The 144,179-nt window shown below is 40.2% G+C and overlaps 2 protein-coding genes and 1 long non-coding RNA gene across 8 annotated transcripts; 1 reads left to right on the forward strand and 2 right to left on the reverse strand.

Annotated features, from left to right (window-relative positions):
- Positions 1-4,089: 4,089 nt before the first annotated feature.
- On the reverse strand, positions 4,090-9,299 carry LOC113982058. The gene is made up of 3 exons (XR_003538639.2): positions 9,210-9,299; positions 8,035-8,168; positions 4,090-6,101 (listed from the first exon to the last, which is right to left on the reverse strand). It is a non-coding gene; the product is annotated as an uncharacterized LOC113982058 (long non-coding RNA).
- On the forward strand, positions 8,410-82,593 carry PDE8B (phosphodiesterase 8B). Of its 6 annotated transcripts, none has more exons than XM_027709918.2 (22): positions 8,410-8,738; positions 40,680-40,739; positions 45,440-45,630; positions 46,904-46,963; positions 48,892-48,949; positions 53,241-53,329; positions 56,831-56,909; positions 57,395-57,535; positions 58,824-58,912; positions 59,327-59,387; positions 65,536-65,587; positions 68,494-68,571; positions 69,459-69,538; positions 70,763-70,927; positions 71,721-71,766; positions 72,185-72,320; positions 73,499-73,697; positions 74,614-74,831; positions 75,767-75,902; positions 78,118-78,285; positions 79,872-80,001; positions 80,537-82,593. In XM_027709918.2, the coding sequence occupies exons 1-22, from the start codon at positions 8,427-8,429 to the stop codon at positions 80,650-80,652; spliced, it is 2,664 nt and encodes an 887-aa protein (XP_027565719.1). In that variant the 5' UTR covers positions 8,410-8,426; the 3' UTR covers positions 80,653-82,593. The 6 variants fall into 6 exon arrangements, with proteins under 6 accessions (XP_027565719.1, XP_027565720.1, XP_027565721.1 ...); XM_027709919.2 differs by having other exon boundaries at positions 69,462-69,538; XM_027709920.2 differs by having other exon boundaries at positions 40,683-40,739.
- On the reverse strand, positions 78,175-109,959 carry WDR41 (WD repeat domain 41). Its single transcript, XM_027709923.2, has 13 exons — positions 109,866-109,959; positions 106,022-106,137; positions 102,176-102,224; positions 100,273-100,404; positions 99,959-100,021; positions 99,360-99,471; positions 97,915-97,977; positions 95,809-95,919; positions 94,356-94,540; positions 91,426-91,547; positions 90,424-90,512; positions 86,798-86,931; positions 78,175-85,002 (listed from the first exon to the last, which is right to left on the reverse strand). The coding sequence occupies exons 1-13, from the start codon at positions 109,914-109,916 to the stop codon at positions 84,850-84,852; spliced, it is 1,380 nt and encodes a 459-aa protein (XP_027565724.1). The 5' UTR covers positions 109,917-109,959; the 3' UTR covers positions 78,175-84,849.
- Between the last annotated feature and the right edge of the window lie 34,220 nt (positions 109,960-144,179).

Genomic DNA, 144,179 nt, shown 5'->3' on the forward strand with positions numbered 1-144,179 from the left:
GCCTATAGATAAGAGGATTGATGAAGGGTCCTGGAGTCTTTTACTCATGCTAGCAGTCCCATCAAAGTCAAATGCTATCAGCACTCTCTGAAGTCTGCTGGAAAAACTTTGAACTGAGACCCCTTACTCTGAAGTGCGACCATTCCATTCTATCCCCTTGTTTTTGCAGGTCAGGCTCAAGAAGTAGGACTCAGAGTGATTCAACAATTTCATGCTTTTTTGTTGTTGTTGTTTTTGGTCAGAAAGTCTATGGAGATGTGGCGTATGGGATCAAATCAGCCCTTCATTTCCTCTGAAAGTTTTTGAGACAGCACTAAGGGTTGGACTCGATGATCTCGGAGGTCTTTTCCAACCCAATCGATTCTATGATTCTAAGCAGTGGAAAAGCTTGGCAGTACAATGTGTGTCCAAGAATCAGGCACTGAAATGCAGCTATAAAGCCCACAGCTTTGTCAATTTTATCTTTTATATAAAATGGCAGTGAATTGTTCAGGAATGAAAATCTATTACTATTGCTACTATTATTTATTAACGTTATTATTATTATTACTATTATTGAATGATACTTCCTCTCTGAAAAATTATTGTTTCTTAGCCAGTGCCACAAGCAATACTTTTTTGAGTACATATCACATGACAAATCTCTGTCAGGCAGTGTCTTGTTCATCCAGCTGTGCTCTACCAGAGACTGTTGTTAGGTATGTATTTGCCTCAGCCTCTAACATCACTTGTCAATGATTTTTTTTTTCTGTTTGTCCTCATGATGACCTGAAAACCTGAAGAGAGATTAGATCCAAGCTAGCATATAAGGACTAGATTAAAAAAATTAATGAATGAGAAATGCAGGGAAAGGACTGTGAGGAAACTACAAAAATTCTACCTTGCTATATCCAAAATGTAGTGCTGTGGGCACTGTTGAGCCCCTGTGTCCAGATGAGCACCCTGCCCTGATTGTGATGCTGTTTTTGGGTAAGATCCTTCTTCTTTCTCCTGGGTCTCTGTTGCAAAGACAGCATGGCTGCACAGCATGGCAGAAGTAATTAATAGTACCTAATTTGTCCACCTGGGGAAAGCAGGGTCCCAGAGCAGACTGTGATGCTTGCTTCTCTGACAATCATTTGAAATTACTGGGCAAAGCTGATTCTGAGATTTCCAGCTGGCTGGTTGACACCTGGTGCTTGTACAGGGGTGCTGAAGAAGAAAAGTTATACCTCCCCTGAGACCATATCAGGGCTGCAGTCTCATGTATCCAAGAACATGGGTGTGTGCAGCTGAGGCTGTAGCAAACCTCTCATCCTTGCAGGACCAGGACCTTTGAGAGAGGGCCAAGGACATGAGCTCCCTGACAATAGCTCTTGCAGAGGTACAGCCACAGAAGGGGGGGGTGTTCTGACCTGCTTTTGAGGACATTTCCATATATGCATTGTCTAGGGTTTCTGGGGAGCTCAAGGATTGTATTTGCTGACTGTGTGTCTTTTCCCCTAGAAGTAGGGCAGCTCTTCACAGTCCCTAGCCTCAATCTGACATAACTTGCTAACCCACACTGGTTCTGCTTCTCCTCTCTAGAACTAATTTTCTGTACAGGTTCAGTGTGTTGAGTTTATTCTGTGTTGTGGTCAGGGGGGGATTTTTTGTGGTTTTGGCTAGACAGTTGTTGTGACTTGACCACTACTTATCCCACAGCTCCTAGTCATCTTTAATGTTGCTTTGCTTTTGTGACATTCACGTGCTCTCCACTGCCTTATGTGCAAGCCTTTGACTTTTTCTGAGTAGGGATTGCTTTTTGTGGTGTTATCTGAATATCCTGTGGAGTTCCCTCATTGAGGCCTTGCATACCACTACAGAGCATTGACAATATTAATGAACTCAGCAGAAATAGCAATACTGCAAAAGGGAAAACAGCCATTAGCTGTTTTTAAGACATGAGGAAAGAGTACCGAAGTGAGAGCATCAGGACAAGTGCAAAGATGTCATTCCCAAGATGATGTTTTCCACCTACATGGTACTTGCTGTAAAATACAATATCTCAGATGAAAATAAGCTGCTTGAAGTATGTTTTTTATGTCCCACCTCTGGCAGTTGAGATTTGCTCCAGATCATGGTCATGCTGCTCTCTCTCAACTCCAGGCAGTTTGTCTCCCCTCTCCTCGACCAAGGGGCTGGATTTTACAGGAGGATCCTGCAAAGCACTAGCAACGGGCTATCAGCTCCGCTATCTCCCAAAGGCTGTGTAACTCTTAGCATACAGAACCATGCCAGGCTCAGAGCACTTTGTTCGCCGGACTTTCCCGAGAGCTTTCCCCCATTACTAAATGTTCCCGATCAGGACAAACAATGATATGTACAGGGCGAAGGGATGCGCCGGGTGGTCAGGATAACTCGGGAAAGCCGTTTGGCTCTCCTTCCCCACTGGAGCCTCGGTGGCGAAACTCATCTTCCTGGAGCGCTTCCAGCAAAGCAGGGCCGGGCGGGCGCAGGAGCTCCGGAAGGCGGGTCAGCCCCGGGGAAGGCGGTGGCAGCGACGCCCGCCCCTCTCACCTGGGCAAGCCGGCACGGAGCGCCGGCTCTGCTCCCTTCCGCTCCTTGGAGGATGAACGGGCCGGGGAGGAAGGTAAGGGGAAGCCAGGTGGGTCAGGGGGTGGAGGGGCTATCCCCGGGGCTGACCCCTGCTCCGGGGCGCCCGAAGCCGGGGCACAGTGGCGTCGGGTGCTGACACGCTGCGGGCGGCGCGGCGGGATCAGAAGGGATGTGTCTTATGGCCAGTGCCGCCGCGGCGTCTGCCTGGCCCGGCTCAGCGCGGCTCGGCTCGGCAGGAGCTGTGCTCAACAGTGGCCGAAGCCCCAGAGCCTAAGGGTCATCCTTCCCGTTGGTGCGGTGACCACTCGAGAGGGATTTGCTGTGTAGATATTTCAAATATTCCCGGAGTAGAATCATCAAGGGAGCAGAGTTGTGTCGTTAAAGTAATAAAGAGTGAAGAGTAAGGAAACGACCACTGAAGTGCTGCTATGGGGACTGTTCAGTGCTGGCAGGAGAGCTGCAGTTGCTTTTCTTAACTTTGAGCACTGTGAAGTACTTGATTCCATCCAAACCAAAGGGTTTGCTGGAGAGCAGCAGCCTCAGACTTTTAAATGTAATCACTATTGTCCTAGAAAATTTGCTTGTAACTAGAAGTATCTGACCACTGTACTGCAAAAAGTTAAGCTCCTCCAGGGTAATAATGCTAATACCAGTTGCTACTGCTGGTGGCTGAAGACTGTTGTTGCTATGTATTTCTATATGTTACTCTTCTTCTTCAAAGCAGTGTAGTAAAGGTATACTGTGTCTCTCAATATAACATTGATACTAAGAACAATACCAGCTTGGCCCATTCTAAAGAAAATGACTGCAGGTGTCCATCCCCAGGAGGGAATCTTCATCCCTGGGGCAGCTCATCACTTGTCAGCAGTGAGGAGCAAAAGCCCAGGACTGCATCTTCCCCTATCCTTAGAGAGGGAGAAACAGCTGTCGACAGAGGAGAGCAGGAACCAATGCTCTTCCTTGCTCACACACAAAGGGGTGGAGAAGGTAGCGAGTGAAGGAAGGCCTCCTGCCTCTCTGTGCACTCTCAGCACAGTCTGTGCCTCACAACATTTTCAGTGGCAAGGGCTGCTCATGGAAAGGGAACCAGACTGAGTTCCCTCTTCAACTTTGCTCCCTTGAAACAAGCTTCTCCATGAGTCAATTTCCCCACTTGCAAAATAATGTAAAGGATTTTATAAACTTCTGGGGAAAACTGAGATAACTGGCATTGTCCAAAACAGTCATAATCTGAGTGTTAAAGGAAGGCCAAAGGCAAGTCCTATAGTGAGTTTAGCAATCAATCCCAGCAAACTCATTCTGACTGAACAATTCCTACCTGATGGTATCTTATTGTAGGATGTTGCTAATAGGAAACTTATTTGTAGCACTCACAGACACAGTGTAACAAACCCATGGTAAATTAATACAGTTTTGCTGCAACAAGTGATTTTTCAAAGTTATGAAATGAAAGTTTGGGGCAGGAACTAAAAAAATAGGATGGTTTTGGTTGAGCTGGAGAAAGGTCGTTGCTTTCAGTGATGTTGCTCTTTATTTCATTGTTTAGAGAGTCATTGGATTTGTGAACTGAAAAACACATTTTGCTCTTTCTCAGGCAAAAGAAATAACCTTCACCATCTGTATTTAATATCTTTTTGTTTTGCAAGTGCTATCATTTATTGTATTTTTGATGAGTAAAAGCATGAGATTAACATTGTATAATATAAATTATCAAATACTGTAAAGGTGGGGATTTTTTAACAAAACAGAGGTATGTAGAGAAGAATTCTATTCTAGCTGTCGTGGCTATTATTTTTCTCATATCTAGTTTAACTTAAAACACAGCATGTAGTCTGGATAATTTACTTTGCTCTAATCTGGGTATGCAGCATGTTAGTTTTTACTGTAGTTTAGAAATTTTTTGGACCAATACGAAAGGACTGAGCCTCCTAACTGTTGAGCTTCCTAAGAGCCTAGTGATTTTTATTTTTTTTTCTTTTGGTACAGGCTTATTTATACATTCTTAAACTGGTTTTACAGTAAATGAACCATGAATAGAGGTAACTGTCGCCTATAGCTGGTTGTCAAGTACCAGATTTTCATGTCTCTGTAAAATGCAACCTCTGAAGTAGTATATTCTTACTGCAATGAACTGGGATTTAGAGATGTTACTTCCAATAATGCCAACATAAACTTAGCAATCTATTCGTAGCATAAAGACTTAATATTGAGGTCAGAGAGAAACCTATGCCTGGCTTTGGAAGGGATATAAAGTTTGGAGGAGCATATATTCCTCGTTTTGGAGGGATTTGCAGGTGTAAACACCATAGAGAATGTATACCCACTGTTTTCTGCTAGAAAAAAACATACAAGATGCTTCAGGTTTCCACTGCCACATTCCACAATCAGTCATATGCTTAAATTCATCATGCTGAAATTAGTCATGTGTAAGAAATTGGTTTCCTGTGAGCATAAAATTTGTTAGGATTTATAAAATTGCAGTTAAAGCCAGTGAACACTCTTTAGTAGTGGAAAAACTGATACATGTGAATATTTTCCAGTGTCTGGATGTACTGACTTCATTCTAGGGCCATACTAAATATGCATTTCTGAGGGCACTACATCAACTGTTCCTTGTGTAAGTCATTGGTTGAATTAGCACGTGCTGCTTACAGTAAAGCCTTCTGCTTTAGTGGACATCTGTCAAAGCATCCTGCAGCAAGATGACTGCAGGAGCATGACTTGAGTGTGCTACGAGAGGTGGTGCAAGTGTGCATGCATGTGTTTTAAATATTTCCTCTTTCTCCTTGTTCAGTAAATTCATGGTTGTCTTCTCACAGGCAAGATGCAGGAAGAGTACTAATGTTAGGAAAAATAATCTTTAACCTTCCATTTCTTCAGTTCCTACTTCAGCAAGAGACAGTCATCCTTCTCCTCTGCACCCACTCACTCAGTTCCACTTCTGTTTCTGCTCACACTAGTCGTCACTTGTTTGTTCTGTCTCTCTAAGCTCCTTCTTAGCCCCCTGTTTCTGAGGAGAGACTGGGAGAGTTGGGATTGCTCAGCCTGGAGAAGACTCAGAGCATATCTCATCCATGTTTAACTGAAGGAAAGGTGCAAAGAGGACAGAGCCAGGCTTTTTTTCAGTGGTGCCGAGTGAGAGGTCCAGAGGCAATGGACATGGAACAATTTGGAACATGGGAGGTTTTCTCTGAACATCATCAGGGAACTGTGAAGGTGACTGAGCATTGGAATAGTTAGTCCAGAGGGGTGGTCTTCATCCTTGGAGATATTAAAAAAAACATCCAGATATGCCCATCCTGAGCAAAACAATTGAGGTGGCCCTTCTTGTGCAGTGAGAGTTGGGCTGGATAACCCTTCCAAACTCAGCCATCCTGTGATTCTGATGTCAGGCAAAGCATTGTTACTCTACCCACTCTTCTGTTGCTTTTCAGCAGTCCGCACAGTTCCCCATCCTGCAGCCTTCTCAAGCGCTCTGGCACTTTGCACAGGCAAGCTCATCTTCTTTAGTGATGCCCATTACCCTAAAACAAACAGTACAGGGAGAGCTACTTGAGGACTGCATTTAGCAAAGCTTCTCCAGAGTTGTGACTTCTTATTCCTACAACTTATTTTTTGACATCAACTCAAATGTTATACCTAAGCAAGGGAAATGCATGTGAGAATGGGCAGATACCTGCAATGCTGTCTGAAATCAATTGCAAAGTTGTCACAGAATTCAGTAGGAACAGGGCAGAAACTGGAATACTGGGATGTTAAGGAAACCTGGGTATGGAGTGACTGATGAAATATCTGATAACTGATATCAGTTCAGAAAAATGGACTGTGAATAGCCAGCAACACAGTTTAGGGTGTGACAACATTTTCACCAAGCTCTGTCTGCAAAGTCAAAATATGATTTATGTTCACATCCTTTACTAAAATTCTAAATGCTGTTGATTCCTGGGGTGGTTAAATTCCCATGAGCAAAGTCTCAAACTATATAGTCAACAATTCTTAGATATCTTTTGGGGAACATTGTTTACACTAGCGTATGGGGTTTGAGTGGCATTCCCGAGCTCCTATTCTAGTGCAAATCTCAGATGTAGTCTTCAGCAGGTAACTCAAATCCCCTACTTTAATTTCCCAACCAACAGTAGAAAAGAAGAGAGACTTGAAAATATTGCAAGGAATACACACAAGTGTATTTGTTATTAAGTGAGCTTTTAGGACACATTCATCTCCAACTAGGTGCATTATGCTCTGAGAGACTGTGAGGTCTCATCCAGAACTGCAGACTGAGCAGCAAGAAAGGCTGCATGGTTGGGTGATGAAGCACAGTCTGCTTCAGTCTGCTTACACTGAGCCTGCCTTCAAAGTGGTCCTCAAAGACAGCCACCAGCAGAGCAGTGTGGCAGCAGGCAAACATGCAAACACGTGCAGGATGTGAGCCACAACTTGATTTGTGAACATTGACAACTAGCAGGGAAAATAATTACCTAGAGAAATTTGATTACCAGGGCAACAGGGGCTCTCTGTGGTAACTGGAAAAGGTAAAATACTATGTCAAACAGGTTGGTGATCTCAGTCTAGTTTCTTAATGGCTGAGTGCCAGTCTATATTTCCATAATTGCAATGACCCATGAACTAGATCAGCAGAGACAGAGTCTAAATGCTTAAAGTCTCTCTAAACTGAGGCATTTTAGCTGTGAAGCTTCTGAATAAACTCATATCTAATCCATGAAAGCACTTCAGGAGCATTAGGAGCACAAATAACATGTTCAAACCACTTTGTCATTCAACATTACAAACCTTGCACCAACCATGCTTCACATTTCTAGTATTTTTACATCACTCATTAAAAACGAGGTGGAGAAACAGCAATTACACATCAGCTAACACTCCAAGAGGAAGAAAAGGTGTATACACAAGTGTTCATTGGTAACTGAGTGTCAGATAAAATACTTTCTTAGGCAGGCAGCGTACTGCTTGGATGACATTACCAATTCCTGAAGGATTTATTATGTGCCATTGAAAACAGAGAGATTTAAACTAAAATCTTGCAAGGACTTAAAACCCACATGTTTAGTTTTACACCTCCTACATAGTTTCACTGAGGTCAATGAAACTATTCACTGTGGAAAGCTAAGAAGGTGCGTAAATCTCTGCAGCATTAAATATTTTGCTTGATTATCTCCCCAGGGACTGAAAACAGGGATTGGCAGCTATCAGACATCTAGGGTAAAATGGCAACTTGTGTCACTGAATATTGGCTTAATTGAAAAACAGCATTAAGAGTTGTAGAACAATTGTGGCCTTTTTTCCTAACTTGCAGTGAGTGCTATGTGGCTCCAAACTGCTCCCTGCAGTACCCCCAACCAACTGACATTTGCTCACCCATGACTAAGGCACATTTTGACTGTCAAAATAAGTTTAGAGAGAGAGAGAGAGAGAGAGAGAGAGAAATGTCGTACTTACGCAAGGCTTGAAAGTAGACTCTCTGCCCGGGTCGCGAGAAGGCTGCATCGCCGATGGCGATGCTTCTCCTCCTCCCCCTCCTCTTCCCCCCTGACTGGGTGCAGACTCGGTGGCCGCAGGCGCTTCGTAAGACGCTGCCGGGGAGGGGAAGGGGCTTAGCGGGTCTGGGATCCCCGGAGGCGGCGCGGAGAGCCGGGCGGGGGTGCCGGGGAGGCGCCCGAGGGGCGGGAGCGGCCGGGGCAGCGCTGGCGGGGGGAGGCGCCGGTGCCGCCGGCGCGGGGTGCGCGGCGCAGGGGCGGCGGCCCCGCAGCCCGGGCGGGCGGGCGGCAGGTGCGAGTGGAGCGGAGCGGGCCGGCGGTGCAGCGGGGCGGGGTGGGTGGGGAAGGGAAGGGATGGGCTGCGCCCCTAGCATCCACGTCTCGCATAGCGGTGTGATTTACTGCCGGGACTCGGAGGAGTCCAACTCCCCCCACCAGACCACCACCATCTCGCAGGGCACCGCCACCCTGCACGGCCTCTTCGTCAAGACAGACGCAGCCGACTCCATTCCCTCCGTCCTCGCTTACCAGAGCCGGCAGCCGCCGCCCTCCGCCGCTCCTCGCCGCAAGGAGCGCAGGGAGTCCGGAGGCGCCTCCGCCCGGTCCAGGACGCCCCACTGCTGCAGCGTCGAGGCGGAGACCCAGACCAGCAGCTCCAGCGTCAAGGTAAGTGGTGGCCGCTCCGGAGGGGTCTCCAGCGGGGCCGCTGTGGGTCCCCGCCGGCCGCGGCAGAGGGAGGGCAGTGCGCGGAGCCGGCGCCTCCTCCGCTGGAGGATGCTCGGCGGGCGGGATGCAGCTGCCGGGAGCGGTGCCCTGGTGCCCACTGACTCACCGCAGCTGCGGCGGCCGGGCCGGGCCGGGCTGGCACTGCTGCGGGGGGGCCGCCACTCCTGGAGCTCGCCCGGGGGGGAGCAGCGGCCGCCGGGCCCCTCGGGCTCCCTCCGCCTCTCTCTGCCCCGCTGATCCTCGCCTTGGAGAGGCTCCGGGGCGCCCTTTGCTGGGATCAGTCCTGGACACCCCGCGAGCAGGGAAAGGGTTCGTTTCGAGCTCTGTGACTGACAGCAGAGAGTAGGCGCCTCTGGGAGAGGCAGAATAAAATCTCCCCCCGTGTAATTCTCAACTGCAACAAACCCGTACCTGCTGTTAGGTTTACTTCATCCCTTTTCCTGCCCCCGTGTCTGGTTCGAATGAACTGTTGCGGCGAGGTGTGGATGTTCGTCTGAGAACAGAATCACTGTGATGCGCACACGTATGCAAGTGCACCTTGCTGGCGTAGGGCTGTGGGGATGCTCCCGGAAGGGCGGCAGGGTCTGTGTCTGTAGGGTATCTGGAAGGCTTGGGTCTCCCTCTCAGTACCTAAGGCAGGTACTGCTGCGACCTGCTTGTCAACGTCTTCATTTAAGTTTAGCACTTTAAAAGAGATGATTGTGCTGGATTTTCTTTTTCTTTTCCCTTTTTTTTTTTTTTCACGATCAGAGTAGGTTTTTCATTAACTTCTCTGAAAGCTTTCTAGAAATTAAGTTTTGCTTTGTTGCCCTCTTCCAAAGCTTATTATTAAAAAAAAATGGTGTCATGATCCTACCTGCACCTAGGATTTCTTTTCTGTTATAAAGCAGGATACCATGTCACAAAGTAATTCCATGGGCTTAAACATATTGAAATATTTTGTTAAGAGATAATGAAGAAATTAAAAAGTTTTATTTCTTTATAATTTAAAAAATCCAGAAATCATCTTTAGGAAAACATAAGTAAGATAAGTCAAAGAAAAAAACCCCACCGAACACCCCCACAATCCACTGTCAGTTTGTTTATTCAAGTGCTGAGAAACTTGCAGAATTGTCTGCGGTCAAATTGACCATTTCACTCATTTAGAAGAACCTGGACAAAGTTCAAGAACAACTGGAATAAAACAATTGTGTTTCTTGGATTCAAGGATTTTGTTGTTTGGGGTTTTTTTTTACATTTCAAAGTGGAATATTTAACACAAAATAAAATTTCTTTTTTTAATGTGGAGGAGAACAAAATAGAAATACTTTCACAATTAAATTGAGAATTGAAAAAAAATGTTAAAGTGGTAATTCAGTTCTTAATAATTATTTATGATTTGCTGTTACATCATGTGCTCTTATAAACAAATATATTTGTCAACTTTCTGGTTATTAAAACTGAAAATATTTCAGATGTTTTTGAACTTTGTCATTGGCACTGTAATCTTATTGATTCAACAAGGCCAAGTACTGTCTGGGTCTTGCCCTTGGGTCACAACAACTCCAGGCAGCACTACAGGCTGGGGCAGAGTGTCTGGAAAGCTGCCAAGAGAAGAAGGACTGGGGGTGGGGAGAAGGGGGTTGTGTGAGAGTGCTGGTCAACAGCATGAGCCAGCAGTGTGTCCAGGTGTCCAAGAAGGCCAATGGCATCCTGGCCTGTGTTGGCAATAGCGTGGCGAGCGAGTTCAGGGGAGGAATCATCCTTCTGTACTTGGCACTGGTGAGGATGTACCTCAAATCAGGGGCCAGTTCAGGGCCCCTCACTACAGGAAAGATATTGAGGTGCTGGAGCAAGTCTAGAGAAGGGCAACAGGGCTGTTCAAGAGTCTGAAGCATAAATCATATGAGGAATAGCTGAGGAAGCTGGGGGTGTTTCTCCTGGAGAAAGGATGCCCAGGGGAGACATTATTGCTCTCTACAACTACCTGAAAGGAGGATGTAGCCAGGTGGAGGTCAGCCTTTTCAGGTGACAGGATGAGAGGAAATGGCCTCAAGTTGCACTAGGTGTGGTTCAGGTTGAACATCAGTAAGAATTTCTTCATGGAAAGTGTTGTGAAGCATTGGAATGGGCTACCAAGGGAGGTAGTGGAGTCACTATCCCAGGAAGTGTTCAAGAAACGATTGGCTGTGGCACTTAGTGCCACAGTCTAGTTGACAAGGGGGATTGGTCAAAAGTTGGACCCAATGATTTTGGACATCTTTTCCAGCCTAAGTGATTCTGTGATTCTGTAATTTTTTTCTATAGTTTCAGTTATTTTTACTAATTATGGGTTTGTTAGGTTTTCTGGTTTTTGGTGTTTTTTTAAAGTTATTGACAAACTGTTTCAATTATATAGTAGAAGTATTCTCATTCTTATAAAAATTAAGATATGTAAAATTTTTTATACAATTTTTAAAATTGAATTAGAGACTCCATTCTTACTGCCAATCTTGGCACAGTTTCGTACAGGTTGTCTGACTAAAGCAAGGTTGGACTATTATAGAACTATCATAAAGGCAAAATCATATATGATACCTGATGGGCTATAAGTGGAAAAGTGTGGAAATATGTTTCTCTAGTAGTATATGATAACAATATTTATTTCCATAGAAGTTCAAAATGAAAATATTTATTTTGGTACAGAAGGAGTATCTAGCAATATTACATGGTTTTAACTGCTGTATTGCTTAGTTGCATGTATCAGCCATATTTGATATTCCATACCATGTGGTGTCATGCTCAGTAGGTAAAGTGGGGGGAAGAAAGAGGAAGAGAAGGATGTTTGAAGTGATGGCATTTGTTTTCCCAAATCACCGTTAGATGTGATGAGGTCCTTCTCTCCTGGAGATGGCTGTATACCTGCCTGCCCATGGGAAGTAGTGAATTAGTTCCCTGTTTTGCTTTGCTCACATATATATCTTTTTCTCTGCCTATTAAAGTGTCTGTATCTCAAGTCACGAGTTATTTCACTTTTACTCTTCAGATTCTCTCCCCATCCCGCTGGTGGTAGAGTGAATGATAGCTGCCCGAGGCTCAGTTGCCATCTGGGGTTAAACCACCACAAAATCTCATCTAACTCTGTTCAGGGGACGAAACAATGGTCAAATGGCTGTGAGCACTATTATGTATTAATACAATTTTCCAGTTGTGTAACTGTTTAACCCACTTAAACCATGCTGCTTGGTGTTTTGTGTTGTAAACTGATCTTTAATTTTTTACACAATCAAGTATTGCATTTGACCCTGTCTTTATACAATGTTTTAAAACTAATCCACACCATAATATGAAACAGGCATTAAAATAAATCAACCTGTAATGATTTCAACACTATTCAATTTAAATAAAATACCAAAAAGGACTGAAAACCAAAACCAAACCAAACAAAACAAAAAAAAAAAAAAAAAAAAAAAAAGAAAGAAAAGACAAAGCCAAAAAAACCCCCAAACACACAATGATCCCACATCAGTTAGAATATATTACTTATCTAAACCTTACTTTTAAAATCTATCTGATCTGTATTCATTTGAGGTGAGATAGTGTTACAAAGGCAAGAGTATTTTTTTGTTTTCTTTTCTTCTCCTTTCCTTAATGACAAGTTCTGAACTTTCAGAGCCATGAGATGTGTTGGTCCCATCCTGCTCACAGTGATTATGAGTAACCATTCAGCAGTTCTGGTATATGTGTGAGTTTCTTTGTGGATTGAAAGCTTGGTAACTAATATCTAAAGCTTGCTGACAAAGATCTCAAGTGGACTTGTTAAGTATTAGAAGATGCACCTGCACCCTGATTTGGAGAAGGACCCACGGTTTCTGGTGCCGAGCCATACACTGTGTTACTAAGGTACTTGGTCAGAAGCACTCAATTAAAAAACAGACATTCCTTGCCCCTGTTCCTTCCTTAATAAAACTAAACAGTATCAAAACAAAGAGTATTAATGTCTCAAACCTTACCTCAGCTTTATATAAAGATACAAGGCATTTAGCTTACATCACTGAAGCATAGCTTTGAACATGGAAAGATGCTAACTGTATAAAGGCTGATTGACCCATTGCTCAACTATTGCTGGTTCTGAAGTGCAACAGAACCAGCAAGGTTTAGCAAGGAGTAAATAGTTTCTTGGACACTTCCTTGGAGATTTAAAAAGGTAAAAAAAGTTTACCTTATCTTTGTTTACAAGTACATCTTTTAATTATGGCCAAATCTTAAGCAGAAGTGTGTGAATAGATTCTCCTTTCTTGAACATCTTGAGGCTTTGGCATTAGCCAAACTTTAAAAACTACAACAACAGACAAGTTTCAAAGCTCTTGTTGCTAACATGTAAGCTAGATGGAAAAAAACCCAAAACCATCTGCAGTCTTCTATTGATTACTTTATTGTATTTTTCGTCTTGAAATTACAAGAACAGCAGGTGTAATGGTTTGGGTTTTCTTATGCTGTGTTCTTTGTGGAAGAGAAAGGTCTGTTTATGAACCTCCCTTGATCAGTCACAATAGGAGCAGGTTTTGACAGTTTTCAGGCTTTTTATAGCAAAATGTTTATTATAAGCAAAGCTCAGAAATAAGAAAAAATACATGGGACATTATCTCTTACCAGCATTGGTCTGTGTTAAGTTCCAAGGTGGAAGTGTTGGAGTGGGTATATCCTTCTCAAAATGTCAAGAACCTATCTTTTACAATTTTTTTTCCTATATCTGGGGGAATATGTAAAAGAATGCAGCTGCCAAATACAAACTGGAGAGCATTGAGAAATCCAGGTACTGAGAAAGTCGCATCAGGTCCATGGGTACCAGAGAAATGCAGTCATAAGCATTGCCTTGATTTTGAGTACAGATCTTCCCTTTAAAGCAGGATCATGTGTAAGAAAAATCACTGTATTTCCTGTTCTGTTTGAAGTATACTCTTGTTTAATTGTCTGCTAGTAAGTTCTGTAGCATGTAAAACACACCAGAGAAGACATTTCTTGAACATAGTTCAAGCAGAAAAGATTGTGGAGGCCAAAAAGTATTGAAATATGTTATGATGCAGAGCCTTGTTAATTCAGGCTAGATGTTCTATAAGAGGTGCTGACCTGAATAACTCTTACCATAAAGGATATTGCTAGTATAGAAGTGGCTCTTCTATGACTAAGCCCAGACATCTTAAATGAATACACTAAAAGGACTTTCGTAAAGATTTACTGTTCTTTATCTGACCTTTTCATTCCTCCTTCGAATGATTCAGGTAAACTTCAGCAAACCCTGTAGTTATGCTTTTAAGCAATGCTATACAGAAGAAGAGTTACAGAACAGATAATACCATTTCTTCAGAAAATATTAAAGCACTTGGCAAAAAGAAGCTTGGTGGATTAAAATGTGACTGCACATTGAGTCACACAGCGTTCTGGACTTCCAAAACTGTTCTTGATGATATGCATTTATATCATTAAATATAAAATGCGCACACACACGTATAGGAAAAGTGTTGGAAGCTTGTAAGAGAGCCATGAGCCCCAACCATTTCATCACTGGAAGTCAGCAGAGTCCCACGGACCCTCTAAGTTCTCCGGTAAAAAGTTATTTTGGAACATCTGCTTTCAGTGCCCAAAATACCAAGCAGTTTTGAGCAAACTGACCATTATTAGCATGTGTTTTCCAGTTTTTACTGTTTGCTATGGGCAAAATGAGACTGAGGTTTTCAAAACCTTCTGCTTGATGTGAATCTTTTTACAGTTTCTAACACTCCATGATTGTGCTGGATGCAGACGAAAGGGATTTAAAATAAAACTGACCACACAGCTGAAAGATATAATGCAAGCTGAGGATTTGTGCCAGATATCTTGGGGAAATAGTGCGTGCTGTTATCATGCAGGAGATAGGTTTGAATTCCTGCAGCTGAGAATGTTTAATAATCACTAGGGTGTGATACAAAAAGTGGGCACATAGTTTTCCATTTTTGTCCTTCAGGTGAGGAATAATCTAGTTTTCTATCATATTTTAAGTAGTGGTTTAGACAACAGAGTATTTAAGCAGGTTGAAGTAAATGTGTATACATGATCTGCAGGTAGACTAAGAGAGGTAAGACTACCAAACACCTCTTGGAGACATTTCCTTCCAGCTGATTTGAGTGTCCCTTCTGTGCCTTGGACATCTATCACAATGAGATGATGAGCTAGACCTTTTTGCTGTAATGAGCATGTAAACACCTGATTCTCAAAAATGTTTCCTGTTCCTGATGGGGATCCTTCAACTTCTCTGGGGGATTGTTATTTTAGACAGGTTTCTGTACTTCCATGGATTCCTAGATCAGATAGTGGTATCGGGCTGGATCATAGGCAACATAGGCACTCCTGAAGTAAGGAGTAATGCAAGTCCATATTTTCAAAAATTTGGCAATGCTCTGTGAAGTAGTTCTTAATTTGCTGCCAGATCTCAGTGTACTTTACTATCTATGTAGATTATCCGCTGCCTGTATTTCCTCTCTGCATGTTTGTCACTCCTCTTATGTTTTTGGAAGATTCAACTCTATCTCAACTCTAACTCAACTCTGTCTACAGGGTTTTTCGGTGTAGCCCAAAGCGTATGTAAAATTTGTAGAATTATCTTTAGTGTACACGTAATTTTCTGAAATTGCCTTTAGCAAAGACTGTATGTAGCTTTGTGTCTCCTAGAAAAAAACATGTGAAGTGTTTTATGGTGTAGCAGAGTTTAACTGTCTTTAGTGAGTCTTGCCATGGTAACCAAAGCCAGGATTATGGCTTCAGAAAATCAACAATCACATTTACTGATGTAAAGATAAAAGTACATAACATTGTGAAAGGCAACCTGTGTGTTTGAAGTGGTTGAGGGCATGAGCTTATAGTAACAACTGCCACCTGATGATCCCTTGTGTAGTACTGTCTCCTCTGGCACAGATCAGTAGGGGTATTTCTAGCCCACTAAGTCACCAGTCTGGCAGGGCAGCAACACAACACCTGACTTTTCTCTTGCTTTTCTGAGGGCATCTTCCTTGGAGCGATCTCACAGACCGTAAAGCACAATGAGCTAATTGTACAGGAGCTTCCACAACTCACCCAGAACACTGATGCCTTTGGATTGTGAAGCTTGAGTCATCTTTCCATCTGTGTGAGGAAGAAGTGCTGTCCAAAGATACATTATTAATTCTGAGTAAGGTGCCATGCTGTACAGCTTTTTGGAGACAGTGTCTAGTGCAGGTAACTTTCTTCACTTGCGAGGTCCATTTGCTTGTAAACTTTATTTTTCCCGTTCAGGTCAGCCATTTATGTCAACCACAACCTCAGCCTTCAGCATCCAATTATTTATAAATTACTTTCTCACCCATGTTGTCAGCTATAAAAGGACAAAATGCATTAGAGACATGCTGTTCCTTTGGGTTACCTCTGACTCTGTGAATAGAGAGGTACTCTGGAGAATAGTCAAAAAAAATCCCTGCATATCTCTATGCACTGATTGGGCTTTCCAGTGCCAAATATTTCATATCTTGAGTATAGAATGGGTAGAGCGTAGATTTATGCTGAGAAACCCCTCAGCTAAATGGTGCTACTTTAGAATCACTCTCTATATTAAATTCCTAATAATGTGAGTTACTCACTTGGAAAATGCAGAACTAATTTTGATGTAGATTTGGGATTCATTGACCTCTTGCCCTGGATTCATACTGCATCTGAAGAGGCAGTTTGCTCTCTAACAGAATGGGAAAACTGGACCAACACTGGTTGGTTTCATAGCATGGAAGAGTGGAGCAGGAATTGCAAAAATCTGGGCCACCTGGACTCCAGCACACAGAATTCACAGAGAATGCAGTCAAGTGTAAGCATGAGTATAGATGTTATAAAACTGTTTAAATAAGAATTCCCAAGAAACAACACTTAGCTGAGTAACTCTACATTAGTAGGGTCAGCAATGTCCACTGCTGAAATGGGCGGAATGGAGTATTGAAGCAATGTAGCTGTTAGAAATCAAGGTATTCAACATCTATTTGTAGGTCTAGGACAAACTGCTCACAGCCGGTTTGCATATAGAGCTGTAACCTGTTAGATTTAATTACTATTTATTAGTTTATATTTGGAGGGGTGAGTTCTGATTTCTATCTCGTTATATACATGTTTTAATCAAGTAGTGATATACTTACCTGGGGCATACCTTTCAGTGCTGTTAAAAAATCAGTTTAGTTGAGTGTGGAATTGGGCATGAGGTCTCTGTTGTTAGCTTTGGAGCTGCTTCCAGCAGTCAGTTTTCCCTTTGCTCTTAGGTCAGCCATTTTGCCACAGGGCCATTGAAAGTGGTTTTCCTCTTCCCCTGTCACAGATTTGGAAGGCTGTCTGAGACCACTGTGAACTTGAATGTTGTTAATGGCCATTGTTCTCCCGCAGTTTTGTTTAATAATCATTGTGTCCATTTTGAAATGTGATTTATCAAGCCATTGTGCTAGACAGAAAGCCAAGAAATCTCTTTTAGAAAAGGAGAGGTAAAATTAGACTTTAACTTTTTGTGTGTGTTGTTTTCCAAAGTTAGTCAAATTTCTTTTGAGATCCCAGGGTAGGTGGTAATGTAATGGCTAGGGTTTTTTCTGGAGATGAGACACTCAAGTGCAAGTTTCTGTTTTGAAAGAGTCTAAAGAGATTCTCCCATGAGAGTACCCTGCTTCCTGGACTGTTGGCTATTGTGGGTTTCTCTTCCTCTTGCCTCTGAGATGGCTTCCCTGAAATCCATGCATTCCAAAGAATCCTGCCTGATGAATTGCTACTTCCTCCTTGTTGCAAAGACAGATGTTTCTTAAACAACTGTTTAATTATATTGTGAAATAATACAAGGTTTCAGGAAAATGTGGTTATATTCCATTTCAGAATAAAACCATTCCCATGTATTAAATGGTTAGGGCTGTGTTAGTGTTCCACGCAGCGTGATGACTCATGGAAGTGGAGTAGCTGCCATGTTGAGTACCTTGCTGTGGCCTTGTTTCAGCCTGCTTCATTTTGCCTCAGATTGCAAAGTGAGGGAGGCCAGGATAGCAAGACATCTCAAAGTTTAGAACTCTTACATTCTCGTGGACATGTTGTGGTGGGCTGCAGCTGCTGGACAGCGCTCCATCCCCATGGAGCTCTGGATGGCAGCTTCAGTGCACTGGTGGAGACCTGGGATATCTTTTGCTACCTTTTTTCTAGAGTTTTGTGCAGACATGAAAAGGTCAGCTGGAGTACTATAACAGTGTGGTGGATGGTTAGAGAAGACATAGATGAAGTGAAGATCTGAGATGAGCTAAGCAATGAGACATCATTGTTCAAGCAGGAAAAAAAATGATCAATTTAGCGTAAGCTGGAGTGGTTGTGGAAGGGGCATCTGTTGTGGGCTGGAGGAGGCCAGGACAGAGAGTTGTGCCAAAGGGAGTGGGGATGAAGGGGCCTGTGGGTAGAGAGGTATCTTAGAGGGAAAAAAAAGATCTGTTTTGGTGGCACAGGATGCCTTTGACACTTGTAAGTCTTGAGGATATGTAATGTTGAATCTAGTGATTTCTGTCCAGATCTTATAATAGCTGCACAACAAAAATGTATCTTACCGCTCAGTGCTAAGCATCAGATTGACTGATGCAACAGGAAATGCCTAGATGGTGTTCTGTGTACAAAGCTGTAGTAGTGTATCCACTGCTGCCTAAAGTCATTTAATAGTCTGTGATTGTCTGGGTTTTATAAACGATCCCATCACAACGGCAGAGGACTCCGTCTAAGTCTTGCAATTAAACATTTGAAAGCAAGAGAGAAGTAGCTAGTATTTCTCTAGACAAATTGAAGACTCCTAACCAACTGCCAGTTCAGGCTCTATATTCTCTAAGGGGAAAAAGTCTCTTACCTTCATATGTTTTTTGTTCCTTGTCAGAAGTACTACTCCAGACAAACTGTGCTGGTTTGTTGTAATATCCTGATAGTTGCAAGAAGAATGTTGGTAGCTAAATCAATGCTTTTACTATAAGACAGGAAAAAGAGCTTGCTGGGAGGATCTTGTTGCACTAAAGAGAGTTTTCACAAAAGAGGGGGAAAAGGTACTCCCCCGAAAACCAAAATAACAACAACAAAACAGTACCAAAACAAAACACCAAGCAGAACATAAGAATGAAAATTGTTCTAATATGGAGATACTTCTGGTATAACTGGTTCTGATATTCTGGGAACTTCTGTGATAACTTTGTGTAATGACAGGATGCACTCCTGCTTTGCAACCACAATTAGAATATTGCCAGCAGAGGATTCACTGGGTGTATTACCTCTGTGGGTCTGGTGCATAGGAATGAATTTAATCTTAGTGGTAGTTTTTTCTTTGAAAAATGATTTTGGATAAATAACCACTTTATTTGGTGCAACAGTTTCTTTGATATATTCTGGCATTTTTCTTATTTCAGTGTGACAGCTTTTACTCCTCTGGTCCTTCAGGTGGGCTTGGATTGAGCAACACAACTTAGGGGTTTTTTCACACTTAGTGGCTTATAAAAAGATATTTATAGATACTATTTAAGACACACTCAAGAAAAAAGAAGTCTTAAAAATAATATATTTAAAATTCTATCATTTTAAGTTAGATTCTGTGCATCACGGTGTTAGAGATATCAGACTTCTTTCAGGTTTGTGAAAGTGAAATATCATAAAATTATCAATAGCAGAAGAACTAGTGGTACTGATCAGGCCTTCTCAACCAGAAAGGGTGTCTGTTTGCAGATACGCATTAACTAGAACAGCCGATGCACTTACAGACCTCTTTTGGCTCTTTAGCATTTTAGTGGCGTAGGGACTATCCATACAGTTCAAAGAGTGTAGTAATGAACTGTGTTCAAAGAAGGGAATCTTTTTCATGGGTTCCACCAGATTTATACAAGAGGCTATTTGTAGATAAGAATTTTTTTGCCCCCTTAGAGCTATGAGACATCTGTGGCCTTGCCTTAGATTTTAAAAATCTGTCTTGCTGAAAGTAACTCCATTAGTCCATCCTTTCATGTTTGCTTTATTGTTATATTTGTTTGGTTGCAAATATCTGCAAATCTGCAGACAGCTTAAAACTGAAAAATGTTCTGTATTTCTGTAGCTCACATGTAAAATCTTATCAGCGAACACTGTTTTCCTGCATGGTTGATGTAGATGGCTGCCTGTCAAAGGATGACCCTTAATCACCACGCTCACGGCTTATTCTCTGATGTCAATACATAACGCAGTTCACCTATCCACATGTATGTTTACAAATTGCTGTATGATACATGTATGTTTTTTGTTCTGTAGCCTGTTAAATGGCAAATGAGTAAAGAATGTCTTCTTTGTTTTATTTGGGAACACGTCATATAGCTGCACAGGATCCACTGGAACAAAATGAAAGAAAATGGAGACAGCTTACTCACAGTTGCAAGGCGTTTTTGTTTGAGTTGCTAATATTTTTGGGGACCCCTGGTGGTCTAGTGGTTAGGATGCAGCACTCTCACCGCCGCGGCCCGGGGTTCGATTCCCGGTCAAGGGAAAATCCCCTGGGCAGATGGAGCTCATCAGCCCTGTGAGACCATCCATCTAAGAAATTTTCTCATCCATCTAAGAGAAGGTCACTCTAAACAAACCTATGTCCTGAGGACCTCGCTGCCACTGTCCAAGCTCGCTCGGCCCTGGCAGATGAACCTCAGGATTAAAGGGTGGGCTCAGTTCAGCGCACACTGTGTCTCACCTAAAAAATCCACTGCGCAGGCTGGAAGGGTAAAGACCTTTCCCAAATCTTCGTTCGCGAAGACTGGCCATACATACATACATAATATTGTAAAATGGATACTAGATGTATATGATCATTTGAGTTTAGTCTGGAGAGCTACTCCAACAAGATACTGTCATCAGGCAGATTTAGGAATATCTGACTGGGAAAGAGCAGCAATAAACTTTTGTGCACTTCAGAAATTTTTAGGAGAGAGATCAGGTTAACTCTCATTTTCTGCACTTTGTAAGAACATTTAACAGAGCTAGCTTTCTAACCAAACAGAACTAACAGAACATGAAGAAAATGAATGTGATTATTTTTATTATATTTATCAATTAGTACTCTAGAATTTTTGTATATCATTGAAGGAAGAGGAACATTTTATTTCAAAATTTAACAAAAGAGCTTAAAATAAGAACAGTAAAAACCTGGTATCATTTTGCACTTCCAGCTGCAGTACAGAAATGTGAAATTTATACATGTAGTCCAGTGGTCCCAGTTCAGAAGTCACCATGTCATTTGTTAGGATGCAATCTAGAAAGACTACACTGACATCAGAGAGATGAAGATCTGACCTTTTTCAGATAGGCAATGGGCAAATTAATTTTTTTTTTATATTTCCCCACATTTTATTTTTAATTCAATAAAAATAAATGATTGGGCCCTGATAACCCCTCTGGTTAAGGGTTAATATATATATAATATATATAATGCCAGAACAGCTGGCATTATATCACCCACACAGCCCTTAGTTATTTTAGCTGTAGTTGGGCTGGGCAATGGTGCTTCTTTGAATGGTTTGTTCCTAACCCTCCCTGACAGGTGTTCAGCATTTCTTGATGTGTGAAGGAGGTGGTAGCAGAGCATAGGTGCATCATGCGAGATTTGCATCACTTGGAGATGCCAGCAGTGTTCTTGCCACCACTCCCTTTGGTTGATCTGCCACCCTCTCTCTTACAGGGTTTTTAATTTTTTGCCTGTTCTTGCAGCATGGGATTACTAAGGAAGTGATCACAGAGGAAGAAGATAGTCTGCCTTCTTTGAACAATGGGAGATCCTTTTATATGTTTGTGCACATACTTGCTGTGTGCTTATCTGCAGGTTGGGTGAGCCATCTGCTGGCGCCTCTCCTCTAATTTTGTTTGGTTTTATTCCCCTCCCGATCCTCCCGCACCCACCTACCCATTTGACCAGTTGTAGAGGGGTTGCCATTACTGAGAATGGGATCAAAGCAGGATACATTTAAATATGCGGACAGTTCATATCCTGTGTCTACCAGCTGCCTTCAGTCATTCTTTCTCCCTCTGAAGGAGAGGTGTTCTCTGTCTATTCTAAGTATTATCTAAACTGATTAGTATCTGACAATGTAGGTATATCTTCTTTTCTGCTACCAGCATGCATGCTTTGAACAGGAAAGAATCATGACACAAATGTGTGATACAGAGCAGTACCTTCATGCTGCCCGTCACAGGATTAAGCATAAAACAGGGAAGAGCCTTCTGTGCCTCTTCTCTAACCTCCTTCCAAACTTTTGCTGCTTGTCTGCTCAAAAAGTCTTGGCAACTGACTTGTATGCCAACAGGAAGTTAGTGAGAATTGGATTTCCTGTTTGTTTGAAAATTTCAATTCAACAAGTGAAATATTTCAAGGACAAAATTCTGGGAAAATGTTTCAAGTAAATCAGAACTTACTATAGTCAGGCTGAGACTGTTTATATTTTGATAAAAATCTTCACCTGATTTACTACTTCTTCTAAAAGCTTTATTTTTGATAGATTAGCATTTTCTGGTTGCTGGGAGGATCCAGCTGAAAATTTCTCGCTGTCTGGCATTGCTAACTTCACTTGATGCTGCAATGCAGAGGTCCAAAGACACGTTACCATAGAGATACCCACAGTAGTTTTAAACCAACTTTAGGTTACTAAAGTTTGAGTGCTAATGATTACTGCAACATCAGCTGTAGAACACACACTGTGAGGCTGGGTATACACTTCATCATCTGACTGCACTGACTACACCTAACTGGAACCCAGTGATGTTCCCTTTGGAGGCTGGAAGAGCAGGGCTGAGATCTTACAGCTCTTGCTGAGACACTGCCAGTGTTGTACTAAGAGACCTGACCAGGTGCATTAGCACCAGAGTTGTGCCACTATTATAAGGGAGAAGTAAGTGGCCTTGAACAACTGGGTCAGCTCTACAAAGGCCCAGTGGCTCCCAAGATGGGATTGCAGTGCTTGCTGCTGCTCTTCCTCCTTGCTTAGTAACTGACGTGTTGGGTTTTTTTTACTTTTTTCAATCATGTTGCATCTTGGGCAGACATTGCACTGTTAGATCGATATTCAGGATGAAAAATAAAATGAGTGATTATTTACTCTCCTCACCATTAGCCATAACATCATCTGTGTTGTTACAGGTCTGGTTTCACTGTGTGTGTTTAATGCTTGCAGATGTGTTCAGTGAGCACATGCAGAAATGAAAATCTATTCCCTTTTGAAGGAAAAGGTGAAGTGGAACACTAAGATGAAGAGTTTAGCAATCAATCTTTAAATAAATATGGTTTCTGATTTGGTATGCTTCTGACCCCAAATCAGTGAAAAGAAGCTAAGCAAGGTGGGTGAGTAGGTTGTTACTGGTTCTGTTGTCGTTATGTTTCTTTTCATAGAGTACCTAGTCATATGAGGCAGCACACGAATGAAATGCTTACCTGATATTACTGTCAGCAACAGAAAGGTAAAGTGAATGACAACTGGTCGTGTGTGTTCTGCTGTACATATAAATTCATGAAGACTTCTGTACTGCTTCGTGCTGTATACATTTCAGCGATAAGTAATAATCTCAGGCAGAAATGTCTGCAGTCTACCTGTCAAGAGCAACATAGACAATCATTAAACCAAGAAATCTTAAATAAGATAGGCACTCTTGCAGCTGTTTCATTTTCTCAGAATTGGTATTTACAGTAGAGCTCACTTATAAATCCTTTCCAAGTACAGTGTATTTATTCTATTTGTACAGTCACAGCATCTGCACTAGGTTCCAGGGAAAATAAAATGATTTGTGGTGGATACCAGTGAAATTACTGTGTTCATAGTATAATCTTTGTTACTTTGAACCTGTGTAAAATTTCACTGCAATTTTTAGCAAGTGTCTTATGCAACAAAGAAAACTCAAAGTAATTGGGCTGCATTAGAAAGGGAGGAATAGCTTTTATTTGCTGTGAACATAAGTAAGGTTTCCTCACTTTCTTAATGTGATAGCATGATCGATAACTACTAACCCATTAGGTTTTATTACATGTAGAAACAGGGTAAACCTTTTTTATGATCTGATATACGAAAAGCTTGAGATTTTGGTGTCTCAAGTTCTGAGATGACCCAACGCCTCTAATGATGTGGCTTTTGCCCCCCTGAGATAAGTGACTGCAGAGAGATTTTCTGCTTTGTGATAAGGGTTCCTGCAGCACCACAGAGGTTGTCTCAGTGTTGCCGAGTGGGAGAAAATTCCAAGCTGATGCTTCCTTAACTGAAAGGATGGTTCCCAACCCATAGATGAAGATGCCGTTCCATAGAAAAATGGAAACTGTTCCTAAATTTGCTTTTAGTTTTCCTTTGGAGACTTCCAAATATATATTTCTTAGCTTACTCATGGCGTTTTGAGGCAATCATAGTTTAAATGTGATAAAAGTGACTGAATAAAGTAAAAATATCTCTGCATGCATCATGATTGAAATTAAAATACCAGATTAGGGAATTACTTTTTTTAATTTTTATTTTTAATGTCAAAGGATGTTTGTTGAGGCAGTTTTAGTGAAGTGAAATATAAAAAGAAGACCATTAACACAAATGTATTTCATTGGAACTTTTACAGAAAAAACTGTGTCTGCAAATCACCTCTCTGCTGGAAGCTGCAAGAGGAATTTAAACGTAAAAAACTTCTAAAACATGAAATATTAAGCATAACCTAGCACTTAGGCTTTTATGGGGAAAATGGTACTTTTTCAGCGTTTCATATGTATTCAGTACACATTTTTTAAAAAATTGATACTGAAATGGGTCAACAGTGCATGCTTCTGTAAACTCCCCGTACTTTTCATCACTAGCAAAATAACTTCTCACCTTCTATCTTATCTTACTGTTAACTTTCGGGGGGGCTCCTTTCCTGAGGTCTCTTTAAAATCAAATTATCTGAATATGGATCTGGGAAGCAGCAGTCTCAGTTTCTGTAGGGAAAAAAACAAACTACTAGACAAGATGCACGTAAGTGGTGTGTCATGGCCACTTGACTTTTAGAGTACACAAGGCAAATTGCCATTTCAGAACAGATCTCTCTGCACGGTAAGTCCATCAAGCTGACTGTAAAATTGCCTTGAAGTCTATCAGAGCTGTTGTCTCTGACCTACTGCAGATTCACACCTACTGCAGTGGTGTGTCAGGGCCACTTGTCTTTTAGAATACACAAGTCAAATTCCCACTTCAGAACAGATCTGTCTGCGAGGTAAGTCCACCACGCTGACTGCAAAATTGCCTTCCAGACTATCAAGGCTGTTGTCTCAGACCTACTGTAGATTCAGGGATATGTTGATTCACACTAACTTTGAAAATATGACTTTATCTACCTTGAGGACTTAAAAATGGCTTTGCTTTATTTTTAATAAAAGTTTTCTGAGTAATCTGTACCTGCTATATGGCAGTTTCTGTGAAAAACATAATGACTGCAAATTGCAGAATGTGTCAGACTGTGCCGTGCTTCACAGCTATATATAAAAAAAGGAGCTAGTGTTCCATGGAGCACATAGCATGACTTCAGAGCGACTCTGAAAAAGATAAGTAAAAGAGGGATTTTTAGGGGATTAAAAACTAAGAAAGTTACTTCTGTATGTTTTGGAAATCTCAAGGTCTGCAGTGGGGAATGGATGCTGGAGGTGTCACACTTGCTTATTCTAGTGTGATACATATTGTCCTGTGTTGATCATTTTCAGAGTCATGATGTTGGCTTGGTGGCTTGGTCTGACCCAGCGCAGCTGTTGTTGCGTGTTTGCAATCCTGGCCTTCATTGAAGCCTGACTTAGCAAAATATTTAAGCACGCGAGTAGAACCATCCAGCTTGACTGGAAAAACCAGAACAACAGTTTGACTTTACATTTCCACAGGGTCATTGCACCCAGAAGTCTGAAACAGCCTTAGGGTGGTCATAACCTGTGTCTGGCAGCTAAATATAGAGCAATTGGTAAGCTCCATGTCACTACAAAGGTCTAAAAAGGAAAAGTATTATTTTCACATATGCAGTAGAAGAGCTGCATATGTGAAAATTCATTGTTTTAGTAATATGCAGATCTGAAGACTTGAGGTCTAAATTCTGTAAGGAGGAATAGTATTTTTTATATTTGCAGTACCTTAATGGAAATAATCAGGGGTGCTCTTATGTTACTCAGTGTGAGAATCCAGAAATCTATGTTGTCACTTCATTACAGGGTTTCTGCAGGTGGGACCAGTGAGCTAGTCAGTGTTTTATGTGTGCCCAAAAATGAACTTTTTATGGTCATCAACTGTAACAATTACAGACATTTAGTACGGATGAGGAGGCCTCCCAGCCCAATGTCTCTTACTTACTTTCAGTAAAGCATTTTAACTTTAACAGTAACTTGCTATGTGAAGTAAAATAAAATTTCTGGACTCTTGGATCAGAAAGCTGGCCCCTGCAACTGTAGGAAGCCACCTTCTGTATCTCCTTTGGTTTCATCAAAACTTTGAAAAAGTTTATTTCAAGTCTTCTCTGAGTTTACTGGTGGGAGTCCTAAGCTGCCATTTCTACTTTCCCTGTTATATTCAGCTAAGAAGCTTCTAACAGATAGCAACATACATAAGTAATAGTGGGCTCTCTGTGTTGTTTGAATTTCAGCTCATTTCTAAGACTGGTGCAGTCAAGGTTCTCTGCTACCCTACCTACCTCGCAGTTGCTTTTTTTTCCTGCTGTTTTTTTAATAGCTTTGCATTCCAACAAATCCCCTTCATCAGTCTAGAACAGGAGAGGTTTATTAAGTTTTCTTTCTCTAGAAAATATCTTTTTTATTATTTTATATGTTTTATATATTTTATATGGTTTTATATTTTTATATGTTTTTATGTATTTTTATGTGTTTTTTATCCATGCTTATATTAGGGTGGCCCCATACATTTTGTAAAATGGTATTGATTTTCATTGTCTGTTCAATATAACTCAATGTCTTTGTTCTTCCATACAACTCTGTCACAGACTTTCAGCATGAGTGGCCTGAGTGCCCAGATCACTTTCCCTGTTCTCTTGGCAGCTCATTTCCCCCAGTTTATGCCAATCAAATATTCCTTAACTTTGAAAACTGAATGCAACTCAGCAAGAAACTCAAAGAAGTTATTGTTTCCTGTCCTGTGATACGCACTTGTGAATAAGTACAATATTAACAGGAAATAAGTCGTATTTCCCTGCAGAGTGCATCCAAAGTTGTAAAATAAAGATATATATGAGAGAGAGATATAACAGAAAACTTCAGGAATATGTTTTTGTGTTGTAATCTCATGGACTGTAGTGTAAGAGTGTAAATAACATGCATAAGCAGTTATTCATTAGAGTTGTACATGATATGGAGTGTAACCCACTAAAATGAAGAGATCATGCCTTATAAAATCTCTGTTGGTGAAAATGTTTGTCTCTGAATTGAAACTAAAATATTTTATGGCTTTCAGAGATAGTATTTCTAAATAAAGTTGTTCGGAAAGTGTCAGGCTTTTGATTGTGCATGTGATCTCTTGGAGAGGAGATTAATACTTTTCTATGGTTCATGATATGTATATAGTTCCTGTTGCTTAATAAGGGTTTAATTCTGTGAAATGCTGAGCATTTGGGCCATGCTGCCTTTAACTGTACAAGAAGCCCTTTTTGTCTCCAGCAATATTGCTCATAAAATAAAATTAAACAATCGCTGAACTGAATTCAGCTTCTGCAATATCAGGCACATTGAAAATAGGCAACTCTAACTATTCTTTAAGGAGAGAAAGTTTGGCAGTTAACACTGCACTCAACCAGAACTTCTACTTTCAGGTGTGTATGTTCATACTGTGCATATGCAGAAGCTGTAGGAGAAGATTAGTTGCAAGATTTTTGTGAGAGGATTGTGCTTCACTATCTGTGGAGAATATAACAGTGCCATTTTTTTATCTTCTCAGTAATGTGTTGGTAGTAAGTTGCATAATTACATCCTAATGATGGTGGACTAAAATGACCATATTGTGTTCAAATAGATGTCAGTCCATAAAGACTGGAGTACCATTAAGAGCACTCTGTAGAACATTGACATGACTCTTATAATGCTGGATCTGAAATGTGGCACTTAACTTAGTGGTGCTTCTCCTTGTTAAGACTGGAACAAAATGTCCAAAAGAAGTTTTTTTTCAGAAAGCTTTTAATTTCACACACACGCACTGTGTAAATAGTGATGAGTAATACCAAAATCATTATTGCTTATTGCATAAGTAATAAATTGCTCTAGCGCAGCAGAACAGAGGAAGGACTATGCTAGGCCTTCTTTCTATGCTTTTGCAGAGCTTAATGAGATTGCAACTGTATGCAAAAGTTAAACACTAAAATTAGATGCTGATCCTACAAGCATTTACATGACTAGAGTAATGGGAGTGAAATTATCATGACTGCATTCAAGTTTGTAAGACTTAGTAATTAATTTTCCAGATTTATCAGGCCATTTCTTACTTCTGCAAGGTATGAATTCTTCAGGTACATCTATCACCAGCTACTCTGTTCCTCTGGATCAGAGCTCCCTCTTCCTCTGACCTGTACCTACCTACCTTGTATAAATACTGCTTCTACTTTTCCTCAGTCTTCATCCATATTTGGGTAGGGCTTATAGAATTAATCAGCCTGTGTGCCCTATTATGTGACATATTATAAAAGTGATAGGTGATCTCTGTCTCTGAGGATTATAAACTAAAATAGGTGAGACAAGCTTCATAAACAATTTAGTCTTTAATGGCAAAATAGAGATGGTGAAAAATGCTGGGTTTGGGTAACATCTGTGTGGCTTAGTTAGATGACTCACCAGTGGGCAAGACACTGTGCGCATCCCAGAAGGTGATATCTGGATATCAGTCTTGGAATATTTGAGGCATGATTGCTGCCGTCTGCAGTGGCTTTGTCAAAACTAAAATAGAAACTTAAACTGAATTACATGTGATCGTGAATTATTCAGTCATCATGGGAACCTTGGAGCTGTTTATTTTGATGAGAATTTGGCTCTGATTTTCATTGTCTGCACAATTTTTAGTGTGAGATATGGCAGAGACTTTCATGTTGATAATTTGTAGTTGTGCAATAACAGACATGGAGATGGTAGGGTCTGCTCTTGAAATAATTCTATTTGTGGATTTCTAATTAAAAAAGCGACAGCAAACTAATTAATTTTGACATATATTTAAATGCTATTTTTGGATTTCAGAGTCAATGTTACATGGTAATGGGAAAAGTGCCCATATGTACCTGTTATCCTAAAAACTTGGGAAGATTTAATTTTTGTTTTATTGCTATTTGTACTGTGTATTTGCAATTTGGAGTTGTTGGGGTTTGTATTTTTGTTTTTGTTTGTTTGTTTTGATAGAGTTTCTAGGTATAATTCTAAGACATATCTTGCAGATGCTACCATTTTAATTAAAAGGCCAAACTAGTTGTTTTCAGCTGGCTGTCTCCAGACTCGAACAAACAGGACAGAAGTGCTGTAAAACAAACACTGTCTGACTGTGAAGGAGCAAGGAAGAAGCACCATTATGTCTTCAAAGGACATATTCCTGTTCTTTAGATACAATACCCTTTTCTTTACTGGAGCTTATTTTGGTATTTTTGTGAAATGTAGATCAAAGTTCAATGCTGAGTTTTTTTCTAAGTGAAACACAATTCAGAAGACTTCAATAAATGACGCACTCTCATCAGAACATGTTTGTTCTGGTTTTTGTTGGGTTTTTTTTCCCTTTGTTCCAGCAAGAGGAATGTAGTGTTTTATAGAGGTTTTAGGCCAAGATAGTATGTAGATGCATTGCTGTAGCTGGCAAAAAATAATAGGAGCAGACCTCTTTGAACCAGGAAAAAAATTCTTCCAGCTATGTCTACCCAAGAGAAGAAATAAGAGGAGGTGATACTAAGCCAAAGCTCTGATGGTGATGTCTATCATGCATCTCTGAAGAAGCGGCCTGCTACCCACTCCAGCCTTAGGCTGATATTGATAGCTAGTAGTATCTACAGTGAATCGTGTTGGAGAAATGGTAGATTAAAAATGCAGCACATACCTTGGGTCAAAAAGTTTTTTTTTTTTCCTTTTAACCCTTGGAGTAGGGTCCATAATGCCTATGCGTGCACTTGCACATCAGTATTTCAGGTGCTGCGTCTGACTCTTCTCAGGCTATTGAGGGGCATAGTCTTAGTGATTTTATTCACTTTCAGTAAAATTCTGTATAGTTTATGTTAAACAATGGAAGCCAAGACAACAATATTTATGTCCTTCAATAAGAAAATAGATAGATTATTCACTACTGTAACAGTAGCATTAAATTATTTGAGAGCATGCTATTTCTTGTCTGTCATGGCTTAGGAATGGCATCCTTCAATTTAGTAATCCTGCTAAAGCCATACTGCTGTTTCCCCTCCTCCCCCTCCAGCTGGAGGCACAAAAAGAAAAGATGGTGGGTTGAGATAAGAACAGTTTACTGGAAACAGCGATGGGATAAGAAAACAAACAGTAACAGTAACAATAATAATAGCAGAAGGTATAAGAGAAAGAAACAATGGAAAACCCCTGACAATAAACAGTGCTGGACCACTCCATCCACCAAGTTTTCTTGCCTGGAAGGAACCCCTTCTCCTAGGAATAGAGAGAGTCCCTTCCCCCTCCTGCCCCCAGCAATGATGTGAGGTGGTATAGAATAACTACAGGGTCTTGGCCATGCCCCCTCCCAGCTACTCCAAAAGATTAATCCTGTCATGTCTGAAACCAGGACATTGTCAACATCTATCTGAATTAAAATATTTTTCAACAAGGAGCAACAAAAGCCAGCAATACATTGATGAAGAGAAAGGAGACAGATTGTCCTTTCCTAGTAGAAGTAGACTTGCGGAAAACTCCTGAATATTCACATAGTAAAATACTTAACTTCTTCCTTTGCTAATTTTCAAGAAGAGTTTCAAATGTGATAACTGTCTTCCAGCAAGCTCTTGCTGACATCACAGAACCCTGGAGGTATGCCTCCCACAACCCAGCACAGAAGTAGAACTTGGGATTTGTTTTTTGGCAAAGTCAAGGGAACCGAACAGTCTCTAGGGCAAATGCTGATCTCAGAGACCCTCAGGTGTATGCAGACAACTGCCAGATGCTTTTTCTTAGTCAGTGTTTGGAAGACAAAGTTAATTTTAATTTTGAAGTAATTGTTTGATTGCAGACTAACTCTATGCTTTCTAAGTTATGAGTATTTACCTAGACCAAGAGGTGGTGGAAGAAGATCGTGTTTATTTCACTAGTATCTTGCTGCAGATTTATGCTCTAGCTGTTTCCATTCATGTATCTATTATCATATTATCTGAAATTTCTAGTATTGAAACTCACTTCAGTTTTTTTTTATCAATTTTAATAGCCATGCACAAGAACTGATCTATTGTATTGAACCATAGGTCTGTCTGCCTGTTATCTTGTCTCGAGTAAGCACAAGGAGCCTTACACAACAGGTAGAGAAGAGCGTAGATGGAGAGGGATTGTTCCCTGGGCCTCTTTTAACCTATAACTGAGGGGCTTGTGAATTGAAGTTATGTTCCTACTGATGTGTTCTGCAGCAACACAGGGGCCTACACTTGATAAATTTTGTTCAACTGCTGTTTTACCAACACCCCCTCCAGTGGCCTGCTTTAAGGGAAACATCATATTTCTTGTATTGTGGATACTACTGATGAGTCATTCTTTGTTTTGCCCTACACTGTTCATGATTTCATAGATGCCTATTCCATTCCTTAGATAGCTCTCTTCTGGCAGAAGCAGCCTAGTCTTTTTAGTCATCAAAAAATGCCTTGGAATACCATGATTATTCTTGTTGCTTTCTCTTTAATTTTTCTAGTTTTGGTTAATTTATCTCAAGGAAAACAAAAGATTATGTACAGCATTGAAAGCATGGGTTCACCATAAATTTACATGGTAGCATAAGGTTGTTTTGTTTGGATCTTTGTTCCTGTCCTCACAGTAGTTACTTTTTGGCTAGTTCAACATACAAAGATGAAAATAGGAACAATTTTTAAATCTTTCTGTATCTATAGTCTTGAATTTTGCTCTCTCGTAAACACCAGTGCATGTATTTCTGAAACAGTTCAGGCTTAGTTGCTGTGTTTTTTGCTAGGGTTGGTGTACAGAGATTTGATTGGATCCCCCCATAAAGATTTGATTGGATTCCCCACTAATGTGTGTGACTCATGCTCCTTCAAATTTGAGAATGGACAGTAATTATAAACAGATTTACAGAAAGAGATCTCACCATGCCAAGACCCACAAGTCTTGGGCAGATTCTGTTTACTTTGATAGATATTTGGAAAAGTTTGTTTTCCCCTTGCATCTTCACACTGCAAGGACATTAACATAACTTACTGCCATGCATATTTAGTGACGTGAAATGTGTGTGCTGACAAAATAAACACACTTTCAGAGAAAATTCTGTTGACAAAGTCAGTATTCAAAATAAACTTGATGTCATTGGTGACTGCATTCTGTAGTTGGTTTTCTTTCCACAAATCTAAGAACATTGTAGTCTGGGAGTTAAACCATTTGTCCAGTAAACAGATTTTAATTCCTTTCTTGTCCATACAGGCTGCGGTGTAATTGCCTGCACAGCAGCCATGCTGAAAAGGGATCTTTGACCTGTGATAGCATTGTGATAGCACCACTTGGAGGGACTAGATGACCTTCAGGGGTCCCTTTAAGCCAAAAGTTTTGTGATTCATTGCTGTTCCACTGAGCATCTCAAGCCATTAATCAGGCTCTTCTTTTTCAGGTTCTGAATATCTGGGAGAAGGGGAGGCCATTTCCTACTGCTGTAGATTTTGAAACACTGTACATGGTCAGTGGAGAAAAGTATAATCTTAATTTACATGCCCTGCTGTTTTGTGAACAGGAAAGCATAACCTGAGATGAGCTATAAGCATCAAGCTTAGGTGGCGTAAGAAACAGTATCACTGTGCTTACCCTGTTTTTGCATTTTTCAGTTTACATCTGCTTTTGGCCACTTCTGAAGATCGGATATTGGGCCAAGATTTGTTTGTCTGACCAATTTTTGATTGTTCCTCACAGTGTTTCTAAAAAGAACATGGGAATTTGTTTAGAAATCTCCCCAGAGATTTGCAGTGTTTTATTAAGGAACATCCTAATCAAATATGTTCAACCAACTGTGTCTTGGACACCAATTCTATTTTCTGCTGACATCAAGAATCAGAATTTTTGAATGGTCTTAGTAGCACCTAGGTGCAGATCATGACCATTGAATCCATACGAGAAAAATCTGCATGGTGAGAAACTGTGTGTACAATCCTGCAGGATTGCTTCGATATTCTGTTGAAAGCCTTAATCAGCAAATTATGGAACTAAAATACGTCTGGACTACCCTCTATGGATTAAGGAGTTTTGAGCTTTTTGTGCCATTGACAGGTCCATAAGTAGCTGCTGCTGTGAGCAGAATTGAGGGCTGCCCCACAATAGTAGTTTGTTTGTCAAATGTAGCTCCATAATGGCTGAACTAGTGTCTTTTCCACTTGATTGTTCTATTGTCCTATTATGACAATGCATTCGCAAGGCAGCCACTAGTGAAGTATGAACAGAATGCAAAAAGTCCTAAAATAATATTAAATAATATTCTTTCTTAGGTTATCCTTTGATATCAGGCACATTATATTAGAGCTCATAGGATTATTTTACAAGTGTCAACTTGCTTGTTCAAGCAGTCATCTAAAATCTCTAGCAACCTGACAGAGGTACAGTTTTCTTTCTCAGTTTTTGTTGTCCTTAGGATGATCCATTGATTGTGACTTGTTTGTGCTAGCTGCCCTTTGTTCCCTTTTCTCTTCCCCATGTCTTTCAGAGGTTTGTCTGCATCCCACTGGTTCACTTTTCTTTCCTTACCAATGATTTTAAATTGAAATAGGAAGTTTATACTATCACTACTGCCTGTAATTGCTTGATGAATGAATTATATTGCACAGGGGGAAAAGGAGTGAGATACAGAAAAGAAACAGATCTCTGGTTTTGAATGCTTACTTTCCTAATTTCTTATTTGAAACATAATTCAAGAAACAGTATTGAGAGGAGTGAAAATGAAGGAAGAAAGATAGAAATCTTGACATCTGTTCCTGAAGCTGATTCTGATCAGACAGATCTTTTCAGCTTTACCCAGAAGCAGTTGTAGGAGCTGACTCTGAGAACCAAACATAAAAACATTCAATATGTTATCAACTTTGTAATTCACAGAAATTCAGCTTCAGGCATTTGATCCTTACTTTGATGTTTTTATGAGTACTTCTGCTTATCTCCAGAACTGCTGCCAATCTCAGCTCTACTAAGCTAGGAAATCTTGGCACGTGGCTCACGCTGAAGAATACGTGGAGTTCACAGCCAGAGACATCTCTATGGCAGGTCCCCTGAAGTTAGGTTGATATTCTCAGAGCATAAGGGAAATGCAGAGATGACAGTGGGCAGGTGCATCTGGTGTATGATAGCCTATGGTTAGCCATGCTTGGTTTCCAATGCTTCTCTCCCAGATGAGTGCTCTCCCACCAGGTAAAGACAAGATTAGTGGGAAAGAGGGAGTTGGGAAAGAAAGTTAGGCTTCTTTTCAGACACAAGTCACTGCAAAAAAGGTGTTCAAGGGTCATGATTGAGAGTATGCAACAGGAGCCTGATTTCCTCACCCAGAGGTGAAAATGGTCACGAAAGGGAAGGCTCTACTTTCCCTTGACTTTGTTCCTCTCCCTGGTAAATTTTCAATTCTCTTGTGTGCAGTGACATAGCTTTAACTGGAGGCATCGGGGTGGCCTCATCCCAATTCTGCTTGCTTTTGAGAAGCAGAAGGACCAGACACAGATTTGTGAACTCTACCCTTGAGCTACATGCACTTACAAAGCACAATAGAGCCTGCCAAACCTAGATGTCTTTGTGGATTTGGGGTCCAGTTTTTTGCCTGTGTATGTAGTGTTTTCATGCTGCATGCCTCAATGTGTGTCGTCACATATGTCATGAACAGACTACTTCTTCAAAATGCATATGCATTTTTTTTAGCCAGTTCCTATGTATCTGATGGGTCAGGCTTCTGTTACAGATGCTTGCAGAGATTGCAGTGGCTGTGTCAACAATGATGAAACCTTATTTCTTCTAAACAGTATGTGTGTTTGATCATTATTTTCAGAAATAAAATAACATGACTTTGCATTAACCTCAGAGTTGAGCTATTCAACTATGTAATGCTCCTCTGGACTCCTTGGAAAGGTAGCAGCTGGCTGGCATGAGGGGAGGAGCTTGTGGAGTAGAGTGAGTAGGCAGTCCTCTAGTGGGAGCCAAGAAAATGAAGGGCATGAGCAGCTGGGGAAGCAGATGCAAAAGTTAACTGGAAACCACAGCAAGGGGAATTTAACAGGAAAAAAAAGAAAAAAAAGGACCAACAGATTCTGACAACAGAGGTGGCAGAGAGCAGTGGTTCCCGAAAGAGAGTAGCTGTACTGGTGGATGGAGAGGACAAACAGAGGCAGCAGGTCAAATGAATGAGGCAGGGAAAGATGGTGTCTGAAAAAGCCACAGAGGTCAAGCCAGAAGGCATCTAGTTCAGAACCAGCTCACCAGGAGTATGACTGTGTAGTGATTCGTCCTACAGAACCAGCTCACCAGCAGTATGAGTGTGTAGTGATTCGTCCTACTTAGTCTTTGACAGCTTATCATTTAGTGACTTTTTGACTCAGAGGTGGAAAGAACTTTGTAAATCTGTCCACAAATTGCTGAACAGGTCAAGTGATATTCTTTGTAACAATTGAAGCTGGAAAAGAAACACGAGGAGACTCCAAACAGAGAAAGAGTTGCCAAGTGTTAAACTACACAAAAATGCCAGTGGAGTTGAAAGGACCAGAAGTGATAAAAAAAGTAAAAGGTGATAAAGACTGGGATATAGTTCTGCTAAAGAAGGCAAGACAAAGAAAAGGAGTGTAACTCTGCTAACAGTGGAAGAGAAGCTGGGCACCCTGGTCAGGTGTGCTGTAGCAAGCAGAGGAGCAGGACACCAGCTCCAGGCCAGGGGTGTTAGAAAATAGCTCTGTGTCCTGTGTCTCATAAGGGAATTCAAGCTGGCTAAGGCCTGTGTTGAGGTCATACATGGTTGTAATTCTTTTCAGGACTGTAGTTTGGCCAGGGGAAAAAAAAACAAACAAACAAAAAAAACCCAACAAAATAACAACAACAACAAAACCAAGTGATTTGAGATTGGAAATAGTGGTATAATCAAAAGTGGAAATGGTAAGAGCCAAAGGACAGGCTGAGTTGTCAGCTCTCACCAGAGGTGTGGATGGGGGAAAGCAAGCTGGAGAGAAGTGCAAATGAGCCCTAGCAAATATGGGGAGATGTAACCAGAGGAAAGCTGGGTCAAAAAGAGAGTCCTGTTACCCATGTACTAAACCAAAGGGACAGAGATCTGAAAACACACTACAAAGGTGAAGGAAGGGATGCACCAGTGTGAGAGTAACTAAAGAGAAAAAAGATACAGAGGGTAGAGGGAAGGAGCCTTCAGGGCAAAAGGGTGTCCAAAGGGACCTTGGCATCTGTGTGATGCTTCTCAACTGGCACATCCATCCTTTTCAGGAGGCTGAACTCACAACACCTTTGTATAGTGGGTTGACCTGGCCAGATACCAAGTACACACTAAAGCCATGGGATGCATGAAGGAAGCGGTGACACTGTGGGAGGCCCAAGATGGAGCAGGGTCCTACCAGGGACCTGCAACCTGTGGAGAGGGAAGCCCACACTGAAGCAGGTTTTTCCCGAGAAGGACTTGTGTCCCCTGTGGGGACTCACGTTGGTACAGCTCACTCATGAAGGACTGCACCCCATGGAGGAGTGACCCACAGGACAGCAGTTTGGGAAGAACTGCTGCCTGAGGGATGGACTCACACTGGAGAGGTCCATCAAGGATTGTCTCCCATGGGAGGGACCCCACAGGAGCAGGGGAAGGACTCCTCTCCCTGAGCAGCGGCAGAAACAACAACTGACCTCAACCCCCATTCTCCTGCACTGCTGGGAGGAAGGAGGGAGAACATGGAAGGAAAGAGAGGGAAGAGGAAGGTGTTTTTAAGACTGTTTTATTTCTCACTCTTTGGCTCTTATCCTGTTAGTAATAAATTTAAGTACTATCCCCACTTTGAGTCTGTTTTGCCTGTGAAGGTAATCAGCAAGTGACCTCTCCCAGCTGTTATCTCAACTCATGAATCCTTAGCTGTTTTTTGTTCTCTCTCCTCTGTCCAGTTGCAGAGGGAGAGTGAGAGAACGGCTTTAGTGTGTACTTGGTATCTGGCCAGGGTCAACCCACTACACCTTGCTTCACTGCTTGTTTGGCTGCAGCTGCAGTTGTTGCTTTGGAGCAGCACAGAATTATGCAAGAAGATTTTTCTGTAGTAATTAGTCAACACTAATTACAGTGGTGTGTTGGTAATTATTGATGATTCATAAACTGCAGGGGCTGTAAGTCTGCAGGCATAAGGGGGTAAAGATTTTTGTACTGATAATTTAGAAAGGTGGAAATTTAATGAAGCAGTAACTCCATTTTGCTTAATGTCACTGCTATGATAGTAAGGTAATTGATGATCACTGATTTACAAAAAAGCATAATAGTTAAGAAAGTGCCATTGATTTTGTCTAATTATTTGATTAATAACTTATTCCTGTGGAGATTGGTTAGGATGTTATAATGATATTGAAAATAATATTAGGCAGTTTAAAATGTTAAACCGAAATTTTTTTCACTTTTTTAAGCTTTTAGTGTTTCCAGGTGGTTACTTTATTTTTTATTTCTTTGCTTCCAACACTGTGTCTGTTCCTCTGCTCACTGAAATTGGGGATTTTCTCACTGATCTCTTTGGAATCAGGCTTATCTCTCCGTGTTTTACCAGAAAAGTCTGTTATGAGCTACTACACCAATTGATTTAGACTGCAGATCTATTAACAGTCCTTCCTAGCAGTCAGTCACATAATGAGAGCTTCATTTAAATTGGAAATCATCAGCAATGTGATATTCACTTATGTGAGAAAATGAACAGCAGTCATGGTATCACTGCTATGCCATGTCCACATGGTCACATTCTTCTGGAAGTTCAGAAGATGTGGAATTTGTTCCTTTAGGCCCATGAGAGATTCATAGGACATTTGTGAAGGCCAGACACATGTCATTATTCTTGTTGCCTCCCATAGCTGAGTTTTGAAAAAGTGAGTCAGGCACTTATACCCACAGTAATTTGGGCATATAAATCCAAGGGTCTGATTAGGCTTGTAAAACAAGACTCAGGAAGGAGTATTTCAGATGTACTTTTTGCTATATTTGACAAGAAGGTTTATTTATCCTTCCCATACTCAAGTTCATTACCAGTCTTAATTTGACAGTTCCATCTGTTTCTGTGCATTGTATAAGTAATGAAGTTAGTCATTTTGGGGACTTAAAGGCTATACATGGCAATCTTTCATATATAACAGCACCTATTTTGCATCCCTCTGTGATTCTGACACTATCAGTTCTGCACAGAGCAGGACAGGGACAAGTTCACCTACATCAGAAGGCTCAGATTTCTCAATTTTCATCATGCTTTCCTGCTGTTAGCAAAGGCAGGAACACCCTGAAACTGAAAGGAAGGGAGGAAGAGAGAGAAAGACCCTGATTTTTATGTTCTTTTTTTCTAGTGTTTTCTATTCCTGAGGCTGACACAGAAGCAGCAGGGAGAAAAACTCTGAGTCAGAGTCTGAGTGAGTGGATTATTTTGTTGTTGTTGTTTTACAATAAACAGGATAAGAAAAGTGGCTAATCTATAAAGTAACCTCTGTAAAGGATTTGATAGACTTGCCTGCATTGATCTATGTCTTGGAGACAGTTATTCCATTTTTGGCAATACAGAGTGACTAAAACTGGATGTCCTCTGAAGTGGTAGGAAGTGGAAGGCATTCATTTACAATGTGAGTTCCCTAGCGTATTTCCCTAGCATTAATAAATGGATAATAAAATAAATATCTGTGTCCTAGCATACACGAATATATCTGCGTTCTTCTTTTGTTGAAAAATCCCAGGTTCTTGATCCACACATTCTGAGACAGTTTGAGCTGTGCACTGTCAAAAAAGAAGCTTTTACTCTGATGCTGACCCAGATCTGTTGTGTAGTCTTACAGATTTTCTAAACATTTTTTTTTAATAAAAGTAAATCAAGATAAAAAAATGTATTCAAGAGTTTCCTAGATAGTACCAGTGAAGTGTGAATGTGCTGTTTTTCTTTTTTGGCTGAAGGGGAAGAGAAGGTGGGAGCTTTCAGAGAACTGTTTCTCTAATCTTACTCTCAAGTCATGGTTTATGATAGGTGCTTTCATTTCTGTTGAGACACGCTTACAGGCACTAAGCTACATTCTGCTACAGCAGGAGCTCAAGTGGGAAGTGAAGCTTTTCTGTGAGAAAGGGAGAGGTTAACTACATTTATATTGGAGGCAGTTTTTGCTTTGGAGAACAGTGGCAGGCTTTGTAGTTTAATCTTTTGGAGTACTGCCCATTACCACCTTCTGACGTATGTTGTTGGGCTGAGAAGAATCGATGTGCGGTGGTGCATGAAAGCCCAACGTGCCAGTCGTAGCTATACATCATACCACTGTCTCACATGCAGGCAAGGCTGTTAATACTTAACACAGTATTGTACTGTCGGAAGGAAAATGTTGAATACTGGTACCTTCAATAATTTTGAATATTGTTACATATTCCTTTGAAAAATGCATTTTAAAGGATTAAGTGTTGCCTGTGTAAAAGGCTCAAACTTATCGAGCATCACAGAGCAAAATGCCACAGAAATAATGCTCCAGGATTCCTATGTGTCAGGGAATGGCCCTGGGACTCTGTCTACAATTAGGATTTTGGTCAAATTATATGTCTTGGGGGGTGATTGCTTTAATTTGCTTACCCCAGGTACCTGGGGTAACTGGTAACTAGGAAAGCAAAAGAATCTGCCCTTTTGGAGGTTGGTAACTTGCAACTAGTTCTCCATATGCATGAGGGAAACAACATTTTAAGGGTTCAAAGACTCAAAAGTATGTGCATCTGTGGGAAGACATATGTATTGTTCTGTTGCTTAACAACCTTTTGTAACTAATGGATTGAAGTGAAACAAATCAGTGGTGTACAGGAGAAGTGTATTGAAATGTATCAAGACGCAAAAAGTATTAAGGTAGTCCAACTCCTAGGAAATATAACAAACAAAGCAGCCACCACCTACATCTACTGGCTTTCTTGCAGTAGGTTTAAATTATGATGTGCTTTCATGTCTTCTGAAAATGTCATGGCTCACATGGTAGTGATGTTTTTACCTGAAAACTGAAGTTGTTCTGGGAAACAGCTTTAAATCTGCAACTCAAACAAGCTCCCTTGTCTGAAAAGTCACTTCTTTCCTGATCAAACTCATTAAAACACTATTATTTAGTGTATGTCACAAGACCTTTAATACAAGTTCTGTATTACATTCAAATGAATAGGGCAATTTTTGGCCAGAAATAAATGGCTTTCTGTAGTCTTAAGCAACATACAAGTCCTTCTATGTAACTAAAGTACTCTTTTGGGGAGAGAGGTAAAAGGAAGTGGTGTTTCTTGATTCCTTGTTTAAAACCCTACAATTTTTAAATTGCAGGCAAATAAAGCAAAAATAGGAATTTAGTGAATATGATCATGTAAGATACACTTCAAAGCAGCCAAATTAAGGCTGTTAGTCATATGCCAGCCTGCCTTTGAGCCTCTTTCGTGGTTCTGTTTTATCTTTCCTTCTTGCATGTAAAATGCTGTCTTATTAAGACCTGAACTGAAAAAAAATATCTGTATTGCTCTTCTTTAGCAGGCTTCAACTACAGAAATACAAGTTGGGCCCATGAGACTGACACAATACCCAATTCAGGTAAGATGCTCCTTCAGGTTCTTGATACAGCCAATTCAGTGTTAATAGTTAATAGTTATAGTTAAGTATCTTATTTTCATTTCACTTGTACAAGGATTGTGAGATGGGTAATAGGTGTTTTGCTGTATCTGATTGCTTGAGAAGAGATTTACAAGTAAATTAAGTTGGTAAACAATATGCTTAGATTTCCATTAATGTCCCATCATACCCATATGTCCTGTCAGTAGGAGTATGTGTGTATGTGCATTAACAAGGGAAAGAGCTTCCTCTGTGCATATTAAAAGCTATTCAGTTCTGATATACCAAAGCGGAGAGCTTCATGGAGTTTAAGTACACATCCAGGTTTTCTGGGGTTTGCACAACAGGACAGAGAACTGTAACAGGGCAAAGAACTGTGGTTCTACAGATCACCAATCCAAGAAATCATATGACCTCCAACAAAACAGGTTGAACTTCAGCTTAAGGAGCAACAGCTGTCACCTATAACTGCTTCTTTTTCTGCAGGTTTTATTCCTGTGACAGTAAACAAATGCCAAGTGTTATTTTTTTTTAGCTTATAGCAGGTGTTGGAACTCTCAGATTATAGGAAATTAAATAGTTTTAAGCTTTAACATTGTTCTAGTGATACGTAATTCATTTGAATTAACTTTGGAGTCACTTAATTCTATAAAATATGGAGACATTTAGTCACCATCACTTTTTCTGTGAAAAATTTATGTGTGGAAAAAATGCTATTGTTGGGGAAACTAAATTGTATATATGCATCATAGAGCTTTACATTTTTATGACTCTATTAAGCATCTTAATTATGACTTGATCCAATGAAATATTTGTTGATATTGTAACGAGATTGTGGAACAGCGGCTTCAGCAATAGAACAGCCTTTGGTTTTGCAAGGAATTTCAACATAGAAATGTAGAACTCTTCACAGAATAATATTCTTTAAACCATGATCATCTTGAGAAAGATGCTAAAGCAGTCCTTTAGCAACTACAAATACTCTCAGTCCTTATGTCATGTATTGTATTGTAGAAATTGGATTTGCCAAAGTATCATCATTTCAGTGTTAGCCGTTACAAGTGAAAATTTTTCATATAAGAGGCAAAAGTGGTATTTTTTTGTTTTTAAATCTGACATTCTCCTTGCTATCTTGCCAGATGGGGATGGTTTTTTTGTCCCTGCATAACAGAAGTGAGAATCGGTGTAAAAATCCATGTTAAGTAAAGCAGAAACCATTCTTTAAGTAAAATCATTAACTGAAGAATTTTCCACAAAGACGTTCCCATACGCTAACTTATTATGGTAAAGGTAAAACACTTCACATAAAGCCACCTTCTTTGTTTGTGGAACACACCATATTGCCTCAGATAATTTGGCAAGTGTTACACACATCCATACATTTAAAAAATGTGTGCTAATCTTTTATTCCATCGTAACAATGCAATTACATGTTTCTCTGTGCAGTGCAAACAGCTACAGAATATCACATTTTAAATGTCTGTTTGTGGGTGATTAATAATGCTTACAATTGTCTGAGAAGCAAGTTCAGTTTGTTAAAACAATTGCCACTGGGACTTTTCTACTTTTCTTAGCAAAGTTCATTTTATTCTGGTGTGTGTTTTATGCTATTATGGGACACCTGTGCCAACCTTGAAATGGCACACATTTTTTGTCTGAGAGGTGACCTTACTTGTGACCTTATGGCTGTGACCTGCCATAAACCTTTTAATAGATTCATCACTGGACTTTATGACTCTATATGTTGGAGAAAAAATCTGCTTTGGTTTATACTGGATCATGACCCAGGTGCTTCTGGCCTTAAGAGACGAGGGGGAGAGTCTAAAGTAAATGAACAAGCCCTAGCCATCCTAACATGCCACATATAGCTTGCACATCTGCCCCAATTTTGTACCAAGGCTTGCAATTAAGAATGGTTGGATTCTGAGACCTTAGAAATGACCATGATAAAAGTACATGTAAATGTGCCCTCTCCAGAGGACAGAGGAGGTAGGTGGTTTTTATAAACTTTTAGTGCACATTAAAAAGGTGGTGTATCTTGTTGCAGAAGTGTTTTTTAGAGCTGATAAACGTTTGGGTGTGCACCTATTCAAATGCTTCATTTTCTCACCTTTTAGGAATTCATTTGCCATAATCTCTTTCACAGCATTGACATCAAACTCCATTTCTGGTCTGATGATTTTGAAATTTGATGAGCTGCAAATGAACCATGTCGACGCACAGCATTTTGTTGTTTCCCCATGCCAATTTTTGGACTAAAATTTTTGTAACTTAATTCAGGGATACTATGTCTTTTCCACCTTAAAAGTCTCTTGCTGGGATATGATGACGTGAAAATAATTAAATAACTTCTTAAGTTGCTGTAATTTTCTGTTTTCTTTGAGTATCCTGCATGTCCTAAGCTGGTGTCCCTTATTTTACTTCAAGCTCTTTAGAGAAAATTTCTGTCCATTTTCTATATTTGTACAATAAACTGGAAGCAAGATGTACAATAGTTGTGTGAAGCAAGTACTTAGAAAGAGAGTAAAAAGTACATCACCAAAATTATAAAGGTCTCCATAGAGAAAGTTCATGGTGCTCCTAAACCAGGGCAGCACTGATTTTTACAGCAACACTGGCAAATTATGCAGCGAAAGATAACTACCTGCATTTTTTTTTGCCAAGGGACACAGATCAAATTCAAGCATTTCCTTGATCATGTTGTTTATATGAATTGTTATACTTTTATCTTGACTTTGAGAAAGTATCTTACACTATACTTCTAGTTAGGTTATGTTTTGTTGATTAATAGTAAGCTTCATACAAATGCTAATGAGAAAGCATAGTAGTAAAACTTTAAAACAACGTTTAACGTTAATATTCTCGGAAGGATTTGCACGCTAATAATTAGCTACCAGTGAGAGATTGGGTGGTTTAATTAAGCAGTATTATTTTACAGCTGGTAAATTATTGTATTTTGCAGTCCTTTCTTTCCAAACTGGGAGTGCTGAGAGAAGGAAGATACAAAAAATATGCACACCCCTATGCCAAATTTTCCTGAACCATATTGTTTCAAACAAAGGAACAAAATAAAACTAATGGCAGCTGGAACCAAACAGAAGATTCTATCTGAGTAGGCACTTCACCCAAGAATGGGCAGACAAAGTCTGCAGCTTGACCACATCGCTGCTTTCCATCACTTTGATGGCTGGAAAAAAAATCAGGCATTAGGTAGAATGGCAGCACTTACCTTGGATGTTGTGTGTCAGTAAACCAAATCTAGTTAATATTAGTTGCAATCAAAACTGTTTCTAATAAATTGAAATTTCCTAATTTGTTTCTTAATAATTATGGAAATTCTGAGCACATAATTTTCTTCCACTGTTTAATGAAATCTTGACTGGTGGTTCTGTCACAGTAACACTGATTGATTTTTTAATTGTTTAGAATTCAACAATCCAGACAGCTCAGGATAAGAGGAAAGATATGCTCACCTTTTCTAACTTCTAGACTGATGGTGTTGAAATTCATGGGCTGACACCACAGCTGCACAAAGCAGCACAGATGAAAGGTTACTGACTTCTCTTGTGGGCATTTGGAGCAAAATTTTGCAAATTTTTCACAGACAGGTTGTTTCATTGAAGTCAGGTATGACTTTTATTTGTGAAATGAACAGGATTTTGCTTTATAAGTGATTACTCTCTAGCTGCTGCCTTTCAGTGCAATTTAAATAGCTGTGGATAAACTTTTGACTTTGTGAGCCCTTCTTTTTCACAGTATATTTGCACTAAATTAACCCTTTTCTTCATCTGACACACAGAGCAGCATGGTTAGTTACCTGTCGCTATGGTAAATATATGCAAATTGTAATGAGGAATGTCTACATGACTTGTGTTCCTTGCTGAATAAATTGTACTCTGATAATGTATGTATTATAGAAGTGGATATTCTCTCCTAAAAACATTTTCTCTCACATGAGAAGCACAGAAATACAGCCGTTTTCAGTCTCTATTCTGCGTGTCAGTTAGCAAACAGGCTTCCTACAGCATCTCCTTGCTTTTCAGAATGGCATCTCAGTACACATCCTATCCAATTTTGCGTGAGCAGTTCCTTACGTGTTCAGCTGAAATTGTTGAAACTACCTCATATATTCAGGGACAATTTGGGACAATTTATTGAGTACAAAATTGTGATGTTTGATTTTCCCACACACACACCTAATCCTATCCAAACCTGCTCTTTTCAGTATTGAAATAATATTGGTTATGAATAAAACTGTGCTATGTTAATTGTTTGTCCCTATTCAGGGAAAAGTGATGATTAGTTGCATTTCAGACAGTTCCTTACAATCAAAAGTGTGCATAGCTTGGATGGCCTGATGGGAGTGGCAATGATGTTTGAACACTCTGGGTGGTTACTGAACGAATTGGAACAGGAGGTAGGAAAGAATCATCATCTAGCAAGCTAGTTTTGTCCTGAAAACCAGACCTACTCAATTAACTATTGATTATCTATTGATGACCTCTCTATCCATTAAGAAAGCTGTACTACTGCATCAACTGCTTTACAAGCTGTGCTTCAACCTTCCCACTTTCAAAGCAGACTCAATCTTTCGTAGAGCAGAAGTGTTTGTTAAGATTTGCACCATGCAGAGGACTACTTCGTGTGTTTAATGTGGTGCTGCTGTTTTGCATCCTTTGCAGGTTTTGCTCATCTTTGCGAAAGAAGACAACCAAAGCAATGGTTTCTGGTGGGCTTGTGACAGAGCTGGATACAGGTGCAATATTGCCTGGACTCCAGAGTCAGCACTTGAATGTTTTCTTGATAAGCACCAGGAAATAATTGTTATAGATCACAGGAACTCCAGATATTTTGATGCAGAAGATATCTGCAGGTAACTTAAATGGCCTTATGCTTCTCTTGAGCTTCAGAATATATTATACAAAACAAAACCTCTGAATTTTAAAACAAAAATAGTGAAAAAGAAACAAAAATGAACACCCAAAATTACAAGAAAATGGAAGTTGGGGAACTGAGACTAGGAGGTTTGCATAAATCTGTAAGAGAATAACAATATGACAACTACACTTTTGGCAAAGATGAATTGCAGAATTGTCTCTAGGTCATGGGCTTCTATCAGAGCATAAGCCAGAGCTGTTGTGAAATTATTCCCTTCTGTGTCTGTTTTTTTCCTGGCTTACTGCTACAGCAAAGTCTGAAGCTGCAGACTTCAAAGGAGCATGTTTGCCCACTAGGTCAGGTACTGCCAGTTCTCTGTAGAACTTCACATCACTCCTCTGGTCCACATGATTCTATCTAAGCAGCATTTGTGCACTTGCAAGTGCTTAATATTGGGATGCTTTGCTAAAGTACACTGTTTCAGCTGAAGAATACATTTTGCACCATACTGTACTTCCAGTCTACCATGACCTGAAATTTGCCATGTTTATGACAAGGGGCATTTTAATGCTCAAATACTCGTGCTGATGTAAGTTTTTCTGAAAGACCAACAAACAAAAATAAAGATCATTTATTCAGGACAGTGTGATATGAGTGAAAAACTTACTTTTCACCTGTAAAAAGTGAATGGGGTGTTCTGGTAATTGGTTGTAATTTTTTTTTTCAGTTTCCCGATACTATGCAAGGTGCTAAATTTTGTTTATTCAGCAATTAATAAATGATAGTCTGTCATAATTTGCTATACCCACTTTTCTTACTTGCATACCTCAAAAGCACTTCTCACCCTCTAAAGAAAATTTTAGAATGTCTAGAAGGACAGTGGTAAATATGAGAAGTGGTAGAGATTCTTGTTTAAATTAGCTAGCGGGTATTGAAACGTGCTGGATTTCTCAACTCACGCATTCAGGGCAGTCTGCCTCAAATAAGTTGAGTACACAGGGCAAACAAAGAGTGGGTTTGAAAAGCTGTTGTTTGTGCTATGTATTTTTGGAGCTCTTGCCTTCCACGCTGCATAGAGCAAAAGGAATCTAGCAGCAAAATGAAAATGGTTTGTCTAAGTGGGGATAGGTAGGTTTGGCAGTGCAATATCCTGTTTTCTAGCCTCAATGGTGTCTTTCAGTCATGGTTTCATTTATATTTTCCGTGAAGATACTCAGAGTAACATTGAGAAAGCACTGAGTGTAGCTGAGAAATTTTTGTTTCCTCAGGTCTATTCGTGCTGTAGAACCATCAGAGCATACTGTAATACTTGCTGTGGTTCCACGCATGTAAGTATTACTGATTTGTGAGAGATTTTTATTTTACTTTATAAGAATATTATGCATAATAGTTATCTAATAACAGAAAGCATCTTACTAACAAGTTTAACAGAGTAAGTTTAATAATTTTCACCTGAAATGGGCTAGTGATGTTTATGTTTTATTTGAGTGTTTGATAACTTTCCTTTCATGCACACTAGTATTATCCCTATCAGGTTCAGAATGGTTTGTATACTAAGAAAATTAGAAAGATATATGTTAGTTTCTAAAAGAAAAAAAAATCCAAACCAAAACCAGAAAGCTGTATATTACTTTCTAAAGGAAATAACTGGTCAATTAACACACTGTGTTTTTTAGGGAACGAGGTAATGGAGCAAAATTCAATCCTGTTTATGCTATAATTACCAGAATGTTATCCTGAAATCCTTATTCAGTAATTCATACTCCACATGTTCAGGGAGAGTTCTTACTGACTTAAATACATCTTCATCAAATACCTTCAGACACCCTGATTAAAACTCTACACCCTACTGAATCCATTGTCATTTTAATAATTTCCTAGATCAGTTAAAATATTAGGAAATAAAGTGACAAGAGAACTATTCCTGTCAAGATTCAAAAATAGACTAAATTTGCTGCTGAGCAAGATTTTACAACTTGTTTCACCTTTTTCTTAATAACTTTTTTTGAGATTATTTCTAAGAGGATATCACAGGATGTCTTTTATTCTCTTTCTTTTTGTAATCCCCTGACTGTGAAGAGACACAGGACTTCTGTAGAGGATCTGTCTGGTTTGCTGTAGGAATAACTATCAGGTTGTAGTAATAGCTGCAGATACCTATAAAAGAAGACTGTAGCATCAACTTCTGTAATAGTATGATTTTATGTATGTATTTTATGCAAAAGTGTTCTCACTGAGTTAGTTATGTTTAGATAACTTGTCAAATTTATACCATCTAATTCTTTAATGCTGTGTGACCATACAATATACCAGTCGTTTTTAATGTCTGTACTGATGATCTGGATGAGGGGATTGAATGCACCCTCAGTCATTCTGCAGATGACACAGAATTGAGTGGAAGTGTTGATCTGCTGGAGAGTAGGAAGGCTCTGCAGAGGGATCTGGGCAGGCTGGATTGATGGACTGAGGCCAATGGTATGAGGTTCAACAAGGCCAAGTGCTGGGTCCTGCCCTTGGGTCACAACAACCCCAGGCAGCACCACAGGCAGGGGGAGGAGTGGCTGGAAAGTGTACCAGCAGAAAAGGACACCCCCATGGGTGCTGGTTAAACAGCAGCTGAACATGAGCCAGCAGTGCCCAGGTGGCCAAGAAGGCCAATGGTATCCTGGCCTGGATCAGAAATAGCACGGCCAGCAGGACCAGGGAATGGTCCTCCCCTGCGCTTGGCACTGGTGAGGCCACAGCTCAAATCCTGTGTCCGGTTCTGAGCCCCTCAATTCAAGAAGGACATTGAGGTGCTGGAGTGAGTCCAGAGAAGAGCAGAGCTGGGGAAGGGGCTGGAGCATATGAGGAGTGGCTGAAGGAGCTGGGGGTGTTTAATCTGGAGAGAAGGAGGCTCGGAGGGGGGACCTTATAGCTCCCTACAGCCACCTGAAAGGAGGTTGTAGCGGGGTGAGGCTCAGTCTTTTCTCTCAAGTAGTAAGGGATCTGACAAGAGGAAATAGCCTCAAGTTGTGCCAAGGGAGGTTTAGATCGGATATTATGAAAAATTTCTTCACTGAAAGGATTGCAAAGCATTGGACCAGGCTGCCCAGGAATCACCAGCCCTGGACATACCTAGAGGACGTGTAGACGTGGTACTTGGGACATGGTTTAGTGGTGGACTTGACAGTGCAGGGTTAAAGATTGGACTCGATGATCTTAACAGTCTTTTCCAACCTGAATGATTCTATGATTCTGTGATTTTGTTTCGCAGATCTGCTGACCAAGAAGAGACCTCTGTTCTTCCCCTTCTTGATGCAGGCTTTGATAGGGTAAGTATAATTTGCCCATGTAATATAGAAACCATATAGTAACTTCATAAATTACAGACACTTCTACTTCCTCAAACTGAAAACTATACATCCTCTTCTGTCAAAAATTTATTGATAAGAAACCCGTGACAGTTGATTTGGTATTCTTTTCTTTTCAACAATGTATTCCAGAAGCATGTGAAATAAGAGACTCTGTGATTTAGCTAATCCTTTCAGAATAGCAAGAGTACTGAAATTAATTTCTTGTGGTCTGACTGGGCGGTGAGTGGGTTTTGTTTATGACTGCATTGAAAAACAATGATGGGAGACTGATGAACATGTGCTGCATATTGCAGCATGCTGACTAGTCACCCCAACATCTCTGCATGTCTCAGACTGCTGGGATTCCTCTTCCAATGGGACTACAAACCTGGTCCAACTCCTGATGTGAAGAAGAATTTATTTTTTTTCCCATGAGGTCTGTTGTCCTGGTTTGCACCAGTTCTTCTCAGGACAGAGTTAGAAGCTCTCCTGTACAGGTAGCAGAAATAAAGATAACTGTTCATACTGTTTCTCAAAACATCTTTGTAGGAGAGAGCAGAAAGCAGGAGTTCTCAGCTCTGAATATCTAGGTTTCTTACCCTCTTCTAATCTTTGTGTGAATGGCTTTGGATGGGCATGAATGTTATGTTGCTATATTATAAATCAGCGGTATTATTTAAGTTCATAAGGAGTTATGTACTTAGGCAACAGAAGCACATCAGTGGACACTGTAATTAGAGAGATTTAACTATATGTCCTAAATATACATATAGTTAGGACAATGAATTGTAGTAAGGAATATCAGAGAAGGAGTGGAATTAACTCAGGTAGAATCTCATGCTCAGATGCTCAGATGTCCAGTATCTGAGCTAACTCACATTCAGCTCAAGTTTGTTTACATAGCAGAACATGCACCAGAATTACCATTTTCAGATCATCTCAAAATAAAAAGAGGTACTAGGTCTTGCCTCTCCTGCCAGGGTGTTGTGGGGGCAAATGATTTGAAGGCCAAAGCCCTTCTAAAGCACATAGACACTCTGAAAATTGGAAAAGCTGAATCTAAGAGAAAGGTCAGCTCAAGAATGCCAGTACTTTCTTAGTGATCTCTCTCTCTCTCTCAAAAAAAAAAAAAAAAAAAAAAAGCTTTAATAGTTTTCAAAGAAAACTTTATTACTTCTTAGTTCTAGTGTTTCGTTTTAAAATTATGCAGGAAAATGTTTCATGAGCTAGATTATAACTGTAGGTGTAGTACTGAGTAAAACCAGAGGAGACACTCTGCAGCATCGAGACACATTCCAGTGGCACACTGTCTGCCTAGGAAAATAAAATCTTTTTGCACCTGACAGCTGCTCTAGTCATTCCCTCTTGCTGTCCCAAATTTATCAGAGAGCTTGTGCAATATAATAATTTCCTATTGGAATTATTTTCAAGACTTTAAAACACATCTGATGTCAAACATTCTATTTTTGCAGTGGTATAGACATAGGAACTATTTGTGCTTGGATAGATAGGGATCAGTAAGGACTAAATCCATTAACACATGAAACTGCCCCACACAAAGATTTAAAAATACCCTTCTTCAAGAGAGACGGTATTTGTAGGGAATCTCTTCCTCTGGAGCAAAAATGAAATTTATTTTTGGAAAATCATACCTGTTTAAATAATAATTTTTTCTGTTTTTTCTTCCTCCTTCTCAAGAAGGTCTATTTTATTGCACCTTCTGATTTTCCCCCTATATCATTAACCGCTTTTGTGTTTGTGTGTTAATGCTGTTGTTAGTCCAGTATATTAATTATGTTGATTTTTTTTTCCTCTCAGCCTCATAAATCTAATAGTGGTGGCCTACTTAGGATGGACTAATTTGAATAAGTGATTTAGCTTCCTGACTGATTTTTACCTATGATTTAAATCAGCAAAAATTATTGAATTACAGTCTTGTCTTGTATTTTGAACTTTTTTTCCTAAACAAATGTTGATTCTCATTGACCAGATACTATTAAAACTCTCTGGATTGGAATAAAAGAAGTTTTTAATGTTAAACCTAGTACCAATTGCTAAGCAGGAAGAATAATGCACTCCTACTAGCTAATGATTCTAGTGGCTTGTGTGAAGTTCTGTATAGAGCAACAATGGAATCCAATTATAATGAAGTAAAAAATAATTTAAGGGTATATGTTAGTTAAATGAAAATATACTGTATAAATATGAAACTTTTTAAAAAGAAACTGTTGTTGTCTGCCTCTAATATTTGAGAGTTAATAGATCTTCCTTTTCTTGTGTCACATTAGGGGCAGAGATTAAAAAAAGGAAATGTTTCCTGCTATTTTCAGGTCCCAATTGATTTCTTTGCTTTGAGTCAGCCACTGAATGAATGGCATCAGCACTGTAAACTTAAATAAACTGATTCTGTACATCTGCAGAAGACTATACAACACCTAAGAGCAGGTTTAGCACTTCAGTAAGCTTCAGTTCTTGGTTCTTAGCCAAAGATTTGTGCCAAGAGTTTTGTCAGTAAACAGCAGTGGTTTAATTTTGTCAGTAAACTGCACTGCTTTAAAAAGCTGTTTATAAAGAGACTTACTATATTCTAGTAAGTCTAGTTCATAAAATAAGATTGCCATCAATGATAAATTTTATATTATTGATAGATTTGTTCTTATATTGTTTTAAATTTAGCACAAAATTGAATATTTAAAAGAGCACCCTAAAACTGAAAATCTAAATCTACAGTGCTATAGAAGAGAAGTTTGTTTGCAGACAGTTTGTTATGCAAAAACACAATGCTATTTGCACCTTTGCTTCTACCAACTTGATACTGTGTGTTTTGTTTTCCCTTAGTGTGTGAAGTGAGAGTTACAGAAATACTTTAAGATCTTTGCATTAAGGAGTGAAACAGACCCATGCTGACAATTGATTTTAATTTTATTTTTTTTACTTTTTGCTTGAAACTTGGAATTAAGCCATTGGTCCCCACAGGTTTTATACAGGAGAGAAGCACAGATTTCCTAAAAGCTATTTTTTGTTCCTTGGAGGTTTGCATGCTACCTCTTGACTCTGCATGCAGCTGTGCTGTGAGAACTAGTGACAACACAGGGTATTTCATGTGGTAACTAAAGTCAGTGCATGTGATCATCAATAAACTTTATTTGAAGTCAAAGAATCCACTTCTTTTGTAGCAATGTAAAATTTCTGATTTCAGCAGGATCAAGCACAAGACCTTTTAGATTACCACCTGTGCCTGACAAAGAGAGGACAAGATCTCACCTGTCTGGAGTAAAAGTTTGTTCACTGTTGTTAGCATACTTTTCTGCACTTCTGAATTCACATTGACAGCTCAGTGAGATTACTTGTGAATCAAAGTCACTTCTGAGCTTTAGCTACAAATTTGCTTGGAAAAAAATGCCAAATAAATTTTTTTCTCTCTATTTTTTAGCATGAATGTTTTATGTCTCTAAGGTTTTCCATTCTGAATTAGGGATAGATGTTCCAAATGAAACATCAAGGCAATACTGTTTTTGTGTAAGACTGTTTTGGGGTTTTTTTTTAGATTTTCTGTTTCTAACTGGGTTGCTAGAACCAAATGGAAAAATCCACAGTTGAGGTTTTAGCGTATTTTTATACTTGTTTTGTACTTAGATAGCCATGTTGTCTTAAAAACTAGGAACTCATTCCTGAGAAACAGATGATTATTCAACACAAAAGGTACAACAAAGGCTTATTTCTACAGAATCACAAGATGGTTGAGGTTGGAAGGGTCCTTGGGGGGTCATCAACCCAATCTCCCTACTGAAGTAGAGACACCTGAGGTAGGTTGCCCAGGACCATGCCACACAGCTTTTGAAGATCTTCAAATCTCCCTGGGCAACCTATGCCAGTGCTTGGTCACCCTCACAGTAAAAAAAAAGTGTTGCCTGATATTCAGAGGTAATCTCCTGTGCTTCTGTTTGTGCCTGTTGCCTCTGGTCCTGTCACTGGGCACCACTGGAAAGAGGCTGGCTCTGTCCTCTTACAATCAATCTTCAGATATTTATGTACCTTGATGAGTTCCCCACCTCAGCCTTCTGTTCTCCAGGCTGAACAGTCCCATCCAGACTGAACAGTCCCAGCTCTCTCAGCCTTTCCCCACGGAAGAGGTGCTTAATCACCCTTGCGGCCCTTTGCTGGCCTCATGCCAGCTCTCCTTATAAGGTCAGAGTTTTAAATGCAGGAACAGAAATAACAGTTTAAAACCATTCCGATCTATTTCATGCACTCTTGATTTGTTTTCCAGCAATTCATGGAGAACAGCAGTGTAACTGCTTGTTACAATGAACTGGTTCAAATAGAACATGGGGAAGTGCGATCTCAGTTCAAATTACGGTATGTAGAAGCGTAAGAAACTGTAAACATCAACCTTTTGGTCTAAGTAATTGTATCAGGTTGCTTCTTGCTTCTTCCCAGCTATGCATATGTGTGTTTTGCATGGGCATGTTAACTAATATACTTTTGTATTTTCTCCTTCTGTTATTTTGTAAAGGACAAACTTAAGTGTCTTAGTAATTGGTACCCTGAGAAAGCTTGGTCAGAAAACTGTGAATTTACATGATGGTAGAACTTCACAAAGTCATTCTTGATCTTGTGTGTCTAAGATTTTATATTTAATAGATTGAGCTGAATGCAGTCTTGATTATTTTCTTGCTTGGGCAAGACTTGGTGGGTCAGGAGCACAGTTTTTTATCATAATGAGAAAATAAATTACTTTCATTCTCTTATCACTTTTTCCTAAATGTGATTAATTTTATGTTTAATATAGTTGCTTATGCATGCATGTAGATACTTTTGCAATGCAAGTACATGAAAGAAAAAGCCCTAGAAGTTGAGTGTAATGCAGAGGAGGGGTCATTCTCTGTGTCTTAAATTCCAGTAACAGAAAATACTACCATTTTTCCACAGGTTTCAGTGACTTTGTTTAAGAAATAGATTTTTGAAGATTTTCTTTGCAAACTGATCCCTAAATGACTTCATATTTTCAAGTGATTGTGTGTTCGTGCATGCAGAATGCGATTATAATAAAATTTCCAGGGAAAAAATCTAATTTGGGCTTACACAATTTTAATAGTTGTTTTCTAAAACTCAGCAGGAGAATAAAGCAGCTATGATATTTTAGAAGTTAAATTTTAGCAGTTAATTATTAGTTGTGGTGGTCCTGACTTGGTTCATTGTTAGTTGCAAATGCAAGATTAAATAAGCATCTTCTGAATGAAGTCAGCATAGATCAGAAACATCAATTTTATATGGAAAGATTAAGCTGTCATTTAAACACACAATGCTTGTACTTCATATTTTATTTCAAGAACAAGATCCAAATACATTTTGTACATCTCTACATGAGTAGTATCAAATATGAATGCAAATAATTAGAACTTCAAGCCAGGGAGCATGATTCATATTGGCTACCATATTTTTCAGTAAGTTCATTTACAGCCGTTAAAATTCATTAAAATTGGAAGGAAACAATGTCAGTCCCCGATGGCATTTCATCTACTGACAGTTCTTTCATCCATATTGTTTATGGAAACAGCAGCAATTCTGCTTGATCTCGCTCTTTTGTATGGAGTTACATAAACTGTGAGCCTACTTCATTTTAATTTATGTAAATAATATTATATAAAATTCATCCTGTGTTATCATGTCTTTTGTATATTGATAATAAACATTATATATATTTTTGTGGATTTATATGTATCCACATCACCTCTGAACACGACTCTTTTGGGAACCTTTGGCAGCACTGTAAAATACTATGGAAAGAAAAGGTGGTATCTTTGGGTTTGCTACTGCCACTACCAGATGCAGTCCCAGAATAATTAAGGAAAAAGTTTAACAGATGTAGGCCCAATATAGCTAAGCAGCTAAACCTTGTCATCTAACAAGCACAAGTAATACTTACAAGCAACTTTTGTACTAAAATCAGGGGGTATAAGGTAGCCTTTTAAAAGGTAAACTTTCTGAAAAGCTGTATTTGTAACCTGGAAAAGCTGATGTCTCATCCCTACCTCTGCCTTATTTGGCAGGTGCCATTAAAAACTAAACAGAGCTGGTATTTGGAAATGCTATTTAGTTACAATTTTTTTTCACTCGTGGTTTAATTAAGTGGGTAAAAAAGTGTTGTACTGTATGTCTGTCTCACTTGTTGCTGGTCTGTAGGTCTTCTCTACAGCTTTGTAACAGTGAAAGGGAAGAGAATGCAGAAAGTTAGTCAATGGAATTAAACCCGGGATATTTCAAGTGTTCAGACACAAGAGAAACATGGTGAAAGAGTAGAACCAGCCCAAGAAAATAGATACGGTCATGTCAGTAGTCAGAAATGTCTTTCCTTTCGTAGCAGGGACTCTGCTTCTCCGCATTGTTGCTTCTGGTTTGAAAATTGGTTGGACATCTGTGTGTCAATCAAAGAGGATATGGGCTTGTAATTTTGTTGGCTTGATTGCCAGATCAAATGAAAATACTAAGGCTTGAATAGTGAAAACATACCTGTATGTTTTCATACAGAAAGTTTACATTTGTAATGACATTTGTTTGCAGCTGTCACTGGGATAAATCTGTCACTGAGATAAATCAGTTACTTCACACAGCACAAAATCACACTTGGGAACCAGCTCGGATTGCTGGAAAATCACTTGTAAAAGCTCCTTTTATTATATGAATTGAAATACTTCTGTCATCTTCTGGATATCACTTTTTGTCTAGAAATCTTCATCAATGCAGCTACATGGCAGTGTTTCTGTGTATATCTCTTCATGCATCCTATTTGGGTTAGAGTTAATTCCATGATAAGCAGAAGTAGAAACGTCCTGTATTTCTTAGTTCTCTAGTCATTGGTACTAACTCAAACTCTACTATGCAGTCTTGGAGCAAGATGTTTCTTTTCAGTAATAACTGTATACAAGAATGTTCATGCACTTTTGCTCCCTGCATTGAGAGGCATATAAAAGGTAATTAGTTTGTCTTTAGTCCAAATCAAAGATGAAATACTGACATCTATCAAAGCAAGTATGCCAGGTTGTTTCTTTTAGTATGCACTTTCCCTGCCCATGGCAGCGGGGTTGGAGAGAGATCTTTTTTCAGGTCCCTTTCAACCCAAACCATCCTGTGATTCTATAAGATATACTTTTTTTCCTTAGCATTAGGAGCCTATATTAATGTTAAGGCCATTTGTGTAAATCATAATTTAAGCAACTTAAATTTTGTAGCAAGAAGATAAGGCTTTTGTTTTCATGCATTAGTTCAAGGATAGCCCTGAAAAAAATTGGGTAATAAAGATAATTTTGGCCCTTAAAAATCAGGATGTATGGAAATCAAGTCATTGCATTATTATTTGGGAGCAGGAAAATTGACATTTTTTGGACTAGAACTTTGAGATGGCTTAGATTGTTTCTTTTAACTATGTTGTATTACAGCTTCTTTGACAGTGCCAATCCATTTGCTTATTGAAAACTTTGTATATATCTGCTATGATGATTTTTGTGTTCCCAATCTTTAATGATCACAAAACTTTCTGATGTAACAGTAGCATGTTAGTTTTACTGCTAATTGTTAGTTCCTGCTGTTCAAAGCATGTATGTAGATAAAAATATACTATTAAGATGCTGCAGTGCCTATAAGCACTTTTACAATGTGATCTGCAGTAAAAGCATGTTAACAAGGCTGTCTGAGGCTGGATGTTCTGAAAAAAGTCATACTGAAGATAGTGACACGGTTTAGTCAAAACAACTGGAACTTTGTGATTCGTCTACCGATAAGTACAATTTCATAATGTATTTATAGTGAACAAAATGTTCTAACAATAAAACTAATGTGCTAATCCTTTGCTAATTTCAGAGCTTGTAATGCAGTGTTTACAGCATTAGACCATTGTCAGGAAGCTGTAGAAATAACCAGTGAAGATCATGTCATTCAGGTAGGGAAGGAAACTTTAACTATTTTATAGAATTGGAAAAGAAGAACCCCAAAGAGATCTTTGCACAGTAGTTCCTGTTCTATTTCAGTATTTTAGTTTTGTTGCCTGTTAGAAAACCTTGTGGAATTAAGTGCCTAATTTTTGGATGATGCACACTGACGCCTGCTGAATAAGACTTTTCCTTCAGCAACCGTTATTTAGATTATAATTTTCAGTAAAGTAATGTTGTCTGTGGTAAAACCTGTATTATTCTCTTTCTGTGCCTTCTGATAGGAGGTTACATATCGCTTGCTGTGTTCAGCTTCTTACTTGAATAAAATGTTTCACCATCACATAGTATTTTTATATGAGAAACACCTAATTGTAGGGATGTGTGGTTGTGGTTTTAGCCATATAACTTGTCACACTTCGATAGTTAAATGTGAGTAATTATCCTTTAAGTACATTTCTTTAGATACTGACAAAAGGTACTTTTGTCTTGGCAGTATGTTAACCCAGCCTTTGAACAGATGATGGGATACTGCAAGGGAGAGCTTATTGGCAAGGAACTTACTGAATTACCTAAAAGCGATAAAAACTGTGCAGATCTTTTAGACAACATAAACACATTCATTAAAAAAGGAAAGGTAAGCAAATAAAACAATCTCATTGCTATAGATTCTGCTTTATTTTTTATTTATATATTCTGCATTATTTTTCATCATTCTGGGTTTAAGAACACAAGGTGTGTTCATGAGTGTACATATAAGACCACAATTCTGCTCCTTAGATGTCTAAGGACCACAACAGCCCATGTCACAGACAAGTGACTACAGATTTCATTAGCTTTGCTTTTAGGATCTGACTGAACTTCTTCTGATCTGTTGGCTTAAGATCAGTATTAGGATGTTTTCTCTGTTTCTATTTTGCTTATAGCCCATGGAGTTTTTGTTAGTTGGAATGTAACAGTCCCTCAGTCAGTCTCTCAGGTGGCTGAATCATCCAACCAAAGGTTTAACTGCTCTGTCAAACTGCAGAGCCTTCACTGACTGCATACTTGAAGCACCAAAAAGTATTGGCACTCAGTGGGGTTTGTTTTTCTAACTACAGTTAGAATTCTATCTGCAGAGCCCTGTGAACTCCTGCTGTTGTGGTGATGGGCCTGGCAATACGTTCCCCTAATCCGAGCAACAGTCTCTTATCCCATCTCCCACAGATTGCAGAAGTACCTTTCCCTGTTTCACATTCTGCTTCAAGAACTTTGGGGAGTTCTTGAACCTTTGAATCACTTCCAGCAATGATCTGGAGTCACTGTCTGGAGTTGTCTGCAGTTGACCTGCAGGCCACTCCTGCTGCGCTCCTCCTCATTTATATGGGCTGCCCAGCAGCTCGCACTGCCTACTCAGAGGTATCTTCCACCCATTTTCCAATTTAATCCTACTCTGCTGCCATGTAGTTCTCTCCTTAAAAATATTTCTTCTTTGAGGTTAGTTGAAGGGCATCTTTAGGTCAAGGATTTTTGAAATTTAGCATACATATTGCTTGGCAACCGACAACTTCAAAGCTGAATGGTGCTCAGTACAGTTTGTTTCTGCTGGTCCCAAGGGAGGTACCTTCTGGATGTGTTGCAACCACTGTTGCTTATGGTGGTACCTAGCAAGAATGTTTGTAACCCCTCTAAGTAGATGATTCCTGAAGTTCTTTGTAAAAGTTGCATGCACGCTTGTAAGAGAAACATAGTTACCCTGTCCGTATGTTAGCAAATGACTGTTAAAGGTGCTATTCTCTAGTAATAAATTTTATACTATTTTAGAAAAGACAACCATGAAATAAAATGTAACAATTTACTATGTAAGGATTATGCAATAATAAATGAAGATTTGACTGCAAGCTATATATTCTTAGATGCTGTCTCTGTTGTGTGTTTTTCCTTAGGAATGGCAAGGAGTTTACCACGCAAGAAGAAAATCAGGAGACAGTATCCAGCAGCATGTGAAGATAACACCTGTGATAGGACAAGGAGGGTAACTAACTTGTCCAGAACATATCTGCTTTCTGGTTTTTAGGGCCTTCTTTCTGCTTTCTCAATCTGTAAGTTTGGCATGAATCTCCATGTATTTAGCAGCTGGGCAATCCCCTTGTTTGTGTGTGTGCTTGCACATGCTCCCACCTTTGCAGTGCAGAATCGGCACATTGCCAAATTCGGCTCCCAGATGTGCAGGAGAATTCCTGAAGGAGCAAAAGGATCAGGTGTCCTGGGACAAAAACATCACTGTAATGCTGAAGAAGTGCTGGTCACCCAGTCATCTCGCTGGTGTTGGGTTTGGTATCTGGTTTCCTGAGGGCATGGAGATCTCTGCTATAGAAAATAGCAGTGTATCGCTTCACTTCTCTCTTTACCATTTGATATGGTAACAAGTGATTATTTCTGTTGCTAGGAAAATAAGACACTTTGTGTCCCTCAAAAGGCTGCATTGTACCAACGAAAACAACAAACAGGTATTGTATTTCTTTCATGTGATAATTTTCATAGCTTTTAGTAAAATAATATATTTTGGCTTATCAATTTTTGCAAGCAGATGTAATCTATATTTACAATGAGATTCTCATTGATTGTTGGAGCAAGCAAGAAAACTTCAGCATTTGCATGGGCTATTCTCATTCTGTAGGACTGTTGAGTAGAGGAAGAAAGGCTTTAATTTTCTGGAGCATGAATGTGACAGTTGAGTCCATGATACTGTGGAGCAACACAGACCATAGTTCAAAGGGAGTTCAGGGCCTTCTTTCTAGACCTGCTCTTGACAGTCTATCTGGTGTATTTATGCCTAATAATGACCTATGCTCAGCAGTCATAAGGCTTGCAAATGTGTGGTTCTTAAATAAAGTGTAGCCTTCGTGCAGCACCTGAGACTTCACACACTCATTAGAACAAGTGTTCTGGAGGGGTGTCACTCAAGCCATAACCCAAGTAAACCAGCAGCAGCAACTGACCCAGGTCTCTGCAATACAGGCACACATCCACACCAGCTGGTCCTGCCACAAGCTGGTCGTATGGGGAGCTGTTTGCTGTAATCTGCTCCTGCTGTCCACCCGCTGACAGTGTCTGAGGCAAATGATCATATCACATGCTTTGCCCCAAAAATACTCTAGTACATGCCCTGTAAAGAAGTCTGAAATTCTGTGAGCAAAGAGTGAAATCTGTCTTTAGCTTGTGGTCTGTAAGGGTGAAATAGGAAGTGTCTGGCAACATTTTAGACCAAGGATGTGCTTGAGAAACATGATATGTTTCCATATTGTTTCTGGAAGGGGTTATGTAGCTCATTTAGACTTTTATGTGCTTTTACACCTCATATAGGTAAAGACACTTATGCAGACAAAGTATTTAGAAAGTCACAAGTATGTCTAGTTGTCCCTTCTTTAGAAGAACAATACTGAATATTAACACATTATTGGAATACCGCTACTACTGGAAGAATTTCATAGGTGGTAGTCTGTAAAATTTGCCCACTGAAACTATCCTCCTTGCATAAGTCTTGTGGAGGCAGGTAGTCAAGGAAGAAAACTGCATAACTTTTGGAAGAACTTTGAAGGTTTATCACTGAAAAGTAAGACTCATAATACTGTAAACTGACCTCATCTTTGAATTAACCATGGGTTTTAGTATTAGCAGCAAAGTATTTACAGTCACAGTATTTTTTAAAATCTCAGGCTAGAGTGCCACTGAGTTTTGTAACAGAAGCAGTGATAAAGTTATGTATTCTAATGTATTCTCTTTAATTCATTGTTTAAAGCTTTTCATTGTTTTTTCATTTATAGCTGCTTTGATTTGAAAGTGAGATACAATCTGATCTTTTTTTCTTTAAAAAAAACATAGCTGAAAGACTGGTACAGAGAAGTGTAGATATGATACTGTACTCTTTTTGCAAGATAATGAGTACAACACAATTACAAATTTGCAGCCTTCTGTAAAAAACAGCAGTAGGAATATAGAAAAAATCCTTTTCTGGTTTTCTTTGCCCAGTTCATTGGAATATAGAAAAAAGTCCTTTTCTGGTTTTCTTTGCCCAGTTCATTGGAATATAGAAAAAAGTCCTTTTCTGGTTTTCTTTGCCCAGTTTATTGGACTGCCTAAGCCAGTAAGAATCACAGACTAATTTATCTTGAAAGGGACCTTAAAGATCACCTAGTTCCAAGCCTCCTGCCACAGGGGACACCTTCCACGAGACCAAGTTGGTCAAAGCCCCATCCAACCTGACCTTGAACACTTCCTGGGATGGGGCATTTACAACTTCCCTGGGCAACCTGTGCCAGTGCCTCACCACTCTGACAGTAAAAAAATTCTTCCTGATACCTAATCTAAACCTGCCATCTTTCTGTTTGAAGCTGTCCCTCCTTGTCCTATCACTAGACACCCTTGAAAAGCCCCTCTCCAGTTCTCTTGCAGGCCCCTTTAGGTACTGAAAGGTGCTGCAAGGTCTCCCCGAAGCCGCTTCTTCTCCAGGCTGAACAACCCCAGCTCTCTCATTTTTTCCACATGGGAGAGGTGCTGCAGCCCTCTGGTCATCTCTGTGCCCTCCTCTGGCCCTCCTCCAACAGGTTCATGTCTTTCTTATGCTGGGGCCCATCCAGCGTGTCAACCACCCCACAAAGCTTGGTGTCATCAGCCAGCTTGCTGATGATGCACCTGATCCTACTGTCCATGTCCCTGACAAAGATGTTAAATAATACTGGTCCTAATACAGACCCCTGAGGGGCACCACTCCTCACTCCTCTCCACATGGACACTGAGCCATTGACCACAACTCTTTCATTGGGACCATTCAGTCAATTCCTTATCCACTGAGTGGTCCACCTGTCAAATCCAGGTCTCTCCGTTTTAGAGTCAAGGATGTGCAAGGAAGTATCAAATGCTTTGCATAAGCCCAGTTAGATGACATCCCCTCATCCACCAATGCCGTAACCCTATTGTAGGAAGCCACCAATTCTGTCAGGCATGATTTGCCCTTAATGAAGCTGTGCTGGCTGTCACCATCACCTCCTTATTTCCATATGCCTTAGCATAGTTTCCAGGAAAATCCGCTCCATGACTTACAGGGCACAGAGGTGAGACTGATTGGCCTGTAGTTCCCCAGGTCTTCTTCTTTTTTTTTTGTTATTAAGAAATAAGGGTTTAAGTTTCCCCCTTTCCAGTCACTAGGAACTTCACTGGGCTGCCATGACTTCTCAAATACAATGGATAGTGACTTAGCCACTTCTTCCACCAACTCCCTCAGGACCCATGGATGCCCATAAGGTCCTGTGCACTTGTGCACCTTCAGGTTCCTTAAATGTTCTCAAACCTGTTCTCCTACAGTGGGTAGTTTTTCATTCTCCCAGTCCCTGCCTCTACCTCCTGCGACTCGGGCAGTGTGGCTGGAGCACTTGACAGTGAAGACCAAAGCAAAAATATCATCGAGTACCTCAGCTTCTCCACGTCCTGGGTAACCAGGTATCCTGTTCCCTTCCAAAAAGGGCCCACATTTTCCCTAGTCTTTCTTCTATTCACCAACGTACCTATAAGAGCTTTTCTTGTTGCTCTTGACATCCCTGGCCAGATTTAATTCTATCAGGGTTTCAGCTTTCCTAACCTGATCCCTGGCTGCTCAGACACTCTCTCTGAATTCTTCCCAGGCTACCTGTCCTTGCTTCCACCTTCAGTAGGCTTCCTTCTTGTCTTTGAGTTTATCGTGAGTATTTTGTTCATCCATATAGGCCTCTTGGCATTTCTACCTGACTTTTCTTTGTTGGGATGCATCACTCTTGAGCTTGGAAGAGATGATCTCTGAATATTAACCAGCTTTCTTGGGCCCCTCTTCCTTCCATGGCTTTATCCCATGGAACTCTTCCAAGCACATCCCTGAAGAGGCCAAAGTCTGCTGTCCCAAAGTCCAGGGCAGTGAGCTTGCTGTGTGCCCTCCTCACTGTCCTGAGGATCTTGAACTTCTCCATTTCATGGTTGCTGACACCCAGGCTGTCCTTGAACTTCCCCTGTCCTATCAGCCCCTCCTTGTCAATGAGAACAAGGGAACTTATGAAACAAATTTTATCTGACAACTTGTGTCCAAGGCGACATTTATATTCTCTGTACTGCTGGCACTGATGGAAAGCACCACCCTTTATGTCTTTTTAGTATTCATTCATAAGCAGTTACTGGTGAATTGAGCACAAATTTGATAGTCTAGGGAGCTTTACACATTTGGTAATCCCAGGGAATATGGCCTTCGAAAGGTTCTCCACAGATATAGAGGTCTGCCACAAAGGCTGAAGACCACAGCCTAACAGAAAGCATGGTGTATGAAAATGTAAGGTCCCTTGGGGAAAAAACAAGGTGCATCCAACACAGCTATGTAATTATTCTGTTTCACTTCTGTGGTTGAAATACCTCCTGCCTGTAGGAGATACTGGACACTGCAGTATTCCTAAAATCCATGCCTGAATACTTGCAGCAGTTGAACATTTCTTTACCCTAAAAAAATTAGGTTCTTTTTCAAGCCACAGATAAATCTTTATGGCAGGATAAAAGGAAATCAAACAAGCTATTTATTTAGTTACAGAGCAGTAAAAACTGTCATGATTCAAATTTTGATGCAAATGCATTGACATAATTTTAAATGGCTGGATTTCAGCATTCAGACAATGTATGTTGACTTCGAAACATCCTTACACATTATGCATTGTTTCACCTTAAACAAAAGTAGGTATTTGCCATTACCAACAGCTTCTGTAAGGGATATCATAGTATTATTAGAGATCACTGTGCAGAAACCTTCATGTATTTCTGTGCCAGATTTATAACATACAAAAATTTAGCATGCTAGATTTATGCATGGAAAAATTTATGTAAGAGAGTATTAAGCATTCTTACAGTGAAGATTTATGAATAAGGATTGACTTTCATGTGACTATTTCCATGTGCTGAAGCCTAGGTAATTATTAATGCTGCTGTTGTCAATTTGAGACCTGGCAGGATTGAGTCCAGTGTTTGCACATTCATAAATTTAAAACAAAGGTGTTGTTTCTCCTCTTAAGAACATATTGACCCAAGATTAACTGTGTGACTACCTTCATAACTTACCTTACACGAATCTTTCAGGACATGCCTGCAGAAGGGGAGGAGAAGTATTCAGAACATAAAAGTGGGATTATTTTTTTAGTAGAGCACTTGGAGGACTGTGCCAATGTTTCTGCCAGCTGTGCAGTAGACAGAGATATATATCCATTGGCTCTGAGAGAAGCTCCAGGTTGGGACCAGAATGAGCAGTTCAGATGCATTGTGTCACTGCACCAGATCTGATGAGATTCCTTAATCTTACTCTGTATGGACAAGATCATTTCTCTTTGAGTTTCTGCCAGGTTACAAGAGAAGTGTTTAAAATTTATTTTTGGAGGAAGAGTCACTTCTTATGTTCCCTTGAACAAAATTTATATGGAACATGAGCACAGGATTTCCTTCTCTTTTTTTTTTTTTTTTTTTCTTCATTACAGAAAACCATATCTGAATTTTATGGGTTTTTTCCTTTCCATTTTCTTCTCTTTCCCTTTCACCCTCTTTACCTGCTCCCCCCCACTGCAAAGAGGAAAAAAAGATAAGAGTGTCTGCAAGAATGACAGAAAAGAGATTGTGTATCAGAGTATGTGTATACAGAGAGTATGTGTATCTTCTCTAGTGACTGAAGTAAAAAAAGTAATGCATTATTTTTAGTCCTTCTCAGTGTCTCTGTTAGCTCTAATGAAATATATAATGTGCTAATTTTAGAAGGAAGACTTGAGGAACTGACATTTTTGTTCAGGTTTCCTATTAACAGCAAAATACTTTCTTGTAACCATGTAACAAAGGAAAGGGTGAAGTGATTAGCAGGTATTAAATTGCCATTAATTGGAGACTGCTTTTTTTTCTGAGCGGAATGGAAAAGCAGAGGAATATTAATCTGTGTTATTGTAGTCCAAGCAATATGTGTAAATTTTAAGATGATGGAAATATCCTATGTAAATTCTAAGAAAGCTTGGAATACCTGTTGTTGGAGCTACCGAAGTTCTCTCAGAAGCACAAATAATTAAAATTTTTCATGAGAATGATTAAAAATTACTTGGAAATAAAGTTCCGATGAATGACACCTACCTCTACCTCTCATTTGCCAGAGAGTTGTTTTTATAACTGAGTTTTCTGAAGTCAAGTTTATTAGTGACCTATGAAAGGATACATGCAAAATTAGCTTAGATAGTGCTAAGAAAATGTTTTTTTTTTAAAGTGCAAAAATTAATATTTTGGAATTTTTTTTTTGTTTTTTGCATTTCATTTTTTCAGGTTCATATGCAATTTGCACTTAAAACAATACCTAAAAAGAATATCCGTTCTCTTGCAAACACAGGCATTTAACAGGAACTTAGTATATAAAAGCACTATTGTATCTGCAATTATCTGCATGACATATCTGTTTCCTTTCATATTATTTCTCTACATCTAACTGCACCTAAAGAAGAGTCTTTGCCATACACCTTCTTTTTAAAAACAACTGAATGGAAAATTCTGGATATGAACAGTGTTGAATGTAGCCTGTTTATTTTTGTATTCTTCTGCCTTACATACATATTTTACTCCAATCTTCAGGTCTACAAGAGTCACCATGAAGAGAAGTACACAGGAGACAATTCTCAGTCAGGTTAGAATACTTTTACCTCTATATGCTGCTGTGCTGGAGGTCATGGCAGGGTTCTTTCCCTCTGTCCAGTCAGTAGTCAGAGCTGATGGTCAGTGAGGGATGCCAGCTGCCACTGATGTTGCACCATGAATTGCATTTATAATCCATAATCAATAACCAGTAATAATATAATAAACAATAATTCAGTCTCCTGTGCAGAGCTCTTGCTGTGCATTTGAAGTTAGGATGCACTGCTCTTCATTGTATTAAAACACTGTGTCTGATCCTGAGGCTGGTGTACCTTGGCACCCCTTTGTGTTTGAAATGTGGAATGTGCTGATTTGTGCCAGCACACCTGCCCTAGTGTTTCCAAGTTTAGGACCTGTCAGCAGGCCACTGGTTTGGCCCCAGCACAGCACTAAGACAGTTGTCTGAGGTGTCCAGGCCTGAGCTAGTCAGTTTGTCAGTGGTGAATTGTTGCAGGATGTCTGCAAAACCCTTGCCCTGTGTCTCAGGTGGGTTTACTTACTTGCGGACAGCACATTCCAGCTCTCATGGACTTCTGCAGACAGCTTTTGACTAAAAGTGTGGAGCATAAGGGGATAGATAATCCCTTCTTCCAGTGCTGTGTAGTATTTGGAATAACACTTTTGCCTGAAGGAGGAGGCACCAAAGGCCAATTTTAAGCTTGTGACTCTAGTAATCTCAGCCAGACGCAGCACTGATGTCTTACTATGAGTGAACAGGTTCTCATGCACTATTACCTTCTGGCACTTGAGGCTGTTCCTGCTTTGAAAGATGGACAACATTGCTGTGCAATGTCAGGCAGCTTCTGATTTTCACATGGGAAGAGGATGACTGTTTAACAATGACTGTTTAACATCTCCTGCTTTTTCAAGTAGCCCGGGATGCATACAAACAACAGAGAACTCTGTGATGCCAAACAGCAGTGAGCAGGGGAAAGAAGAGACAATATATAATTGGCTGCTCTCATTCCCATTGCTGCCATTAGAACTGATCCACAGTATGTTAAACTGCTTACTCCCATGTCCCTGTAATAAAAGCAGATTTTCTTCTCACTGTTTCTTTCCTGCAAACAAGAAGGTGAGAAGCCTATGAATTAAGCCAAAGGACAAGTGCTACTAGTTAAAACATTTTTACTAGCTTACTAATATTTTAGGTTTGCTCGTTTTTGTGACAGATTTACACAAGACTTGGAAGCCCCATCCCATTGTCATCCCCATGTTGATGACTAAGGTGCAGTGAACGCAGACAGACTTAGAGCATGTGATGTAGGTTATCCTTCCCTGAGGTCCATGGCTGTGCTCCAAGAATAAATTTCCAGAACTTATCCATGGGCATATACCAGTATGTGATGAGCATAGAAAAGTAATCCATGATATTGTGCTGTTTGTGATGGTGTGATTTGTACCAAATCTGGATGATGAGATATTCTGCTCACTAGGTGAAGAAAAATTTTTTATTTAGGCATTGAAATATTTACAGATGAAATTGTAGAATGGCAGAGAGTAGCTTTTAGGTGCCTGTCACTCTTGGGGTGGCACTAGCAAAATTTCTGACTTGCTAGTTGGCATTTAACACAAGGAGAGTTGTCAACTATAGCCACTCACAGCTATGTTTATGTGTAATCCTTGCTCCCACTCTAGTGCCTTATGATAAACTAATCCAAATGTTAATGCAGGAATGGGGTTTCTAAGAGGAGTACTATAAAATAAATAAATAAAATTATTTAACATGCATTAGTTATGCCCTGCTCTTAGATGTCAACAGAGGAAAATGCTTTCAGTTTCTCCAGTTTGGACTACAGCAAAATAAGAAGACCTAAGCTATCTTATAAATCTGTAGTAGAAAAAGAGAATTAAGACAGAAACTGTATTTCAGTAATTTTTAAGATGGACAGACTTTTAATTCTGGAGAATCATATATTGACATTTTATTTTACTAAAGACAGGCTGCCTACATCCTGTCTTGTGACATGGTCTTTATGTTAAGAATATCAATGTCATGATATTTCTGATTCTTCAGATGGTTTTATCTGCTTTTAAAAGCTTACTAGGGTCTCTGATCCTTGAGTGGCATTTCAGACACTCTTGCAAAGAGGTGAATAGATGCATGGTTGTTTTTCAACAGCAGGGAGAACTGAAGATTGTAATGTTTTGGAGGAAAATTAAATTTTACCACATCTTTTTTTTTTTTTTTTTTTTTGAGGCTCTTTCCTGGTATTTCATCCAGCTTTTGAATTTGCCTGGATGTGATAATTTCTCTTGCTTTAGCAAACATTAGTTTCAAGAATAACAGCTTTTTGCATGGTTCATTTTCACAGCAACCAAACTGCTTGTTTATAATCATTCTCAGCATGCTAGATTTTTCTTTAACACAGTGTACAAAAAATTACTGCAAATAAAAGCAAAAGCTGTCTGAGTCTGAATTATGCTTGGGCTCGAACAGTGTAGACTGAGATGGGACTTTCCTCACTTGGCTAAAGTTTTAGGCTGTTAAACTCAGTCTTGTTCAGTGGCTGATGGGAAGCAAAAGGGCCTTGCAGGAGGGGTTCAACGCACCTGCATGAGACATCTCTCCTGAAGCAGGTTCTCTGATAACCACCTTAGACATCAACAGCCTGCAAGACTGCTGCTTTTAGGAAGCTAAACTTAGGTGAAGCAAGTCTCCCGTTCCATAAGGCATCTTGACTTCCTTGTGAAACACCTTTCCAGGTGACTTCGGACATGTTGCTTTAAATTGATAGACACTGAGTTCCTTGTTCTGATGTGCAGAGATTACAGTATTTCCCACGCTTATGTCGTATTGTTAAGATCATGTAATTAAATTTTCATAACTTTAAATGGAAGAAGCTTTGTAGATGTTTTACTTGATGCATTTTTAAAGCTTTTGTTTTGTATTTACAGAATCCAATTCCTACAAATGCAAGAACAGAAGGAAAGACTCGGTTGATGTTAAGTCAATAACATCTCAAAGTAGTGATGGTAAGAAAGTAAACTGTCAAGAATTATTATATATTGATATATAATATTATAAATATATATATATTTACAAATAAAGAAAGAACAGACTTGGCCTAGGCAATAAAACTGCAGATGAACCAGATTCATAGCTGATTAAAGAGAAATTACTCCATCTTTTTATAACTGCTGCAAAATTTCTTTCTTCTAATTTACAAAACAGTGCCCCAGCCACGAGTACCAGCATCGCTATATGATGCATGGCAGAATGCCTTCATAGAGAGGAGTGGCTGTGCCAAGGGATAGGAGAAGCCTTCTAAAAGTGTGTGATGAAGCGTTAGTGCCACCTCCCTCAGAAAGCTTCAGCTTGTGCTCCTGAACCAGTATTTTTGTTTTATTAGTGTTGAACATGAAGGGATTTATTGCTGCTGGTTACTTGAGAGCAGTACTTCTACTCCTGATCCCATTTGTGACTGGTTGCTGGGGCTGGGACGGTGGTGGCAGAGATTTTCTGCCTCTCTATGTAATGAGGGAAGGACAGCTTATGGGAAGCAAGAATGGGTTTCATGAGACCAGTTGTATCACCAAGATGAGGGACTTACACACACACTCACAGGAGGAGCCATGTCTGACAGAGACTCACTGCAAAGAGCAACTGGCAGGTACTGGGCATGAAGCATAATAGGTACAGCTTCATTCTGAAGTGAAGGACGCATGGAAAATCTGATAGTAAAAGTAAGGGGTGCTGCCAAGAAGGTCAACAACAGAGCAAGAAATGAAACAGTAAAGTAAGAACCTGCAGGAGGAAATACAGAAGTGGAACATGAGGCTGGATTATGTTGTGCTGTTCCCCAGCCTTCTGCTCTTTAAATGCTGTCATCTGATTTATAGTCTGTGGCTCTCTTGAACAGCAGCTCCAAGTTTACAGACCCGACGGTACTCTTCGATGGCAAGGATTCACTCAATGACCATAGAAGCTCCTATCACAAAGGTGAGTCCTGAGCACTGACTTTTCCACAATCTCAAGAGTCTAGAGTTGCTCTCATAGGGAAGTATGTAGTTGGTGAACAGACAACCAGAGGTTTCCTGCACTTTGTATTTAACAGTATAATATAAATAACTTTTTTTTATCCATACTACTTTCTACATCTCATCATTGCATTCCAAATCCTAGTCATAAAGAAAGAATATGAAAAAGGGGGAAAGTGTGCCCTTGTTGGATGCACTGCTGCTAGCAGGAAGGGGACACTGTTCTGTTGGGCTGTGTATGTGTAGGAGGATGTGCTTCCAGTCTCACCTTTGCTCTTACTATTGATATTCATAAGATAGCACGTAGAGGAGGGAGCACCTGCACCATGTTCTGTCTCCCCCACTTTCCTGCAGTCTTTTGTTCACTGTGTTACACAAAACTCTGTTGCAAACCAGCTGCATAGTCACTTGTAACACACACCAGGTATCTCCCACCCTCATTTTTAATTCTCTCCCCATTTGCTCTTGCTCTCATCAAGCACTTACTTCCCAGTACTACTGTGACTGTAAGAACTTTTCCTTATCCTCAGTCATATCTGCAGGGAGGCCTGTAGTGCCCTTGCAACAGCCCCTGATTGCTGGAGAAGACAGCACTGGGGCTTTCTTCCGCTCAGCCCTGGCAGAGCCAGGAGCAGCCTTTGCTGCTGCTGTCATTGCTGCATTCCCAGACTGTGGCTGAGGCACAAGGTGGGGGTTCAAACAGCCATCCTCTTCTTCTACAGGCAAGCTCTTTCTGCTCTCTGCCCTTTATTTTTCATGCAGAAAACTAAGGCTTTACATCCTATGTCAGGATATCTGAGTCACATCCAGGAATTTACTTGTTTGTTTGGGTTTTCCTCTAGGGATTGAATGATTGCTTCAGAGAAGAACTGGATACGCTGAAGGACTGGGACATTGCTAGTTTTTGGTCCACCCACTTGCAACTATTTCAGATATTTCACACCCTTCTGCTTTCACTTCCCAGGAGTCTGACAGTTAAAAATAGTAGATGGATACCAGGAAATCTGAGCACAAATTTACATTTTCAGAGTTGTACTTCAAGGGTTGGGAGAATTTGCACTCCATTTGCTAAATGAGAATTAGCATAATCAAATCAAGAATAAAGACTTAATAATAAGAATAAAGAATAAGAAAAGAAAAAAGTGCCATTCACTTTTCTTTGCCTGCCTCCTTAATCTGCTTTCAGGTTATTAACATAATTAATGCTGCCCAGGAAAACAGCCCCATCACAGTAGCAGAGGCCTTGGACAGAGTTCTGGAAATCCTGCGGACAACAGAGCTTTACTCCCCTCAGCTAGGTACCAAAGATGAAGATCCTCACACAAGTGATCTTGTTGGAGGTCTGATGACTGTGAGTAAAATTAGTAAAGATGAAGTTACTACTGTAAGTGTCCTATACCACCCTTCAGTGCTCTGCTGTGCTAAAATTTCCCAAGCAATGGGAAGGGGATTCATCACCATTTCACTTTAGGATTTCGACCTCTTTATCAGCAGTAGGCACTAAGATGTAGTAAGATATGGCCACAACTCAGTCCATTGGGTGCATTCATCCTATATTTAAGTGAACAGGGTTGCCACTAGAAACTGTATCATCCAGTCTGATTTGTCTCAGGAGATACTGAAGGAGATACCTTTTAGAAACTCTAGAAGCTTAGATGGGATTAGAGGGATTGCTCTACAGCTGGTCCAGTGTAGGAGTGAGGTTGCTTTAGACAGGTTCTCACTTTGGTCCTGTAACAGCAGCAAGAGACAGACTGTCTATATTTCATCAAGGATTTACTCATTTTTTTAATGTACACTAAGCTAATTCCTGCCAAAATAATATAAAGAAAATGAAAAATAAGTTATAGTGGCTAATTTGAATGATGAAATCCTGCAGGTGCCAAAGAAAGGGTCAAAGAGGGCAATATACTATATAGTTAATAACATCCTTTCTGGAGATCTCATACCAGTCTTCTCGGGATCCTTTCATGTCTGTTTTGAAAAATCTTAAAACAAGGATGGTGCTTATAATGCTACAGTAAGAGCAGTGGTTTTAGTACCCAGGAATAGTAGCTAAAGAGAAAATGCATGTAGTGTTTTTGCAACTAGTGATGCATGGTCACTCTGCCTAAAACTTATGATAAACTTGGTTTTTTTTCCAGGATGGCTTGAGAAGACTGTCAGGAAATGAGTATGTGTTTTCTAAGAGTAAGCCACCGTTTTAAACTTCCTTTGCATGTGTGACTTCCTTTGTCAACGCTGCTGACATACAGCTTCAGGCTTATTTGCAGTGGCATATATGCCTTTGGAAATGGTTGGCTAAATGACTGCAGAACAAGTGCTAGATTGCCTCCATTTTGGAGTTGAAGCAGGTTCAAATAATTAAAATAAGGCATTTTGAGATGTTAGCAAAAAAATTGTCAAAGAAATGTTCACTGATCTTTTTGGTTAATGTTCAAACGTAATAAACTGTTTATATTATAGGCATTTACAGACTTTTTCATGTAAGGAAAAGGTTGTTTTTCTTGAAAAAGAGTTGTTTTCTAAATGGAATTCTGCAGGGGGTTGCAGTAGTGTAGGGGGAATAATCCAGAAATGTGTTGATTCCCAAATTCCATTTCAACAGATGTGAACCTGAGCCACAGTCACCTTCCAGTGCCAAACACCATCAATGATGTTCCACCCTGTATTGCACAGCTCCTAGATAATGAGGAAACCTGGGACTTCAATATTTTTGAGTTGGAGGCTGTTACAAATAAAAGGTACTGGACTCCTTGCCCTAGGTGCCCAGAGAAAGGCTGTTGATGAGCTGTAGCAGAAAGCGCTTTGCTCTGGAAAAACTGAAGCAAGACATAGTAAATCTGTGACAGCTGTTTTGCTTGACTTACGTCCACTCTATCCAGGTGACACTGTTTGGCACAGTCTGATGTTGCTACATGCTAGATTTCCTGCAGACGCCTCTTTTTCCTGCTCATGTAAAAATGGTCATGCTGGAAAAAGCAAACCTCTTCCCTCCCTCACCTAAATCATTCTATGATTTGGGAAGGTCTGAGGCAACTGTGGCTTTTGATTATAGGGATAAAAAAATGGAATGGAGGACAAAACAGTGATACGATCAAGAGACATCAGTAGTTTTGAGGTCATGCAGACTGCAAAAATAATCATGTCACCCACAGAGAAAAGTGGTTTTCATTCCAAGACACAAAGAATCAGAGACTATCCAGTCTTCTGTACTCTCTTTGCAGAAAATGGCCATTTTAGGAATGTGCCTGGGTTTAATCTGCAGATGCTGGGTTTTGATTATGCCTTTCTCAGCTCAGAGGCTCTGCAGATCATCTTGTATGAGTGAGAAATATGACTGATGGACTCTCACAGGAAATGCAGTGTAAATGATAACCCAGAGTGGATCTGGATTTAAGAACCAAAAAGATGAGAGGTTTTATATTTACTGTTTCACACATGCACTGCCCATCATTGCACACACACACACATATACACACACAGCAGTTTACATTTAATATTTGACCTTTTTTTGTCTTATGGCTTCTTAGTCTTTGGGATGTCTCCATGTCGTGTTCAAAGACTGCTTTTCCTCCTCAGGAAAAAAATAAATGTATTTTTTTTTGATTGACAGATACAAAAAACCACAAAAGACTTGGGCTTTTAAGATGTTTTTTCTGAAGCCACAGGAATTGTTCAAACTCTAATGGAACTGCACCATTTCCACAAAACATATTAAAATAATGTCTAAAAGGATGGTAGATACAATAATTTGTAACCTTGGCCAGGCTTTTGAGAGGCTATAGATGTGCAATTTAAAAATGTTTAACATTCCCCACCCTTTTTAAGGTCTTGTTGTTTTCTTCATCAAATATACTGCTTTTAGAACAACACAAGTTCCTATTTTACAACAGTGCTTTCTTCTTCTATTGTTTTTCAGGCCGTTAGTGTATTTGGGCTTAAAAGTTTTTGCCCGGTTTGGGGTCTCTGAGTTTTTAAACTGCTCAGAAGTAACACTGCGGGCATGGCTGCAGGTCATTGAAGCCAACTACCATTCCTCCAACTCCTACCACAACTCCACACACGCAGCAGATGTCCTGCATGCTACCGCCTTCTTCCTTGGCAAGGAGAGAGTTAAGGTAGAACCCTCACCTAGGAGTCCTCTGGGCTAGGGTTTCAGTGTGTTTACCATTTTATGTGTGTCATCCAAAAGTCACATGTTTAAATAATTGTCCTGGCTTCATAAACTCTCTCTGCCCTTGAAGTCTTCCTGTGAAGCCAGCAAGCCCATACAGTTTCTCTGAAGTCTGTTTATACAAATTAATTTTTTTAAGCAGTAATAATGGGGGTGGGGAGGGAACCTGGCTTTTTTCTCTGTCTTGGTTAGTAACAGCTCTTAATAAAGTTTTGCAAAAGCTTTGGAGAGGGAAGTGTGAGCTATTCTCCCTGGTACCCAATGATAGGATGAGTGGGAATGGTTCAAAGCTGTGCCAGGGGAGGTTCAGATTGGACATTAGTAAGCATTTCTTTACTGAGTGGTCACAGGCTTCATAGAAAGGTGGTTGATGCCCTGATCCTGTTAGTGTTTAAGGGCATTTGGGCAACAACATGCTTTAACTTTTGGTCAGCCCCAAAGCGGTCAGGCAGTTGGGCTAATGATCGTTGTAGGTCACTTCCAACTGAAACAGTCTGTCCCACTGTATTCTAAGATAAAAGGTGTGTAGAGGCAGAGACAGTACAGATGCATTCAGGCAAGCACACACGGATGCGTGTGATAGATCTAGATGATCTATCCATTAGAGAATTTTATGCCAAGATATTGCTTAGGTGACAGCATAGTAAAAAGCTTCTTTAAAGAAAAGAGTATATGGGTAGGGGTGGGAGTGAGAGTTTTGTAGTAGTTAATCTGTGGGCACACTGAGTGGAAAATGATTGCAAGGAGGTAGGATCCTTACACTGAAGCTTATGTTTGCATAATCAAGGGTACCTAGAAATGATCAGAAAATATTTACCGTAATTTTTGTGCCACATCATAATTTTTCTCTCTTCCTGTAGGGAAGTCTGGACCATTTAGATGAGGTAGCTGCATTAATAGCTGCCACCATTCATGATGTAGACCACCCTGGACGGACCAACTCTTTCCTGTGCAATGCAGGCAGTGAATTAGCTGTCCTTTACAATGATACAGCTGTATTAGAGAGTCATCACACAGCACTGGCGTTTCAGCTTACAACTAAAGACAGCAAATGCAACATTTTCAAGAATATTGATAGGTGTGTCTTCTGGCGAAGAGGAGTGCCCGTGTGTGGATTGCTTGTTTGGCAGTTTTAGTTTGGGGCAGATTGAGAGCCTACATTCTAAACAAGAATATACAGTTTAAATACAGATATTAATATTTAACCTCTTCCAGAATCCCATGCAGACATGATTTTTAAAAAAAGCTTTCATTTCCCCCTTCACCGCCCCTTCCAATTTGTAATTTTTGGAATCTTATAGAGATGTTCAATAATCTTTTATGGATTACATTAACATGGTCCAGTTGACAACCTCAAGACTGCATTTTGGCCCACGGCCTTTTGGTTGCAGAAGCCTAGACATTACTTTTCTGTGGTATATTTTTCCACCCCAGCAGCTAGATGCTGCATGCTGTTTCTGCACAAGGTCCTATGCTTCCAAGCACTACTGCATTCACATGGGGCAGAACGGGTAGTGGCAGACCGACACGAAGTTCTGGGAGATCGGGAGGCTCCCTGTGGCATGTTGTAGCCTGGGAATTCCACTGCGTGAGCCTAGCTTTTGCAAGGGAAACAGAGGGAAACAGATCTGAAAGGGAAAAAGCCTGACCCCAAACAGCACTGTTTTTGAAAAACCTGAGCTTTGAGTTCCAAGCTAGCATGCAGTCACGTGGATGTGTTGGTGCCATTCTTGGACAACTTGTCTTAGTGTTACAGCATTATGAAACTGAGTTGTAAATTTTTACTAACCTCAGGGGATTGATTTTCATCAGGCAAAAATAACAGAGCTAGAGGAACCCAGAGAGGAACGATCTAGTCCATTCCTCCATCCCTAGACTGTTCCTGTCTCTGAAGGTGCCAGCTCACATGGTGAGCCCTTGAGCAGCATTTTGCAGCACTGCCTAGGCAGGTATGAGGAAAGGACAGAGCTCTGTCTGGCAGGCTTGTGAGCAGGAACTCTTTTTCTTTCCTAGAAATCGCTATCGGACATTGCGCCAGGCCATTATCGATATGGTTTTGGCAACAGAGATGACGAAGCACTTTGAGCATGTGAACAAATTTGTGAACAGTATCAACAAGCCTATGGCACCTGAGGAGACCAGCCCACACGTAAGTGCTTGGGGGACTTTACACCGTCAGGCATTTCAGTTAGGTTCTTCCAAGACAACTTAAAGTATCATTTTCATTCACCTTGATTAATTTGCATTGTGGTAATGCCCAAAATGACAAAACTGGATTTGTGACCTCACACATCAAAGTTTGAAAAAATACTTTCATTTTCTTGTTTTCTATGTCTGGCTCTGTCCTTAGCTCATTTAAACACTTCATTTATCTTCACTTTGTCTTCAAAGCCATCTTGTATTCAGAAAATGTGCAGATGGGTGTTGTTTTACATGGAAAATTCTGTGCATGAAGCCAGGTTGGCACTTGTGCCTATGGTCCTGTCTCCAAACAGTGGGATTTGCCTGAGCCTAGGGATGTAACTGAGGAACTTACCTTGATAGTTTTGGGTCTGTGTAATCTAGAGCCTTCAAGGCCTGAGGAATACCTTCCTGAGACCTCTCCACTCCTGACTGTACCAAGAGATGGCCAGGCCTTTATTCCTATCAGTTACACACCCTAATGCTCCAGCCAGGGTATGTTTCATAAGCTGCCTCTGAGTTTCCCATGCCCCTCTTACCTTCTTTTGTTGCCTTTCAAGGCTGAGCATTCAGGGCCTGACAGGGTTCTCCAGAGCAGTGTTACCTGAGGAAAGACTACCTTAGCCCACCTTAGTGAAAATAGTGCTTTGTTGGAAATACTGAAAAAAAAATCAGATAAAATTGAAAGTCAACAATACTAAAAATAAATAGAAATCGCTTCTGGTAGTTATCTGTAACTGGACTTTTTGCACTGTAGGATGTCAAGGGTACAGAAATCAGTCAGGACTGGTAGGGTTTATGACTTTAGAGACAGCATTATGTCAGTTGAACTGAACTACTTCTAGGAACTGCTGAGCTCCACTCTCCCAACAGTTTGAGCTGGAAATCACAAATGATGCTGAACTTACCTCACAATAAAACTGCAGCACAGAACCATTGTACCACAGACTGGTTGTTTTCCCCCAGTATTAAGTTGTTCTTTACTGTTAACAGTGGCTCTTTCTATTTTTGTCTTGAACGGCAGTTAAGGTGGAGGGTTAATTTGGCAGGTCTTTGCTGGGCTATCCATGCTGAAAAAGAATTAACTGCTAAACATAAAGTTAGAAGATTAGTGCCTGAACTGGCAAAAGTCACTGCAAAATATCTCTCCATAAACCACAGCGACATTAATTTAGTTGCTGTGGTAGAAAGTACTTATGTTCAGTTTTTGACTCAGGAGTTGAATTTAGCAGTGAAGGGAGAACATAATCACACAAATATTTTGAGAACAGTGTTAGTGCCATGATAAGCTGAGGTGTAGGCTTTTTATTACTCCACAAGGAGCATAACATACCTGTGCCCTTCTAAACTATTCAAGACTCAGAATATGATGCCACAGTGGACTTGTAACAACTACCTTGTCACCTCCACATGCTCTCCACAGCAGTCAGTAAGCAGTTTGATATTTTACTGTCTACCAAGTAGAGACTTTCTGCAGTCAGTCTCCTGCCCCTGTGTTTTCTTACTGTTAATCTCGTAGATTACCTAAAACTGCACCCTTGCTCATAACTAAAACCAGAGATGATTCCAAGCTGAGGGTTCAAAGTCTGGCATAAAGAAGGCAGTTTTATGTGTAAATGTTCTGGAACTGAATGTCAGAGCTCCGCTTTTCTGCATATAAAAGTAATGTCAGTTGTGCAAGTCAGTTCAGCTCCCTGTGCCTGCCTCAGTTTTCTCATTTAGGAATGAAAATCTAACTCCAGAAACTGCCCTAAGTGAAGCAGTCCCCTAAAATCATCACCCTCAAATTTAAACACTCAGCACTGAGGATCATTTATGAGCTAGCAGTTGGTGGATGCATCTGCTATCATGGTCCTCTTCCAAGAGGACAAGTCTGGGATGCAGAGAAAGTGACCTCCTACCTGATAAAGAGCCTATAGCTCTTTATTTTACAAACTTAGCTATTAATTCTCAGAATCTTCACAACTGTAATATGTACGGGGGTTACAATTAGTTACTTAGCAAGGCTGTAGTTCTCAGACATCACTTTCTTCTCCAAATTCCTGGTGCTCTGCATGACATTAGAAGGCGGCAGACTGGGTGCCTGCTTACTGCCCCAAGTGCAGTAGAGCTGATAACGACACCCTCACTCCTGCCAGCAGGGGATGTGACCCCTGGTCACTGTAATCATCTCTGCTTTACAGAGCGAAGGCAGCGACACTGAATGTACAGCCAATATAAAGAATTTTCCAGACAACCAGACACTGATCAAGCGCATGATGATTAAATGTGCAGATGTAGCAAATCCATGTCGCCCTCTAGAGCTATGTATTGAATGGGCAGGGAGGATTTCAGAGGAGTATTTCGCACAGGTACGTATACTTTTATGATTTGACCATTATATTATGTAAGAAAATGCACATCAGCTGCTGGTCTGCTGTTCCACACAGGGTCTGCTTGGTGTGACCAGAGTCCAGACGTGGTTTTTTTCATTCCCAGCCAGAACTGGCCCATCAGTTTCATGCAGAAGAATTCACGCCAGGCAGTTAGCTAGTTTGCTCACCATGAAGCTCATTGTACAGAATGGTGAAAAGCAAGTTTTACATTTTCAACTTTCTTCATCTGGCCAAAACAAAATTATTTGATTAGTCTTAGTCAATTTAATTGGCTGAAATTCAAGACCGTCACCATTCTAGTTTCTAGTCCCAATGAAGAAGCATGAAGATGCATGTCTGATGCAGCCCTCAGCTGAACCACTGGGATGGCCCTTTCTCTTCTAAGGTAGGACCCAAACTATTGTCAGTGTAGGCAGATGAGTAGTAGAGGCACATGGCCAATGTAAATACTTATGGCATGGGATCTCTCCAGACAGAACTGAAAGCTCAAGTTCACTTCTTCACATTCATTTTTTTCTGACAGAAATGTACCAGCTTCCTGAAAGTGAAATACTCTTTTAGTTCTTTATTTGAACAACTGATAAAAATCTTAGCTTTTTTTTGCCACTAGTGGTACAGAAATCAGCAGCTATGAGTGGAAAGACAGAAAAGTGGGCATGCCTACCATCCAAATTCAGATCATACATTTGATAGTTATTACTAAAAGAAAATTGTAGCAAGTACTTAGGGCATGTCTGAATTTCATTTTAATCACAGTGAATAAATTCTGTTATGTCCTAAGTAAGATCAAGGATCACTTAGGCTGCATCTCCCTAGCAGTCAAGGTGTCATAAGCTAGCTTTAAATTGCCCAGCTTAGGCAATGTGAGGTGCCTACATGCAGCAATGTGAGGTGCTCAGAACTGTTCTGCTGTTCATTCACCTCATCTGCTAATTTTGAAGACTGCTCTGCTGCTAATTCCAGCATAGGTGCTGCCCATACAGCTTAAAATGGGACTTCTTTTTGGTTTGTAATTTAGTTGTAAGAAACAGCTGAGGTGATTTGATCCTCCACCATACTAAGTGCAACAAAACCAGCCCTGTTTCAGTTGCAGACACAGAGTTAAAGGGCATACCTTTACTTCCATTCATCTTATAACTTGATACCAGCAGAGAAAGTAGCCTCGGCAACAGCCTCTTCTTACTTAAAAGACAAATGGTTTGAAACAGCCAGTAGAGATGTGGAAAAATGGAGAGACCAGTCCTCTGCTAAAGGACTCCGCAACCCCATTTTCCATTTTTTAGCTGGTGTACCCTAATCACCTGATTAGATCATTCTGTCTTGCTGGAGCTAAGTGCAATCACAGAACTACAAAAATAAGAGTACTTGTGAAAGGGAAGGGATGTTGATTTCAGTCCCTGTTCCAGATGAAATAACACACATGAAACTGAGGCAGTTCAGCTCAGGGGTTCTAAGGTTTGTGTCAAATCTCCTACTGCAATTCATCTAATCCCCTGAGCTTTGCTACTCCAGCATGGAAGTCAGCAAAGCTTTAGTGGCTAACTGGAGTTTTGTCTTCTTAGACTGATGAAGAGAAGAGACAGGGTCTGCCTGTTGTAATGCCAGTATTTGACAGAAACACCTGCAGCATCCCCAAGTCTCAGATTTCCTTCATTGATTATTTTATAACAGATATGTTTGATGCATGGGATGGTAAGTACTTCTGCTTACTTCTTCTTCCTTGCTCTGAAGCAGATATTCCTACAGACTAAAATGACTCATCTCAAACTGGCCTTGAGTCCACTTTTTTGAGGGTCGGTACCTGTACATAAGCAGTACAGCACAGGATATTGTGCAGTGATACTGCTGAAGCCTGTTTCACTGCACAAAACACACGCTTTATGAAGTTGAGCACTTACCAGGCAATCTGTGTAGAGGAAGAGTAATGGCTTAAAAATAAGCTTTTTCTCATCTACTTTTTTTTCCTTTAGCAATGTATTTCTTCTGAGCAGCAGAAACTAAGACCAGTGTGGTTGCGTGTTAGCATAATTTAATAAAGTCATCCTGCATTAAGAAGGGGATTTACTTGAAAGAGAAACACACTAAAAAAATCTTTCCCCTTTTAGCTCCTTCAGTTTAAGGAGCTGAAGGAACAAAAGAAGTAGGAGAATGCCAATTTCAGACGACGTTGGGCTGTTCTTCTGCCCATTCTGTATACATAGTACAACTGTTTCTCCTGTTCTTTCAGCATTTGCACATCTCCCTGTTTTGATGCAACACTTGGCTAATAACTATAAACACTGGAAAACACTGGATGATTTAAAGTGCAAGAGTCTGAGGCTTCCATCAGAAAACAACAACTGACACAAAATCAAAAAAAAGACCTCTTGCTCTACCAGTTTCACTGTGAATCACTTACGGACTCTTGGCTACAAAGGGGATGATATTACCTTTCCAGTGGATTAAGACTACGTAACAAGAAGGAAATATTTCACGCATAATTTTTAAGCTTCTCTGAATTCTACAGAAAAATGTTTTTCAATGAGGCTATATAATCCACAGATGACTAAGTGCTCTTTGGAAATAATATTTTGTGGCAGCAAATGTACTTCTGAAACTAATTTCTAATACTGAACATGCACTTGTTGAATCTTGGAGTTGATACAACTGTATTCACTAACACTTCACACAACTGTTTCTCAGACAGAGGGGCAATGTAGTCACCAGGAGAGTGAGAATAGCCTGACAAATAAGCATAAAAATTTCCCACTTATCTCATATAAATTTGTTCCAATTCTGTCAATGTTCTTCAGCTCTCTGAACCATACTTCTAAAAAGAATATGCACAGTAGAACAATAAAACCTCAATAAACTGGATATAGTAAAAAACCCAAAGCTGGCACCTTTTAAATCAACCTTCTTATTATTATAGAGATTCTCTCTCAGAGCACCACCTGTTCTTTCTTTTCCATATAAAATCTTGGTAGGAGTCAACGTCCCCTAAAACTGATCATATAATGAAGGAAAATAAGCATGTTCTGTATAGCTGGTGCCATCCCCATGGTTCTCTGCCATCTTACAGACATTATCATGCAAGATTTCATCACATTTTACATGAAAACTATTGTGGCACTTGATCACCATCCTTTTTTTATAAAGTGGAGTTTGTATGCATGGTCATCACTTTTATTAAACTGATCTGAATTTTATGATATGTTCAATATTGTGCTACTTACTTCTAGGATGAACCTGTTGCTTTTTAAAAAAATTTCCAGGTTATAATTTATAACAGCATTACAATTTTTACTGCTTTATCCTCCTAATAAAATGATGTTTTGTTTTGTGATGTAAAAAGTACTTCAAAATATGTAAATAAGTTAGAAATCAAGCATAGTTTTTCATTAGTTTTAAGATATTAAATTTATGCTAAGGCTTTCAAAGCACAAATGCATATTTTTGTACATCTCATTTTAATCACAGGCAGAACATGAGTTCAAATTTTAGATTATTCTCGGATTATTCAGTTAATAAATACGAGCAGAACTGCTGATTTTTAACACTGTGCACTCCAGGCTTCAGGCAAGACTGTCAAAGCTGTGGCTGCAGTTGAAGAAGCAGTCCACTCCCCCTATGCTGTATTAAGAATCAAACTGGATAAAGAAAAAAAAAAAGGCAAACAGCATTGAGACTGCTGTGGTAACATAGTGACAATGCTGTTTACTGCAGGTAGCTTACATAATGTGCCAACCTTTTTTGTATGTTTTGTACCAAGTTCTGAAACAAAAGGAAACATTCATAAAATGTACGTGCAGAGAAATGTATATAAGCTATATTTTTGTTAGAATTGTAACAGATCCTTACTTTTGTCATAGCTAAGGCAGGTTGCTGTGTATTAAAATGTTGCGTTGTGTATACTCGAAGAACTGTGTTTCTGGTGAAGCGTGTTTCTTCATTCTTTCCTATTATCTATGGCAACATTCTTCAATGGATTTTTATTCAGATTAGTTGAACGTCTGTTTTCTAATACTGTAAACTGTTTGCTTTTTCCATTTCTTTATTTAGAACTAGTGCTCTCGGTGGTTGTACCTTAACTATTCTGATAACTGAATGCTCACTGCAGCTTGCATTAGAGAAAAGAATTTCCTAAGATTCAAAGCTTAATTTGTTAAATACAGCAACACTGTAAGACCACATCCATGTAAAACATTTCAATTCATAATTTTTGTCACACTTCTGTCACAAGAAAAAAAAATGTGAACAGTGGAAGGAATCTAAAAAATAAAGTTCAACTTGTGAACAAGAAGGCCAAGGTGTTAATGTGGAATCAGTACATTTGTTGCAAGATCACGTGTTTCTTCCCACAGTCAGACTAAGTAAAAAAAGAGCAATCTCTGTGGAGATAGGTCGTCTTTAGGAGCAAAATAAATCAGCACAGATTAATCGTCATCTGCCAGTTGTGTCAGATCTCCTAGACTAGTCCAGTGACTAACAGCTGCTTGTTTCATGCTATCGTTAGTGCACAGATGTGTAAGACAGTCACCTCAGAGTTGTAAAAGTATTAAGAGTAGGTCTGATATTTACTTTGATGGTGTGAACATACAGAATTCTGTGTTATCTCAAGGTGGAAAAAAGTTTAAAATGACATAAGTAAGAAGTAAAAATTCTCATCTGGTCACCATAATTGTGCTCATTGCACCTCCCGACAGCAAGTGACAAACTCTCATTTAACAGAGGAATGGGACAGTATACTATTACTATGTTCACTGTTATGCTCAAAGTTCGTTTGTAAAACAAAGAACTCAATTTAATACTTTCAACTCAACCATCTTTAAAGGAAGAGACCCTTGGGAGATCTATTGCCAATGGAGTGTATCTGAGAACAATGGCACTTTTGATAGATATAAATATTTATACATGCATGTAGGACTATTTAAGGATGAATTACATCCCTGTAAATTGCACAGTGAGTTTTGTGACTAGAACTGTTTAGTTAAATAGGTCTGTTTTCCTACCAGGTATTCACTTAAAAGCAGTCACATAAAAAGGAAATAGTTGTTCTCATGGTACAAGAGAGAATAAAAATATGAGCTTTCTTGTCTCTAGCTATAACTGATGATAGCAGTATTCTCTCCAAATAATCTAATTTTTATAAGCTTTCACTTTAAAGGTTTAGTAACAATGTGTAAACACACACTTTATAAACAACTGAACAGTTCTCAGTTGAAACAAGGCAAAGAGCCAAAATAAAACTTCATCTCCCCAGCTTGTGCTGGGGAAGCCAAAAATGCAATGAAGATCAGGTGAAACGATGCAGACTTAACATGCCTTTCTCTCTCCAGTTTAATACCATAAAACCAGAAGTATGTTATCCTCAGGTGTAATCCAAATGCTTTTCCTAGGCTGGTCAAAAGAAGAGCCAATGAGCAAAGAACATGCAGTTCAAGCTTTAACACTGATTTAACCTTCCTGAATTGAAAGAAGGCAGCAGTTTAACAATTTCCCCACCTGTTTTGTGGTTTTGAAATAAGTTATTTTGAATTCTCTACTTCAAATAAGATTACCTATAGGTAATTAGTTGACTAAGGTAGGAAAAAAATACAGCTCAAAATCTTATTGTCCCTCTGCTCTACCTTCTAGAGATTATGGTCAGACTCAAGAGGCAAAGCTTGGCTTCTGGGTAGTAGGAGGAAGGCAAGTGCCCATAGCCGCTGGAGGAAGGCAAGTCTAAAAGGCTTCTTGGTTTCTTCTAGGAAACTAGGAGCTTCCTCCTTTTGCTTCTACTCTTGCCAGGATCTACTTAGCCCTTTGTTTTAATTGCACTTACTGCAAACACTGTATCTTAAGTACCAAGTTACACCCTTGTAGTCTCTTGTACTGAAACCAATTCTTATAGATTCAAAGGGAAGAGATGGCATTCAAAAGCTGCACAAGACTTAGTCCTAAACCATTAAGTACTGGATCTTCTGAGTAGACCTGAGGACAGTAGCACCCACTAAGTTCCCAAATTCTCCCTTTCCCTAGCTCTTCTTGTTCAAATGGTAACTTATCACTCATTATCTCATTCTCCCTCACCCTTTCTTTTTATCAGTTCCAGGGTTAACTTTGCTTTTTTTTGTTGGTTTGTTTGCTTTGGGGTTGGTTTGTGGTTCTTCAGGTTTTGTCTTTTTGTCACTGTATTTTGGGGTTTATGCTGCAGATTTTTTGCCATGCCTCCTTTCTGCACATAGCACTGTGGATACCCCTAACTATTTTAGTTATGATTCATCTGAGGATTTTCACAAATCTTGACATCCACCCATGTGGGAACAACATTAGAAACTATTTAATGAGCCATCATTATCTTCAGTCTTTCAAGAGAACACCATTTCTGCTGACAGAGCAAGCCAACATGCAAAATTCTCCTTTCAGAAGAGTAATAGCAACTATTAAAATTTCCAGTATAGTACATGACATCAAGTGTAAGCGTTACTGGTAGTCAGATTCCCAGTAGCTCAGACATTACCTTACACTCAGATTTAACACACATCCACTTTACATATATGTAGCCTGTATTCAAGCAATTTAAAGTTTGAGCTGCAAATCACCATTTTGTGCCAATTTTTGAAATAGTGTTAAACTGCGGAGGCTAGATTCTCGTTCACCATCCTTCCACAAAATAATGAGGTGGTCAGCAGAGCATGTAGCCAATCCCAGTTCACCAAAGTACAGGAACATCTGCAATGAAACAATTATTATTACCATGATGCTTGCATGAGATGGTCAACTTGCTTAACTATTTAGTTTACAGCTGGACTAAACAAATACACATATCTGAAATGGCTTTGCTTATAGATAGGTATGCAAAATGACACTGTATACTGTACATTTGAGAGATCATAAAATCACTACACAAAAAAACTCTTTAAACAGCACTTCATACTGCAAGATCTTTTCAAAATAGCACTAAAACCTTATGGACAGAAAGCACTAAAAGACAGAATCTTGAAGCAATTTGTTCCAAGTCAGCAACAGAAGAGTGAATGACTTGTCTGAACTTTGATCTGGTTTCTTAGGAACAGAAGCCTGTTCTGTTCATTGGGTACACTGTCCCCTTCCCTACAACACAACAGACTACTAGCACCAGGCCTGGAAGGATCAAAGAGCAAACAATTGTGACAGACGTCAGCACATACCTGATCACACAGAGGAAGTCAAACATGCAAGAAATACAACACAGGAGAAAAGTACAGCAGCAGTGGAGGGATTTTGCAAGACCAATGGAGCTGACAAGTCATGAGGTCATTCCTGACTTCTGAGACCTTCACAAGGCGGCCCAAAATTAACCACTAATTGCAGTTCAACACAATAGCCAACAGCAATGTCCCTATGGCATGCTCACAGTGCCCTGTCCCTTCATTTTCTTGAAGGGATCTGGTCAGGGAAAGCATTCAGGACAAGGTTTACCTTCTCTGGGAACAGCCACTTACTAGTTATGGAGTTCCAGCAGAAATAGTCTGCCAAACCCTCATTTTGGCCACCACATTTCATCACTACTCAACATTTTCTTCCTCAACAGCTCCAGTCTGCCCACAGTTTAAAAAAACCCCCATGATTTTCCACATGTAGAAGGTTGCAGGAAATCACATCCACCATCATCTCCATTACCCCTTGACTCTGCAGCATCCCAGCCAAGACCCAACATACGCCTCTCACTTTCTTATGCTGCGTCCCTTGCTGAATTACACACTATGTCCTCCTTCTTAGATAGCAACTTTCCAAGTCAATAATAAGACCCCTTTTAACCATTTTTCAAAAGAACCTTAGCTTTTAAAGAAAAACTTTCAGGTTTTGGCAGCAGCAGTTCTGAAATCCCATCAGTCTCATGAATACTTGCGAGCAAAGCTACTCCAGAATCACACCGCTCCTCTCTATCTGCCCTTCCCCCTGCTCCTTCCAAGAATGTGTACAGAAGTCCACTGTAAGAAAGTGATTTCTTACTCCAACAGATTGTCAAACACAGAAAGGTGTGGAGGGAAAATGCCATTTAAAACAAAAACATACTATATTAGGCATACAGAAGCATGGAATGGTAACTGATCTAACATTAAAAGACCTCCTTAATGCTCACAGCGCAGAAGGCTAAGACATTACTGAATGTGTTTTGTTTTGCATAAGCCCTTGTTTAGATTGTGAACTTAAGATGAAATCTGGGTCACGCATGTGGTTCCCAGTTGTACTGTCTGCAGTCTATAAAAGAAACCAAATACACTACCAGATTATCTGTAGTATGTATGTGCATATATGCACACACAATCCTCAGGCATCATTGAGCAAGCTCTCGCTAGAATATTAAGTCAGTATGTATTACTGTTTTCATACTGCACTAAATATACCACACAATGTGCTCCCAGCCTCCAGACCCAGACAGTCAAAAGTTACAGCTTTACAGCTGTTTTCTCAAATTTACGCTGTCAAATTTACATTGCTTACTAACATTCACTTTTTCTTGTTCTTACTAAAGCTGACCTACCTGCACAGCTGATGAATGACCAATCAAATCCCCAACCAGCTCCAAGAAATACATAGGTGTATTCTCCTGCATCTTCTTGGCAGCTTGATTTGCCTGCTTGTTTGCCCTTCCAAAGCCCCACATGTTGAAAAACCCTGGGGGAAGAAAAGTCTCTCGTTTGGCAAAAATAACAAATACAATTTATTTCCTCTAGCTGAAGAGCCACATAAAATCTAAAAACAAGACAGTCTACATGGCAAAATGACAGAAGCACTGTACTTTGCAGCATTTTTATATCTGCATTATTCATCTTGAGGGAGGAAGGAAACACAGCTACTTGTCCTAATTAGATATAATTTAGTAAACATGCAGAATTACACACCTGGATGAGACAATACACAGATATAAGAAGAAACACAAAGACTTCCTAAATGAACTAACTGAACAGCAAGGTAGATGCAGGACACTGATGCTCACCTTTGCTTTGCACTCCTAAACTGTTACTTGTGCAAAGAGGAGAAAAATGAGGCACCAGTCTCTCCCGTATGTCCTGCACTACAGCATTAAAGTGTTTGCCCATTGGCTTCTTCATTCATATTTAAAACTATCAGCCAAACTGGACTGTAAAGATAGTACTCCACTAGCACAGCCACAGCCACCAGGGGAACTATGCAATAGTACTGACAGAAGTAAGACAGTTGGGTTCTGTTCACTGTGCAGTTCAGACTTTATTCCCAATCCTTTCCTCAGCCCCATCAGCACACAAAACTAGAAGTGTGCTAAACCATGGCCCTGGTGCAAGGGAGGTAACTGGTAAGATGAACAACCTCTCAGGGGATCCCTAGAATAAAAATAGAGCAAATCAACAGCAACATCTCACTGGTTTCTTTCAAACATCTTGATTCACAGAAGTTATAAATTTCCAATGTGAAGCCAAATACCACCTGTCACTGTGTAGATAAGCCGTCACCAGCAATACTGAAGACACAACATTCCTGAAAAAAATGTTTCTAAATCAAGCCAGGCAGCAAAAATATATTTGCAAAAGTTACCAACAGGAGATGAACAGCCAGGTAAACAAGATACATCAAGAAAATTATTCACAGCTTGAATAAAAAAGTTCCTACAAGAGAGCAAGTCTACTGCTGTTCCCAGTTCTTAATACTAATTATATTGTCCAGAGCACCTGTCTAAGGCCACAACTGCCAGTGTGCAGAGAAGTTGCTGGCCTGGTCAAAAAGTACCAAGCACTACAAGAGAACTCCTGTCACTGCTCAAGCATAAGCAGAAAATACATAGGAGACAGAAGCAGGGTCAGGCCACTGGGAATAAATATAGAGAGACTCTCAGAACAAGTAGAAATGAGACAAGGCAGGCCATCTGGAATTAAACATAACCAAGGATGTGAAAGACAACAAGAAGGGCTTCTTCAAATACATCATTAACAAAAGGAAAACTAAGGATAATGTGGACTCGTTACCAAATGGAGGGGGAACCCTGGTAACAGAGGATGCAGAGAAGGCTGAGTTATTGATCTTTGCATCAGTCTTCACTGACAAGGCCAGCCCTCAGGAATCTCTGACCTGGGAGACCAGGTAAAGGAATGCTGGAAGGAAGACTTTCCCTTAGTCAAGGAGGATTGGGTTAGAGACCACCTAGAAAATCTGACATCCACAAGTCCACGGGCCCTGATGGGATGCACCAAGGCTGAAAGAGTTGACGGACACCACAGCAAGGTGCTCACAATCATCTTTGAAAGGTCATGGAGATCAGGAGAGACGTCTGATGACTGAAGATAGCAAATGTCAACCCAGTCTTCAAAGGGGCAAGAAGGAGGACCCAGGGAACTACCAGCCAGTCAGCCTCAGCTGAATCCCTGCAAAGGTGATTGAGCAACTCATTCTGGAGGACATCTCTATCCACATGGAGGACAAGAAAGTGATCAGGAGTAGTCAGCATGGGCTCACTAAAGTCATGTTTGACCAACCTGATTGTCTTCTGCAATGAAGCACTCTCTACCTAGATGGATGAGGGGAGAGCAGTGGGTATTGTCTACCTCAACTTTAGCACAGCTTTCAACACTGTCTTTCACAACATCCTTACAGGCAAATTCAGGAACGGTGGGCTGGATCAGTGGACAGTGAGGTGGATTGAGAACTGGTTGAATGGCAGATCCCAGAGGCACAGGGTCTAGCTGGAGGCCTGTCACTAGTGGTGTCCCCCAAGGTTCAATGCTGGGCCCAGTATTGTTTAACTTGCTCACCCATGACTTGGATGAAGGGACAGCTGCCTCCTCAGCAAGTTCACTGATGACACAAAGCTGGGAGGAGTGGCTGATACCCCAGAGGGCTGTGCTGCCCTTCAGAAGGACCTCGACAGGTTGGAGCAATGGGCAGAGAAGAACTGTCTGAAAGTCAACAAGGGCAACAAGGTGTCCTGGTGGACAACAAGGTGTCCATGAGCCAGCAGTGAGGCCTTGTGGCCAAAAGACTAGTGATATCCTGGGGTGCATTAGGAAAAGCACTGCCGGGAGCGAATGCTGGGCATGTTGAGGGAGCTGACCCTGCCCCTGTACTCAGCCCTGGTGAGGCTTCACCTGGAGTGTTGTGTCCAATTCCGGACTCCTCAGGACAAGAGAGACATGGAGCTCCTGGAGCAGGTCCAACTACAAAGATGATGAGGGGACCGGAACATCTGGAAAGGCTGAGGGAACCGAGCCTGTTCAGCCTCAAGAAGAGACAACTGAGAGGAGACCTCATCAGTGTCTAAGTACCTGAAGGGAGGGTGCTAAGAGGGTGGATCTAGGCTCTTCTTGCTGGTGCCAAGCAATAGGCCAAGAGGCAATGGGCGGAAACTGCTGCACAGGAAGTTTCATCTGAGTATACAGTACTGTGCAAGTGACTGTGCACTGGAACAGACTGCCCAGAGAGTAATGGAGAGTTGTGGAGTCTCCCTCACTGGAGATACTCAAGTACCATCTGGACACAATCCTGTGCCATGTGCTCTGGGATGACCCTGCTTTAGCAGGGAGGTTTGACCAGATGACCCACTGTGGTCACTTCCAATCTGACCCATTCTGTGATTCTGTGAATGTCTGTACTTGAGGAAAATGCTGCTCTAACACCAACAACTAGCCCTGAGGACTCCAATGCCCAGAGGTAGTAGGCAAGTGAAGTTGTATACAGCCTCAAAGTGAGTCCCAATATATTCAAAGAGGAGATGTGGAAAACACTTCCTTTTTTTTGTGCCAGCTGGTCATCTGCAAGTTTTTCTAGATTTCTGCACATAGTTCTGCAACTATTTAATCTTGCATGGTAGAGGATTCAGCACTATTTGGTACAAACAGGGAAGGATGAAGGTTCGTCAGGAGAGGTCCTAATTTTTGTTAAACTGGCTGATACAACTGTAAACTTTAAATAAGCTCTATGGTACAGAACTGCTTTACCTAGATCTTTTAAAGTCCCATATCAGATCTTGGGGGGCTTGTATACCCATCCCTTCTTCAGTTTCTCACCCAGACCTGTTATCAGTTGGTTGAACACAATATATTATCTCTTCTTACAAAGCTTGAAAGCCTCTCTATTCCTATATGGTGAATATTGGGTCTCCTGTTACGTTTTGAAATGTTCTTTTCACTACTAGCAAACCTGTCGGAACTGGTTCAGCTGGCAGCTGCTGCTTTTCTCTGAGTTCCCAAATGCGCACACTGCCATCTTCTGAGCAGGAGATCAGCTGCCTGTAAAAACAGTTGATAAGCAACACTAGCATTGGATACTTATCTGTGAAAATCACCTTGTGATGTTTCTATAAAAGAGACAGCAAGTTGCCTCAAAGTGCATCTGTAGCAGAACAAACTATAAAAGGCTTGTAGAATAGGTGGAAAAAATAAACATTTTCCACCCCCTTTTAAAAGCATACCACTATGTAAAACAAAACATAAGTTTAGACTCTGCAAACATAGTTCAACTAAATGGTGTCCATAAGCTTATTTTCATTGAGTAAAAACCTTTTCTTACAGAAAAATTACAAAAGGAAAGGTACCCTATTTCATAAAGCACATGCATTTACACAATCAAGGCCCTAATTTTTATCTTCTGATAGACTTTTGCTCCACTGAACAAGAGTATAAAGGGATCTAACACAACTACTATTAGAATATAAATATATATATATATATGCAGCAAATTGTCCAAGTTGGCTCTCAAATCAAGATCGAGCTAGAAATTTAGCACTAATGAACAAAGGCTGGAAATTATTACTTTTTGTTAAAACATTTCAATTGTTACAAAATATTTAGTGAAAAATATTTACTGAATATGTCATATGCCTTTGCTTTATAGAAGTAAAATGCCATTAAGCTGTATTTTCACAATGTAGACAAAAGTGCTTTATCAGGTCTGATTTTGAAAATAGCTGAGATATTTTCAGCCTGTGTACCAGTCTGGATATACCAGATTATAGTTTTTTCCTGTTGAATTACAATGATGAATTTTCAAAAACCAGATCAACAAGCTCTACCTAATAAAAGCAGATCGAACTGCAGATAAGTCCCTGCCCTAGAAATCAGATGCAGCTTTGCACTCTGTCTAGTCACCCTTCCAAGTTTTGCTTTTCTTTATTGCATTAACTAAATGTACTATGACTTGTACCTGTTTGGAAGCTTCTCGATGTGCAGCACAGAGGAGTCGTGAGCAGTTCTCTGGCAGGCAATCACACACTTCATTTGAAGATTATATACGTATATGCCTTTCCCAACAGCAGCAAACACATACTGGAAAAAAAATTTAATGGAACAACTTGCAGAAACAGATACTGAAAAATCATCCCACATGTAACAGATTTCCAGAGATACTGTGATGTCATCTAGCCTGCACTATCCAGCTTGTTTCTGTCCTCATGTTGCTGCCTTATCCCAAACATATGAAATTAGTAAGTCATATAAAAAAAATATGGATTTTTTTTTGAGCAAATGTGCAATATCCTCCTATACTCTAAGCAGTTATTTAGTGTCTGCACTTTTAACCTGTACCTTACAGTCTAAGCAGTAATCAAGGTTACCAACAAATCAATACACTTCTGCAATTAAACATTTACTTTCTTACACTAAAATAATGCTCTGTGTTTTGAAAAACTTTTGTTTTATCAAGAAAGCCTGAGAATACAGGAAGCTGTTCTGCATTTTTGCCTCTTTTTGAAATTTAACTGAAGCTGGACAAGGAGGCCTTGTTCAAGTATTTCAACTCTACTGAGTACAGAAAAGGAACTCTCTCACAGTAAAGTACTACACAATAGCGCATTTTGCATTCAATGCTTTTCTTCAGAAGAGTGCAGGCATTCCATCCTACAACCATCATGACCCTAAGAAGCCAGAAACAGCTTACACATCTTTGGACCTGGACCCTCTTGTGACTTGTGACAATCTTAGAGCGGGCAAATGTACAATCATATGTATGTACAGATGATTAATATTCAGTACCAGGAGCGCGCAAAATGCTTCCATTCAATACATTTTTGCGGTTTTGAACACACCTTGTTTAGGTGATGTATGGCGATGTAATGCTGGAACATTTCCCTGAATGGCCTGCTTCCACTTACACAACCCAAACATCAATGTCTCATAATCAGTTCGCACTACACATCTGTCAATATTTTGTAAAAATTGTAACCCACTGTCTTTGACTAAGATTTTCTGTACATATATTCAATGATGTTTTGACACTGTTCAAAACTCTTTATCCAGGTTTTTGTTCAGAGTTTTGGCTTTTTTCTTATGCGCATCTGCTGTGGAAGCACTGAAACTAAACAGATTTCTGATAGCACCATTACCGAATCAAGAGGAAAAATAACCCACTGAGTCATTTTGTATTATTTTCCTAGTTTTGTGTGAGTTTCAAATTCAGTGGTCTTCCACATCACTCTTCCACCATGAGTCACACACTCTTACAGCTTTGCAAAAGATGCTTTTCATGGAGCACTCTTCTTTTTTCACAAGCCCTGGCAAAATCTTGGTCATCTCAAACCCCAAGAAAATAAAAGATGATGAAGCATAAATTGTACATCCATCTTAAAAGGCAACTAAACACAAACATACGCTTATCAGGGCACCAGACGCACTCCCTAGCACTGTTTCCCAGTATTGCCAAACCTATACCACCCCATTTGTTTCTGAATCATGTTTTGCCTACAATCTCAGTGTCAAACTAGACACATGCATCTTCTCCAACCACCCAACTACCAAGCCTGGAAAACAGAGAAAACACATATTTTGCATTATTTTTTTTAACATGAAGAACAGCGTTCTGCTTTTAAAAATACATTTTAAAACATCTGCGTTATAAAAATACATTTCTTCACCACTTTTTAAGTAGGACCTTTACAATACAGACAGCTCTGCCTTAAAACAGCTTCTATTTCAGGATTAATGCTAGAACCACCTTTACTTCTCACCATTCAAAACTCCCACAATGAATGAAATTCACAACAATTTGTGTAGTTCAGTTCCATGCACGGAAGAAAGCCTTCAGTAGCCTCAGATTCCACGTTCAATGTTTTAACAACTTCTGACCTTCTCAAAATTCTTTTCTCCTCCCTTAAAACACATCTTGTGTAGCTTTCAAGCAGAAAATCAAAGCATTTTAAAGCCATATTATAGATTTCACCCTAAATAAAATTTGGTTTTGGCTCATTGTAGAAATAAGCATTGATAACACTGCAAATCCTACCTTTAGATATAACCACATCTTTTTTTCTGCCCACAACCCATAATGTTTCTCTCTCCAGGGTTATAGGAATTCAGGCTTTTCCACAGTTTTTACTTTGTTATAGCTCATATCTCTGAATCCATTTCCAGGAATCCCTTTCTTAATCATTCCCCACGTATTGACCATTCACGTAACTGACCTACGCGACAATTATGAAACGTCTTTTACATTGCCACTAACAGTTGGTAACATTTCACAAAAATAAGTAATAACCTGACAACTTCTAGTGTTTGCTGAACAATAACTGGGTTCTGACAGAGTATTTTGATCAAGAACTTATGTCCAAAGCATTATTACAGTAGCCTGGATCCTGTATACATATTTGTGTATACAGTTGAGTATGGCCCATCTGAACAGTAGGAGCAATACTGATTTACTATTAAGCATAGACATATGCCTATTCTTAAATTCACTCCATAGTACCTTCAGATATAAATGTTCAAAGGTGCATTATTGTGAAAACTGCATTTCCAGAAGAATGGAATATGAAAGATGTATGCCATCAAAACATACACCTCCTGTTTATTTTTTCTCTAGTGGTACTATAAACAGCTAATAAATCTTTGTCAGTCAAAAAGAAATGCTGTTGTTGAAAGTCCATTATGTTAGTTCCCAATACCATCAACATATTATAACCTTCAGTTAGCTCAACACCCAATACTTTATGTAAAAACTGTTGACTGTATAAAAATAGCTGTGCACATTTAGAAGAAATCTCATATTAAAACAAGGAAACTGAAAACACAAAGCAGTTAGTCTTCTGTGGTAAGCTCATCCTAGCTTACTTGAATTAGTTTACTGTATTTAAAGCTTTTTACCTCCTCATCAGACGTTAGGTGTTGAACTGAAGTTTCATTTGGGCTTTGGGATAACTTTATTTCTGGTTGTACATCTGGATGGACAGAGGAGTCCCAGAAGTTGCATTCAGATGCCTGCTTTGTCCAGTCAAGTGCATCCCAAACTATTAGCTCACCTACATGAGAGCCGGTCACAAAAGTCAAGTCTGCAGGGGGGAAAAAAACATTATATTGAAAAGTGACATTTCACACAAAGTTACAACCCTAGAAAGGTAAGAGTGCTCGTTTTCGTGTAAAGCTATGTACAATGTGCAGTACATAACTGACTGGACTAAACCCCCTTTCTTTGAGTAAATACTCATTTTATTACCCAGCACACCTCAGATGAGCAAAAGGAGATGAGTTCTCCTGTGAAATTAAAATTAGGAACGAGAACATTCACTGACGACAGTGCACAGTACTGCATAGCAAAGGCAAGGAACACCACCAGAAGTATGTACAAGTACTTGAACTCCATTTCTACATAAAAAGCCCTTCTATTCCTTGGACAAGTAGGTGTTTGGACACCCCTCAGAAGCAACAAAGTATGTCTATGCCATAAATAGAATTACAGATCACAAATTAAGTGGATGGCAAGACTGAAGTAGCTCGTCATGAATTTGTTTTTCATACCTGGGAAGGAACCACTACAGCAATATTTAATGCAGGTAGCATATTGTCTCTTTAAGACAAACATTGCTTGTTCTTCGTAATCCAAAAGGAGACAATAATGACAACAGTTAAGCCCAGAAACAAGTACCATAGAATCTAAGTTTTCTTTTTTTTCTCCAGCTTCTTGTTACCTCTGTAACAAGTCCCTTTGTGCCAACCTTTGTGCCAACCAGGCCGACACAGATACACTCAAGGACAAATACACACTTTCTATTACACCAGTAATAACTTGTTCTGGATTCTGTGGGTGCTCCATAAAAAAAAAAAAAGGCAAGAACAGAGTAGAAGGGGCTGAATTTCAGGTAATAGCTCAGTATTGTCCTATTGAGCAGCAGAGACTGTATCATCTTCCAGACCCTCTACAATCTCTATGTAGGCCCACAACTGCACCCTCAGAACCTTCAGTTACCTTGGGACAACAACCGCAAGGAACATGGCCTCGCATATCCCATTTTAAGAGTCAGAAGGAGCAAGGGAAAAAGTAGCATTTTTAACTTTTCTAACAGAAAGAAGACCCAGAGCTCCATTTTCATCAATGACATTACCTCTCTTCAACACTGCAACTTGCCTGGTTTCATCCCATTGTTAATCCATAAACAATGCAATTATATTTTGACATGTCACTACCTTTGCAGGTACACAAGATAGTACATCCACTAGTAAAGTAGTTTCACTCCAGTGAAAACTGTGGTCCCAAAAAAACTCCATAGGTTTATCCCACTGGTAACTAACAAAAGCAGTAACATTATAAAACAACTCTTACCATTGACGCTGACTAATGACAAAATGTTATCCTGATGGTCAACAAGGCGCTTTACTTCAAGGACATTCCAACCTTCAGACTCATTGTTAGAATCAGTCAACCTAAAAATTACTTCAAAGAAAGAGAAATTGTCTAAATAAGCTCTTTCATTCAGAATAAGATGGAACTATACTTAAATAAAACACATCATTTTCAGAGAGGCACAAACTAAAACATAAGTGAGACAAGACTTATGGTCACTCATGACATCAAAAAATGGGAATGAATTATTTCAGTGTTATCATTAAGGCCTCTTACTACAGCAACTCTAGGATAAAACATTTTAGCCTTGTTACTCTGAAACTTATAGACCTGGTCAACATCAGAAGCTGTAGAAAGCAGAAGTGAAAAGTATTAGACATCTTTATGGATAAGTAAACTAAAAGTGAAATGTTTCTTGAGGACTCATCTCACTGAAAAATTAATATTCAAAAGGATGCAATATTCCCCAGTAAGACAATTGAGATCATCAGGAATTAAGACTTTATTTTAACCAGTCTTGGAATTTCTTTTCTATCTCAAGGGTACTGCAAAAGAATTGTGGGAAGTTTAGATGGAAGTTTGTATTGTATCTCTATGTCTAAACACAAGAGGACTATTCTTAATTTGTTCCTGATTCTTTGATCAAAGTATCAGGTTGCTAATTTTTCAACTAAGTATTTAATCATCTTGAGCAACATTTGCTTTTTTGCTCTACTTTTGCTCCTGGATTTTATTCCCTATTTTGAAATTTCAGTAATTTTACACAGCACTTACCAAAAAGACTCTCCACCAACAGCTAGCCAATGACTTCCAGTTTGCATACATAGATAATTCTGTCTCCAACTGAGCAAAAGAAATCATCACACTGTCTCATTATAGCTTCTGATCCTGGGATAAGGAGGCTCTAGAGAAGCCTAGTATCTGACAGCTCAGATAAGCAGTCCCAGACCTTCTGCACTAGGACAAATGTCAATTGCCCCAGACAGATGTGGACAGGTGGCATTAACACTGAGTGAGCTGGCGGAGGAGCTCGCCAAGCCACTCTCTGTCATTTATCATCAGTCCTGGTTAACCAGGGAGGTCCCAGTCAGTTGGAGGTTGACCAGTGTGACATCCACCTACAAGACAGGTCAGAAGGAGGATCCAGGGAACTACAGGCCTGTCAGCCTGATCTCAGTGCCAGGGAAGGTGATGGAACAAATTATCTTGAGTGTGATCACACAGCACATCCAAGACAACCAGGGAACCAGGACCAGCCAGCATGGGTTTAAGAAAGGCAGGTCCTGCTTGACCAACATGAGCCATCAGTGTGCCCTGGTGGCCAGGAAGGCCAATGGCATCCTGGCCTGTATCAGCAGTGCGGCCAGCAGGACCAGGGCAGCGATTGTCCCTCTGTACTCAGCACTGGTGAGGCTGCACCTCAAATCTAGCTGTGTTCAGCTCTGGGCCCCTCACTTCGTCCAGAAAAGGGCAAGAGAGATAGCAAAGCGCAAGTCTTAAGAGCAAGGAGCTCAGGTTGTTTAGCATGAAAAAAAGCAGGTTCAAAGAGACCTCATCACTCCCTATAGCTACCTGAGAGGAGGTTGTGGTGAAGTGGGGACTGGCATCTTCTTCCAGGTGACAAGTGACAGGACAAAAGGAAGTGGCCTCAAGTTGCACCAGGTGAGGTTCAGGTTGGATAGCAGGAAGAATTTTTTCACTAAAGGGGTGGTCAGGCATTGGAATGGGCTGCCCAGGGATATGGTGGAGTCATCATCCCTGGAGGTGTTCAAGACATGACTGGACATGGCACTTAGTGCAATGGTTTAATTGGCATGGTGGTGTTTTAAGGTTGGACTTGATATCTTGAAAGTCTTTTCAAACCTTAATAATTCTATGATTCTAAATATAGAAAAGTTTCATCTATAAGATTCCTCAAAAAGATTAGTACTGTCTCTTCTTTGTAAAGAATGGAAAAAGAATGTTGCTGATCACACTCTAATACCATTTACTTTCCCTATACAATTCCAGCATGTGTTTTTTACACATATCTCTGATAACCAGCTGTTATAGAGGAACATGAACACATAAATGCAACATACTCACTTAGCTCTTTGCCTACAGCTGCTGCAACACAGTTTTTGGGCAATTCAACCAAAGCACTGATACCTTTGAAAAAAAAACAGGGGAGAAGGGAGAAAAGGATAACCACTGGTTATAACACAGCAAACTGTTAATTCCTTATTAATAAAGTTCTTAACAATCTTCCTTCCACTTGGAAATTATAATCAAAACAGAAGCATATTGCCTGAAATAAAAGTTAAATGGCATCAGAATTGAATAGATCATCTCAAACAGAGGCAAGGTCAGGACTTTTGGTCCCAAATCCAGCAGAATTCTGGACATCAAACTTGCAGTGAAACTTAAAGTTTATTTTAAATACAGTTAAGATATCTATGTCCTAATGCTGGACAGTATTAAGGACACCATGGTAATTATTAAGATTCTAAACAAAGGTAGTACCAAAGTTATTAGATACTGTACATACCTCAAAACACACAATTCTAAAATACTGTGCAGAGCCAGCAGAAGAAGAGTAAGGCCTAAGATGTCCAAATTGCTTTGTGTCTTAATTGCTAGTCTGTCTTAATCCTGCACAGAATTTTCCCAGTCTGTGCCACCACATCATTAAAGAAAAATTCCCCAAGGAATAAGCAATCTCTTTCCCCGCAAAGGAAGCATGAGATTAGAATAGAAGACAAGGCCCATGCTACACATCCCATTGACTCCTTGTACCAAAGTTTCAATAGCACTTCATACAAAGCACCACAGCAACACTACCAGCTAGTATTTAGCATAATACTTCATAATATTTCATAATCAATACTTTCAAAAGAAGTATTAATATCCTCAAAGATTCAGAAGGCTTTGCCTACCACTACTCTATTCCATGACAAAAATAAGGACAATATTAGTTCCACCTTTAAATGGGATTCACAGCTTTACAGGTATCTTGGTAAAGCACGTCAATAACATGTGACAATTTTCTTCATATGGACATACAAAATATAAATTTATTAATATAAAAGCATGATTGACATTGATATCTGATTACATTTATTATATTCCTATCAAAAGCTGCATTTTCTACATAAAAAGTACTGATTCTTAATAATAAAAAGTAATCTCTACTGTTCTACTTCTACAAAGCTCACTTAGGAATAACAGAACTCCCACCTGATCACACAAAAAGCCAGTCAAAGAATCTGGTACATGTTACAGCAAACACATACAGACCAGCATCCCTGTAAGTCCAAGCTATTGTACAGTTACTGAGATTTGACATATTCTAAAATTCACACAGTACAGGAGATTAAAAGCAGTCTTAATTCTGAAACTATTAAGTCTGACATTTAAAAAAAGAGCTAGTGGCTCTAATAAATAATGTTATCATTAGAATTAAAGGAAATTTGCCAAGTTGGTTTTGCATCATTATACAGATCCATTTTACTTGCACTTTAACAGCTATAATGAGTCATTTACATTCTTACCTGCATCAGTAAGATGACTGGTCTTACACAAGAGATCTAATTTTCGGTTCCAAACACATAGATCACTCCCTCCAGACAACCATACATCCAGTCTTTGAAGAACTGTCAAACACTGCAGAACAAAAATCAGATATATGTCTCCTGCAAAAGTTCTACAGGGAATTTCTCAGTAAAATGATCATGAGCTTTAGTTAAATAAATCTGTAAGTACTATGAAGCACAGTATCAAGGTATCACTTCCCTGAGAAACACAAATTTAATTACATGCTACATTTTTCATCAACAATGCAAAACCTTATTTTTTCATTGATTTTTCCCTACTATTAAGAGTCAACAACTAATTTAAAGGTAGGTTGTCTTTTGCAACACAGTAACAGAACCAAGCCATACCAGTTACCTTTGTTCTACATCCTTTCAAAAAGAAAATTGAGGTATTAAGAGTCTGAAAAACACCCACTTCTCAGCCACTCATTATGTACCACTGCTTACACCAAACATTGCTGTTCATTTTAACACCTGCCCATAGGACCTACAAGCCATACATAATAATTATTGTATATAACAAAACAACAGACATTCATAAGGTTTCTTTAGCATACCTTTACAGTAGAATGGAAACATGACACTTTCTGAACCTGTCTGCCACTAGTGCAGTCCCAAACCTGTCTTTATTCATTAAGGAAACTGAAAGGTTTCTATGCATTATAAATATAAATGCTGTGTTTGTGACAGATTAGGAAAGAGGTATGCAGTGTCTCAGTCTTCTAAACTCTGTCTTTTCAAGATTTGGCCTAAATGGCATATTAATAAAGGTCTGTTATGGATTCATTTTTGTAGCAAGGACTACATCTACTTGTGAGCAATAACTAGTAAAACTCCTGTGTAACCCAATTACACCCAGATCAAAGGATACAATAACTGTTCTATCAGCAGAGGCCGTTATAATCAAATGTCTTTTTTCTTCAAAAGCATCTGACGAAGAAAACGGTGCTATAGCTGTAATTTTGTGTGTGTGTCCATGAAGTTCAAAAAGTTTTTCTCCAGTCTGAAAAACAAACCCATGGAAAACTAAATGTAAAACATGGAAAATGCCTACTGTAGCATAAAACATAGGTACCACATGACTTTTGAAAGCAAGAATTTTTAAGAGTCTCAAATCTCCCTTTCTAAAGTAACTTATGGATTTGCTTCTTACTACCTTCAATGCTATTCAAGATTAAATAAGATACCAAGCGTAGGTTTAAAGGACATAACACAAATTACTCTCAGAGTAAAAAACCCTCTAAAAGCCCCTAAGACCGAAATTCTGTATTAAGTTCATTTAATTTTAATGCAAATACTGGCCATTCACCCATGAACACTTTGGTAATTCAGATTTGTTGACAAACCCTCTTCTGAAAAAGTAATTTTTTTTTTAATTATTAGAAAAATTTGACCTATATTTATGGCAAACACAGTACTGTCAATTTCCTGCCAGCTTTATTTAGCACGTACATCATCTGTAGATTCAAGATGGTGCTTTGGACAACCGGAGCTACTTCTGCTGTGTTTAGAAGGCAAAACTCCACAAACAAACATAGAGAAGCATACTGGCATTTTAAACGTGCAACTAAAATACAGTGTTATTTTAGCTGCAAACTTCTTTACAGTTGTGGGTTAATGTTTTAAACTAATAAAATTCCTACAAAAGTAGAAAATGGAACTCAGTTCATAAGCTGAGTTCTAAGTGACAAACTGCTCAGAACACTGGGTATATATATATTCACATATATGGGTTTTAATATTCAAGACTCCTTTCCTTTTCCAAGTTATAGAATTAAAAAATCACAAAAGGCCTTCAACTACAGCAAAGCACTAATTGAAACTGCTCAAAAGAGAGAAATTTCAAGTCTCCCCTTCTGTATTTTAAAATTACACCATCATAAATGTCACATAAATTTTTCAGAAGATTTTTAAAAAATTTACAGTCTGAGTTTTTTTCTTCCTCAATTTGAATGTTTGATACACTTTAGACAGTACAGTATGTCTCCCCTTCAGACTTCTTATTGAACAATGTAACTCGTATACCAGACCTCCTTAACACAGGTCTAATGCTCATCCCTTCTACAATTTTGTCAATGATACAGAGACACAGAGCAGAAGACCAGAACAGCTGGTGTCACTAATAGAGCACTATTTCCATGATAAAACTAATGTCTTTGTAAGGTTTTCAAAAGTTACAAGATTTTTATCACAGCAAGCAATTAAGGCCCTGTTCCTGCACTGCATGAAATGTTGAACTTCTACGCACTTTGGTATCTTTCCAATAGAGTTTTGTGCTAGCTCACCATTTAGCCTAATCAGTTATACCACAAAGAGGTATTACTAGTAAAGTTACTGAAATGTACTTAAAACTTAAGTATATATAAAAATCCTAGCAGGTTTGGGATCTTCTTACATATTTGTTGAGTTACTAGTCAAGATTTTGGTGTTAACAGCAAACACAGAACACATTAAAGAGTAATTAAAGGCACACATTGATACACACTTCTGCTTTTCACATCATTTCATCTAAAATCTCTCTAAAATCACTATGTCTTCCCAAAACATTCTAACTTTCAAAACTTGTCCTTCTCTTGAGTTCACACTATTTTTAATACCCTAACTCTCCTTTGTAAACTAAAATTTAAGAGGCTCCCTCCACTTGTACATTTTCAAACGGCTTTGCAGCAACTCTTATTTATTCTGCTTTTTCATTTCTAGACATTTCTAACTCCTCTCCATAACTTCTACCCTCTCCAGAACACACAAGCCAGCCCCCAAAAAAATCACCTAACCTGAGCATTCCATAGACATACGATTCCATCATCTCCTGCAGATGCAAACCTGAAGAAAAAGAGACAAAAAAACCACAACAAACTGAAAACTTCAATATAGCATAACGTAATGGAAAAGCAGTAAACAGTTACGGAAGAAAAATACTTACAAGATATATCAGAATCTGTCTTTACAGAATAAACATGTATTTGTAAATCCCAATTATAGTTTCTAAACTAAAGTCAGTACATTTGAATAGGTATTTATCAACATATACTTAATATAAGAACAAGATGTAGGAATTCCAATATGTACTATTAAAAAAGAACCCCACACAAAAGAACCAATTCTCTTGTTTAAAAATATGAGATCTGAAACACCAAATAACAGCGAACTTTAAAATCAAATACTATTAGTCAGAGTCAACTATAAGACATCTAACAAGTTACAAACCACTTGTCTGGGTTCAGTCCAGGAACTGAAACAGGAGCCAGGCCTAAAAGAGTTAACTGAGATATCTTGGCCTGCTAAGAAACCTCAATACCCGTTTCGCTAGAAGAACATTTTAGGAGCACTGGTTAATATCATGTTCTGTTCTGCTCACTGGACCAAAGGCCTTATTATAGAAAGAACAGGAGTACTACACACACAGAAATAAATTAGGTAAACTAGACGTTTGAATAAGATATAGAAGGCCCAGAGCCAGGATTTTGCAAGCTTGAAGAATTCAGGTCACCTAATTGAAGAGATCAAATTGAGGAAGACGTCCATGGCGACCACCAGAGGGATGAAGGCTTGAGGAGAAGACCCCCACAGTAGGAAATTGCGCATGTCTGGAGAGACTCTGCCCAGAGACCAGCCTACTTATTAATATGTATAATAAATGATGTAACCATGTATCTAAAGTGTATAAAATGGCTTAGTTTTGCACTTGCAAGTCGAGCAAGTTTGTCCAGTACGAGCTGGCTTGCTCCCAACGTTGAATAAACAAATACCTTGCTGCTTAAAGATAAAAAAAGAAGCAAGTTTCTCAGACCGATTTTTTGGATTCAGAACAGAGTAGTCCAGTATTTACCATTGTAATTTAGAGTGTGGCTTAAAAGAACTTCAAAGGGCAACACATTTAAGGTGCTAAATTTGACTTCTGATAAAAATCCACATGGAAGGCATATCATATGAGGAAAACACAAGTTCCAATTAGCATGTTAATCTCACATGAACCAAGTCTGACTTGAATTCAATCTTTTTCTCTAGGTTAGAGTGAGTATCTAACCATCTGCCTACATATGCTCCTTATGGGACACCTCATTCTTTTCCAGTCAAGATCACCACCATCTATAACCTTGTCTGTTTCCTGAAGGAGGAAGGAATGGTCAAATGAGCAACAAAAAAACTGTTCTTAAAATGTGTTATGAACTCTGTTTAATTTAATGTATCGAATGCTAGGGCGTTACATGCAATTTTATTTCAGTCCACTTTTTGGAAGACTCTTGCTCAGGCTTAGTCTTCTTTAGTGATCTTCTAATCAATATGACCCTTACTTCATGTTTGAAAAGTACAAGAGCAAAGAAGAAAGAAAAAAAAAGCAAAAAAGAGCCCACCAGCTTTCTGTTACATTCATATAGGATTTATTTAGTATCTTCAAAAACCAATCTGAGAAAATTTTCCACTCACTGGTTTTAGCTGAGCCACTGAGAAAACAAGAAAATCCTTCTGCAAAATTCTCACTAAGATGATATTATCTAAAGACCTGAAGCGTGAAATTTGGCTTACAATAGTTGACAAAAAGCACACAATGGAATAGCTGCAGAAACTAAATAAAAACATTTCAGAATCTGAGTAACAATACTAATTTTACTGAAAAGAATCAAGTGAATAATATTATCAGGTGTTTAACAATCCAGAAAATACCATATTCTTGATAAATAAAAACTCAGAATTACTGTCCAGTGAAGCAACTCTATTAAACTCCTCAAACTCTCACAATGTTAACCAGCTATATAACTTACTCCTTATCCATATGCTGTTTTACAGCCTATATTAAATGCAGCCACCCAGACTTTAGCTTTACAATGATTGTCATTAGTTTAGCTTCAGTAATTTCCCTGCCACCAAAGAAAGAAGCCCAAAATGGCAAGTAGTTTCTTTGTATCACATAGCAATTTAAGAATACTCTGGTATTTCTACAAAAATCAATTACCTCTATGCAGTAAGTGTTTTGAGAAAACATACTTTGATAAAGAGTTATTTTAATAACTGGTCTGGGTCAAAAAGGACTGAAAAAAAGGCACAAGATTCTTTCATTTTTGTAGGAATTTTCTGGTGGACTACTACAATGCGGAAAAATAAACTTTATGGTAACACATGTAACTTTTCTAATATATATATATTTTATGACATTAAGAAAAAAACTGACACGCTAAAGAGCCTCCATGGAGTCTTCTGTGAAATTTATATATATATATATATATATATATATTACAAATCTTATTAGAAAACAGGATTCTGTGGGCATTCCTGAATTGGAAGAGACTACCTGCATGATCTCCTCCAATCAATGTGAATGGGGAAGGAGAGAACCTTCCTTCACAAAACACCTGCTATACACTGCTAGAATTAAAACAAGCTGTTATCCATGTTAACTTTGTGTAGTGTATTGATGAATATATTAGAAATTCCCTTCTGAGTCTAATCCATAAAAGATATAACTTACTACAGGTCCTTAACAGAACTATTCTTGCCTATTACTTACATTCTTAATCTCTAAACGTTTTCTATTTTATTCTCCACATCAGCCAAGAGTCACTACATTTTATTACTGACTAAAGAATTCACAACCTTACTTTTAAGGCAGAAAATTATTTCTTCTCTTCTAGGATTAAGTATAATTAAAGAACATGAAAGGTTAATTTAGAGAAAACTAGAATAGAAGCCAGGTTGTAATGTACAACTATCATAATACAATCTCTCAGTCACATTTCCAAAGTACAAAGGTAAATACAATGACTTCATCTCTGCTTATTAACCAGTTTTCCAGTTTTTAGATAACTCTGTCCTCAGAAGATAGACAACTCAGTCTTCAGAAGAACAGAACAGATAAAAATTGTCAGGAATATACAAAACACTGACCGAGAGAAACAAAGGAATGATCAGGTTTCAAAGAAGTACAGCAAGTTGAATAAGATCAAACTGGAAGAGAAATGAAATGCAGAGATTAGGCATGTGATGAATTTTGCTAAGCAGTCATTCTGAATAAAGTGGTGAAAATTTCAATATTTGAAAAGTCAAAAAAACCTGCATGAACTAAAGCTCAAATGAATTAAGTACTATAGCTTTGGAAGAAAGGGCAGCAGAAGATGGGAAAGAAAGGAACAGCAACCATCGCTCAGCATCGTTGAAGATGTCATGGCTAATTGCTACAGTGTACCTAAAGGAGCCTATTACATTCTTTCATAGAACCAAAAGGTGAAATAACAGCTATTCTCAATTCAGAAATGCAAAACACACGTATCTGCTCAGAGCAGAAGAAGACTGTGAGAAAGAGTTCATATGCATGTACAGAAGGGAACGCTCAAATAGGAACAGACTAAAAGAACATTTCTTCCTAACAAATGACTTGGCACCAAGAAACGTAACTCATTCACCATTATTTTCTCATTATAGTAAACCTTAAAAGAGAAGCCAAAAGACACAGTAACATACCAAGAAAAGGGAGTGTTCATCCCTTGCTTTTTTAACTCAAATTTTTCCTGCCCTCCCCCACCAAAAATAAAAAGGGAAGATTACAAATATTACTACATATTCACAAATATTCTCTGAAGTATTGCCAAGGACACTGTTAAACAATTCGAAATGGCATTTCATACCTGCAGTCATCTATTTGCACTAGAAATCGTACTATATCTTGATGACCTTTCAACACAAGGAGCTCCGTGTAAGGATTCTGTGTTTGTTCTTCACCAACTGTCTGTACAGAGGATTTCTAAAATTCATAAAAAATGAGTTAAATTTATTTGGTACTGACATAATTATTTTCATCAGGTCTTTGTAACTTCTAACAACCTAGACTCATGTGTGAAGTTCCTGAAATACCATTTTGCCTGAATGAAAATCATTACAAAATATAATTTCTTATTATTTCAAGTAAATAATAGCTTTCTATTGCACGCATTTCAAATTATAATATGGCATTTTCTGTTTAACAAAATATTTTGTACTGCTTTAATCGCTGATACAGCATGATGAAAACCCAGTTTAGTTATGAGCTGTCATGTGGAGCCAGCTTCATGACTCAATTCACCATACACTCAGTTTTTCATTAAATTACACATCTTATGAGACGTTTGTGAATCTTTCATATCTTTCATCTGCTGTTCAATTTTAAAATCCTATATAAAGACAATATATTTAAAACAAATAAGAACAAATGCTGTTCTGTTACATAATATATAAATCATGCATTGCTACTCTATTCACAAAATACCAAAGCCAACCACTTGAAAAAATGTAGAGAATGATTAATCATTTTATAGAACAGCATTTGCAATTACCCCCACCTAGACTATTAATTAAAAGGACAATCAATCACTTGGAACAAGTTGATCATCAGGTAGGGTCAATAAAATACTGCACAGAACTGCAGTTTCAAGGAATAATAGTTCTGCCAATCTCAATCATCAGTTTGCTTCAAGACAACTTTTTTGTAATTAATGTCTTACACATTCTGGAACAACTTACTGTTAGACATTATTTTTTAAAAAAACAAAACAGCTCAATAGTAACTCAGTGGCAGCACTCTTCTCCTTCTGGATTTATTTTACACGACAGTCAACATCATCTTACTTCCAAGACTGTCTCCCCTTTGAGGACTTCAACAGAACGTACACTGTAAAACAGTAACTACAGAACACTGTACAGCACGCAGCATACATGACAGGTAATAAATACTAGAGCAAAGACAAACATATTATCCTCAAAATTTTGAACATCTTCTTGCTAGATTAATAAACCATTTTCTATTACTTTGATATTGGTACTATGATACTATTCTTCATAAGCTAAGAATGACAAGGTGAAAAAGTGGTGAAAGAAACTTGTGTTTATTTTAAAAATTAAGAGCTCCTAATTTTTAAATTAAGTTCTTGTGATTTTATCTTGGGTTTGCGCTATCTGATGCATTTCATGTTCCTCATTTTATGCAATCACGTGTGAATAGCAGTTTCCTTCTAAAATAATGCAAGTAGAATCTGCATGGCTATAAAGAAAAGCCGGACAAACATGAAAACTTGGAGTCAGCTGTCAAAGGTAATCAAAACATGCCTTAAAAAATGAGAGTTCTAAACAGTCTAAGCAAATCTCAGTACATTAGCAATACTGTACCGAGGAAACATACATTAATATTTAGCAAAACACAGTGTTAAATGAGAATTCTTTCTCTGAAGAAATCTACTTTTTTATAGAAACTATTAATTGGACTCTCTTATAGTAATCATGTTTTTAGAAGGGAAAGCTGGAGAGTGATGCTAATGGAATCCATTCCCAACTTGCATGTTTTTATGCAGGACCTGTCAGCATCACTACACTAATCAGCAAAAAAAAACCCCCAAAATATTAATCTGAACTTCATAACTTCCTATAAACCCCCATGATGCAAAGTGGGATTTTCAAATGCAATTCACCAAAAACATGGAATACAAGAGTTCACATACATACTGATTTTATGCACCGTGGAGCATGACAAATTAGCTACTATTGGCCATGATGGCTATTGACCCACTTAGATGCTCCCATTTCCAGAACCACCCTGTCTAAGATGAACATCATGGCCATCAACTGAAGAGATTCAGGAGCTTGAGTCTAAATGACTTTCAATTCCACTGTAAAAATAGAAATGGGCACGGAGAAATTTACCTTTCATGAACTCAGGATAGCCTTGCTAGAGGTTTTCTCTATTCACCCAGTGCAATGCCACTCTACACATCTGTCTGAAGTCATAGCACATGAAAAAAAATACCCTAAGTCCATAGCCCACACACTGCTATGGGTTTTCTTACCTATTTAAGAACTAGTTATGAAGATGATTAGATGAAACAATATTACATAAAGCGGGGAGGGGGGGGAGTTTAGAAACTAACCTTTAGCAATATTTGTTATTCAGTTTTTCCTCAGAGAAGCAAAATTATTACTGTCATTCCACAAACCAGTGGTAACAATGGGAACAAAAGTCCTGCGGGTCAGGTTTAACCAAGCTATGAATGGCAGAATGGAAGAACTGGGCCACATCTTGATTCATGTTCATGCTTTATTAAAACACGGTATAACTAAACCATAGCCAGAGTTTAAACTTTGGCGAGGGACACACACAATGCTATTTTCTAGCACATCTTACAAAACTGCATCATATTTCCCATCCTCCTTTCAAAAACAACTGCACACAAACCTGCTAAATATGACTGCAATGCAACCAGCATTCTGACTGGTGACAAAAGTCAGAGACATTCCCACACATCATCGTTCCAAACTGGCACAAATCCAAACTTCCACCAAAGTAAATACTGGCATCTGAAGTCATCCATGACACTGGCACACTTGCTCATGAACAGCAGCTAGAAAATAATAACTTCCTCATACTTGTCTAAATTACAAAAGCACTATGTGTATAGAGTCCAGTAATACTGTTAATTAACTCTTGTTAAGTCTCTGAGAACTTCACCAAACTCTTAGAAACAGGAAGGATGTCAGTGTACAGTGCACTATGTAACAAACCGTGTTTCATGGATGAGAAACTAAGAAGTGCTAGAAGACTACTACGAACTACTATGACACATAAACAAGAAGTTACTGCAAATAACAAGTCGCTGCCTACAATTTATATCATCAGTGTCACTGAGAGCAGGACTTATACGCAGTTCTTGCAGCTACACAACACAGGCCCCGCCGAGAAAGGGGGAGGGAGCCGGGATGCTCCCAACAGCTCCCAGGCGAGCTCAGCGTGGGTGTTCCGCTCTTCACAGAATCAGTCTGGTTGGAAAAGACGTTTGAGATCAAGCCCAACCTATGACCAAACACCACCATGTCAAAGAGACAGTGGCACTAAAAGTGCCACGCCCAGTCGTCTCCTGAACACCTCCAGGGACGGTGACTCCACCACCCACCTGGGCACCCCATTCTAATATCTAACCCCCCTTTCCGTGAAGAAATTTTTCCTCATTTCCAACCTGAACCTCCCCTGGAGCAGTCTGAGGCCATTTCTGCTCGTCCTGTCACCTGTCACTTGTTGCCTGGGAGAAGTCACCGACCCATACCTGGCTACAACTTCCTTTCAAGTAGTTGTAAAGTGATGAGGTCTCCCCTGAGCCTCCTCTTCTCCAGGCTGAACAAACCCAGCCCCCTCAGCTGCTCCTCGTAGGACTTGTGCTCCAGCCCCTTCACCAGCTCCACTGCCTTTCTCTGGACACGCTCCAGCACCTCCTGATCTAAGGGACCCAGAACTGAACACAGTACTCGAGGTTCGCTTCTGCGCTTCTGCCCTCCTCTCATTCTCCTCCACGAAGCCCGTAACCAGTTCTGTCAGCCCGAAGGCCCCGCAGGCCGAGAGCCGGCGCGGAGCACGGCCCAGACCCACCCAATAGGAAACGCCACGGCCCAGTGCATCCCGACCTCACGGCACTGCCCGCTCCAAGCCTAAGGCTCCGCAGGGAGCGGCCTCACCTCGGCCAGGCCCTGCGGCTCCCGGCCGCCGCCGATCAGCCACCGCAGCATCGGGAGCGGAGCCGGCCCGGCTTCTCCCGCGCCACCGCCGCGCTCAGGCACAGGCCGCTCAATCGAGCGCCGCGCCGAGACCCGCCCGCTGGCGGGCGAGGCCGGGCACGGCCGGAGCAGCCGATGGCCGAGCGGCTGCGCCGTGAGCGGCGGCGCGGGCAGAGCTCCGCACAGGTGGCAATTAAACATTTACTGGCGTTTTACCTCGCTGTTTTCCGATTTCAGAGGAAATTTGTGCTGTTACCGTTTACCATACTGTAGATTGCCATCAATTATTAACATTTTATTGTGACCATTTTCATCTCTCCTTGTGAAGTGGAACGACTGCCAAAATGTTCTCTAAGGAGAACATCTTCCGTCCTCCTTCACTGAACCTCTCTGAGCCTTTGATGTCCTGTCAGGATGGCATAACAAACATGAGTAAACTCACCTGATTTGTTTTCCTGCTGCTCTTCCACTGCCCTTCACAGAATCACAGGCTCATGGAATGGGCCAGGTTGGGAGGGACCACAATGGATCTTCTGGTCCAACCTCCCTGCCCAAGCAAGGTCATCCCAGAGCACACGGCACAGGATTGTGTGCAGGTGGTTTTTGAATATCTGCAGTGAGGGAGACTCCACAACCTCTCTGGGCAATCCGTTCAGTGCTCCATCGCCCACCCATTGTGTCTTGTCCTATTGCTCAGCACCACTCAGAAGAGCCTGGCTCCATCCTTTTGACACTCACCCTTTAGATAACTATAGACATTGATGAAGTAATGCAGTAATCTTGGAAGCCTTTTTGAGTCTTAGATGAACATGGGGCAAGATCATAAAACCCATCCCAAAAGACCACACAAGCCTCCATTCTCAGACATCTGTGACAAAGAAACCCCCAAGGTGCACAGACATATCCAACAGGCACTGCTCTGAGCATCTGAATACACACAGGTCATTGCCCTGCTGCTTTTTCACCCATGTTTTTTCAGAAGCAACACCACGCAATGCCTGAGATTTTCCCTAGGGCAGGAGATTATAGTGCTTTTCTAAATTATAGGATCATAGAATGGCTTGGATTGGAAGGGACCTTAGAGATCATCTATTTCCAACGCCCCTGCCATGGGCAGGGATACCTTTCACTAGACCAAGTTGCTCAAAGGCCCATCCAATCCGGCCTTGAACACCTCCAGGGGTGGGGCATCCACAACTTCTCTGGGCAACCTGTTCCAGTGCCTCACCACCCTCAAGTAAAGAATTTCTTCCTTATATTCAATCTAAATTTACCCTCTTTCAGTTCAAAGCCACTCCCCCTGGTTCTGTCACTATGTGCCCTTGTAAAAAGAACCTCTCCAGCTTTCTTGTAGGTTCTCTTTAGGTACTGGAAGGCTGCAATAAGGTTGACTCAGATCATTCTCTTCTCCAGCCTGAACGATCTCAATATTCACAGTCTTTCTCTGTAGGAGAGGTGTCCATCCCTCCTGAACTTCTATTGGTGACCAGCCTGTGTGTTTAAAGCATGGGATGCATCTTAGATCTAGGATGAAACGACTCTGTAGCAACATAAGTTTGACAAGTATTGGTGATGTGTAACCTGAGTATTGCCACTTGTTAACTGATGTGAATTCTTTGCATCTTCGCAACAAACTGAAGGTGATGACAGCCATAAACCAGTTTTAAAGCAGATGTTTATCTACTTTAGCATACTTCTGCTTTTCCATTTCTGTTCAATTATGCTGATTCTCATCTCAGAGGTGATGTTCCTGCAGGCTAAGGGCAAAGCCAATGGGATATCTTTGGGATGCAGATACCCCCGCCAAGTTTTCCACAGTAATGTTTTGCCGTCGCCTATCTGCTCTTCAGTAGTCTCCTTAAATAATTTGGTATTTTCTCCAAACTGGCAAGTGTTGACGCACTTTGTTGCATTTCATTTATTGAAAGGAAGGACTGCACAGCATAACACTACCTACAGTTGACCTGTAGTCCTCAAATGTGGTATTCATAGTGGTACCTCCAAACAGAAAAAAAAGAGGGAAGAGCACTTCCTACACCAGATGCGGGGACAGCAAATGCTGCTTACTCAGGTTAGCAACATGAGTAAGGTTGTTATTGTTTAATGCAGTGAGTAAAATACACTGCTTGACTTTACCCTCTTCATTTTAACCTGTTCTGCTCTATCACAGTCCACACATTGGAAAAAAGAGGATTGAAAAGACACAGTGTAGTACTATGCCAAACACCATGTCTATAGATAAGTGCTGAGATTTGAACTTCATGGCAGCTTCAGAGGCTCTGAGTCTTGCACTGTCTTTGTAAAGACCGTGTTGGGATATATTTTTCAAGACTGGAAATGCACCAGGTTCCTGCAGGGTGAACATGAAGGCTTGCATAGCTTTCATAATGTATTAGCAAGTTTCTGGCAGCAGGGGGCTAAGGGATGGCTTCTGTGAGAAGCTGCCAGAAGCTTCCCCTGTGTCTGATGGAGCCAGTGCCAGCCCGCTGCAGGACAGATCCACCACTGGCCAAGGCTGAGCCCACCAGTGACAGTGGTAGCACCTCTGGGATAACGTATTCAAGAAGGGGGGAAAACCTGTGCAACAGCAACAGCAGCCCAAGAGAGGACAGAGAATATGTGTGAGGAACAGCTCTGCAGACACCAAGGCTAGTGAAGAAGCAGTAGGTGGTTTTCCAAGCACCAGAGCAAAGATTCCCCTGCAGCCCGTGGTGCAGACGATGGTGAGGCAGCTGCCTCTCTACAGCCCATGGAGGTCCAAGGTGGATCAGAGATCAGCCTGCAGACCATGGAGAACCTCACACCAGAGTAGGTGGACATGCCCAAAGGAGGCTGTGACGCCATGGGAAGCCCACACTGAAGCAGGTTCCTGGCAGGACCTGTGGCCCTGTGGAGAGAGGAGCCTATGCTGGAGCAGGTTTGCTGGCAGAACTTGGGACCCCTGGGGGACCCACTCTGCAGCAGCCTATTCCTGAAGGACTGCACCCTGTGGGAGGGACCCACACTGAAGCAGTTCATGAAGAACTACAGCCCATGTGAAGGACCCACACCGAATAAGTTCATGGAGAACTGTTTCCTGTGGAGGGATCCCATGCTGGAGCATGGGAAGGGTGTGGGGAGTCCTCCTTGTGAGGAGAAAGGAACAGCAGGGACAATGTGAAATGAACTAACCACAGACCTGTTTCCCCATCCCCTTGTGCCACTGGAGAGGAGGCAATAGAGAATTTGTGAATAAAGTCAAGCCCAGAAAGAAGAGAGACATGGAGGGAAAGTGTTGTAAGATTTTTTTTTTTCTTATTTTTCATTATCTTGCTTACTGTGATTTGATTAGCAATAAGTTAAATTAAATTTTCCACAAGTCGAGTCTGTTTTCCACATGACAGTAATTGGTGAATGATGATTTCCTGTCCTTATCTTGACCCACAAAACTTTGGTCATATTTTCTCTCCCCTGTACAGCTGAGAAGGGGAGTGAAAGAGCAGCTTGGTGGACACCTGACACCCAGCCATGGTCAACCCACCACAGATAAGCTTCAGGAGAGTGCTTTTCATCATATTAATTAGAACTGACTTCAGAATTCTGCTTCTGAGCATCTTTAAATGCTTTATTTAAAGAATTAACTAATAACACAGTCACCTTTCTGCACTTTTTCTCCATTTTCCACTTCACTATCTTTTTAGGTTGTATGAATTTATGTATACTTCTTTTCTGAATACTTCTTGTACTCTAAAAAAAACAGTTTTTGTTATTTCAAACATCTAATGTACTGTACACTTCTTGGAATCAGAAGCAACTTCTCTGTTTCCCCGTATGGTTTGTACAGGTGCATGTTTGTCATGTCTGGGTGAAGAGTGCAATCAGAAACAGCATTCCAGTTCCTAGGCCAAGATGCAATGTCTTCTGCAGTGTAAGGGCTTGTTGCTGTCAACCATCGGCAAAGGATTGTGCTCAGACTCTTAAACTATATGGAAATGATGGGCTAGTGCTAACGTGGCATTGCTTTTGTCCAGGCTTTTGTAGCCGAATGGAATATTTTTTCTTCCCACCTTCTAGCACGATGACTTTCCTTTTAACTTGCCCCAGTGAGATCCTGGCCTCTGCTGCAGTAACTAGGCATAGAAACTGTGACTGGGTTATCTCTTGCTCTCTTAACTAACATTTACAATATGTCACATTAATTGCATACCTCTTATAAATTGCTGAAGCCTATTACAGTTTCCTCAACTTACACAGCTCAAATTTTTCTACAGATTTTATTCATGGAATAGAATTGCTAGAAACAAGCGAACAATTTACAATCAGTCTTATTGTAAAAATTAGTTGGAGAGACCTTTACAAAGGAGGTAGTGGAAAACATTATTTTAGTGGTGATTTCTCTAAATCAAACTGTGTACCTTTGAAATACAGTTGTGATTCAGTTTCAAAATCCGTACCTAATCCGGGCAATATTTTCCCTCCTGTCTAATAAATATATCAGTTGAAAAGTGCCTGCAAGGATTTCATGCTCTGCCAAGATCATATACAGTCCAAAACACTTTACATATTAAAGAAACAAAGTTAGAAGCAGAGTAGTGCAGCCAAGAGATGATATTTCAATGGACAGCATATGTTATAGTCCTCCACAACCAGCATATGTGTCTTAAAAGTACATGCCACTGTTCCTTATATTCAATGGTGATTAAATCCACCCCCTCAGGAAATGGCTAACTTTGCATTCCCCAATCCAGTGAGTGATACAGAAGCTCAGATATCCATTATTCCTGCAGAGAAGTTATCCCTTTCATTCCATGGACCCTCTTAGAGGTATGATGTGGCCCTGGGTGATGGGGGATAGCACACCTAAGTGTCACATGCATCGGTCTGGTGCTTGAGTTCACTTAGTGACTGAAGGTGATTAAAAGAACTGAGAAAAAAGTGGACCCCATGGCTCTTGCTGGTGCTGTGTTACATCTGCAATGTGCCACCAGGGCATTCCTTCCAGAATCTGATGCATTTGATCACATCACCACCTATCTCACATCTAACCCTCAGGAGAGGGGTAGGAGATCATCCAGCAGCACCACCTGAGCACATTGATTTCCCTCTCCTGGCCTGAGTCCTGGTTGCACTAGACCTGGGATATTAGCTTGATTTAGGTAAGTCTGAATCTACACTCTAGGAACTCGTGAGGGAATGGAACTTACACGTGGTAATTAACCCCATGAATCCTAAGAGGATCTCTGCAGCTCCAGTCATGGTGTTATATCTGAGAGCAGAAGTGATTCCCCCCTGAAGAAAGGATCATCTGCTTCTGTCAAGAAATGCTGGAATTGTTCATGAGCCAAAGAAGTGTATGGGTTCACATTCATAGACACAAGTAAATAATTTTGCATTTTAGTAGATTTTTGGGGCTGCAAGAAAAGGCTATCAGTCAGTGGCTTCATCTACCCTTGAAGACACATTAGAAATTCACGTTGCCCAATTATATGGGGTCACCTTTGCATGCTGTCTTCTCTCTCTGTTGATCAAGTGATCTATGATGTATGGAAATACGCAGTAACTCTGCTCCTAGAGACAGGCATCCTTCGTGGTCCACCTTGCCACAAGGACAACCAAGTTCCCAGATCTCTGGCCCTGGAGCAGCTCACTAGATGGAAGGATCCAACAGTAGGTACCTGAGTGCTTTATGGTCTTATGACTGTGATGCTGCTCATCATACAAGCTGAGATGGAGTCACATAGTCCACTGCTCCCATCCACCTTTCATGGAAAATTTCAGCAGATTAAGGAGAAGTGGAGAAGGGTATTGCACGGCTCCTGACCGAGGGAAAACTAAATGGAAACTTGGTGAACATCTCAAGAAAATCTCCTCTCTCCCTTTGGCTTTAGATTTAACATCTCAGTGTGCAAAATGAGTATTCATTTCTCCTATCTGTTCAGATTCTGAAAAGTTCACCAAAAGTGCAGATCAATCCCAGTAGTGGGGTGATGCCTTAAGCCCCTAATGGTTTTTTATTTTTCTAATATTTGTAAGACTTGTAAGTTTTATAAGTAGGTTTTAAAAGCAGCAACCTCCCCCCCCTTTTGTCCCTTGTCCCTTTCCCTTTCTCCAGTACCCTTGTTTATACATTCCTTAACCCTCTTACCCCATTCTATGCTCCCCATATCAATCTTACTTCTGAATACAGCAGAAATGTTTAGTCTTTTGTCAAGGCAAGGCCTAGATGGTTGACAGAACAGCGTATCTGGGCCTAAACCACAGAATACGGTCAAGAATTAGGTAACTATGTACCCTTTGTGCTCTGATGATGGTGAAGATGGAATGAATGAGGGGTCCCGAAATACACCCCAGACCCATTTCAAGGAGGTGGACCCGGGGCGGACCAGAGTAAAGGCCACAGGGTGGGCACATCTGGGATTGGATGGATGGTGTTATAAAATGTAACATCTCAGGCACGGCCTGGACGCGCGTCGTGTAACATCTTAACCTTGGCAAATAAACCCTTTCTTATCTCACCCCTAATTAACTGCTCTGGAGATATTTTTTTTCAGCACCAAAATACAGCGGCAACAGGGGAAAGGCTACCCACATGCTTCTAAGAGCTATCATTTGTATTTTGTTCTAATTTCTGGCAAAGATTCATGTCAGTTCTTGCTTTTGTCACAGTGGATTCACAGTCCCTAAATTAAAGTTGTGGAAAGACTTCCTTTTAATACTAATTTAATGGATTAGAGAAATTGTCTGTATATTTCTATTTTCAATGCTTTGATTTGCTGCTTTTTGCAGTTTATTTGTTCTTGAACAATCATTTTTCTCCTTCCATGAACTGTGACCTCTGCTTGATGTAATCTAGTGTTTTCTATGATATTTTGTGAATAAATACGCTTATTTTTGTGTTTCTTCTGTTTGATTTACATTCGTCTGTGAAAAATAGTGTCTTATACAGGGCCATAGTGCTGTGTTTGTCTTTGCAGAGCAAATTGGTTTGCTTCTTCAGTGCCCATTTCTTGTACTATGTTCTTGCTGAAGGACTAAGGAAGCAGGTGCCATAAAATGGAATAACACCTTCATGAATTTTTAAAAGTCTGACTGTACTTTGTGAAGAAAATGGAGTGAATGCTTTTTTTTTATCTGACAGTACAAATCGCAAACTGCTGTGCTCTCAAGTTGAGTGTGATGGCAATATAAGCCCCCAGGTGGCATTCTAACCTTGTTTTTCTAAATCATTTGTTTTCATAAGGAATGGATCTGAATCTTTTGTTTAAAAAGAAATTTTCTTCACCCTCATGGTTGATTTGAACAAAGGAATTAAAGCCATAAGCTGATCTTTTTTTTTTTGAGGTTTCCATTTTGTACACATTCTAGGGATCCAAACGCAGTAGCCTCAAACTCAGATAGAAATATGATAGATGTTTGATGCAATCATGTAAATTATACTGTATTCCAGATATTAAGGTCCATAAGCTGATGATATCCTGCAACAGCTATCCAAAAAAAGATACCATTTGAATTTTGAAGATCATGATTGCAGTAAAATACATTAGAACAAATTCATGAGAAACGTATGAATCCAATTACAACCTTACAACACATGGCTATTAACTGACACAGGGCTACAATAAAAACCAGGCAGAATTCAATATGACTACATTAAGCCAATGTGATTCTTGTGGGATTTCTATTCCCTTCCAGGAGTAACAGGCAGACTTCTGCAAAGAGCACAACTTGCACCTTCTAATTAGGCACCCTGTTTAGGTACTGAGGGTGCTGATGGTTCATCTTCAGCTCCCTCTTTCACCAGAGGAGGGATGGTTCCCACAGAGGTTGACTCACACTACCCCAGGTAACTCCTCATCTGTGTTGATCCCTGTGAAGCATTTCTTTCTCCATCAGCTTCACGGTTCAAAGGCTGAGGTCTATGTCACTCTTGTAGTGTTTATTCCCTTTCAGTTATCTCATGTCCAGCCGTTACTGTGCTAGTGAACACCTATGTGCTTTCTTCCACGCTGTCTTGTACATATGGGAGGAACGCCCACAAAAAAGCCCTGACAGCCACCCCTCAAATCCCTTCTTCTCACTCTTTTTTGCAACAAAACCAACAACTTCCTTAGAAACCACTGGGCTAATGTGCTGCAAGTTGTCTTATAGTGCTGACCAAATCTGTCACCTAATCATGTGCACCATGGGCTGACCCACCTGAAACTCTTTGCAACCTCTGTTTATATTTGGATTATAACATCTTTGAAAGGCAAACTGTTTCAGTTTTTATTTGTGTAGCACTCTGACAAATGGGATCTTTGGCCCTCTTTAGGATTCCAGTGGGATAGAGCAGCACAAATATACAGTAATCATATTTAATAAAGCAAATGCAGCTAATTTAAATTACTGCTTAAAATACATCAGTATGTAATAGGTCATAAATAAAACCCGACCTACACACTGCCCTGGATATCTTTCAGAGTGTACTTTAAGAGGAGTCTCTAAGTCAGAGTATCATCAATCACAATTCCTAAAGCAATGAAACCCAAATTGCTGCAGTAGTGTTAGACTCTGGGTAACCAGAAGGCACAGAGGAAATGTTTGAAGTTCAAACTTTCATCTGTCTTTGTTGCGTTTCAGCCTTAAAGCTCTCAATGATCTTTCTAAAAAGTCATTTCACTATATTTTTATGAACGAAGGTGTAGTTTATACTAGTCACTTGCAGGAGGAATCTCGACTTTGAACTGGGCAAATGAAAAGTTTCTTGAATTTCAACAGATTTTGAAAGAAAGCCATGTATGTTTGTTCACAAAGGCTTATGAATAACACCTTTTAGACTGTCATGTACTGTGCACGTAACATATTTCTATTTAGTTGTTTTTCTATTTGTCAAACATTTTTCATCCTAAGTTTTCTAGTGACATTTAAGTATTGCTATGCTTAAGTGTTATGGATAGACTTACAATTTTAACAGCCTGTCCCCTTCACAGTAAGTGCAAAAATGGTCACAAGGTATTATCTTCTTCCCCAATTCAGAAATGCTTGAGAGAATCCTTTGGCCTTACCAAAAAAAGAAAAAAATTCCTCTTGAGGGGTAAAGTATAGCCTGACAGATGATCACAGTAAAGTTTCATGCATGTAGCAAATTGGTCCAAAATGGGAAAAGCCTCACTGTCTTAGCCATAGTGAATACTATGTTGGCTACAGCAAAAGCCTGCAATACCTATAGCACATTAAGTCATCACAACGAGAGGACAGGTCACTTCTTAGTGCCTTCTGGGACCTTGCCAAAGAAGTTGTTGAATGTCCTCTACTGTTAATTGTTTAATTCCATTGGGGTGACACTCAGTTCCTGGCCATATGAATACATTGTCAGTGTGATGCGACTGTGCAACTAATCTCTGCGGCTACCATAGTGAGATATTTATAGTACAGATATGGATTTATAAAGACCAATATACAGTATGCTCAGCAAGACCTGACACACCATGTCAGGTGCAAGTTTAGTCCTCCACTCAGAAAACACTAATTCACACCCATGCATGGTCACGGCGTAGTCACCTTAATCTCAAGGCTTGTCACATCATATGACATCAGAAGTTCAGCTCAACCAGACACAAGTGAAAAGGGAACAACAGCATTCCCTTGTGTATCATGGAGACACTAGAAGGAAACTGGAAACTGGGAACTGGGAAGGGTTTTTAATTAAAAGCAAGGTTTTGGTCAGAGAAGCCTCCTGAGGGGCTGTGCAGTGGCACACAGGCAGTCTCAGAAGGGGCCTGTAGGGACAGAAGTGGTCGTTACCCTTGGAAATCCCTTCCTGTGCTCCTGTCAGGGTGCACCAGGCTGGCACAAGAACACTAGAAATCTAGTTCAGCCATACAATTAAAAGATACATATACTGTGCTCTGATCTCTGAACTGTGCATGGTGGTGATGGGGAAATTTCACCATTTATTTGACAAGGTCCAATCTAGCAACATGTTTCCATCACTTTTCCAATGTACACTATCTGAATTGTGTTACCAAAATATTGAAAGTGAAGTCTGTGTGTAAGAATGTTGATCAAACACCATGTGGGCCACATGCCAACTGGATTTCATGCCCTTTCCATTATGCAAGAAAAATCTTCCTGCTCAGATTAACAGAATAAAGCCAAATCTTTGAATATTATACATTATTTTATTAATTTATTCCAATAAAGTTACTGGGAATTTGGCAACTAAGTATTTGAAGGAGTAAAGGCTCAGTCATAGAAGACAATATATGATCTAACTGCGAAGGCCAGCCTCCAGTTAAGAAATACACTGGAGCAGAGGTTACATGAGCATCATATATTGAGGTTTTTTCTTTCACATTTCAGTCTGCACAGTTTGAAATAAAATGTCATTCAACTTTACATGATAAGTTCAAACAAAAATTATAATTGATGAGCCATAATGATTTAGAAGATTAACTAGGGAACAGTTCCTTTCTAAGCATACCATGGTTAAAAAATATTACTATGCTAATTCATGCTATATCATTAAATAAAATGATTTTCTAATTCTGAGTCCCATCTCTGTATGAATCTACTGAAATACCACGAAAAGACAGTGGTATTAGGCCATATCCTTTGCTGCCTTTTCATACAAATTCTCCATTGAAGTAATGTGTAAGGTTAAGTCAGGAGAGGGCCCCATTTTCTTTGGCCTTGATCTCTTAAATCCTTGCACAATGTACAGCTGGAAGCTTAGAAGTGTTCTAAAGGCTAGTTTTGTGACAGAAGAGTCTGGATGGTGTAGCATGGAGTGTCTGCCAGCTAACTTGCTGTGGTTGTTTTCCAGGGCAAGTACAAGCAAATGCTGCATCTGAGCCGCAAAGAAAGTTGAGTGAGACTTGCAATCCTCCACTTAGTGTGCAAATGATTTTCAAAAGCCTGTCCTCTGATGCTTTTTGTGACAAAAACGGTAAAAAAAGGGCACAAAAATTGTTAAGATGGTTGACCAGTGATACTGGGAGCCTTGGTACACAAAGTTGGTGTAAAAGGATCATGGATTTCAGGAGAATTAGTTTTCTTGAATAAACAAGGATCCTCAAAACTCCTCATCTCTCATCTTCTTCTTACAATAAGACAGACTGTGTTGACACCAACACTGGGCCAGGTTATCTCTTATTTTTCAGTACCACATTCTTGAGTAGTGCACTGGTGTCCCCCGTGTTCTGGCTTGAGGTACATTTTAATAGGCTTTCAGTCCTTTCTGAACACTTTCTCTTCTTTTCTCCCAGGCATTCTTCCAAACGAGTCTCTCTTCAGAAGTAAAGTTTAAGCCAAAAAGAGCTACTTACTGTGTTCAGTAACTCGTATCTTCCATGTGACACAAACCAGACCACTTCACACAATCATTTCTGTAGCAAGCCTCCACACAAGCTGCAGCATGTCCTCATAAAGGCAGATGTTCTCCACGTAGGGATTTCATGTGACAGAATCTGGCACACCTCTTGTCAAGCTACTCCAGGACTTAATTCACCTCACTGTTCAAAAATGTTTAAAAACATATTGAATTTTTTCTATCTGTAGCATCCATCCACAAGGATCATGGTGTGTATTTTTCTGCCAGATTTTAATATCTGATCTGTTCTTTTCCAGTCAAGTCACCAAAGTGAGAAACAAAATACTCCTATGTACTTTTCCGTACTTCTGGACTATTCTTTTTCCTTTTTTCCCTCATCTTGGACAGGGGCACTCTGTGCTGGGTTAGGAACTGGCTGGAGGGCCGGGCCCAGAGAGTGGTGGTGAACGGGGCTGCATCCAGGTGGCAGCCGGTCACTAGTGGTGTCCCCCAGGGATCAGTGTTGGGCCCAGTTCTGTTTAATATCTTTCTTGATGATCTGGATGAGGGGATGAAGTCCACCATTAGCAAATTTGCAGATGACACCAAGTTGGGGGGGAGTGTTGATCTGCTGGAAGGCAGGAGGGCTCTGCAGAGGGACCTGGACAAGCTGGAGAGATGGTCCGATTCCAGTGGGATGAGGTTCAACAAGGCCAAGTGCTGGGTCCTGCACTTTGGCCACAACAACCCCCTGCAGCACTATAGGCTGGGGACAGAGTGGCTGGAGAGCAGCCAGGCAGAAAGGGACCTGGGAGTTTGGATCAACAGGAAGCTGAACATGAGCCAGCAGTGTGCCCAGGTGGCCAAGAAGGCCAATGGCATCCTGGCCTGGATCAGGAACAGTGTGGCCAGCAGGACCAGGGAAGTGATTCTTCCCTTGTACTCAGTGCTGGTGAGGTCACACCTCGAGTACTGTGTCGAGTTCTGGGCCCCTCCGTTCAGGAAGGATATTGAGGTGCTTGAGCAGGTCCAGAGAAGAGCAACAAGGCTGGTGAAGGGACTCAAGCACAAGTCCTATGAGGAGAGGCTGAGGGAGCTGGGGTTGTTCAGCCTGGAGAAGAGGAGGCTCATCACCTCTACAACTCTCTGAAAGGAGGTTGTAGCCAGGTAGGGGTTGGTCTCTTCTCCCAGGCAGCTATCAGTAAGATGAGAGGGCATGGTCTTAAGCTGTGCCAGGGGAGGTTTAGGTTGGATATTAGAAAGAAAGTTTTTACAGAGAGAGTAATCAGACATTGGAATGGGCTGCCCAGGGTGGATTCACCATCTCTGGAGGTTGTTAAGATGAGACTGGATTCTATACTCTTGCTCTCAACCTTAGCATCTGGGCTATCCTTCCTGATCTTTTTACTATACTAGTGCTGTGAGTTTTCACACCTGTTTATACTTCCTACAGACTTGTGAGAACACACGTTCTGTGGCATAGCCTCACCTTGTCTCACTACTCATCTTCAGTTAAATAAGGAATCAGAGGATGGTGTCTACCAGAGACCATGAGTAATTTTGTGAGAGGATTGTACTTGAGGGAACCTACATAAGTAAAAACTGAAATTTCTGAGATGACTGAACTGTAGGCTTTCAGGAGAGATGGTTTTAGCATTTTGACATGCAGCATGCAGCCAAAGAGACAAAAAGACTTGTTACTACTTTTCGTAGGCATGAACTGCTTCTTTACAGGGAACCACCAGAGAGGCAGCCTCAGCCTAACTGAAAAATCTAGGGGACGAAAAAGACATGTTGCTGCCCTGGAGGTACACACAGCTCCTGTCTCTTGTGGGGGAATGGGGAAACACCAGGCCCATTGCTCCGCTTCTGCCTTTGAGAGCCTTCAAAACTGATGGAGAAGGAGTGGTGCTCTTGGATAGATCATAATGATGTGGCCCAGCGGCTTTGTTCAGCACTCTTGAAGGCTCAAGGGTAGTCACCTGGGATGAGCTAGGGAAAGGGTGAAGGTGAGAGAGAATTGGCAGGGATTCTCTCAGTCAAGAGCTTAAATAGGGAAATCTTTGGTCTCTTGCTCTTCTCTGCTAGGCATCTGTTAGACATGTTTCCCATCAAGAACTACCAAGGGTCTAAATGCCAGTGAACCTTTGAAGAACAAAGCTCAGTAGCTTACATCTTGAACAACCACACTTTGGAGTATTTTGGTGTGGGGTGCCACTTCCAGAAGAGCTGAGCACTGCCCAGCAAAGGAGGGTTACCCACAGCTGTTGGTGTCCACTGTCTCTAGAAAACACAACTCAAGAGGGTTTTCTAAACAACCAAAATACAGGAACGGCTTTTGAAATGTGCAGGCTTCCAAAGCAGACAAAGCAGCTCTGCCACTAACTAGCCAGCTTGCTATAATGCCATTCAGGCCTTCTCCAGCAGCAGCTTTTAAAGTCAGATTGTTGAACAGTTTCATTCATGGCTGTTTCTGCAAGTGCTTCTTTGTGAATATGGGCTTGGAACCACCTTTTTTTCTTGTAGGTGTAGTTATGCCCACATGGTACCTTAGCTGGATCAATTCTGGATCCAAGTGAGAATTCAAGAGAAATAAAGGAAAAGCATGAGGTTGTTACAGGAGAAGCCACCATCTTTTACCATTCAAGCAGTGTCACACACATCACCCTGCCTTGAGTCCCTTCACAGCAGCAGCTCCAGTGAGCCAATGGCTGCCCCTTTTAATTCCTTCCACACACTGAGGGGCGCTTCCTCCTCCTTTAGGGTTGACCTTGGGTTTCCCTCAGCAGAGTCTCAGATTTATAAAAAGAGTCTCAGGCATTAGCTTTATAGAAATAAATAATTTAATAGAGTTGTACAGCAGCAGGTCAGCTCAAGCTGGGTGCCTCCAGGGAGGGACCCAGAACAAAGAAATCCCTGGACAATTACACCCTTACAGTTTATGCACCTGCCCTTCATGCACTCTTCACATGCTTTTTAGTACAACGGTGATTTTTGGTCAGGGGTCTTCTAACACCTTATCGAATTCTTTCTCTGTCTCCACATAGCCAGGCTGTTAACTGCTCTTACCTTGTCAAGTTGCAGCTTCTGCTGATGGCTGCAGCCTCCTTGTCTTCTGGCTTGTGCTCCTTGTGCACTAGACCAGTCAGCAGATCATAGAAATGAAAAAAGCCTTAGACTGGAATAAAAAAAATCCTAGGCTAGAATTAGCAACACTTAAAACATCAGTGTGTTATTAATATTCTTCCCAAACTAAAGACAAAATGCAGCACTGTACCAGCTACTAAGAAAATTAACTCTGTTCCAGCAAATCTTTCAGCCCAAGGCTTTAGCAAATCCAGCTGCTTACGCTGAGCAAGTAAAGCCAAACAAACAGCAGACTAAATCACACAATATTATAATTCTGACTCATTCTATTTAAAACTTACTTATTTAAGTTAAACAACAAATATCTCTCAAAAGAGAGAAAGTCTTTTTTCTTAGTGCTCTAGCCAAAGAGCAGCCAGGGTCCCCAGCCTGCACTTCCTAGATATCCATCTGGATATCCGTGCATATCCACCTGGTTATACATGAGGTTATCCAACTTAGTAGTATCTGAATCTGATGATGTGGTTTTTCTTTTATTTCAGTGTGACTAGAACTTCACTTAAATTCTTCACAGAGTCAAGGAAAATTGTGTATGCCTTTTTGGGGACAAACCTGTGCTTTTTTATGCAAGGTAATAGAACTCCTAAGGGTCAGTGTATGCTATAGAGGAGACTGGTTCCTAGGCATGGTCCTTGTCAACACTAAGACGCTCAGCTTAATCTTCACACCAATGTGTTGCTACAGTTGATACCAACACTGCCACCACCTGCACTCTGGTCTCCATGGCAGTCTGAGAGTGAGATGTGGACTCAGGGTTTAGTGGATACATTTTTGCTTTCTCAGGTCTGGGTTAGGGACAACCTTTTTGATTAAAACCTTTTTGATTGAAACAAAAAGGAGTTACTGGATTTGTGATTTAAGGTCTGCATTGTGTCATACTCTTCAATACTGACGCAGGCTACTGCTGCTCTTTTCCCATAGCTGCAGGCGATGGGAAGTGTTTGCCCTGGACTCAGGCAGCCAAGAGGTATCAAGAGCCGAGCAAATACAAAATAACGAATACATGAAGCCTGCAGGCAAGCATCCCCATCTTTGCCAAACACCTCAGCTCCTCTTGTCATCTCCCAAGTTAGACAAAGAGCCTGTCAAAGTCAAACAGATTGGTACATTCAACAAAAGCCCCTCTGATCCGCTGTCTTCTCCCAAGAGGATTCACCTCCTCTCAGCTTTTATCATTAGCACTCTCACAGCAGGCAGGGGGTCATTTCTAATTTGTGAATGCCCTTGGACCACAAGCTGGAATTTTTAATTTGTTTACCTTGCATATTAAACAGTACTTTCAAAGGTACTGTCAATAAATCCTCTATGAATCAGGATCTTCATTCCAGACCTTGTTGTTACTTTAACTTTTTCAATTTGTTTGGATAAGATTAAAAAAATTCCTTGAGGGCAATCTCAAGAGCCAAACACAGTGTCATCATCAAAATCCCCAGAGGGCTGAGGGCAAACCTCTCAGGCTTTGTGACACAAGAGTTTGCAAAGGAGAAGTAAAACCAAGATCCTACTTCACATCAGAAGTGGGGACTCAATTTGTAGGGTTGTGACAGTGAAAAGTGCCTCCTGGTAGAAACTCATGCACAGCTTCTGTCCATCAGGAGGGATAAAGGGGGCTGTGTCACCCTGCCAAGGGTACCCCCAGGAGTACCTAAACCTGTGCTATCAGTCCCCTACTTGCCATACACAAGGAACCAACAGGGAAATCACAACTAGTTCATTAGCTTAGCCTTCCCTCAGGGCTTCATGCCATGAAGACAAGTACAGCACTCAAAGTAGCTGTTTCTCCAGCAGATTTATATCTTCATGAAATCTAGTTTGTAAGCTTGTCCCTCTTATTTCTTCTCCAGGAGAAAGCAGGAGGTTTTATCTACTTCCCAGGTTTTCAATTCACAAAATAGCTTTATTAAGCTTACAGGTCAAAATGGGAAATATTTGCATATGTTTGAATGTAAATGCATGACAGTAGATAAGTAACCCTCACACTTTCTCCCCCTCTTTGGCTGATAGGTTGTGTTGCAGGGCTACTGAACGGTGGCACAAGTGTCACATTCAGAGCCACGTGGAACTCAGTAGTTTCACAGGGTTTGTACTAACCTTGCTCCCACTTTTAGCTCATGGGAGGTTTGCTCACACACATAGACCAGATCTGAGTTTCAGGACATCTAAAAAGCTGGAACAAAACTAAGCTACTAAGTCATCTGTGCTGAAATTCTCATGTAAGCTGTGTCAAAGCCATCAAACATTTACTAATATGTAATCAAATGGTCATTTGAAAAAAGCACAGTCAAAACTGTCCCAGATTTTCTCCTCTTTAGTCTAAAATTAATTAAAAATTGTGGCCCATTTCTCAAGGGTGTGGAAATTAGAACAAATATATAAGGACTCAAGAGGTCCCCACTGAGCACAGGTGAGTTAAAGATAGATTGGCTTCCTGGTCCTTCTACTCTGGTACATCTCAGTAAATTTCACTGGCTGTTTCACAGGGAGCTGCAACAGGGAAAAGAAAGAAAATAAGAAAATAAAAGAAAAGCAAACCAGAAACTACCTTACATGACTTGACCTTCTCCAGGGTAAGGGGTAAGCTGCCTTTCAAATAAGTATTTTTAGAGATTACCTTACATCCTGAAACATCAAGGATACTCTATATCACAGCATGAGGAAAGAAAATGCGTTGTCAAACTAAACACAAACTTGAAAAACACTGTCAGCTGAGGGACACCTACAATCTCAAAAGATAGTTTACGTTTTCAAGGAAAGATGAGACTTGTGGTAGCTGCTCTCACATAGGCAGCAATTGAGATAAACACCTCCTCGGCTTCCCCTGTGCTTGATCATGAGCAACTGCTGCAGTGGTCACAGCTCCCTCCTCTATCTACCCTTGCCTGTGGTACCTGAGTCTTCCAGGTACGGCTGCTCCACCATGGAGAAGAGTTGGTTACATCAAGCAGACTGTCCAGTGTGGGTAGCAGGAGTGTGAAACGAAAAACAAAGCAAAAAAAGAGGCAAGAGAGGCAGTGTGTGGGTAACCTTGTGAGACCACAAAAGGTCATCTCTGTTCGCAGAATGTCTCATCATTTGTCTTCCTAGCTGGATTTTCTCTCCAGTGCTCCTGTGTTCAGTACCATGAGTCTGGGCACAGGGGTCATGCCCTGATGACGGTCTTGTGCACATGCTCTTCCATGATGTGTGATTGACTGCCCCATGGAAAGTAAACCAGTGCAAGCAACCCTCTACATACAACACAGCAGCACAAGCAATGCCTTAGGGCCTCTGTGAGTTGGAGTGTGGAGCCACACTGGTGATGGAAGTAGCGCCTCAAGGGCCCTGCATAGGACCTTCTTGCAAAGTGGTGCACTGGAGTGGAGAAACTGTGGCTACACCAACAGGGACAGCCAGCCTAACAGACTAAGCACCTTGAAAAGGACAGTTAGAGGACAGAAGAGCCCCTTAGACAATTGTCTAAGTCAGGTACTAAGATGTATCACTAAGTGAAAAGCTTGTTCAAATTGCTTTCCTTGTGATTCATAAACTCTTCATGTAAATTCGTATGTTAGGATGAGCAAAAAATTAGAAAGCTGGAATAAGATTGCTTTAATTTAAGTAAGAGACATGGTTGTGAATATTAGGCCTTTACGCTGTTAGCAGTAACCCATCAGATGTTAACAAAATCTGATATGCAACAGTTTTACATATCCCCTTGTGGGAGAAAGATCAACTTGCAAACCGCTTTATAAATCAGCCACACTGTTAGAGTTAGGCTACTGTATCTAAATGGCTTTTAGATATGCTTCCTGTTTTCAGCTACCATATTTACAAATGAAAGCTTTTTCAAACTACGTCTTTTAATATAATTTGCATATTTAGTAATACATTGATTAACATTAAACACGGATTATTGCAATTTATTTCAGAAACAGATGGGATGCGCTAACTGAAAAGCCAGAGTGTTTAAACAGAGCACACTCCCAGGCTGACTCCCGATGATTGATGAATACAAAAACTTTATTAACTATCACGAAAAAGTAAAAGGAAAGAGGAAAGGACACTTCATGCTGCCTTCTTTTCGAGCATTTCTGTCACTTGAGATTATACAAACCTGCCATTAAGGGGAATTCAAATAAAATAATGTCATTCAAATATTTTCATGGCTTTACGCAAAGGTCTGGCTCAAGGAAGGAAAAAAATCTTGATCCTGGGTCTCAGCCGAAAGGAGGAAAAACGTGTCCCAGAAGCTGGGGACTGGTCCCCTGCCTCGGGCTCTTCCCCCGGTGCCAGTAGGTGGCAGCCGCCCACAGCGCACATTTCCTGGGGACGTTTTGGGGTCTTTTTTCCGCTATCGCGGGAAACTTCTGGGGGAAAGCGGGGACTGTGGGGAAAGGTCTGTCGGGTTTCCCTCTCTTCGCAATGGCCTCACAGCACCTGGCTTTCAAATACCCTGCCTTCAGTTGGCACCTGATAGTAGGAACACCCTACAGTATGTTGTGGTGCTCACGTGTGTGTGTGTGTGTGTGTGTGTGTGTAAGTATGTAGATACAATTTTAACACAAAACCAAGATGCACATAACCTGTATAAGATGATCTATGAATCAGTCACATGTACGAGGATGTGCATTTTTTTTCAATAGCAAAATAAGCATTTAGAACAGCAAAAACAAGTTGGCAAGTTTTCATCTTTGTTTAGGAAAGTACATTGAAATAGACAAGAAAGGAATAAGCAGTGTCAAAGAGCTAGGTCCATTTGTAGTTTTCAAACATGACAGTTCAACATATGGCTGAGCCATGGAAGCATGGTACGAGAGGGATTACTTCTGTATGTGCCCTGCTTCTTACACTCTTTTAAGAAAATGTATCCACTGCTGGGCACTGATTAACCTATAGCCTGACCCAGTGCATTGGTTTGTATCTTATTTAAATTAGCTTTCTGTATAATTAATGATGCAGCCAATTAGTCTGACAGAGCCTGGAATACCATAGCTAAAATAAGCTTTGACACTTCAATAGATCTCTTCAAGTAGATTACATAAATGTCATTTCTATACTACCCATTCAGAGCCTTTCCTTTTGTTTTACATTTCTAACAGGAATGGTCCTTCCCAAAGCAGGCAATGGAGGTCTCCAAAGGGAAACAGTTTTACCTTCCCTGTTCTGGTCATTTTATTTCCAAGCGGGCCTTGTTTTCCTCTCATGTAGTTGCATATGAGCTTTGTAATTTAGTATAGCAAAGGAAGGGGAAGCATCCTGTCCTCCCACATGCCCCATATGTCATACACATAGTCACACAAGCAGCGTATTTATGGTGTTTTCTTTCTAGCTGCAGAACGTAAGTTAGTGTAGAGCTGGGGAAATAAAGACTCTGTCCATCAGAGCACATACTTCGTCCTGAGGGAATAGGAAGGGCTCCCCTCAAGCAAAGCCTGAGACAAGAGACCTGGAAAAAGGAAGGTGATTTTATCTGGAGTTCACTTAGGGAATCTGCTCTGAAATTCATTCAAAGAGAAGGGACAAAATCAGTGTACTCATGCTGGGATTTAACTCCCAAATCCTCAAATTTCCCCAAGCTCTCTGTGAACCCAGGGGAACTTAGCAGAAGGCCAGGGCATCCCAAACATAAACCTGTGTGCTTAGATCCACTGTGGGTCAAACCACCACCCCCATGGTCAGGTGTCCATGGGACAAGAAGACATCCCAAACTCCAGGAGATCAGCCACAGGTGGCCACAGGGGAAGGAAGTATTTGGTTTTTATCCTCCACTGCTGTTCCTCCTTTTCCGTCCTCTTGATTCTGAAGGGTCCTATAGAGGGGAATGGATTTTAACATCACTTTCTGTGGAGGAAATATGGAGTGCTGTGTATGACACAGGCATCTCCTGCACAGACCCCAGTGAGAACATCAGCCTGTCCATCTCTGTACCAGTGTGGGCATCCATATGTAGCACTGCTGGACGTGCAGCCTGTTTTGGCCAGTTCGTATCCTGCTGTTCAATCCCTTTTCATCTCCTTTCAACTCAGGCAGTAGATCATACATTGACTGCCTTACTCAAACCTCTTAATCTCTGATCACTGTTTCCTGCTCATTTATCTTTGTGCTGCTATTACAGTATGCAACTCTGGACTTTGCTTTGGGTTACAATTTTAGGAAAGATGCTGTGCACAACTGTATTTTCACTTAAATCTCTTTCAGATTAATTGACTGCTTGAGGTTACTTGAGTAAGTTTCTTAGCATTCAACTGAGAAAATAATCCTCGATAGGGAGTATTTATTAAAAAAAAATACAGATAATTGATTCATGAGCTTTTAAAAACATACATGCTCTCTCAGCTCTGAGAAAGAAATTCTTTGTTAACATTTTAGGTTGCTGTGGCACAAAGCCAATGTTTCAATTACACTACAGAAAGCACCCAAAAATTACCAACACCTCTTTTCCCTGTCTTCAAACTTTTATTAAATACTGAAAAGTATTTAAAAGGTCAGTTACTCATTTTTCTACTATCAGAAGATTACTCTAACATGATGTGTTTGTCTCCTATTGTGACTAGAGAAAATCCCCCTGTATCCAGTGTGTTTTGTTTGGATTGAGATGGCATGCAGCTGATGGCTGTGACCTTCATGGTGGCTTAGATCCCTGGCTGGCACTGATTTTTGATTTAGTGCCGATCTGCTGCGCTTGTCACAGGCTGCAAGGTGCTTTCCATGCACTAATGGAACAGCTCAAGGGCAGAGGGGCCCTGTAAATGTCTATCTTTCACCAACACTGTGCTAAATAGAGAGCTGAGTTTTCCACATGTGAATGACAGAACCTGAGATTATATACCAGAATGAACTGGGAGTTCTTTCACCTGGGCTAATGTTCAGTAGTAAATAATCGTCACTGTAAAAGTTTTTATTATTCCAAGTGGTAATGAATGTAAGTGTACAGTGTTAAACAGGATACTTAATATTGCCTATATATCCACATCTGATGACAGGAACTAGCTGTATACAGACCGTGTGCCCCATAAGCAATTATTTCCTTTGAATCCTAGAGGATTTGCACCAGAGTTCAGTTTGACTCTGTCAAATGTCTCTGCATTAATAGGTCATTAATAAATCCTGTTCCTTAATGACATATTCAGCTAAAAATGAATTCACTATGAGCTCTGCCTCTCAGGAAACCAGCACACTGGATTGCAAATGGCAAAGGATTCCAAGTTAACTCTTTGCTTATTCACCAAGGTTGGGAATGGATGAAGGGCCAAGCCAATGCTATCTGCACAAGAAAATCCTCTTCCTAGGCTTGATGGAAGTTTCTTTGACTATGAGCACAGGGAAAGGCCATTATGTTTGCCTCAACAGCGTAGGGAGTAATGCAGTGAATTTTAGTATCATATTAATCTTACAGTTCATTTTTAACAAAACAGGTCTTAAAAGGATAAACATATTCCTTGCTCTCAGAACTTCATAAGGAGCCCATTTGTAATTTTCATATATTGGATACAAGCTGGAATATTCAGATAACATAAACAAATGGGATAACAAACCAGATCATACCATTGGCTTCTGCAAAGAAATCCTGAGTGAAATCAGAGTGAAGAAGAGCTCTGCATGGGCTTGAAGCAGAATGAGGAATTCTGCTTACAAGCCAGAATGCCTCTCTCTCTCAGTTGATTGTCTCTCTCCTTACTATTGAAAAATTATCTAGCTTTTAAATACTTAACTGCTTTTTTAAATTGTTGGTTTAATCAGTAAGGTTGCCATCACTAGTTTCTAAGGTGGGAGATGAAACGAAAGAGACCACTGCCTCCTTGTTTTGCCTCTTGACAGTTAAGTGCATTCTCAAGGCTATTCAAAGCTGCATTTCGCTGCCTGTTGCCCCATGGAGAAGCAAGGGATAGTTATAAAGCACTTTGCACTTTTGCCATGGAGTGACACTCAGGACCAGATCTGCTGACTTCAGTCTGTGTCCTGGATGAAGTTACATTAAACCACTTTTCCAACCAAAAAGATACAAACAAAGCACAGCAAAAGAAAATTATTCAAGTCCTTTTTCAACCCAGTTTTCCTGCTTATGGAAAACAAACAAACAAACAAAACTATGAAATTGAATTAAGGTATTTTGAGTATCAAATCAATCAAGGAATTTTTATGGGCAAGGTAAAGGGTGTAACACCCACTCTAGAATTTTGTAATACAGGGCTTTAGTGTTATTTTCACTGAGCCCTTTTGTTTCCAGCAGTAATAAGTGCTCTGTGAGTTTTGTCTATAGGGAAGGACATACAGAAGAGGACCCATAGTCCTCTCATTTGGCCTATGAATGTATTTTCACTGGTTGTGACAGTCAGAGGCCAAGCAGGACCAGGCTATAGGCTACAGAGCCTCAGTTTCCTCATTTGTGACTGAGAAGTCCTTTTCCTAAGGGTGTTGTTGAGCTAATTAATTGCCATTATCAGACTACAACAAGAGTCTTACTTGGACAAGAAAGTGAGAGAGCTATCAGTCCCACCTGAGGCTGAGGTCTCTACTGGGCTTCAGCCTGAGCCTTGGCTCAGAGGAAGATGATTTGGAGGGATGAGAGTGACACAGTACAGTTTCAGGCTGTGAAGGACCAGGGTTTCCCTCCAGCACCTGCTGCTGCCTGGGGTTCATTTGAGCACTGTGGTGGTTTGGAAGACCTTGAAGAGGGACACCTGGAGCTGTAAAATCATACACTGCCCAAAGCTGCCAGGCTGGCATCCTGCCTACATCCAGATTGCAGCTGGGCACTCAGCTTCCTCCACCACCCGTAAGGGAACCAGCATTTGGCAGCCCCATACCACTGAATTCCTCCTCTCTGCTTGAACTCAGACACCACAAGTTCAACACCTCTTGTCTTGCTATAAGTAGAGGGATTAGTGTTTCTAGGATGCAGTTAAAGCACTGTGAAGCATACTGTGTTGTGACAAAGCTTGGACCCACTTCCAGCATGCTTCAGGCTGAAGACAAAAGGGCCACCTCCTGTGCCCTTGCACCTTGTCCTGGAGCTGTCCCCATGGTCCCAAGACCCACGGATATCTGACCTTCAGGCCAGGTCTGCTTAAATGGTGCTGGAAGAAGGCAGGTGCTGGCAGTAAAACAGGGATCTTGGAAATAGCTACTGTGAGAAAGGCGTGGACATCAGTAATCAAGACCTGGTGTGAAATATCACAGCAGCTGACAGACTGGTGGGAGACTGCAGGCAGGCACATTTATTGATGGTCATACTTAAAAGATAATATACCTTTTGCTCTGATGTGCACATGATGCTTTTACACAAATTAGCATCCCTGGACACTCTTATATCTTCCATAGCATGGTACTAAGTTAAGAGTGACCCATAACATAACTCAGTTTGCCTCTTAATTTCTTCTTCTGATATAAGAAGATAACAGATCTAGGGAGTAAATATTATTTGCCCTGGCCACAATAAAACTATCATTGGAAATTCAAGACCTATATGGACAGCATTTGAGAGCATGGAATTACCAAACACATAGATGAAATTATTTGAGAATGCTTCATCTTTACCTTTACTTTTCCCCTGTAAAGCTGCCAAGGTCAGAGAGACCTTGGTTCATCTGTTGCTTAAGTGCCAGTTGTTTTAGGCAGAGCTGTGGTGGACCAAGACTCTTGAAACATTCCTACTTCCCAAATTTGGGAATCGATGGAAAATATGTCACATATGTGTCAGAGACTTTACTAGCTCTCTTTATCCCTTCCTGCCGTTCAGGTTTTCTAATGCACCCTATTTCCAAGTGTTCCTCTGAGCATACTTGCCTTCTGGGGTGAGAAAAGAGGGCATTAGCTAAAAATTCGCTTTGCAAAAACTTACTGAAAGTGTTCAACATGCTCTTTCTTGTTCAACTGCACAGTGACATATATAGTACATACTGCGTGTGAAACATAAGTCCCTATGGCTGATCAACCTCTGCAGAGGTGTCGATAGATGGATAATGCAGTCATCACGTCCTATGAAATACCTGTTTTTTCTTTTTAATCCTTTTGTCATTGACTTCTTTAGGTTTTTAACTGGGGCTTACCTACATAAGACCAAATTCTGAGTTTCTGGGTCCACAGCCTGATTTGGCTTTTTGCATGCACGAGGCTGAACACTCAGTCGCTGAAATGGATGGAGAGTCCCAACGAGAAGGATATTACAACCTAATTTTCAGATTTAATTTTAGAAAAACCTGCTTCAGTGTTATGTGGTACAGAGATATCTCATTAGCTCTTACCAGATCCCTGCCTTTGGAGGGCTCTTTCACTGTGCTAATGGCACTTTGACATTTTGTGGATTACTCTTTCAGGTTCCATAATCAATTTAACATTAACATTCATGTAAACTATTAATGAAATAATATTAAAAAAGAAAAATGTTCCTACAATACTGCAACATTTTAATGCCTCATTAAAATCATTAGTAATGCTGATATTAAAGAACTTACTTCATCTTTCGGAGAACCCCAAAATAAATCATAATCAGATGTTTGCTAACATACAGCCGGAGAAATAATTTATACATTGATGGCATATAGGCATCACGTACACTAAAGATGACACTGTAAGGTCACATTATTAAGCACTCACAACTAATTCTGGCTTTGGAAACTCATTGTACACAGTATTATTTTATAATTATCATTAAACATACTGAATATTGTTTGTGGGTTTTATTTATGAGAAAAAAGATATAGTGTGCCTCTCAGCCAGCCAGTACTTTCATGGAATTCAAGTTGCAAACAATGACATGCTTCACTGACCTCAATGACTTACAAAAGCCATTTATATTCAGTACTCTCATTTACGCTATCTTTAAAAATGAGTAAGATACATATATTAACAGCAAGAAACTGGGAGAGTGATTGCATCACTGCCTATCTCCAGACTTATTGCTACACTTCATTCTCCAAGAGTTGAACTGGCATGGGAATGTAAATGTTGTAGATGATATTTAGGTAAGCTTTTACTATATGTGTAAGGAGAGCTCTGTGGTCCTCCCTTTGTTGGCCAGCTTTTGCACATCATCCTGAAAAGCTGCAGCCACGGGAGAAGCCTTTACTCAGCAAATTGGAAGGGTGAATCCTGAATCAGAGTCACAATTTAGGGCACACCAGGGCTTTAACCATGTAATGAGTACTTCCTTAGCAGTAGGATGGGAAGAAAGCTAGCACCAGGTGCTTTCAACAGTGCTTCACATCAGCACACTCTGAGCAATGGTCTAGAGGAGCAACAAGGAAGGTGCTAATGCTGAGCTGGAAAGCTTTCCCAAATGGGTATATCATTTGGTTTAAACCAATGTGGATGTCCACTTACACCAACGAGCCATCCACTCCCAGATCAACAGTCCTGTGATATAAGTGGCAAATAAGCTGGCAACTGATCATCCAAACCCATATCAAGGAATCAGAGAGAGAAACCCTGCAGCCCTTCCCTGAGAGCCCCATGCTGCTAACCAGTTCAGCAGCGCAGGTGCCAGGATGCAGCCTTCCAGCCTCTCTTGAGGTGAGCCCCATGGACACAAGGTGCTTCTTGCCTCAGCGTTGGTACATCAAGCAGAGGCTGGGTCAGGCCAGACTGCTATGGTGGCAAGTGCATCTTTCTCTGCCATGAGCCAAGGTTATTACGTTAGACTGCGGACAAGCTGAGTCCTGCCACATTCAAACAGTAAGTTAATTTGGATTGGATGCTCTCTCCATTAAGCCACAGCATTCAGTCTCTCCCTTCTTCTGAAGTAAAACATACACTATTTTAAAAAGTTACCTCCTCACCGTTGGGTTTTGCTGACTGCTGTGCCAGATATTTGGGACCAAATCCACTGGATTAAAGAGGAGACTTGGTCTTAACTTCCAAAAATGAGATAACAGACTTTTCATGAACAGTATTCCAATCCACTCACTGAACACCACCCTCCTTTAGAGCAAAGGCAGCTTATATGTCCTGTTATTTTCAGCATTGCCTGACCCAAGCCCTCATTGCCAAACAGATTTTGCTTTGCAAAACCTCCTTGAGGAAGCTCAGCAAACAAATCCACTGGCATAGCCTTATGAATTCAAAATCAGAGGGCTGATTCTGGCATGGTTTACATTTTCTGTTTTGATTTGTCATTTGGTTTAGATGAAAGGTTAATTGCGTTTTCTCTTAATATATTTAATATACTGTATAACAAGCAAGCTCTAGAAATGATAAAGTCATTTGTTAAAAAACTCAGCTACATCATCTTTAGCCATTCATGTTCCCTTCAGAGAGAAAATTAATTGTTCCAATCTAGTAAGCTACAAAAGAAATACAGCCGACAAAGGGTGAAATATGAACATCAATGGTAAGTTTCAAATTTACCCTATTTATTTTGAATGTAAGATCTCATGACCCACTAAAATTCAGTTCACAGTGTTTTATGAAAAATAATGGCTGAAATTGAATGTCTTAATTTACATTTAATGCAATTAAGAATGGTTTAAATTATGACTGATGAACAGCACACACAGATGTCAGTCAGTTTCATCAGAATAAATTGAAGTCAGTGTCAATGAATGCTCCACTGATAAATCCCACTTTACATAAAATTAATAAAAATAAGGAAATATAATCCTTAGCTAATTGCAAAATGTTCTGGAATTCCCTTGAATTTTGGGTGGAAGGGAAGTGTAAGTAGAGAAAGCCACAAAGCAGCGTGTGGAGTGTGATTTATTTTCAAAGGTGCCGTGTGTGAAATTGTGTAATGGTCCAAAAATTTACTACAAAGAGTGTTTCTGTGCAGAAATACCTTGCTTTACTGAAAAGAGTCATGAGAAAGATGCCTGTGACATGCAGCTGTGCATGATCACAAAAGAGTTGTTCTCCTTGCAGTTTCCTGGGAAGGGAGATGTGCTATGCCTCCACATGGGGTGCAGCACTTGAATTGGCATTTTCCTGCTTTTGCAGCTTACTGCAGTTTGTTGAGGACCTGACTTACTTTCACCAAACCTGGTACCACCAAGAATTAGCCCAGAGTATTCAACCCCATGCAGTAAACACAATGCAAATTCCATCTTCTCACATATAAACTATGTCAACTCCTCCACGCAGACATCATCTTTCAGCTCCCTCTTTGCACAGAGCCTGGCACAGGAGGATTGTGGCTCATTGTGGATCCCCTTAAATACTTTCACAGTATGGAAGATAATTTTAATAAAACTAACAAAATTCAGTCTGGTTTATAGAACGTTTTTGAGATAAAGCCGTCACCAAACATTTGCTAAATGTTTTTCATGCTAATGCATGAGGGCAGCTTTCATTCTGCATTCTGCATAGAGGACATATCATTGCTTTCTAAACTAATATTAAATATTTGAACCACTTTTTAGTCTGTCTTCCAGGAGAAAATGTAGGGAATGATGTAAGCTCAACATTTGGCTTACAAAGTAGTTATGGAGTGGTTCTGCAGTCTCAGTCCAGGGGAAAAGAAGAGATCCAACAAATATTGAAGTCTGGAGGCTTTTGAGCATTTCTTCTGTAAGGAGCACAGAGGCTGATTTTAACAAATCTAAATTCTCAGGGTACACAAAAATTCTTTCTGTGACAGACCAGGGCAATGCAGGAAAACTTTGAGCTTCCTCATCACAAATGCCTACACAAGCTTGTGGTGATCACAGCTCTGGAGGACAGGGTCATCTGACAAACATGAGCTGTTCCCTGTGATTTCAAAGTTACTCATAAACACTTTTCTGGGTAGAGACTGTGAGTTACCAACCATTTGTTTGTGTATACATAAAGACAAACATCTCTGAGACCGTTCCATTTTCAGATCAAACTATTTTCAGCCAAGACACAGTATTTCTTCTGTCTGAGGGAAAAATCATAGTCTCCTAAGACCAAGGCACCACAGCTTCTAAAATATGGGAAAATACAATTTATGATGCTAGCGTAACTAAACCTCCCAATAATATTTTGCAGTTAGAAGATTTTTCATAGGGCAATTTTAGAACAGGTGGTTACAGCCCAAGTTTACATTGGCACTTGAATGTACATGGTATATATTTTGCATAGGCAGGAAATTACTCTTTAGCTCTTTCAGGATATGCCTAGTCCCCCTTATATGTCTGTCCTGTGATATCAGATTAATCAGGATGCCTTAATTGTGTATTCTCTTTGGGTGCGGGTGTTCATTGTCTGTATGATAAAGAGTTGAGTGTCCTACCTGTCCTTATACAATATGGCCACTGGGCCAATCTGTGCCCTAGATAGGTCAATTGAAAAACTTATTAACCTAAAGGAATTGGAATGATTTATGCAGTACCTTTCTGGTGCCCAAAAGCAAAGGGACACAAGTTCAGACCACTGTAGCATCCTGCAGTCCTGCTCACACTTTCTACTCCTGTGAAATGTAGAGCCTGCCACTGCAACCTCAAGCTCCTGCGCTTGCATTTCCATAGCCCTCTGCAAAACCAGCCACTGACCCAAAAGCCTTGGGAAGCACCTGCCACCAAGAGATACGAAGCACTGTCTCTCCCCATTCAAGACCATTGTCTGTGCTTTAGTGAAGTCTCTCACTCCCACGTGTGGACCACACGGTCTCAAACACAGCTCGTTAAATTCTTGCCAGAAACTGCAAAGGCACCGATCTAAGCACTTACCTAGGCCAAATTCTCAAAGTGGAGATGCCCCAGACTGCAAATCAAAAACTGAGGTATGTTCAAAAGTGCACTCAGAATTGCACGCAGTATTAGTACAATGTGTCTTTGCTATGCCCTTATTACCTTCTGGATATATAGTGTAATTTATGCTAATAGACTGACTCCCAAATTCACCCTTGCTGTGTTAGTTACTTTCCTAGAAAGTACAAATGGCACATTGTTAGAAAAGAACCAGAAAAAAAATGGAAACAGAGGGCAGGGGAGCAGCCCCTGGTTATCCAGCCCAGCCTCCAATGCACAGAAAAGTGCCTTATATTTTATTCTCCTTATATTTTCTAATGCTTTTCCCAGTTGTAAATGCATGGGGCTTCCTGTGATGGAGCTTCTCTGCTTCTCATGAGAAATTGCTACAGAGCTGTATTATATATTTTGCTGTCAGGAAGCTTTTCCTGATTCTTAACCTAAATTTTTCGTTTGTTAACTTCATCCTATTACTCCTACTTATACCTCTTTTGTCAGCCTAAATAACTTTCCCACCCTCATTTGATAGCTGTACCCTTCAAACATTTGCAGCGTGTCATCCTGTCCTCCCCTTGTATATAAGCTACACATATTTTTGGTTGTTAAACCTTTTTTCAGTCATTCTTTCCATTCCCTTACTCACATTTGTTATTCTTCTCCACAGTTTACTCTTTTGTTCAGACCAGAAAGCAAATTATATTTTAGATGCATGTTTCTCTTGAAAATAAATGCTATGCTTTCACTAGCTTGCCTCCTGTGTCCACAAATTTTCCCCCATGAATGCTAAACATATAGAAGGGAGCACAAATGAAGGAGGCAGGATTTGCATAGGCATGTAGAGTGCATTGGAGTGACATGGAATGCTAATAAAACTGGTTTAAAGGGTTTTCTATGTACATTTTTTTTCCATTTGACTTTAAGAGATCATCACTCAATGTTATTTCTTAAACTGAAGAATCTAAGGCGAATGCTTTGACTTGATTTTAAAGACATTGAATTTTTTCTGCTGGTATAAATAGTATGGACACAGTAAAAGTACTTGAGAGAGCCTAATGAACCATTTCTTACACCCCATTACCTTTAGTCTGATATGACTGAGAGTACAGGCACTAATTATCCTCTCTTTCACAGGCACCGACATAGATCTACAGTAGGTCTTAAAACACAATATTCCATACAACTCTTAGCAATTTCTCATATAATACATTTCTGTATTTTTTTCTAATCGAAATTTAAATTAGAGGCATGCCACTTTCCATCTACCTGCCACTTATATATGTTTTATGAACAATTCTTTAAGATTATTTCCTACAAAAAAAAAAATGCAGGTAGCACACGGCCAGTCACAGGGCAAGTCCTAAAAATTAAAGGATTTTTCTTTGGAAGGAGTGAGGCACCCATACTGCTCTAATGATGGAGAAGCTCTGCACAGTGGAGACTCACACAGGAAGGCTGCCAGTTGAGGGAATCAAGGGAGTGTGAGATGAGCACAAGATCAGAGCTCATTTCCCCTGGGTCCCTCAGAAAATGGAAAATTGCTTTTACTAGTTTAGCTCTGCTCTTCTGTATGAGAAAAGAGCGAGGAGCAAGGCTGATCTACGGGGACAGGAAATCATGCATTGTTCTGCACTGCTTTGCATTTTGCAGATAGCCTTGCCAGGGTGATGCAGGTGCATCAGGAGAGGTGTATGCCCTGTCATTGCTAGTGACTATGCTTTTGCAAATTATTTGTTCTCCTGTTGGACTTCCCAGGCTCAGGTCATGTGGAGAAGCTTGCCAGCATGCTCCAAATTCTAGCCTGGTTGATCCACCTGGAATGCAAAGTGTAAGGCACCAACACCTCACTGCCCTGGTGTAAATGCTGCTCTCAACTGGAGTGCTGATTTGCACAACTGTAACTGAGCTTCAACCTTTATCTCACGTCAGATGGAAGATGAAGTTTTTTGCTGGTTAACGAGGAAACACTTGGAAACATATGAGCTGCATATTGGGATGCAGATGGTTCTATAAGACAGTACATACATTTATAAAGGAGACATGTAAGGTCATTGGGAACCATCTGCTTTAAATATTTAGATGTCCTTACACTAAATGTATGAGTAGTTTTGCCCTGGACTTGTAATATTAGCCATCTACCAATTTTTTATAATAACGGTGAAACAAAAGAAAAATGGGAAGGTGGGAGACAAGGCATGGCAACCAATTTACAACATCTGGACCCTACACAGCCAGTTCAGCAACAATGCAACCTGTCTAGGAGCAGTTTGCACTCTTTGCAGTGGCTCACCCCCCAGACAAAGCACATCTTTTGGAGGTGTCCTAGACTCCTATGCCCTGGACACTGTGCCGCTCTGACCTCGGAGGAGGGAAGGCACTAGGCAATCTAACTGTCAGGAAATCACCATCCTACTCCTCCTCGAACAGGATGTTCCCATTGGGGTAGTTTTGTCCAAACTGCCAAAGCTCTTTTCCTTGCACTAGTCCATAGCCTAACTGAGCACTGGGGAGCTATGGCTCCAGAAACACCTGCCTCTGCTGAGTCTGCACTGATTTCCCCAAGTAGACCGGTTCCCACTTTTTTTCTGTTAACACCAATAACAAACCTAAACAAACCCGCTGTCTTCCCCTCTCTGTGTTGTACTCCTTGCATGGTTTGAGAGAGCTGTCCTTGCAGGCAATCCTGCTGGCATCCAGAGAAAACCACTACCCTTCACTGCCCTAAGTCCAAGCTATGCAAACCCATGCTTTTTCTGAACACAAATATAGTGTTAAATCACTTTGGTGCTCCTTTTCTTTTCTGAAGTATTTTCCACCAAAAAGAACGTCCCAGGTGGAGAAAGAGGAGCTGAAGAGCTTCTGGGAATGCAGTGATGTCCCAGCCATGACTCTCAGCAGCAGCTCTGGAGCCCAGAGCACTGCATTGCTCCCCAGAGTCTCCCAAGGAGGAGTAGTCCAAAAGGATCCACATACTCTAGGTTCAGTTCCTTATTGCAGCTCCTGCAATCAACATGGGTAAGGCAGAGAGCACTACCTTCTTTCTATTTATGGGTTTCTCATCTGGGTTTATCCAAGACGTGTACCTTGGGCTTCCTGGGCCAGTATTCCCATCGTGTTATGTCACACCATTGAAGAGCCATGGTGGGACAGCAGGGCATGGTACCCACAGAAGGCCAAGCTGCTGCTCATGCCTGTGCCATCAGCAGACTAGTTTCTTCATGCATTTTATGTCTTTTTGTCCATAATCTGAGGAATAGAATCAACACAGCAGTTATCAAATTTTTAAATGGTCATCCCTTCGCCGGGAATATATAATATATATATACCATATGCATCATACATATGGCATATACATACAAATATATTATTCCTGAGGTCACATTTTCCCTGAGGTCTGTCATTGCACTGCAGTTTTCTTCTTCAGTCTCTCTATCAAATATGTGCAGGTATGGGGCTTATTCAATTCACCAGGATAGATGGATTACTTCTGATGGTTAAAATCTGTTATCAAAAGAAGGCGATCTGCACTATTGCTCTCCTCTAGAAAGGAGTGAGGAATAAAACTATCATCAAAACCATTTATAGGTGTATTTAAATCTGAATCTTTATCTCTCAGACTGCCTTGGACTGTAGGAACAGCTCTGCCTGCAATAACTGAAGCCTAGGAGCAGACCAGGATAATCTCCTTCCCCATCATGAATCCTTCAACTGTACTTTTGAAAATGACAGTTGGTTGTTGATGCTATTGCATTTCACTGATGTTATGATTTAGAGGCTTGTCTTACATCTTGCTGAGGAGAAAAGACAAATTTCACTACCTTTTGGGAGCCCCCACGCTCTTCCAAGTTCTTTTGGAGATTGTTTGCTTTAGATTTTTTTTTTCATTTTCTACAGGAGACATCAGTCTGTGTCATTACAGACTCACTACGTCTATCTTCTTATCTTCGTTTCAGTATTGCTATCCTCTTTAAAGATCCCCTTACAAGTATTACTTGCATCATCTTGATAACAGTTTTCAATTCAGGGCAACAATGTGACTTCTTAATAAAATTTGTACATCTATGTATTCCTGGATAATATTCATAACAAGCCCCAAATTGCTACCAAGGGAAAGAGTGAGGAATCTGGAAAGAAGAGGAGAGAAGCAACAAAAAACAAAAGAGCCTAAGTGTGAGAAATAATTGCACCGCTCTGCCGACACAATTAAAAAGCATATCAGAGGAAAACAGTTAAATTAGCTTACCAAGAGTTTAAAGGGGTTTTAAAGCTCTACAGTCAGCTCAATTAAAAAAATGCCCTAACAACAGCACACTGATTTCTAAAGCAGATGACATTCTCCAACAGACTGAGATGGTCTCTGTGACACCAGCAGCCACCACCAGCACCTCCTCCACTATCACCTCCTCCTTTCCTTGTCCTTCGGAGCATTATAGAGTACTCAGGATGATTTCAGACTGTCAGGGCTCAAACACAGCTACTCGTTTTCTGGAAACCAAACAGCCCAGCCTTCCACTTTCTATGGCAACAACAGTGAGCCCTTAGCAATCTGACCTGTCAAGGAAAACCTGCTGTTAATTAAATGTTAATTGCCTTAATGCAGTTTGCATTATGTGGAAAAATGCAAGTTATTTTTATCTGTATTTTAAAGAAAACCTCTGAGGCTTAAAATGCTGGGCAGAAGCACCTTATAAAATGACAAATATATATTGTTCTTGCCCCTCTGGTATTAGAAGATATTCCTATGAGTTTAATAGAGGTGCTGTTCTACTATTTTTCAGACTTTCAGGTAGCAATTGTTTCAGACAATTTAATTTTATTTCTGTGAAAATCCTAAATGCAGCCAATTTTGAATTCAAGATGCATAGATTTTGTAATTACATCAATTATTTAATTTTATTTTAAAATACATCAGAAGCTGAGCCTTTCTAATTTCAGCAGATATAGGGTGGGATTTGATTGCAGGATTTTGATTCCTGGATAGACACAAACTCCTTTGTGTTGCCCTCTTTCTGGCAGGCAGATGGTTGTGCAACCATCCTCAGAGGGGCCAGCCACTTGTAGATAACTTTCAACACCCTCAGGGAAATAGGGTTGACTGCTTCTCTACTCCAAGTGTTTCTCTAGAGTAACCTGTCTCCCTCCTGCAACCTACTGTTTAAACACCTTGCCTTCCCTAAAACTACTTAGCATCTGGGTAAACAGACCTCATTGCTGCAGCAGTTTGTCTGCCAGGCTCTGGGC

This window comes from Pipra filicauda, unplaced genomic scaffold (genome assembly GCF_003945595.2).
Source record: "Pipra filicauda isolate LSUMZ 115617 unplaced genomic scaffold, ASM394559v2 scaffold35_size7292922_pilon, whole genome shotgun sequence".
Classification (NCBI taxonomy): Eukaryota; Metazoa; Chordata; class Aves; order Passeriformes; family Pipridae; genus Pipra; species Pipra filicauda.

Excerpts from the sequence above, each read along its gene's own strand:
- WDR41 (XM_027709923.2), bottom strand. The coding sequence starts at position 109,916 with ATGCTGCGGTGGCTGATCGGCGGCGGCCGGGAGCCGCAGGGCCTGGCC. Across the intron at positions 102,225-106,021 it reads GTGCAAATAGATGACTGCAG|GTTTGCATCTGCAGGAGATG; the intron begins GTATGAAATGCC and ends CTTTTTCTTCAG. Across the intron at positions 100,022-100,272 it reads CTGCTGATAGAACAGTTATT|GTTTGGGACTGCACTAGTGG; the intron begins GTATCCTTTGAT and ends GAATAAAGACAG.
- PDE8B (XM_027709918.2), top strand. The coding sequence starts at position 8,427 with ATGGGCTGCGCCCCTAGCATCCACGTCTCGCATAGCGGTGTGATTTAC. Across the intron at positions 65,588-68,493 it reads AGGAGACAATTCTCAGTCAG|AATCCAATTCCTACAAATGC; the intron begins GTTAGAATACTT and ends TTGTATTTACAG. Across the intron at positions 78,286-79,871 it reads CAGAGGAGTATTTCGCACAG|ACTGATGAAGAGAAGAGACA; the intron begins GTACGTATACTT and ends TTGTCTTCTTAG.